This window comes from Carcharodon carcharias, chromosome 1 (genome assembly GCF_017639515.1).
Source record: "Carcharodon carcharias isolate sCarCar2 chromosome 1, sCarCar2.pri, whole genome shotgun sequence".
Taxonomy (NCBI): Eukaryota; Metazoa; Chordata; class Chondrichthyes; order Lamniformes; family Lamnidae; genus Carcharodon; species Carcharodon carcharias.
The window spans coordinates 231,555,113-231,677,008 of NC_054467.1; the positions used below are offsets into that span (position 1 = coordinate 231,555,113).

Genomic DNA, 121,896 nt, shown 5'->3' on the forward strand with positions numbered 1-121,896 from the left:
GCAGAAATGGCGGAGGATTATCCTTTGAACGCGGAGGCTGGTGGGGTGATATGTGAGGACAAGGGGGACCCTATCATGTTTCTGGGAGGGAGGAGAAGGTGTGAGGGCGGATGGGCGGGAGATGGGCCGGACACGGTTGAGGGCCCTGTCAACAAACGTGGGTGGAAAACCTCGGTTAAGGAAGAAGGAGGACATATCAGAGGAACTGTTTTTGAAAGTAGCATCATCAGAACAGATGCGACGGAGACAAAGGAACTGAGAGAATGGGGTGGAGTCCTTACAGGAAGCGGGGTGTGAGGAGCTGTAGTCAAGGTAGCTGTGGGAGCCAGTAGGCTTGTAATGGACATTGGTGGGTATTGGTGGACAGCCTATCACCAGAAATTGAGACAGAGAGGTCAAGGAAGGGAAGGGAAGTGTCAGAGATGGACCATGTGAAAATGATGGAGGGGTGGAGATTGGAAGCAAAATTAATAAATTTTTCCAGGTCCCGACGAGAGCATGAAGCAGCACCGAAGTAATCATTGATGTACCGGAGAAAGAGTTGTGGGAGGGGGCCGGAGTAGGACTGGAACAAGGAATGTTCCACATGCCCCATAAAGAGACAGGCATAGCTGGGACCCATGCGGGTACCCATAGCCACACCTTTTATTTGGAGGAAGTGAGAGGTGTTAAAGAAGAAATTGTTCAGTGTGAGAACTAGTTCAGCTAGACGGAGGAGAGTAATGGTGGATGGGGATTGTTTCTCAGTTCCTTCGCCTCCATTGCATCTGTTCTGATGATGCTACTTTCAAAAATAGTTCCTCTGACATATCCTTCTTCTTCCTTAACCGAGGTTTTCCACCCACGGTCGTTGACAGGGCCCTCAACTGTGTCCGGCCCATCTCCCGCACATCCGCCCTCACGTCTTCTCCTCCCTCCCAGAAACATGATAGGGTCCCCCTTGTCCTCACTTATCACCCCAACAGCCTCCGCATTCAAAGGATCATCCTCTGCCATTTCCGCCAACTCCAGCATGATGCCACCACCAAACACATCTTCCCTTCACCTCCCCCTGTCAGCATTTCATAGGGATCGTTCCCTCCGGGACACCCTGGTCCACTCCTCCATCACCCCCTACTCCTCCTCCCACAGCACCTCCCCATGCAAACACAGAAGATGCAGCACCTGCCCCTTCACTTCCTCTCTCCTCACCGTTCAAGGGCCCAAACATTCCTTTCAAGTGAAGCAGCATTTCACTTGCACTTCCCCCAACTTAGTCTATTGCATTTGTTGCTCCCAATGCAGTCTCCTCTACATTGGAGAGACCAAACGCAGACTGGTTTGTCTGGAAGAATGACCCAGACCTCCCTGTCACTTGCCATTTCAACACTCCACCCTGCTCTCTTGCCCACATGTCTGTCCTTGGCTTGCTGCATTGTTCCAGTGAAGCTCAACGCAAACTGGAGGAATAGCACCTCATCTTCCGACTAGGCACTTTACAATCTTCTGGACTGAATATTGAATTCAACAATTTTAGATCTTGAACTCTCTCCTCCATCCCCACCCCCTTTCCGTTTCTTCCCCCTCCTTTTTGTTTTATTCCAATAATTTATATATATTTTTTCTTTTCCCACCTATTTCCACTAATTTTAAATGTATTTCCACCATTGTTTATTTCTACCTTTTAGTACTCCCCGACCCCACTTCAGCTATCTGTACCTTATCTGTCCAGTCTTATACTCTTAATTAGCACATTCCTTTAGATAAAGTCACCACCTTCAACATCTCTTAGTTCTTTTGTCTATGACAGCTTTTGGTTATCTCCACCTATCACTGGCTGCTTGTCCCAACAACCATCCCCCTCTCTTCCCCCCTTAAACCAGCTTATATTTCACCCCTTTCCTATTTTTACTTCATTCTGTTGAAGGGTCATGAGGACTTGAAACATCAACTGTACTCCTCTCCACCGATGCTGCCAGACCTGCTGAGTTTTTCCAGGTATTTCTGTTTCTGTTTTTGTTTTGGATTTCCAGCCTCCGCAGTTTTTTGTTTTTAATTTCTCCTTTAACTTGTTTCATTTCATCCAAATAAAAGGTATGGCTATGGGGACCCGCATGGGCCCCAGTTATGCCTCTCTCTTTATAGGGTATGTGGAAAATTCCTCGTTTCAGTCCTACACAGGCACCCCCCCCACAACACTTTCTTCAGTACATTGATGACTGTTTCAGTGTCACTTCATGCTCTTGTCTGAACCTGGAAATTTTTTAATCAATTTTGTTTCCAATATCCACCCCTCTATCATCTTCACATTGTCCAAATCCGACACTTCCCTCCCCTTCCTTTTCCCCTCTGTCTTCATTTCTGATGATAAACTGTCCACCAATATTCATTACAAGCCCACTGAGTCCCAGAGCTACCTCAACTACAGCTCCTCACATCCCGCTTCCTGTAAGGACTCCATCCCATTCTCTCAGTTCCTTCGCCTCTGTCTAATCTGTTCTGATGATGCCACTTTCCCAAAACAAGGCTTCTGACATGTCTTCCTTCTTCCTTAACTGAGGTTTCCTGCCCACTGTGGTTGACAGGGCCCTCAACCGTGTCTGACCCATCTCCCACACCTCTGCCCTCACACCTTCCTTTCCCTCCAAGAACCATGATAGTGCCCTCCCCCTTGTAATCACTTTTCACCCTACCAGCTTTAGCATTCAAAGGATCATCCTCCACCATTTCCATCAACTCAAGCATGATGCCACCACCAAACATATCTTCCCCTCACCCCCCCACCCCATCAGCATTCCATAGGGATTGTTCCCTCCGGGAAACCCTAGTCCACTCCTCCATCACCTCCAACACCTCATCCCCTTCCCACGGCATCTTCCCATGCAATTGCAGAAGATGCAACAACTGCCCCTTTACCTCCTCCTTCCTCACCATCTAAGGGTCCAAACACTCCTTTCAGGTGACTGCATTCTCTGCTCCCAATGCGGTCTCCTCTACATTAGGGAGACCAAACGCAGACTGGATGACCACTCTGCTGAACACCTTCGGTCCGTCCGCAAGCATGACCCAGACCTTCCTGTTGCTTGCCATTTCAACACATCACCCTACTCTCATGCCCACGTGTCCGTTCTTGGCCTACTGCATTGTTCCAGTAAAGCCCGCCGCAAACTGGAGAAACAGCACCTCATCTTTCCATTACGCACCTTACAGCCTTCCAGGCTTAATATTGAGTTCAACAACTTCAGACCATGAACTCTCTCCACTAGCTATACCCCTTTTTTATCCCTTTTTCAAAATTCATTTTATTTTCTATCCACTTTTTTTTATTTTTATTCATTTTTATTTTCATTCATTCATTGTTTTTCCCCCCTTCTTATTCCATTTTCGATCCCTTTTTCCCCCACCACCACCCATACCCCTACCCCACCCCCACAAGGTGTTACTTGTTACTTGTTCATGCTGTTCTTTTCAGAGTGTTCACCCCTGCCCTACTATTATCACATTCTACTTTCTTACCTTAATGCCAGATCAGCACTTTTTTAGCCCTTACCCAGTAACACTCCCTTCGTCCTTTTGTCCATGACATCATTGCCAATCTCTCCTTTGTCCCCATCTATTGCTGGCCTTCTAACCAGCTTCACCTGCTCCACCCCCCCTTAAACAGTATAACTTTAATCACATTTCTACTTCTCTGTAGCTCTGAAGAAAGGTCATATGGACTCAAAACATCAACTCTATTTCTCTCTCCACAGATGCTGTCAGACCAGCTGGGTTTTTCTAGCATTTTCTGTTTTTGTTTCAGATTTCCAGCAGCGGCAGTATTTTGCTTTTATCCTTATAGATTAAATCCAACAAAGTTATCACAAGTACAGAAAGAAATTTAATTTATGTTTCAAAATGACATCATTGAGTCTAATTGCAGTAACTGGAGTTCAACTATTGTGCTGATACCATAAACAGATGGAACGCAAAGACTGTATGTGGACTATCAAAAGGGAAATGTGGTGACAAAAGCAGATTCATATCCTACACCACAGTTGGAAGATTGCAATGAGAAAGTGGGACAAGCAAAATTTATCACAAACATTGACTAGCTAAGAGGATATTGTCAAATACCATTATCGGAGAGAGCAAAGGAGATATCGGTGGACCATATCAATTTAAAATCATGCCATTTGGTATGAAAAATGCACATACAACATTTCAAAGGCCAAGAAACAATGTAATTGCAGGACTGAGCAGTTGTGCTGCTTATATTGGTGACTTGATAGTTTTCACTCAGATGTGGGAGGAGCATTTAAAACATCTGAAAGAATTGTTTTGTCGATTACAAGAAGCTAATTTTGTGATGAACTTGGCTAATTTGCAAAAGCGTAAGTTACATATCTATGCCCTACCATTGGACATGGTAAGGTGGCTCTGAGAGATGTGAAAAGCTATCATGGATTTCTCTGTGCCTACAACAAAATGAGAAGTTTTGAGATTTCAGAGTATGAGTTGGCTTTACCGGAAATTTGTACCAAACTTTAGCAGTGTGGTTGCTCCATTGACTGAACTATTAAAAAAGAAGAGGTTTCAATGGGCACAAGATTGTCAGAAGGCATTTGACAGTTTGAAAACTATATTGACTATGACACCAGTTTTGGAAGTACCAAATTATGTCAAGCAATTTAAATTGGCCATTGATGAAAGCGATATAGGCGCTGGGGCGTATAGTTACAAGAAGATGAAACTGGAATTGAGATACCGATAGGAATTTTCTCACATAAGTTGAGTGCACAACAGAGAAGGCATTCAATGATCAAAAAGGAGACTATGGGCCTGGTGTTGGCATTGCAGCATTTTGAGATTTATGAGGCAACCAATTCATCAGAAACAATTGTTTATACAGACCCCAATACTTTAAAGTTTCTGGACACATTTTGAGACAAAGTTGCAAGACTATTCAGGTGGAGTTTATTACTGTAACCATTTAATCTATAGATTACACATGTGGCTGCTTGAGAAAATATAATTGCAGATGCATTGTCAAGAGTTTGAAGCTGAAAGGGAAAATTTGACATTTAAAAATTGGACTGGAATGATTTCTGCTGATACCACGGATTTGTATATATATTACAAAAACAGAATTACCTGGAAAAACTCAGCAGGTCTGGCAGCATCGCCGGAGAAGAAAAGAGTTGACGTTTCAAGTCCTCATGACCCTTCAACAGAACTAGGACTAGTTCTGTTGAAGGGTCATGAGGACTCTAAACGTCAACTCTTTTCTTCTCCGCTGATGCTGCCAGACCTGCTGAGTTTTTCCAGGCAATTCTGTTTTTGTTTTGGTTTTCCAGCATCTGCAGTTTTTTGTTTTTATCTTTGTATATATATTATGTTAATGCATGCATCTAGTAATGTGATAATGTGGGTATATAGATAAGTATATGAGGTAATGTAAGATGGGTTAAGAAAATGAAACTATCTTTTTAAATTATGACAGTTCATTTTCCAACAAGGAGGGGGTGTCATGAAAACAATAATTTTTATAATATTATGATTTATTGTAAAGGTAGATTAATAGTGGATTAGTTTCTCTGTGTGAGATTGTGTGTGGAGGGGGTTTAATTGAATTGCAGACAGTTAGTCTGGAGCTTTTGAGTTATCAAAAGAGAAGCTAAATTTAAAATGCTAAATACGTAAACATGGCTGAAGTTTTAGAATGTGAGGTGTGAAGGACATTTGCATTTTTAGATGAACCAGAGTCATGAATTTCAAAGAGATGGTAAGGTGTTACAACTAGCCATAAGAGGCTAAGCCAAACAGTGTATTCATTTTTTCCTAAAGATACTGATAATATGAGTGCTATGAAAGATTTATATTATGGAAAAGTAAATTTTGGAACAATTGGATTTACATTAAAAAGGGAGAAACATGTATAAAGGAGATAAGGTTATGTGTAATGGAGAACGAATTCTAAGATCTAACACAAGCGTGAAAAGCCTCCAGCTCAGGGTATCAAGTTGCTGTCTACAGGAACCGAAGCTAAGAAAACTCGCTTTGAATATCACTGTCCAGGGTATTGTGTGCTTTGCGTGGATCTGTTGAAATATATTTGCGTTTAGTGTTGCCTTAATGGAGGTGTAACTGAGAGTCAGATTAATTAGGGAAGCTAGGAGTTATCACGGTAGTAATTTGTAGACCTATGTATGTGCTTAAAATCATCCTTTTATTAATAAATGTTTAATTTAGTTTTGTAAAAAAAACCTCTAAGACTTGGTGGACTTATTACTGCTGAATTTAGTGCACGCATCTCGAAATAAAAATACAAATTGCCAAAAACAATGTGGCAGCTGTTTCAAGTTTCCCTCTGGGATTTGAGTAGCCATTTACCATCTGCTGTGCCATATCATGGCCCCATTTACCGCTATACTGTAAAATAGGGGAATTAAGTGACATTGAAGCTTATTTGGCTATGCCATGCTTGTATTCTGTAATCCTTCCCAACAGGAAAAAACAGTTCGGACCAGTACTCTTATTTCTCAGGTTTTACTGTTTTATCGTTCGGGGTTCCTTCATGAAATGGAGCTCTGTGACCAATAGATTGTGAAACAGGCCACATAACTTTGCTAATATTGCTCAAGTTGTATCCTAGAAGGAGCCAGTGGCATAAAAAGTTGAGCACTGTTATATGTTTCACTACCATTGGCAGGACCATGCTACACTGGGTTGCAGGTTTGAATCTAGAAAGCAGCAAAGAACATCAAGTACCCCCCCCCCCCCCCCCCCACCCCTTGATGAGGCATAATTCTTTAATCATGCTTTTCTTCCAAATCAGAATCACATAGAACTGCATAAAATTACTGCAGCATCAAGTGGAAGCCATTCAACACAGTCAGTCAATATTGATGTTTACCTACTGCATGAGCAGTATTCACAATTTCATGCCTGTTCTCATATCCCTTTGGACCCTGGAGGGATTTTCATTTGCAGTGAAGAAATGTCAACTTCGGAATCAAATTAGCAGTTTTAAACTTACTATTGGTTCTGAACATCCTTTAAGATCCCAGTGGGCACACTTAGAGGTTTACCTGCTTTCTGATAGATTACACAGTGTGTACAGATGATAAATTTAGGTGTGGAATATTTGTAATGCAGAGCCACGAATGACATCTTTGGTGACTGTGACCATTGGGTATGATTCCTCATCGTTCTGTTTGAGCTCTTTGCATTCCTTCACATGGTCAATCCCACCATCTCTGTCCAATATATTTGGGTAAAATTCAGCTGTCCTTTATTTTATTGAAGTCATTGTCACATTTATTTAGGTAGATCTATGCTATTGTAAAAATAACTATTCATTATTTTGTGGAAACTGTTAAGTGTTTGGCAAAACAGTATGGACCATATACATAGAACTACATTGACGTTACAGCACCAAAATAGGCCATTTTCCCTACGTGGTCTATGTCGATGTTTATGTTCCACACGATCCTCCTCCTACCTTATTTCACCCCACTCTATCATTCCCTTCTCTTTCATGCACTAGTCTAGCTACCTCCTAAATACATCTATGCTATTCACCTAAACTAATCCTTGTGATAACAGGTTCCGTATTATAATCACTTTCTGGGTAAAGAATCTGTCGTAAAGATATATAACAGAATAAATGGCTGGCTTTGGGCTCTAAACTGATATCAAAAGGATAAAGGAGCAATCGCTCTCCTGTCCTCAGGCTTCATATATCAGTGCTACAGCAATGCAAAGGTGAAAACTGTTTTGACACAAGGGGGAGCTTTTAGCTACAATTATACAACATGTTTTAAACAAAGCCTGTTATACAAAGTAAGATGCTCAAGGTGCAAGTGTTTTTGGTTTGTACTACAGGTGTTAGTGGGTCAGTTCTCTGAAATGTTGGAATTGTGCGTGTCTTCAGTGTTCCCAAGTTTTCTGTTGTGATGGATACACAGTATATCCAAAAACATATACTATATATAACATATACAAAGGGAAAGAACAAAGAGAAAGAACTTGCATTTGTATAGCATCTTTCACTACCTCAGGACATCCCAGGTACTATAAACAGGTCACAACGCTTAAGATAAATGCAAGGCCTCATCATAGTCACTGTTATAATGTAGGAAATACAGCAGCTAATTTGTGCACAATAAGGTCCCACAAACAGCAATGTGATAATGACCAGGCATTCCGTCTTAGTGACTTTGCTTGAGGGATAAATATTGGTCAGAACATCATGGAGAACTGCTCTGTTCCTCTTTGAAATAGTGCCAAGGGATCTTTTACATCCACCCGGGAGGGTAGACAGGGTCTCAGTTTAACATCTCGTCTGAAAGATGACACCTCTAACAGTACAGAATGCCCTCAGTACTATACTGAGATATCAACCTGAATTACATGCTCTGGGATGGGGCTATAACTTGCAATCTTCTGGCTCAGAGGTGAGTGTGCTACCACTGAACTAAAGCTAGCTGAAGCATGGAAGACTTGCACCCCTAGCCAAGTTGTTACAGCACAGCTACAACAATAGCATCCACTCAACAATGCTGCAAATGACTACTTAAGTCCTATCTACATAAAGCAGGGCAAATCCAACCCAATCAATTATTGCCCCATTTGTCTTCTCTCAATCTCCAGTAAAGTAATGAAAAGAATTTTCAACAGAGCACAGAAACAATACTTACTCACCAAAAACCTGCTCAGTGACGTTTGGCTTGGGATCAGGACCAATCGGCTCCAGACCAGATTACCACTGAAATTGAATCAGGGGCACAAGATCTGAATTCCAGAGGCGAGGTGAGAGTGATTATCCTTCATCAAGACAGAGTTTTACAGAGTGTGGAACCACGGAACTCATAGTAAACTAAAGTCAAGAGATATTTCGGGAAAACTTTCTAGCAGCTGGAGTCACTCCTGGCACAATGGGAGATAGTTGTGGTTGTTGGAGATCAATCTTATCAGCTTCAAGATATCCCAGCACAAGATCCTCAGGACAGTGCCTAGGCCTAACTATATTTAACTGCTTAATAAATGACCTTCCCTCAACCTAAGGTCAGAAGTGGGGCTGTTTCTTGATTGCAGGGTGTTCAGCTCTATTTGCCATTCCACAGCTAGTGGAGCAGTTCATACCCATGTGCAACAAGACCTGGACTACAATCAGGCTTGGGTTGATTAGTGGCAAGTAATATTCGCACCACACAAGTATCAGACAATATTTATCCCCAACCGAGAACCCAAACATTTCCCCATGTCAATCAATGCCAATCATCACCATCAACACCTCAGGGATCGCCAATAAAGAGAAACTCAATTGGACCAGCAGCTGGATATTCTCCTGATAATCTAATGCCCCTCAGCCACCTACAAGGAACAAGCCAGGAGTGTGTAAGGGATATTCTTCACTTGCCTAGATTGTTTCTATGTATCTATCAGAAGATCTGCAGCATGATATCAAGGCTTCTTTGACAGAACCTTCCAAACAGGCATTTCTACCTCTTGGGAAAATAAGGGAAGCAGATGCATAGGAACACCATCACCTCCAAGTTCCCCTCCAAGTTATTGTCACTGGGCTAAAACCCTGCTGAACAGCATTGTGAGAGCACGATCCCAACACAAAGGTTGACAGTTCAAGAAGGCTCCCAGGGGAAAACTCAAAAACTCCCAGCCTTGCTAACAATGCTCACAATCATCAGAATAATCAAAAAGTATCTTTTCAGGCCTGTGCAATCCATAGCTCTGTGACTGATAAAATCCGAAATGCTTTCCCATCATTATGTCAAGGCTAGATGCCACAGACTAACAGGTAATCCCACACATCTTTTTGATCCTGTATTCAATACACTGCTTATCTATTAATAGGCTAATTACGCAGTCATATCCAGTCCAGTGGGGAATCAAGGATATGAAAAAAATAGGCAAAGGCACTGTAGAACACATTGCTGAGTAACTTTCTGCTTCTGTTTGGAATAATTCAACTAAAATATCGGCAAATGGAAATGGAGGTTCCAGTGATTTTGTCTTGGAAAGTGCCATTATACTGCTCTTACAAGGCAAAGCATAAGACTTTGTCTAAGTCTTTACCAATTCAATTTTAAGGCTACAAGTGACATACATTCACACACAGGAAACCATTCTCTGCAAACAAATGGAATATGTTTGAGCCTTGCAACTTTTCTGAATTACCCATTGCTTTCTCCATGGCAATGCCTCGGCCAATCAGAATCTGTGCCCCTTTCTCTTGTAGTATAAATTGTTGTGATTGTTTGAAATTTGGTATTCTTGTATTTGTCCTGATGTATGGACGAGGAAAAGCTTCAGAACCGTGTCTCTTTTCAGCAATATTCATTGTTAAGGAGCGCCAGCTTTTTCTATGGATTTAGATTGCAATGATTGTACAATTCAATGTCCATTGATAGCAAAAAAAGGATCTTATCTAGCATTCAAACCATACAGTGCGCAGCAATGATTCAGGTAACACAAAGAATAGAATAGGTTTAGGATTAAGAGAGAGGAGAAAACACTAGTTGTGGAATCAGGGTTAATGTTAGGGTGAGAAGTTTAGAGTCTTGACGAGGACTTACATTTCGCATTTGTCAGAGGGATCAAGCGTTTAATCCACTTTACCCCATGTTATCCACTTTGATCTTATTACATGCATAAGAATGAGCTATAGATGTTAATCCTTCAGAACAAATGTGTTAAGTACTGTGATTAAAATCAGGTCTGGTCTACAAGGTAAGCATCTTATTCAGTCAATAGTCAACAGAAGCTTTTACTATTCATTCCTGCCCTATTGTCTTAAATTACATTTAGAATCAAGTAAAAACGGCAAGATTTATTAGGCATTTGTTCACATAATTTAAACACTGATTAATCATGGAATAATGGAATTTTTCCTCTTTTAAAAATAAACCTGATCAAATGACAATACTCTCAGTTATCCCATTGAAATCAAGCTGTGTTATATACAAAGAGATAAAAACAAAAAACTGCGGATGCTAGAAATCATGCTGGAAAACAGTTCTGTTGAAGGGTCATGAGGACTCGAAACGTCAACTCTTTTCTTCTCCGCTGATGCTGTCAGACTTGCTGAGTTTTTCCAGGTAATTCTGTTTTTGTGTTATATACAAATTGGCAAGTGAAATTTAATTTTATAAATATTAGTTACAACTGAATGGTTAATCTAACACAAAGTACTTTTTCCCCATTTTCAAAAACAAACACTTAAAGTTCTAGTCACAAATTATTATTTGTATTATCATAACTCCAGACAGTATGGGAATTAAATATGTAAAGTAATTGGCATTTCCTTAAAAGGAATTATACAACTTCACATCTGTGCACTGCTGCAAATAATTTAAAGCTGTGACTGCCATTTCTGAGGAAAGTGAGTAACTCATTACCTGCGGCTCACTAAATAAGCCAAGATTGCCTCTGCAGATTCCCTATCCAAAATTAATGTGTCTAAACAGAATATCCACATCTCGGATCAGGCTGGTATCTGATGCTGATGAAAATAGAATCATTGAATAATACAGCATGTTCGACTCATCAAGTTTGTACCAGTGTTTTTTTCTTTCCCCTCACATGAGCCACCTAGTCTTAAGTTTCAAATCCTTGTTATTCCCCTCTTGCAAGAAACTATCTAATTTTCTTCGAAAATAATTTATGGACATTGCTTCAATCAGGCTTGTGACAGGCAACAACAAATTTCAACCACCTTCTCCTTGAATAAATGTTTTACTTCCCTTTAGTTCTTTCTTGTGATTACCATATCTTAAATTTATGCCCTCTCAATGCAGTTTTTCCAACCAATGAAAACAATAGATCACTATGTATCTTCTGTAATGATCTGTATCACGTTATACCATAATTTTCTGGGCTCCGGTGAAAATAGCCCCGGCTTATCAAGTGTTTCTTCGTAACTATAACTGAGCCCCCACCCACCCCCCACCTCAACCTGCCATTTTGCAACATTTTGCTGTATCTGTCAACTCCCTGCCCATTTTACTACTTCGTCTACGCAGCCTTTAACAATCAAAGAACAAAGAAAAGTACAGCACAGGAACAGGCCCTTCGGCCCTCCAAGCCTGCGCCAATTATATTGCCGGTCAACTAAAACATTTTGCACTTCCGGGGTCCGTATCCCTCTATTCCATCCTATTTATGTATTTGTCAAGCTGCCTCTTAAACACCACTGTCGTACCTGCTTCCACCACCTCCTCTGGCAGCGAATTCCAGACACTCACTACCCTCTGCGTAAAAAACTTGCCCTGCACATCTCCTCTATAGTTTTCTCCTCTCACCTTAAGTCTATGTCCCCTAGTAATTGACTCTTCCACCCTGAGAAAAAGCTTCTGACTATCTACTCTGCCCATGCCACTCATAATTTTGTAAACTTCTATCAAGTCGCCCCTCAATCTCCGTCACTCTAGTGAGAACAATCCGAGTTTCTCCAACCTCTCCTCATAGCTAATAACCACCAGACCAGGCAGCGTTCTGGTAAACCTCCTCTGCACCCTCTCCAATGCCTCCATATCCTTCTGGTAATGTGGCGACCAGAATTGCATGCAATTTTCCAAGTGTGGCCTAACCAAGGTTCTATACAGCTGCAGCATGACTTCCCAGCTTTTATACTCAATACCCCTGCCAATGAAGGCAAGCATGCCATATGCCTTCCTGACTACCTTATCCACCTGCGTTGCCACTTTCAGTGAACTGTGGACCTGTACACCCAGATCCCTCTGCCTGTCAATGCACTTAAGTGTTCTGCCATTTACTGTATAATTCCTGCCTGTATTAGACCTTCCAAAATGCTCATCACAATTTGCTATACTTCAACTTGGTGACAAAAACCAATCTCAATATTAGAAGAGACCTTTGTTTCAGTACTTTTTGCCATGGAACTGTGCCTGCTGAGGGAACAGATTGTGAAATTGTACATCCCAATCTCAAGATTTATGCTCCTGGTGGGCATAGTTTTGGGAGGGGAGCATTGAAATGGAAAATTTACCCAATAGTTACTTTAATTCTTAGGTCCAGATTATTCTGTACGCAGTAAATAACAGCAGCCCCAGCACAAATTCCTGTGGAACATTTCTCGTAAGAACATAACAGCTTAAGAAATAGTAGCAAGCGGAGATCATATAGCCCCTTGTGCCTGTTCTGCCCTTCAATAGGGTTATGGCTGATCCACTGCCTCAACACACCACTTTCTTATCTGCTCCTCATATCCCTTGATTCCTTGAAAGATCAAAAATCTATCTCAGCCTTAAATATCCTCAATGGAGCACCCACAGCCCTTTTGGATAGAGAATTCCAAAGATTCTAAGCGGAGAAATTCCTCCTCATCTTAGTCCCAAACAATGAATCCCTTATGTGAGGCTGTGCCCCTATATTCTAGATTCCCTAGGCAGGGGCAATAACTCCTTATCATCGACCCTGTCAAACCCCTTCAGAATCTTATTTGTTTCAATGGCATCATCTCTCATTCATAGAATCACAGTCACAGAATGGTTAGACGACAGAAAGAGGTCATTCAGCCCATCATGTACATGTCAACTCTCTGCAAGAGCCATTCACTCTGTCCTACTCCCCGTCTTTACCCTGCAGCCCTGTCAATTTTTTCTCTTCAGTTAATCATCCAATTATCTTTTGAAAACCACAAATGAATCTGCCTCCACCACACTCTCAGACAGTGAGTTCAAGATCCTAAATACTCACTTTGTAAAAAAGCTTTTCCTCAGTTGCCTCTCATTGTTTTGCCATTCACTTTAATTTTTTTTTATATTCGTTCATGGGATGTGGGCGTCCCTGTCTAGGCCAGCATTTATTGCCCATCCCTAAGTTCAGGGGCATTTAAGAGTCAACCACATTGCTGTGGGTCTGGAGTCACATGTAGGCCAGACCAGGTAAAGACAGCAGATTCCTTCCCTAAAGGGCATTAATGAAATAGATGGGATTTTATAACAATTGGCAATGGTTTCATGATCATCATCAGACTTTCAATTCCAGATTTTTTTTTTAATTGAATTCAAATTTCATCATCTGCCATTCAAACCCCGGGTCTCTGAATACTAGTCTAGTGAAAATACCACGCCATCACCTCCCCAAATACCCTCTGGTTCTCAACCCTTTTGTCGATGGGAATATTTTACCCCTATTTACCCTGCCCAAGACCCCTCATAATTTTGCACACCTCAGTCAAATCTTCTTTCAACCTCTCTTCTAAGTAGAACAGCCCCAGCTTCTTCAATCTATACTGAAGTTCCTCAACCTTGTCATGAATACTTAATTTTACAAGGTGATTATGTATTAGAATGTACTTTTAACTCTAGGTAGAACAGAGAATTCTGGAAAAGAATGGATAATTAGCATTTCTGATAAACACCTCAGTTTGGAGATATGTCCATGTGATCCGGTTGCCATGGGGAGAGAAGCTCAAGTAGAAACCGTTGAATTAGGCTGGTAGATGCAACATACATTCATACGCAGGGACCTGTTATCTTCAAGTAAAGGGAATATGTTAAAGCCTTGTGCCTTTTTTGCATTATCTTGGGAAGCCTAAAGCTCTCTATTGCTTTCTCCACGGAAATACCTTGACCAATCAGAGTTGATTTTCTAACCAATCAGCGCCCTTTTCTCCTTTAGTATAAATTGTTGTGAATGTTTGAAATTTGGCATTCGTGCATTTGACCTGATGAGTACAAGCCGAGTTCAGTTCTTATGTCCATGTTTGAACCAAGGTTGTAATGAGGTCAGGAGCTGAGTGGCCCTGGCGGAACACAAACTGGGCATCAGTGAGCAGGTTATTGCTAAGCAAGTGCAGCTTGGTAGGACTGTTGATGACACCTTCCATTACATACACGTACACATACAGCTCCAGGTTGAGCAGATGACGGCATAGTGATAATGTCACTGGCCCCCTAGTAATCCAGAGGCTTAGGCAGCTGGTGGAATTTCACAGAAGTTGTTCCTTAGGTTTTGTTTGCACATCCATCCCACACTCCTGATCTTTGGCCACCCACTGTAGAGGGAAGGGGAGGGGCTGCGGAAGATCTCCTCGTTGGCCTGCCCAAGGTGGCCATAAACAGGTCCAGGCAGTGGGGGGTTGAGAGTGTCACTGCACCTGACTTCCTGCCAATCTTCCATGGTAACATCTGCACCTTGGTATCCCGGGAGAGAGAGCATGTCCATCAGTGCACTTGAGGCCTTTTGCGACTGGTTGTCACCGCAGGATTGGAGTGCATTATCTTCACCCAAAATGAGATTGTATTTAACTTATTAAGTTTCCTTCAAAGTTTTGTTTTTGTTATAGGGGTTGTTCATCAGTTAATTAGTTTATTTTGCTCGCTTCACATAATAGTTCAATAAAGAGTGCAGGAGAGCATGCCACGAGCAGCACCAGGCATACCTAAAAAAAAAATTAGGTGTCAACCTGGTGATGCTAAATAGCAGGAGTAGAATGTGATAAACTGAGCTAAGCCATCCTACAACCAATGGATCAGATCTGTAGAGGGGAAGGGGTGCAGAAGGTCTCCCTGTTGGCCTGCTACATCCTGCCACTATGCAGACGGAAATGATGGTGGATAATTAAACAACCAACTGAAGGACGAGGCTCCACAAATATCCCATCCTCTTATCCCCATCCTCAATGATGGGGTAGTCCAGCACATCAGTGCAAAAGACAAGGCTGAAGCATTTGCAGCCATCTTCAGCCAGAAGTGCTGACTGGATGATCCATCTCAACGTTCTCCTGAGATCCCCAGCACTCCACGTGATATCAAGAAACGGCTGAAGGCACTGGATACTTTACAGGCTATAAGCCATCATTGCAGCAATAGCACTGAAGACTTGTACTCCAGAACCTGCTGCACCCCTAGCCAAGCTGTTCCAGTACAGCTACAACACTGGTATCTACCCAGCAATGTGAAAAATTGCCCAGGCATGTCCTGTACACTAAAAGCAGGACAAATCCAATCTGTCCAATTACCGCCCCATCAGTCTACTCTCGGTCACCAGTAAAGTGATGGCAAGTGTCGTTGACAGTGCTATCAAGCAGCATTTACTCAGCCATAACCTGCTCACTTACACACAGTTTGGGTTCCGCCAGGACACTCAGCTCCTGTCCTCATTTACAGCTTTGGTTCAAAGATGGGCAAGAGAGTTGAACTCCCGAGGTAAGGTGAGGATGACTGCACCTGACATCAAGGTAGCATTTGACCAAGTGTGGCATCAAGGAGCCCTAGCAAAACTGAAGTCAATGGGAATCAGGGGGAGAGCTCTCCACTGGTTGGAGTAATACCCGGCACAAAGGAGATGGCTGTGGTTGTTGGAGGTCAATCATCTCAGTCCCAGGACGTCTCTGAAGGAGATCCTCAGGGTAGTGTCCTAGGCCAGCCATCTTCAGCTGCTTCATTAATGACCTTCCTTCCATCATAAGGTCAGAAGTTGGGGTGTTCACATGTTGGGATGTTCAAAACGTTCAACACCATTTCTGACTCCTCAGATACTGAAGCAGTCTGTGTCCATATGCAGCAAGGCCTAGGCAATATTCAGGCTTGGGCTGATAAGTGGCAAGTAACATTCACATCACGCAAGTGCCAGGCAATGACCATCTCCAACAAGAGAAAATCTAACTATCGCCCTTTGATATTCAATGGCATTATCATTGCTGAATCCCCCACTATCAACATCCTGGGGGTTATCATTGACCAGAAATTGAACTGGACCAGCCATATAAGTACTCTGGCTACAAGAGCAGGTCAGGGGCTGGGAATTCTGCAGAGAGTAACTCACCTCCTGACTCCCCAAAGCCTGTCCACCATCTAAGTCAGAAGTGTGATGGAATACTGTCCACTTGCCTGGATGAGTGCAGCTCCAACAACATTCAATAAACTTAACACTATCCAGGATAAAGCAACCCACTTGATTGGCAACCCATTCACAAACATTGACTCCTTCCACCACCGACGAACAGTGGCAGCAGTGTGTACCATGTACAAGATGCACTACAGCAACTGACAAAAGCTCCTTCAACAGCACCTTTGAAACCCATCGGGGAGACGTTGGTGTAGTGGCAATAGTACTGGACTAGTAAGCCAAAGACCCAGGCTATTGCACTGGGTACATGGGTTGAAATCCTACCATGGCAGCTGGTGAAATTTAAGTTCAATTAATATATCTGAAAAATAAAGCTACTCTCAGTGATGGTGACCATGAAGCTATAATCGATTGTTCTAAGAACGCATCTAGTTCACTAACGTCCTTCAGGGAACAACATCTGCTGTCCTTACCTGGCCTGGACGGCCTACATGTCGCACCACACCCACAGCAATGTGGTATGACTCTTAACTGCCCTCTGAAATGGCCTAACCACTCAGTTCAAGGGCAATTAGGGATGGGCAACAAATGCTGGGCTTGCCAGAAACACCCACATCCCAAGAAAGAATGAAATAGGACCTCAACTGCCTAGGACAAGGTTCAGGCACATAAGAACATCAACTTCACCACCAACTTCCCTTCCAAGCTATACACCATCCTGACTTGAAACTATATCAACGTTTCTCCCCTGTCATTGGAACAAAATCCTAGAACTCCTTTCTTAAGAACACTGTGGGTGTATCTGTACCGGAAGTATGGAAATGCAACAGTTCAAGAAGCTGGCTCACCACTACCCTCTCATGGGCATTTAGGATTGGGCAACAAAAACTGGGCTAGCCAACGACACCTACATCCAATGGAAGGATAAAAAACCTCTTCATGTCTCTACCTCGCTTTCTTCCTTTAAGATGTTTCTAAAATGTACCTCTTTGATCAAGCTTTTGGTCATCTGAACTGATATCTCTTTAGGTGGCTCGGTATTGTATTTTGTTTTATAATGGCCCTGTGAAACGCCTTGGTATGTTTTATTACATTAAAGGCATTTTGTAAATATAAGTTGTTGTTGAGGGATGTCCCTTATCTATACCTTGGCCTGGGTGTTTATCATCCTGCTACAATTCACTCCCCTCTCCCTGAAACACCCACCCCACACTCTTCTCCACATTCGCTCTCTGGAAAAAACGTTGGAGCATACCTTTGGGCCACTTAAATATTTCAACAGTCTCTCTCTCTCTGTCTCGAGAAGAGGACCCATTGAGATAGTTTGGCATCAATTAAGTTAGCAAAGCCCAATTACAATGTGAATAAAACATGAATTATAATTAGTAAAGAATCAATCATTGAATCTTTTTTTAAGAAGCAAAGGTTTAAAAGTTATCATATGTATTCAAATACAAAGAAAATCCACAGAGGTTGTAGAAAAGTTTAAATTGATTTGAACTGCTGGCAACAAGAGTAGTCAATCAGTGCATTTTGTTCACTCAATTACACCAAAAAATACCAGGAATAAATCTGAAGTCCAAGCATTTTTTTTATATTACATTATCAATCATAATTATCACCTATTACAATAATTACATAAATGAAATACTCAATTCTTTATAAATGTAGCACACTGCTGTAGGAAAAATCCTTGACAATAAATTAGGTACACTGCAGAATTAAAAAAAGACCACATTCTGTAGGGGGGAAAAAAGGCAGATTTAGAAGCTTGAAACTCATGTTGCAAGAGACCTGAAAATTACAAGTAATGCTGTCAGATAACAAAGTGGTCATTTTTGCTTCTTTTGTTGGCCTTAATGCAATGCATAGTTGAACTGGTTTGCAAACTTTTCATGTTTCCTTTTGTCTATACAAGCCATTGCTTCAGACACTCGTTTCATTGAAGTTCTGTAAAGAAAAACAAATAAAAAACAGGTGTAATATTTGGACCTACAGTTTGCTGGTGCATTACGTTTTGCTCAACACACCCATCAGATTATGGTAAAGCTTTAACTCACTCTTACAGCTGCAAAGAAGACACCATTAGGTCTAACAGTTGCAACAGAAGAAATGAAATAACTACTACAGTATTCCTGAACAAAAACTGGAAAAACTCAGCAGGTCTGGCAGCATCGGCAGAGAAGAAAAGAGTTGACGTTTCGAGTCCTCATGACCCTTCAACAGAACTTCAACAGTATTCCTGTGCTTGTGCTATATTTCATTTTTTTTAAAAACCTACAAAATGTTATATTTGATGTCAGTGTCATTATGCCACAGGAGGCGGCCATTTGGCCCAGTGTAGAGCAATCCAGTCAGTCCCATTCTCCCCACTCTATCCCCGTGGCCATGCAAGTTTAGTCTCCTCAAGTGCCCATCCAATTTTCTTTTGAAATCATTGATTGTCAATGCTTCCATCATTCATAGACAGTGAGTCACAGGGCGCACTACCTTTGTATCACCTGTCCAAAACTTTAAATCTGTCCCCCCCACTCAGTCCATGTACCAACAGATAATGAGAACAGCTCAGCTTTGGCCACTTTATCTAAACCTGTCACATTCTTGTTCACCTTTATCAAAACCTCCCATAAATTTGCTTTGCTCCAAGGAGAACAACCCCAGTTTCTCCAACCTAGTTAAAATCCCTCAACCCTGAATCATTTTGGTTAATCTGCTCTGCATCCTCAAGGACCCTCACATCCTTCCTAAAGTGTGGTGAACAGAAATAGACGCAATACCCTAGCTGGGGCCTAACTTCCAGGTTCAGCATAACTTCCAGCTTTTATGAAGCTCAAGGTCCCATAGGCTTTGCTAACCAATCTTTCAATATGTACTGCCACCTTCAAAGATCTTTGCACATGAACCCTCAGGTCCCTCTGCCCCTGAACACTCTTCAGTCTGATTTAATTTCAAGGGAGGTTGTGGCATAGTGGTATTGTCATTGGCCTGGTAATCCAGAGACCCAGGGTAAAGCTCTGGGGATCCAGGTTCGAATCCCGCCGTAGCAGATGGTGGAATTTGAATTCAATAAAAATCTGGAATTAAAGGATTGTCATAAAAAGCAATCTAGCTCACTAATGCCTTTTAGGGAAGGAAATCTGCTGTCCTTAACAGTGGTAATATATTTCTGAGAACTGAAGGGAAAATGTTTGGAGAGTCATGGGCCCCAATTTTAAAAGCTCCATCATTGGTAGATTTCAAAAAGGCACCCAATAAGGAACATAGGAGTAGGCTATTTGGCCCTTTGAGCCTGCTCCGCCATTCAATAAGATCATGCTATGGTATTAGCTTCACTTTCCTGCGTGCCCCCCATAACCCTTGACTTCCTTGCCTAACAAAAATCTGAATTTATTCAAGGCAGAGTTAGACAAAGACCCAGCCTTCATTACTTACTGGGGAAGAGAATTCCACACATCAACGACCCTTTGGGAGAAAACATTTCTCCTCATCTCCGTCTTAACAGGGAGGTCTCCTTATTTAAACTACGGCCCCTAGTTTTAGTCTTCCCCACAAGAGGAAACATCCTCCAGGTATATGCCCCATCAAGTCCACTCAAGATCTTATATGTTTCAATAAGATCACCCTTCATTCTTCTAAACTCCTGGGCTAACCTGATCAACCCTTCTTCATAAGACAACCTCTTTATCCCAGGAATGAGTCGAGTGAACCTTCTCTGAACTGTTTCTAAAGCAATTATATCCTTTTTTAAAATAAAAAGATCAAAACTGCACACAGTATAAAACTGCACAAAAGGATGTGGTCTCACCAAGGCTCTGTACAGCTCTAGTGAAACTTCCCTACTTTTATATTTCATTCCTCTTGCAATAAATGCCAACATTCCATTTGTTTTCATAATTATTTGTTGTACCTGTATACTAACGGTATGAGATTCATGTACCAGGACGCCTAAGTCACTCTGCACCACCAAGTTCTGCAATCTTTCTCCATTTAAATAGTATACTGCTTTTCTATTCTTCCTGCCAAAGTGAACTAGTTCACATTTACCCACATTATACTCCATCAGCCAAGTATTTGCCCACACACTTAACCTGTCTATATCCCTGAAGAAGGGTCATACGGATTTGAAATATTAGCTCTGTTTCTCTCTTCACAGATGCTGTAGACCTGCTGAGTTTTTCTAGCATTTTCTGTTTTTGTTTCAGATTTCCAGCATCCGCAGTATTTTGCTTTACCTCCTTTTGAGGACTTACTTTCCTAGCTTGGTGTCATTGGTAAATTTAGCTATTCATTCCCTTCATCCAAGTCATTGATATAGATTGTAAGTAGTTGAGGACCCAGCACTGATTCCTGTGGCACTCCACTAGATACATGAAGTGCCATACAATAGGTTAATAGGCAAAAACAAGGATAATGGAGTTGGAGGTAATATATTAGGGGATTAGTTAAAAGATAGGAAGCAAGGAATAGCGATAAATAGGGCATTTACAAGTATGCAGGCTGTGATTACTGAGGTGCCATAAGGATCAGTGCTGGAGACTCGCTATTTACAATCTATATTAATGACGGAGAGTAATGTATCTAAGTTTACTGATGGTACAAAGCTTGGTGGAAATGTAATTTGTGAGGACACAAAGAAGCTGCAAAGTGATATATACGTAGATATTTACGTGAATGGGAATCAAGGTGGTAGATGGAGTATAGAATGGAGAAGTGTGAGGCTATTCACTTTGGTATTAAAAATTGAAAAGTTGAAACTGGTAAATGTTGATGTCCAGAGGTACAGTAAGCAATTAATAAGGCAAATGGCATGTTGGCCTTTATTGCATGGGAATTGAAGTACAAGAAAAGGGAAGTTGTGCCACAATGTACTGGGCTTTGGTGAGACCACACCTGCAGTACTGTGTGCAGTTTTGGTCTCCATATCTAATGCAGGATATACTTGCATTGGCGGTGGTACAATAGAGGTTCAACAGATTGGTTTCTGAAATGAGAGGGTTGTCCTATGATGAGAAGTTGAGTAAATGAGGCCCATATTCTCTGGAGTTTAAAAGAATCAGAGGTGATCTCATTGCAAGATGTAAGATTCTGAAGGGGCTTGACAGAGACAACACCGAAAGGCTACTTCCCTTAGCTGGGGAATCTAGAACACGGGGGCAGTTTCAGGATAGGGGAGGGTCACTCAGTTGAGGAGAAATTTCTTTACTCAAAAGCGGTGACTTTGGAGTTCTCTACCCCAGAGGGTTGTGGATGCTCCATCACTGAATACATTTAAGGTTGAGATAGACAGATTTTTGGTCACTTGGGGAATCAAAGGATATGGGGAGTGGCAGGAAAATAGAGTTGAGGTAGAAGACCAGCTATGATAGTATTGAACAGCAGAGTACGTTCGAGCAGCCATATGCTCTACTCCTTTTCCTATTTCTTTTGTTCTTATACATCATTTTCGCACTTCTTAGAGACCAATTAGATAAAAGCATTGGCTTAGAAATGGGAGTAGCACACTGAAATTTGATATTCCATTAATTCAAGGTGGCAATAAAATGATTTGCAAACAAATATTTCGATGGAGCCCTACTGATAAATTGTGGGACTGTGCAGGCTAAAGTTAAGGAAGATAAAATTCAACCTCAGCCAGGATACAAAGTGGGTGATAGAGAGCAGCTGACCATTGCGCATCTTACCCAGTGTTTCTCACCATTGGCTTCAACAGGTGGAAGATCGAACAGGATGTATAATGGATGGCTAACCTGCTATGGAAAGTAAATGTGGCTGGGCAGATTCACTGCAGCTGCTTTTACGGCCCTACCAAAGTTGAATTTGCCCTAAGAAAGATCAATGTCTAGGGCCCTAAGGACAAATGGATGGAAGCATGGCAATGTGCTTGGATATTTTAGCAATCACTCCTATAAATACACTTTATATTCTCCATGATTTGCAGTGCCCTATTTTCTATACATCTTGGTAAATGATTATGAGACCCAAGCATTGTAATAGAGAACTGTCAATCTGTTCACCAGCTTCTGGGATATGTCACATGCCTGCACAAGAATTTTCTATCTAAAACACTAAAGCGAGACACAGGCATTGGACCAAGTGATTTTATTTATATAAGGTTAATGAATGAACAATAACCAAAAAATACAGTCCTCTATATTCCTCCAAATCTTCTTAATATATCTGCTTTTGGAAATCCACTGATTAGCTAAGAGAGAAGGCAACAAAATAATTGAAATCAATGTATAAGATCCCAATCACAATATTGCAAGATAACGATAGATGGGGAAGGCAATTTTGCCTAATCACTGACAAACAATTCAGTAAAAAAGCTGATTAATGGTCCATTTATGGGGAGATGGTGGTAATGTCACTCATCTAGCAATCCAGAAGCCCAGGCTAATGCTCAGGAGACATAATTGAATGCCCACCACTGGAATACAAAGCTAGTTTCAATAATGGTGACCATGAAACTATCATAGATTGTTGTAAAAACCCATCTGGCTCATCACTGTCCTTTAGGGAAGGAAATCTACCATCCTTATATGGCCCAGCCTACCTGTGACTCCAGACCCACAGCAATGTGGTTGACTCTGAACTGCCCTCTGAAATGACCATGCAAACCACTCAGTTCAAGGGCAGTTAGGGATGGCAACAAATGCTGGCCTTGCCAGTGATGTTCCCATCCCATGAGATAATGAAGAAAAAAAAAATAGTACAAGCTTGAGTGAGCAGTCACTTGGTTGGAAAATAATGAACAATAGAATAGCCAAAAGCAAAATATTGCTGATGTTGGAAATCTGGAACATAAACTAAAAATGCTGGAAAGACTCAGCAGGTCAAGCAGCATCTGTAGAGAAAATACAAATGCCAAGCAGCTCAACTGGGCCTCTGAAGGGTTCAAGTCAGGTACAGCACAACTGAAATATTGAATTTGGGTTATAAGTCAACCACAATATGTGGTTATGCTGCAATAGATCCAAATAATAATTTTAATTTGTATTGTATCCCTTTGCAATACAATATATTTGCCTTTTTACTATTTCTTTCAAGACACATGGACAGATGTTTTTCTAGGCTTCTTTCTGTACAATCAGTCCTTTAACACAAACTTTCTCTCTCTCTTTTAGCTTTTGCCCTATACTGTGCATTTATCACATTGAACAGTATGTTACTTAATGCACAAAATGATTTTACAGTTCTGGGACACAAGCCTAACCTAATCCACCTTAGTACCTGCAGATGACACAAAATTTGGAACTTTAGTCAACTATGAGAGGATTGTGATAGACTTCAAGAGGAAGGTGGGGGGAATGGGCGAGCACATGCTAGATGCAATTGAAATGCTGAGAAGTGCAAAGTAATACATTTTGGCAGGAAGAATGGAGCGAGGCAACATAAACTAAAGGGTACAATTCTAAAGGTGGTGCAGGGACTGAGAGATATGTGCACAAAGTGCTGAAGGTGGTGAACTGTTCAAGGTTCAGAAATAGCTAAAAAGGATCATAAGATCCTGGGCTTTATACATAGAGGCATAGAGCACGAAAACAAGGAAGTTATGATAAACCTTTGTAAGACACTGGTTTGGCTCAATTCGAGTATTGCATCCAATTCTGGCCACCACACTTTAGGAAGTATGTGAAGATTTTAGAGAAGGTGCAGAATGGTTCCAGGGATGAGGGACTTCAGATAGATTGGAGAATCTCCCTAGAGAAAAAGAGGCTGAGAGGACATTTGATAGAGGTGTTCAAAATCATGAGCTGTCATGACAGAGTAGACATAGCAACTGTTTCCTTTGGCAGAAGAGTCGAGAACCAGAGAATGCCAATTTAAAGCGACTGGCAAAGAACCATTGGCGAGATGAGGAAATTGTTTTTTTAAATACAGCGTGTGGTTACAATCTGGAATACATTCCCTGAAAGGGTGATGCAGGCTTAGTCAACTGTGGCTTTTAAAAGGGAACAGCATTAGCACCTGAAGGGAAAACATTTGTAGGACTACGGGGAAGGGGCTGGGGAGTGGGACTAGCTGACTTTCTATTTCAGAGGACTCAATGGGTCAAATAGCCTCCTTCTGTGCTGTAACCATTCTATGATTCTATGAAGATGACATTTGGTAATTTAAATATTAACTCGCTGCCTTTTTCCTGGTTTGATCCCCACTCTCCTTCCCTGCTTGAATTCATTTTTATGGACTATGTCTTACAGGATTTATGGAGAGCAGTGTAATTCAAACATTTTCCAGAAGAACCTTTCATTTAGTAGTCACCTATGGCAGAGTTCATTCTTCAAGTGTTTAGGATCTTTTTCTGAGAGACCTTTACAAGCATCTTCCTGCCTTGCTTAGGTAACTTTAATTCACCTTTGGATGGAAAATGTAAACAAAGTCATTTTTGCTTAATTAGTTTTGGAAATCATTCATGCTGGTCTTTAAAACTGAAAAGGGACAACCAGTATCCAAAGGTTTAAGGGTTTCATGCAAATGGCATCAATGAATTTGGTTTTAAGCAACTGCCTTTCTTTTAATGGGTTTAAAAAAAATGTTCACACCCAATCCCTTGAACTAATCTACAGCAACAAAAACATGCTTAGTATTGTAGCTCTGGTTCATTAGGAATGATTAGTTTGAACAAAACTATACAATAAATACCCAAAAGGAAAAGCCTGAGTTTAATAAAAATTGCAATAACTCAAATACGAGCGTCTGAACACTGATTTCCCCTGCAGCAGTTACAAAAGAGATCAATACTTTAAGCTATGTAATACCTTGAAAATACATTCTGTTAATAAAAGCACACCAGGCCACTGTGTACATTTAACAGTATCATTTCTATCTCCAAGACCTGTGAAATTAGGAAACTGCAGAGCTGCAGCCCAAATATCTAATTCTTAAGAGGAGTCTTTAGCACTAATTCAGTGGCCTTGACATGTCCTGGTGTGTAATGTTAAGTCTGGCATCAGCATCACTGCACTGTGTGGTGCTGTAAATGAAATGATATCCATCTCAGTCCTGTGCAACCACTCACTAAATTCTATTGACAAGAACAGCAGGATTTTATTACTTGAAAAATTCAAGCTTTTTCTTTCCTCGTGGCAAAAAATGCTGGAAGATTAATTAACCCTCTAAGCACTGCAGAACATAACTTTAGGTCAGGACATGAAGATGTTGCGTTTTATAGGTCATTTACATTGTATCTATATTTTGTATGGTTTTGTTTTGGAGTGATGCAAATGTATTGGGAAGCAGCCAGCAACTGATATAACTGACCAGTTGATCTGTGTGTGATGACGTTGGTTGAGGAATAAATGATCAGAAGAATAACATTGTCCCTTTTTCAAGCCTAACAAGCAGATGGGGCTTTGGTTTAAATAAAACTGCACCTCTAACAATGCAGCACTCCCTCAGTGCTTACATTGAAATGTCACATCAGATAATAACATAATCTCAAAATTTGTAGGTACCACAAAATTCAAAAACTTAGTAAACAATAAGAAGCATTATAATAGACATCAGGAGGGCATGGACATAGATTGGTGAAATGGCCAGATACAGGGTAGTTGAAATTTAACAGAGGAGTGTTTCATAAGAAGAATGAGGAAAGACAATATTAACCAAATGGTACATTTTCAAAGGGAATGCAAGAACAAAGAGACAAGCAGGTACAGGTACACAAGTCTTTGAAGGTGACAGAATAAGTTGGGAGAAGGCCATAAAAAAATTTACATGTTCCTGGGCTTTATAGATAGAGGCACAGAGGACTAAAGAAAGGATGTTATGCTGAACCTTTATAAGCCCCAGATGGAATACTGTGTTACATTCTGGGCACCACACTTTGGGAAAGGTGTCAAAACCTTACAGAGTGCATAGGAGATTTATTAGAATGGTAGCGGGAATAAAGACTTTAATCAAGTGGAGACACCAGATAAACTGGGGTTGTTCTCCTTAAAGTTGAGAACGTTATAGGGAGATTTGATAGAGGTGTTCAATTTTATGAAGGGCATTCATAAAGTAAAGGATTAGCTATTTCTACTGGCAGGAAGATCAGTAACCAAGGACAAGTCAGGTAATTGGCAAAAGAACCAGAGGTGATATAAGGATGACTTTTTTTAATGCAGTGTTTCTCTATGATCTGTACTGCATGACCTAAAGGGTGGTGGATTTAGATGCAATAGTAACTTTTAAAAGAGAATTGAATAAATACATCAAGTGGAAAAATTTGCAGGGCTATGAGAAAATAGCAGAGAAATGGGACTAATTGGATAGCTCTTTCAAGGAATAGCCTCATTCAATGCTGTATCATTCATTGGTTTGCCAGAATACCTTGGAATTAGTAGCAAAAGAAAAACATATTAGGTGTACATACTGTGGGATAATGCATCAAAACCAAATGATAAACTTCCAATTTGGGAAAGAGACATAAGTACTTATAATTTTAAAAAATCAAAATTATGTTTTGAATTTCAAAAAAATCAGCTTAATGCACCATGGTAGGCACATTTGTTCCAGGTAAAAGTAATGATTCCTAAACTAATAGAAATGGGAGCGCTTCAAAAGAAAATACTGAATAAAGTCCTTACTTGTTGAACACTCGTTTCTCGAGCCTTGATCGAGTTGTATTACTCTGCTGGTTCAAATCAGTGAGATTTGGATACTTTTTCTTCTTTCCTTTTCCCTTTTTACTTTGTTTGTCAAATTTCGAAGAACCAAGATCTACGCCTGTGGCAGCTTCAATCTCACGCATCAATTCTGGATCTCGCCAGTCTGTCAGGAAAGAAGTAGCTGTGAATTCCCTACAATTCTGGGAGTATCAGTTATGTTTTTAAGACTTTTCTAACCACCTTATTGAACATTATTTTGACCTTTCTTCCATTTTTTAATACTTTCAAGAGTATCTATCCTTGATTTAAGATCTAAGTAAGCATTTGTACTCAGGAGATGAACAGCAAACTTTGGCTGGTAATTGCCTTCAAAAATAAGAGTCATCTTATCCCTTTAGGATTTCACTCATATTTTTAAATGGTGCAGCATTACATCAGACATTATTACGAGTTTAAAATAGCAAATAAATTTATTTTACAAAAGATAACCAAGCACGTAAGTAACAGTTATATGATTGTGACTTATCTACAGCAGGTGTCTTTTTTCTTAATACATCAAGTAGATAAAATAATAAAAAGATCTAAGACCAATGCTAATTATTTGAAAATAACTTTTTCTAGAATCGAATTTCCTTTCACTCTTGGAGGCTAAAATACTACCACCTCCAAGACATACCTGACCTGTAAATACGTTGCCATTCCTTGATTGTCAGAATCCTGGGACTTCCTATCTAAACACTGTGGGAATATCTTCATCTTCATCACATGAACTGCAGGGGTTTAAGGTGGCTCAGCAACATCTTCTCAGAGGCAATTAGAGATGGGCAATAAATGCTGGCCTTGCCATGACACCAATGACTTGAAAATAATTTTAAAGAATATTCTAATGTTATTTGGAAATTGAAACAGGTTTTCGTCTCTCTTTTAGCAGTTTCAAAATGACCAATTCCTTATCTAAGATTTTCAAACTTACTCTTGCCTCCCCACCCTCTGATTCAGACAGACTTAGTCTTTTACAGCCAGGAAAAAGTTACCTAAATTGAGTATTACACTACTCAAATCCAAGACATATAAATGGAATTAGTTATACATATTTTTTTCAAATCTGAGTATTCCCCTCCACAGTCTGCTACTGACAAAACTTGCAGCACTGCATCAAAATTAACTTGGTACAGAGATCTGAACTGGAGTGTGCTTTGTTAAACTGCTTACTGTATATAGTATAGCTAGATGTAAAGAAACATTGGTGTTCACACTTACATAAAATACATTCTTTATAATTCATCCCAATATAAACCTTTTAAATTCCCTGCAGCTGGCACACCACACTATTACATCATCGCAAAATACAGCATGGCTTGATTTTGTGCTGCATCTGGTATTATATATTGGCATACTGTGACTGCATTGAGTAATGCTTTCACAACCAATGTCTTCTTTGATATCAGTCTGCCAGTCACATGGCATCCTTTGGGATCATAACTTCCCTTAAGCCTGTTAAGACCTCTTAACTCTCCCGCATTTCCTGGCTCCATAATCAGGTAAGTTTATTTCAAAAACTTACCTTGTTGACTGTGGCCTAACAGGCAGTGTTAAGCCTGGCTTTCCTCAGAGCAAATGTATCTTGTAGTGAGGGCCTCAAACATGCATTGAGTCCCTTATTTCTTTACAAATGGCCTACTTGCCTGCTTTCAGGCATGGGTCACTGCATGAGGATTATGTCCTTTTCCAATATAGTGGATGGCACACTTGCAGCCAGAAATGTGTGAGCGCTTCCTTCCGCTCATATCTGATGAATTTATAGACCCTAATGTCTAGGTACACCATAAAAAAATTCCAGTCAAATTATTTAAAAATAGGCCCTGAAATTTCACAATGGTCTACAGATTTCCTGCTAGAACCCGCAGAAAAAAAGGTGTAAACAGCTATACAAATTATTTATCCATGGGTTATACCCATTTTACATCAAAATTACGGTGACAGACTAGTAAAAACCCTAAAGAAATTTAGGGCTAGGCTGTTCTATCTAAATCACGACTGGCTGAAACCCTTTATCTCAACGAGCACAAAAGCTCAACAGCAGATAGGGATTTTAGGGAGAAAGGAGTGATCTGATTTTGTTCTTTTTAAAATCAGTCCCCAGAAAGATACTGTGATTCACACAGGGTTAAATCAGTGTTAAATGTCATCCACAAATGGAGCTGGAGCAAGATAAGGGAGAAAAGAAAGTGAGGCTCATGAAGAAAGTTGATCCAAAAGATTTATTTAATCTTGAGAGAGATTAAATATAAAGTAACAGAAGTCAAAAAATGAAACCATTAATCCATGATTAAGGCCAAAATAAAGCACAGTTAGACACAAGACCTTCCAATAACAACAAGGCGGTACCAGCTTAGAGCTCCATGAATGGGACACTTGTATAAATACGGCAAAAAATACTGGGGCCCAGTCAGTATGAAATGAGCATTTCAACAAAATGAAGGACCAATTTAAAAGCCTTTGAAAAGAAATCAATAGAGTGCCAAGGAAGAACAGTCTTTAGAGCCTTGATGGACCCTAAAGCTCTTCATATAGTGTTGCTGACTTTACTGATGGTGAAAAAAATTACACAGTTTGGGAAAAAAAAAATCAATACTGTAGTTAGTAAAGAGATGCTATTTCACATCTGACTGGCCAGCGGCCTGCCTTTCTGTGGTTGTCCTGATACCTGTTTGTTAACAAGTCACTAAAGGCTGAAAGACCAGATATTCTTGAGTACTGACACAAAAAGTAGGTACTTAATTTGCTTCTATGTGCAATCCATTGGAAAGGATGAAAGCTGCAGATTAGTAGGTCACTGTGCTTTATCATCGATTCATAGTATCAAGGCCTAGTCATCATTATGGGGGGCATCTGCGTTACACTTAAGGTTTTATGTAAACACTGCAAACTAGGAAAGAATCAAGTGATTTAGAAAGGATCAGACTGCAGGAAGCACCATTGTTCTATGCACATTTTCTGCTGTCATTCCCAAATAGATTGTAATACTGTTATGTCTATGTTCATTCACTGTGTCAAACAGTGTTTGGGATTCAATCTATTTTAAAATGGAACACTGAACACTTCAAACTGCTGAATTCCAAGTGAATTCTAGATTCAAAGCCACCTGGAGTTAGCAGAGCAGCACAGTTAACATCACAGATTACACACATGGCCATCAGCTTGGTTTTAAATGCACACTTCCTTCAAAATCTTCGATACGCATAGCACAAAACTGAAATTATTTGATTGGTGCATTACAATATCCATTAAAATCAAATGAACATCAAAACCAAAAATTATCGATCTGGAAATAACAGCAGAAAATGATGCATCTTGCAATCTGATCCTTGGAAATGCAAAGTATCATTCGTGTTAAGCATTTTACTTGACACAAGAGATAGACATGAAGGGACAATGTTATCCAGAAAAAATATCTTGCAAGACACTTGCAAGCAGGCACGTAATGCGGAAGGGTGAGATAACAGGTTCAGTGACACATGGCATTATTGCATCAATAATTTTTTTTTAGCACAGATTAAAAGAACAATTGCAAATACTTTAAATCTGAAAAGCTTTTACCAAAGAGTCCCATCCAAAGTGCTACTCTACCTTTCAATTTAAAGATCACAGAATCATAATGGCACAGAAGGAGGCCATTCGGCCCATCGTGTCTGTAATGGCTCTCCAGATGAGCATTATGGCCGAGTGCCATTGCCCTGCCTTTTCCGCGTATCCTTTTCCTTGCACATTGTTTCTATTCAAATAATCGTCTTAATATCCTCTTGAATGCCTCCACCACACTTTCAAGCAGTGCATTCCAGACCTGAACCACTCATTATATGAAAAAGTTTTTTCTCACATCACACTTGCTTCTTTTGCAAATCACTTTAAATCTGTGCCCTTTGATTCTTGATCCTTTTATGAGTGGGAACAGCTTCTCCCCATTTACTCTGTCCAACCCCTCATGATTTTGAACATCTCTATCAAATCTCCTTTCAGCCTTCTTCTCTCCAAGGACAACAGTCCCAACCTCTCCAATCTATCCTCATAGCTGAAGTTTCTCATCGCTGGGACTGTTCTTGTAAACCTCTTCTGTACGCTTTCCATTGTTTTCACATCCTTCCTATAATATGGTGCTCAGGACTGTACACAATATTCCAGCTGAGGTCTAATGAGTGTCTTATAAAAATTCAGCATAACCTCCCTTCTCTTGTACTCCATTCCCCTATTAATAAAGGCCAGAATACTATATGCTTTATTAACTGCTCTCTCCATCTGTCCTGCCACCTTCAATGATCTATGCACATATACACCCAAGTCTTTCTGCTCCTGCACCCTCTTCAAAATTTCACCCCTTTTTTTATATTGTCTGTCCATGTTCTTCCTACCAAAATGCATCACCTCACACTTCTCTGCATCGAACTTCATCTGTCACCTATCTGTCCTCTCCACCAACTTGTCCATGTCCTCTGCTGATGCTGATCAATATGTTGCATATTTCCAGCTTTTTGTGACTATATTATTTTTGACTCTAGTACAAAAACAGGTAAGATTGGATGATAGAAGTTATTTGCAAATAGATCCTGCAGAGTAGATCAACTTCTTTCCTATATTATGCCAAAAAAGCAGCTCTTTCTGACCATTGCTTCAGGAAATCCACCTGCCCAGAAACTATGGTGACAATATCTCAGTAGAGGATGATATTCAAGATGTGAATTAATTTTCCCATTAAAAAATACTAGGAATGCACTATAGCGCAATCAGTTTACTCAAAACATAAGAACTAGGAGCAGGAGTAGGCAATTCAGCCCCTCGAGCCTGCACCGCCATTCAATATGATCATGGCTGATCTCATTTCGGCCTCAACCCCAATTTCCTGACCTCTCCCCATCAGCCTGTTACTAATTAAAAATCTATCTCCTCCTTAAATTTATTCAGCGTCCCGGCATCCACTGCACTCTGAGGTAGCGAATTCCACAGATTCACAACCCTTTGAGAAAAGTAATTCCTCCTCAACTCTGATTTAAATCTACCACCCCTTAGCCCAAAACTGTGGCCTCTCATTCTAGAATGCCCCAGAAGGGGAAACATCCACTCCATGTCTATTTTGTCTATCCCCTTTAGCATCTTATATACCTCAATTAGATCTCCTCTCATCCTTCTAAATTCTAGCGAGTATAGGCCTAAACTGCTCAATCTCTCTTCATAAGACAAGCCCCGCATCTGGAATCAATCTAGTGAACCTTCTCTGAACCGCCTCCAATGCAACTACATCCTTCCTCAAGTAAAGGGGCCAAAACTGTGCCCAGTACTGCAGGTGCGGTCTCACCAATGCCTTGTACAGTTGCAACAACACTTCCCTATTTTTATACTCTATTCCTTCAACAATAAATGCTAAAATTCCACTTACCTTCCTTATTACCTGCATACTAGCTTTTAGCGATTCATGCACGAGGACACCCAGATCCCTCTGCAATGAAGCATTCTGAAGTTTCTCTCCATTTAAATAATAAGCCGCCTTTTTATTCTTCTGACAAAAAAGGATAACCTCACACTTATCCACGTTAAACTCCATCTGCCAAATTTTGGCCCATTCACCTAACCTGTCCATATCCATTTGTATGTTTCTTATTTCTTCATTGCAACTTACTTTCCCACCTATTTTGGTGTCACCTGCAAATTTAGCTATAGTACCTTCTATCCCTGAATCCAAGTCATTCATATAGATTGTAAATAGTTGGGGCCCAAGGACCGAACCCTGTGGCACCCCACTAGTTACAGCTTGCCATCCAGAAAAAGACCCATTCATCCCGACTCTCTGCTTTCTGTTGGTTAGCCAATCCTCTATCCAAGCTAATATATTACCCATAACTCTGTGTGATCTTATCTTGTGTATTAATGTTTTGTGCGGCACCTTATCAAAGGCCTTCTGGAAGTCCAAATGTATTACACCTACAGGATCCCCATTATCCACTTTGCTTGTCACATCTTCAAAGAACTCTAGCAATTTAGTCAAACATGATTTACTCTTCATAAAACCATGCTGACTCTGATAGATTGCATTTTGACTTTCCAAATGCTCCATTACTACTTCCTTAATAACGGATTCCAACAATTTCCCAACGACAGACGTTAAACTAACTGGTCTATAGTTTAAAACAAAAACAGAATTACCTGGAAAAACTCAGCGTTTCCTACTCCAGCTTTTTGAATAAGTGGGAGGCAGAAGAGAAACATGAGCACCCTTATGAAGATTTAAGAGACTTAGTATTCACTGAACTAGCCAACATATTCCCTAATTTTTCCTTAAATTTCCCTCTTATTCTCAGAAAGTCTGAATTAATTTAAATATAAGATTATTTTAAAAATCAAAAAACTCTAGTTCTTCAACAGAATCTATAGAATCTAATTCGGTCAACCAAATAATTGGGTGTAGGCTGCCTGGCGGTGATTCAAAGGGATGTAGAAGGACAGCTCCTGTAGGGAAAGCCTTCTGTCTGCTCAGAGGTTTCCCCCGATTCCAGCTGCAAATGCAGGAAGTGCGTACCTGATTGAGCCAGTATGAGTGAAGGTTTGATGGGACAGGCTTTGGGAACTTGCTGTCATAGGAGAAAGAGCAGCCTGAAGGGATTGAAAATATTCAACCTTGATTCCTGGGTTTGGAGGACACTTCAAGACCTCTTGCATGGGGCCCTCTCCTGTTGATGCCTCCAGGTGCCCACCTGCTGACTTTTGAACGCAAGATGTGCAGCCTAACAGGTGAGCCCTACATTTAGAGGTGGATTCAGTCAAAAACACAAAATGTATTGGATACTATGTTCTTATCCTTCATATTTACTTGTTTGCATATGGGGCAGGGTAGTCTGACCAGCAGTATGAATCCTTAAGAAAATAGTTGGGAAGCAAAGACAGAATGAAGTACAACCCCCAGTAATTTAATGCTCTCTTTTATCCCTAAATCTTCTGATAGATCAGTGAACGTATGGCAACAAGCCTAGACTTAAGTATATAAAAAAATCAACTATCATTACAAACTTTAGGTGTTCCTTTCATAAAAAAAAACTAATTTTCACATTTGTAAGCTTTTGATACCACTCAATCTGTTTTCTTTTCCTATACTGCACAACAAATAAATAAAATGATGTCCTTAGTTCGTTCTCAAAGATGCATCTTCTGGTTTGGCAAGTGCTAAGAAAATGACAGCCCTATGGCAAAGCAAAAACTCTCCTGCTCTCTCGCAGGAGGTGAGCAGTCTGCCTTCTTTTCTGGCTTCTGACCTTTTTGTAGGTTTCAATCCCAAAGCAGAGGTGAGGTTGACCTGTCCGTTGCGTCCTTCAGCCTCATGTTAACTGCCATGTTTGTCCACACAATAGGCGGCATTTAATGGAGGTGACGGGAGACTTGCCTAGCATATGAAGAGCCAGCGAGAGCCCTCTGTCACCTCTTTTTGGGAAGACCTGCCATATTAAGTGCCTCTTAGGTACTTAAGTGGCCAACAGTGTGCCTTCCCTGATATCAAGGACCCTGGCGTGCAAATCCTGCCTCCCTATCCTCCCACCCTCGAGAGTTGCCAGCAAATAAAAGGAAATGCACCCACACTAGGCCCAGGACCGCTGAAGGTCCCAGGCTGGTGCGTGTTGGTGGGATCGGGGTTGCAGGGTGGGGAAATTGGCAGCAAGGACTGGGTAGTGGCTCTCAGCAGGCATCTCACCCCTCTTCCTGAAGCTGGATCCCTCAATCAGGCACTTAGTGACTTTGAACAAGGGATTCCCCCACCATCACCCACTGAAGCTTGCAAACAACGCAAGCAAAGTTTGTTTTTCAGGCTTCCCGCGAGATGAGTCCCCCGCCTGCTGTTGTTATCGGGGTGAGGCCGATAGGGCCTCAATCAATGGCTGGGGCAGGAAGGCAGCCCATGAGCCTTCCCGCCCCAGGCTTAATCAGGGCAGAGGAGGGAAGGTGGCAGGCTCCCCACCTGCCAATCTCCTGCCTGATTAAATGCCTGCCACCAATATCACCTTGGGGGAAGGCATTAAATTCTGCCCAACATTTCAAAAATACATCAAACACTTCTGGGCATCCTGAAGGTGAGAAATGTGCTATATAAATGCAAAATATTTTCTTAAATCTCACCACTCCACTAGTCCCTGTTTCTTTTAGTTTGCCTCTGTATTAATTTATATATCACAATGAGTCTGTGGCTCAAATGGGGCACTATCTCTTGCATTTTATGCATGGTTGCCCAATAACACCTCAAATCTGATTCTTCTGTTGTGTCAACTTCCCTCACAATTTATTTTAATTTTGTGATATATCTCAAATAAATATCACCAAAGCATGTTCTTTGTACTGCTACATGATAAGGTGATACATGATAGACCTGTTGTGAAAATTAAGATGCATGGTATTAACGGAAATGTATTTAGTTTGACCATAACTGGGAAGTACTAATGATAGAGTTCTGAAAAAGACCTGGTCTGTCACATTTTGTCAAGTCTCTGATTTAAGTATCTTGGTTTAAGCTGCAGACTCCTTCCCTATTCAGGCAATTATTCCCTTTCCTGCACAGTGCATCAATGATAACGTAACTCAAGGTTTATGCTCGACATTTTGAGCCTGAATTTACTCATACATACATTCAAAACTCATTTATTTAGCTCATATATGTTAGCACGCTGACATTAAAAAGAAATAAATTTAAAAATCATACTGCCATACCAGCTTTCGCTTCCTGCTTTTTCTGTTCTTCTTGCTTCAGTCTTTGAATATCTTCTGGATTTACAGGATTTCCTTGCTCATCTCTTGGGATTATCTTTCCATGGAAAGGGCACTATACACAAAATGAGATGCAATGAGCATCGTGTTGCATGCAGTATAAAAGAAAATCAATCTCTTTACCAGTGGGTTCTGAGAGTTTTGTCATCTGTGTTGCAATAGCTTGTCTGAGTTTCTGCTAATATTTGACCACTTCTGCTAATATTTGTCCATGTTTTGTCATAGCAATAACTTGCATTTATGTAGCACCTTTAACCTAGAAAGGCACCCCATGACACTTCACAGGAGTGCTATCAGACAAACTTTGACACTGAGCCAAAAGCCTGATCAAATAGGCAGGTTTTAAGCAGCGGTGTAAAGAGGGAGAGAGATAGAGAGATGGAGGGGTTTAAGTGGACAATTCCAGAACTTAGGGCCTAGGCAGCTGAAGGGTGGCAACCAATGGTAAGGCGAATTGGCCAGGCACAGAGATCTCAGAGGGATGCAGGGCTGAAGGAAGTTACAGAGATAAGGATGGGCGAGTCCATGGAGGGTTTTGAACACAAGGGTGGGAATTTTAACATGTGGACATGATAACATGTTGCCAGACCAGGATCCAGAAACACAGTCAATTGGTGAGCATGACCGAAGAAAAATGCTGGACAATCAATTTTGTATCCTTTCATTTTAAGTTCCTCCCTATACAACAGGATGAATTGCCTGCTGGTACTTCCTCCCTGTGGCTCAATGCCTAACAGATGCTTAGCACTGACCTGAAATGAAACATAAAACTTGCTCACAGGTAATTGTAAATACATGTTCTAATGTACTATTGAACCATAAAGATTTACTGCATAGGAGACCATTCGGTCTATGTGGCTATGCAGGTAATTTTCTAGAACATTCCAAAACTAATCCTTCTGCCTTGCTGTCCCCTCCCCAAAGGCATATAGCTTCCTCAACTTCAAATATGTACCTAATTTTCCCTTGAGAGATGAAATATTCTCCTTCCATTGTTGCATATTCCAACAATCTTGTATGTGAAGAAATTCCTCCAAACCTCTTTCTCTTCACTTTCCTTGTAACAAATTTATATTGTCAATTCCAGATCATTGACTCTCTCACCAGAGGAAACAAGATTCACTCTTTGGAACCCCTTCATAATTTTTAAAAGTTTAATTAGCCTACATTGCTTCAGTGGGAGCAGTTCCTGTATTTTAAGTTCCCGCTCTTTAACACAATTTCCCATGGCATCATTCTGGTGAATCTACACAATATGCTCTCAATGGCCTGGAATTCCACAGAGCCATGGAGACTCCAGGGACCTTCCAAAATGGTGAGTGGGACCCAGAAGTCCCGTCCCCATTTCCAACAGGTCGGCTCCTGAAGTGTGCCTATAGTAGATACTGAGCGAGATGGGATAGAGGTGGTGGGGGTGGGGAGGGCATAAGTTGGCACTAAGTTGATGAAGAGTTATAAGGGGCCATAGGAACGGGTGGACATGAGTTGGTATGGAAGGTATGAGGGGGCCATTGAGGGTGGGTGGGGGGATGAATTGTCATGAGTTGGCATGTATCTGCACTGGGAGTGGGAGTGGGTGGGGGTGAGGGGTGAGGGCTAGAGAGCCTAATATTTAAGAAAACTAGGCAAAGTCCCAGTGAACTGAGGCAGGCCTTTTAAACAGCCTGCCTCAGCATTCAGCAGCCCCTGTGACAACCTCCGATCTGCATCTAGGGGCCTAGCTTCATCCTGCAAACCCCCACACCCCCCTGACACTTTTTCTTCAAGACACATACAGCAAGCTGGGAAATTTTCCAACTCGCGCTATCCAACTCGGGAGCGAAAATCCAGGCCTATGGCTTTAATGTCACTTCTATAATGGGGCACCCAAAATCCCACACATTACTTTAACTGTAGACCAATGTAAATTGTAAACCAATTATTTGCATAAATTCAGCGTCAAATCCTTACTCTATACTTTTTAAAATTCATTTACAGGGCGCAGGCATCAACGGCTAGGTCAGCATTTATTGCCCATGCTCAATTGCCCTTGAGAAGGTGGTGGTGAGCTGCCTTCTTGAATTGCTGCAGTCCATGCGGTGTAGGTACACTGACAGTGCTGTTAGGGAGGGAGTTCCAGGTTGTTGACCCAGTGACAGTGAAGGAACAGCAATATAGTGAGTTGCTTGGAGGGGAACATCCAGGTGGTGGTGTTCCCATGTATCGGCACCCCTTGTCCTTCTGGATGGTAGCAGCCATGGGTTTGGAAGGCGATATCGAAGGAGCCTTGGTGAATTTCTGCAGTGCATCTTGTATATGGTATGCACTGCTGCTACTGTTCGTAGGTGGTGGAGTGAGTGAATGTTTGTGGATGGGGTGCCAATCAAACAGCCTGCTTTGCCCTTGATGGTGTCACACTTCTTGAGTGTACACTCATCCAAGCAATTGGAAAGTATTCCATCACACCCCTGACTTATGCCTGTGGTGGACAGGCTTTGGGGAGTCAGGTGGTGAGTTACTCGCCACAGGATTCCTAGCCTCTGACCTGCTCTTGTAGCCAAAGTACCTATTTTTACTTAGTTCTGTTGAAGAGTCATACGGACTCGAAACGTTAACTGTGTTCCTCGCCGCAGATGCTGTCAGATCTGCTGAGTTTTTCTAGGTATTTTTATTTTAATTTATGTGGCTCGTCCAGTTCAGTTTCTGGGTAAATGGTATTCCCAAGATGTTGATACTGTACATCCCCCATTTATAAAGCCTCAAAATCTACTGTCCTTTAAGATGGCTTTATAGCCCAGCAATCACACTTTCAGGTGTACCATATTTGAACCAGTGGGTCTCTCTGTTCCTCCACATTCTTCAGTATCTTTCCATGAAATGTATACTCTCAGCAGGAGTCACCACTGTTGGAGGATAATATTGAATAACTAGAAATAACTATAGGTAAATTTATTTGAAAGATGGTGATCCACATCACAGAATCACAGCATTGTTACAGTGTAGAAGGAGACCATTAGGCCCATCATATCTGCACCAGCTCTCTGAGCATTTTAACAGTGCCTACCTTTTCCCCGTAACCCTGCACAATGTTGTTATTTAAATAATCATCCAATGCCCTCTTGAATGTCTCAACTGAACCTGCCTCCACAACACTTCCAGGCAGTGCATTCCAAACCCTAACTACCCACTGTGTGAAAAAGTTTTTTCTCACCTCGCATTTGCTTCTTTTGCAAAACACTTTAAAACTGTGCGCTCTGGTTCTCAATCCATTTACGACCGGGAACAGTTTCTCCCTTTCTACTCTGTCCAGAGATCTTGAAGTTTCACAAGACTGTGACCCCAAAATACTGAATTTTGACAAGGCTGGGGCATATGCAATACACATAGCAATTTCTACACAACTAAAACCCAATACAAAACAAGGTAGTGGCAGGTGTTGAATACATATTCAATTTGGACACACCTATTACAAAGCTTTTCAGTACATTACTAAAAATGGCTGTGACAAATTTCAAAAAATTAGTGCATTGTATAGCCGAAGCAGGTAAACAGACAAAGAAAGCATGCAACAATATTCAATGACCAGAACAGCCTTATTAGCAGGAACTCATATTTTACCAAAGCTGAGTAATTCAGAAAGAAAGTGTGAAATTACAACAAAAATGACTGATTCAGATATCTTGAAAAGTTGATCATATGGCAAATGGTTTCAAGAGGACTGAACAGTACAGGTACTTTCATATTCTTAGTGAGTTAATGGTGCATACCAGTGGATCAATTTTCCATTTTTACAGCACCTGTTTTCCTAGTCAGTGGCAATATTTCCCCTACAGTGTACGCTCAGTCCTTAGCTCCAAACAGAGCAAAGATTTTAACCCAGCTATTCACCACACAACATTCAGAGTATTCAGTTAACTTTGTCAAAAATGACTTCCATAAGAAAATTTTGAATCTTTGTTTTCCCAAAAATCAGAAGAATCTAAAGCTGATGTGAGAAATTTATGTTAGCATAAATAGTGGACTGTAGATGCTTCTCTCATTCAGTTTTAAAATAAAATGTTTCATAAGCAATGTTTGCATTATCACTTATGGAATTTTGCCAATTTCTGAAACTCATAGAGAGCTGCTTTCCTGTGAATTTTGGCAGTAGTTAAAGTCTGCCAAATTTGATGAATACATATTCATCACGGCATGACAGCCGAGATTGTAGCCTCAGAGATTTTCAAGGCTAGAAACTTAAAATCTAATTTCAACAGAAGTTTATGTTAGCTGGCATCACAAAGAGCTGAATTTTTATTTAAGAAAAACAGAAAATGGCATTTATTATCGTGGAATATAAACAATAAACCTCAGCACTAGAGTTGTAATTATGTACCTTTTGCCATGGAACATATAGCAGGTAAAATATTTGAGTGTGCTGGCTGACTAAACATTAAAAGAACCACTTGCTGTATGGCAGCAATTGCCAGATCAAAGAGAATGATATGATGCAGATCCAGGGAGTGTATCAATCACCTACCAGAGTGAGTGTACTCATCTGAAGGGCCGACAACAGAAATTAAATGGTTCCTTTTTTAACAAGGAGTGGATGGAGATGACTCGTAGAGGGAAATGAAATGGAATGGGTCCTGTACATAAGCATGGCAATCCAAATGGGCATAATGGCCCTTTTTCTTTTTGATTAATACCTGTAGCATCCTTTGGCCTGTTCTTACCAATTGAAAAATCAGTTCAAATTTAGACGACATTTTTTTCTTCCTATTTAACATTAAGATCCGGTGCAGACGTGATGGCCAAATGGCCACCTCCTGCGTCATAACAATTCTGTGATTCTATGATGATCTTAAGAAGGCCATACTCAAGGTAAGTTTCTGCACTCACTTAAATGTAGAATTCTTCAAGGGATATCATGTGGAAACAATGGCTGCAGAAATAGTCACACACAGTTCATTATGATGGTATCAAATGCATTGTCATGTGCAAGGCAATCATTTTAGGAATATTCTTGAGGTAGGGTCCAGCAGGAAAAATTAAGTAAAGTCTTTCCTCTGGCAAAACAAAACATCTTTCATGAACATTTTCGAAGCTTGCAGAAGCAATAAACAACTTGGAGAACTGCTTTCGGTGGTGCATGATTCATCACATATTATATAATCATGGAATTCCAACACATTCTCATCCAGTCACTATCTAGATATACAAATCCAACTATTATACTCCTTGGCAAACTAGTTATACAAACCTATCAATTTGAAACACTGCTGAATATGGAGAGGTAAAAAATAAAAAATAAATGTGATGGAATACTCTCCACTTGCCTAGATGAGTGCAGCTCCATCAACAAACAAGAAGCTTGACATCATTAAAGCAAAGCAACCCGCTTGATTGGAACCACATCCACCACCTCCAACATCTATGCACTCCCTCCACCACTTTCGCACAATGACAGCAGTGTGTACCATCTACAAGATGCACTGCAGCAACTCACCAAGGCTGCTTTGACAGCACCTTCCAAACCCATGACCTCTACCAACTAAAAGGAGAAGGGCAGCAGAACACCACTATGTTCAAGTTCCACTCCAAGCCACGTATCATTCTGACTTGGAACTATATTGCTGTTCCTTCACTGTTGCTGGATCAAAACCCTGGAACTCCCTCCCTAATAGCACTCTGGGTGTGCCTACACCACATGAACTGCAGCGGTTCAAGAAGACGGCTCACCACCACCTTTTCAAGAGCAATTAGAGATGGACAATAAAAATGCTGGCCTATCCACATCCCGTGAGGCGATGACATAGTGGTATTGTCACTGGACTAGTATTCCAGAGCCCCAAGGTAATATTCTGGTGACCACAGCAAATGCTGAAATTTGAATTCAATAAAAATCTGGAAAGTCTAATGATGACCATGAAACCACTGCTGATTGTCGCAAAAACCCATCTGGCTCACTAATGTCCTTTAGGGAAGGGAATAGCCATCCTTACCTGGTCTGGCCTACATGTGACTCCAGACCCACAGCAATGTGGTTGACTCTTAAATTCCCTCTGAACAAGGGCAATTAGGGATGGGCAATAAATACTGGCCTAGGCAGCGACGCCCACATCCCCATGAACGAATAGAAAATTTTTTAAAAGCTGTCTAATAATGGACCACAGCTTCCAATGCCAACTAGTAATTCACATCTTACAATAATGTTAGTCTGACAGTCAATGTGTTTATTTTATTCATTCATGGTATGTGGGTATTTCACACTGCTCCTATGCAGTAACATGACAAGTGGTATTCTAATAGGGTACTACTATCAAGCCAAAAAGACGTTCTGCCTATCACACCAATGATTAATGAAGTGTGTGAATTTCAGTATTAGTGTGTTGCTAGGTATGTAGGTCATACATTCTAAAGACTGGCGGATTATATCAAACAGCATGCCCCAGCCGCTGTTCGCAACACACTAGGTACAGACCATACCCAACCAGCCTGTGCTTGCAAAACTCAACACACAGTGTCCAATACTAGATGTGATGTGGCAATTAGACAACATTTGCTAAATAATCCTCAGTGTGCTAAGAATTACGCTGACAAGCAATTTAAGATTGCCAGTCGGGCTTGCAATGTGGCCCATTTGTGTGTACCGGAAGCTACATATATTAATGCACAGGGCCCTGTTCGTTGCAGACAGAAAGAAAATGTACACACATTGCGCCTGTTTCAGCTAAACAAAATATGTGCAAATGTAACTCCATTATTCAGAAAGGGAAGAGACAGAGAGCGGGAATTTACAAGCCAATTAGCTTTACGTCTGTCGTAGAGAATATGTTTGAAGCTATTCTAAAGAAGTTATAACAGAACACTTGGATAAGCTCATCATTGGATAAAGTCATCAGGCAGAGTCAACATGGTTTTGTGAAAGGGACATCGTGTTTAACCAACTTATTGGAGTTCTTTGAGGAAGTAACAGACGCTGTGGATAAAGGGGAACTGATGGATGTACTGTACTTAGATGTCCAGGAGGCATTTGATAAAGTACCACATCAAAGGTTATTGTGGAAAATAAAACATCATAGTATAGGGGGTAACACATTGAAATGGATAGGAGTTTGGCTGAGTAACATGAAGCAAAGAGCTGGAACAAATGGGTCTTTCTCTGGTTGGCAGGATGTGACGAGTGGTGTGCCACAGGGATCAGTGCTGGGGCCTCAACTTCTTACAATTTCCACATCCTCAGTACTCTCTGAATAAAGAGGTTTCTTCTGAATTCCCTTTTTGATTTATTGGTAACTATCTTATATTGATGGCCTCTAGCTTTACATGTAATTATGCAAAGACGGGTAGCAGTTCAGAAGATTAGAAAGAATATAAAGCACAGCAAAGGATGTCAAAAAGATTAATAAGGGGGTAAAAGTTAGAGCATGAGGGAAAGCTAGCTAGTAACAAAGATGGATAGTAAGAGTTTCTATAGATATTTAAAAAAGAAAATACTTAAAGTGAGCATTGGTCCTATAGACAGTGCATCTGGGGAATTCATAACAGAAAGTAGGGAGATGGCGGATGAATTTAACAGGTATTTTCCTTCGGTCTTCACTATAGAGGACACAAGAAACATCCCTGAAATAGTTATAAATCAGGAAATGGAAGGGAGGGAGGAACTCAGGAAAATTACAATTACCAGGGAAGCGGTACTGAGCAAATTGTTGGGGCTGCAGGCTGACAAATCTCCAGATCAGGATGGACTTCACCCTAAGGTCTTGAAAGAAATGGCTAGTGAGATAATTGATGCATTGGTTTTAATTTTCCAAAATTCCGTAGATTCGGTTGGGCGGGGGGCCATTAGATTGGAAAATAGCAAATTTAACTCCTTTATTGAAAAAGGGAGGGAGACAGAAAGCAGGAAACTATAGGCCAGTTAGCCTAACATCTGTCACAGGGAAAATGTTCGAAGCTATTATTAAAGATGATATAGCAGGACACTTAGATAAATTCAGTGCAATCAGGCAGAATCAACATGGTTTTGTGAAAGGGAAATTATGTTTAACCAATTAATTGGAGTTCTTTGAAGGAGTCACATGTGTTGTGGATGAAGGGGAACCAATGGATGTGCTGTACTTAGATTTCCAGAAGGCATTTGATAAAGTGCCACATCAAAGGTTATTGCAGAAAATAAAACCTCATGGTGAAGGGGGTATGGATAGAAGATTGGCTAGCTAACAGGAAACAGAACGTTGGAATAAATGGATCTTTACTGTTTGGCAGGATGTGACGAGTGGTATGCTGGGGCCTCAACTTTGTACAGTTTATATAAATGCCTTGGTTGAAGGGACCGAAGGAATGGTTGCTAAATTTGATGACGACGCAAAGAGGTAGGAAAGTAAATTGTGGAGAGGATGTAAGGAGACTACAAAGTGACATTGATAGATTAAGTGAGTGGGCAAAGATCTGGCAAATGGAGCATAATGTGGGCAAATGTGAAATCGTTCACTTTGGCACAAAGAGTAAAACAGGAGCTTATTATCTAAATGGTGAGAGATTACAGAGCTTTGAGATTCAGAGGGATCTGGGTATCTTAGTGCATGAATCTCAAAAGATTAGTGTGCAGGTACAGCAGGTAATTAGGAAAGCTAATAGAATGTTATAATTTATTGTGAGGGGAATTGATTACAAAAGTAGGGAGGTTATGCTTCAGTTATACAGGGCATTGGTGAGACCACATCTGCAGTATTGTGTATTGTGCTGGTCCCCTAATTTAAAGAAAGGTGGAAAAGCTGTTCAGAGAAGGTTTAGTAGACTAATACTAGGAATGGGTGGGTTGTCCTGTGAGGAAATGCTGGACAGGTTAGGCTTGTATCCACTGGAATTTAGAAGAGTAAGAGGCGACTTAATTGAAACCTTTAAGATCTTGACAGGGTGGGTGTGGAGAGGATGTTTCCTCTTGTGGGAGAATCTAGAACTAGAGTCATGGTTCAAATATAAGAGGTCACTCATTTAAGACAGAGATGAGGGGAACGTTTTTTTCTCAGAGGGTCATGAGTCTTTGGAAATCTCTTCCTCAAAAGGTAGTGGAAGCAGTGTCTTTGAATATTTTTAAGTCAGAGCTAAATAGATTCTTGGTTAAAAGGGGGTTAAAAGTTATTGGGCTAGGTAGGGATGTGGGGTTGAGGTTATATTCAGATCAGCCATGATCTTATTGAATGGCGCAGCAGGCTCAAGGAATGGAGTAGCCTACTCCTGCTCCTAATTTGTATGCTCATACATTCATTCCACTGTATCTATACTCTTTATTGCAGTAATTCAAAATAAATCCCACTCCCATGTTTTCTCCTTACAGCCTTTTTTCCTAATTTGCTTCAACTATTTATCCACTTTTCCCTTAAAAGATACATTGACCCAGATCTTCCAGCCGGTGGCGGAACTGGAGCACACCCTGCTGACCCCTTTTAAAACAGTGGCTTTACCTTTCTTATGCTGGAGTTTTAGGGCCTTCCTGTCCCAGCTCCAGTGTGGGTGGATCCAGCAACCTGCTGAATTAGGAGGCTGTGTGGCAAAGTGCAATTGCAATGTAACAACACCCCCTTTCTATTATGAACTGAAGACATGCCCCTTGAGATCTGCATTCATTTCATTGAATTTCAAGGCTTTTAAATGGGCCTTTCTTGGTTTGTAGGTTGCCCCACTCAACAATACACCTCCAAACAGTGCCCACACTCCTCGACAATGCTCGCCCCATCCCCGCAGCTTCCAACAATGCTCACCCCACGCCTGGACCCCCGACAATGCTTATCCCAACCCCAAAGCCACCAGTAAGGCTCACCTGACCCTTGCACTCCCAACAATACTCACCCGACCCCCCAACAACACTCACCTCACCCCACAACAATGTTCACCCAATTCCCCAACAAGGCTCACCCCACCCTCGCACCCCTTGACAATCTTCACATACCTTGCAACCCCAACAATGCTCACCTATCCCCTGACAATGGTCACCAACCCCACACTCCCCAACAATGCTCACACCACGCATGCATCCCCCCAACAATGTTCACACCACCCCTGCTCCAAACCAACAATGTGCACCCCATCCCCGCACCCCTGACAATGCTCACCCCACCCACTGAGAATGCTCACCCCACCTTTGCATCCCCAACAATGATCAACCCAACCCCCACACTTCCTGACATTACTGAACCCCTCCTGCACCTATGGCAGTGTTCAACCCCACCCCCAGCCACATCACATCTCACCCACATCCACCTGTCACCGCTGACAATGTTGGCTCTGCTTCGGTGTTGGCCAGACTAAGGAGCTGGGGAGCCAAGAGGCAGGGTGGTAAGCAATAGGGGAATGGGGTGATGAGTTGTGCCAGAAGGGTTGAAGGAGTGGTGAGCAGTGTTGGGTGGTAAGCAGTGTCAGCGGAGTGGTGAGCAGTTTTGGGGGTGCGTAGGGGTGGTGAGAGAGGTCAGGGGTGCGTAGGGGCAGATGAGCAGGGTCCGGGGTGCATGGGGGTCAGGGGTGTATTGTTGAAATGGTTGGGGGGCGGGGGGGGTGGGGGTGGTGGTGGTGGTGGTGGTGGTGGTGGTGGCAGTGGCAGGTGGGTGAGCATGGGGCAGGGTGAGCAGTGTCGGGTATGTGGGGGTGGGCCAGATGATGAACAGTGTCGGGGCTGCGGAGGAGGTGGGCAGTGTCTGGGTTGCCTTGGGTGCTGCAGTGCTTTGACACTCAACCTGATATACTCACTCAGAGCTGCACGTCTGCCAAGTAAATCAGTGTAGGAGAAAAAAACGTAAGTATAGGGAACACTGCCTTACGCTGCCAGGTCCCAAAGGGACCATCAGCGAGGACTCCCATGGATCGTTTCTGGTATACAGGAATTCCAAGTTTGGGCTTAAGTTGGCTCCTGGAACCTCTAACGCAATTGTGACCCTCAATAGCAGTGACCATCTCAGCGTGTGCCGCTATTGAGATTGGGAAATCTGGGCCAATGGTTCATACCAAAGTCACTCTCTGCTCCTACAACCCTTTGCATAAGAGAAATACTGGTGCTTTATTCATCAAATCAGAAACACTTCATAATTTTAAAAACTTCTATTTAAAAAAACAAAGACTTGTATTTAAATAACCTCAGGATATTCCAAAGCTCTTTATAGCCAATGAATTACATTTGAAGTGTAGTTATAGTCATTACGGTGCAGGAGGAGGATATTTGGCACATCAAGTCCATGCTGGCTCTCTGTAGAACAATCCAGTCAGTCCTATTCCCCATCTCTATCCCTGTAGCACTGCAAGTTTATTTCCCTCAATTGCCCATCCAACATCTTTTTAAAATCATTCAATGGGTAGAACTTAATGTGGGCAGTGGGGGGCTCATCATCCACAGTGAAATAAAATAAGATCATAAGAAATAGGAGCAGGAGTAGGCCATTCGGCCAATCAAGCCTGCTCCACCATTCAGTAAGATCATTGTTGACCTAACTATAACCATAACTCCACTCTCCTGCCTGTCCCACATAACCTTTGACTCTCCCGTAGATGAAAACTCTCTCCAACTCATATATTCAATGATCCAGCCTCCACTGCTCTCTGTGGAAGAGAATTCCAACGATTAACAACCCTCAGAGAAGAAATTCCTCATCTTGGTCTTAAATGGGCGACTCCTTATTTTTAAACTGTGTCCCCTAATTCTAGTCTCTCCCACAGTGGGAAACATCCTTTCAGCATCCCTGTCAAGTCCCCTCATGAACTAAGATCACCCCTTGTTCTTCTAAACTCCAATGAGTACAGGCCCAACCCTTCCTCATAAGACAACACCGTCATCCCAGGAAGCAGCCTAATGAACCTTCCCTGAACTGCTTCCAATGCAAGTATATCCCTCCTTAAGTAAGGAGGTCGAAACTGTACACAATATTTCAGATGGAGTCTCACCAATGCCCTGTATAGTTGTAGCAAGACTACCCTACTTTTATATTCCATCCCCCTTGCAAAAAGGCTAACATTCTATTTGCCTTCCTAATTACTTGCTGTACCTAACATTTTGTGATTCATGTACAAGGACACCCAGGTCCCTCTGTACCGCAGCATTCTGCAGTCTCTCTCCATTTAAATAATATTGTGCTTTTCTGTTCTCCCTGCAAAAGTGGACAACCCCACATTTCCCCACATTATAATCCACCTGAAAAATTTTTGCCCAATCATTTATCCTATCTATATTCCCTTGCAGACTCTTTGTAGCCTCCTCACAACTTGCTTTCCTACCTGTATCATCAGCAAATTTGGCAATAATTCAGTCTGTCCTTTCATTTAAGTCATTAATATAGATAATAAATAATTGAGGCCCCAGCACTGAACCCTGTGGCACTCCACTAGTTACAGTTTGTCAACTTAAAAATGACCCATTTATCCTGACTTTCACAGGATCAATCAGAATCACAGAATTTTAACGGCACAAAAGGAGGCCATTTGGCTCACTGTGTCTGCACCAGCTCTCCAAATGAGCATTATGACCTAGTGCCATTGCCCTGCCTTTTCCTCATACCCCTGCGCATTGTTTCTATTCAAATAATCATCTAATGCCCTCTTGAATGCCTCAATTGAATCTGCCTCCACCACCCTTCCAGGCAGTGCATTCCAGACCCGAACCACTCATTGTGTGAAAAAGTTTTTTCTCACGTCACATTTGCTTCTTTTGCAAATCATTTTAAATCTGTGCCCTCTCGTTCTTAATTCTTTTACAATCGGGAACAGCTTCCCCCTATCTACTCTACCCAGCCCTCTCATGATTTGAAAATTTGTTTCCTGTTAGTTAGCCAATCCTCTATCCATGCTAATATATCACCATCAACAACATGAGCTCTTAGATTCTGCAGTAACCTTTTATGTGACACCTTACCAAATGCTTTTTGGAAATCTAAATACATTACATCTACTGGTTCCCCTTTATCCACCCTGCTTGTTACATCCTTAAAGCATTCTAATAAATTTGTCATACACAAATTCCCCTTCACAAAACCAATTTGACTTTGTCTCATTGTACTATGATTTTCTAAATGTCCTGTTACTGCCGTCTATGCGCTGGATTTTCAATAGCCGGTGGGGTCAGAAATGGGCATGATTTGAAAAGAGTATTCCAGGAGGGCAACATGGATCCCATCGCTGCCAGAATGCAGCGCAATTTTCAAAGGAATGTCATGTGGTAGAGAACAGGGAACACACTGGTTTTTTTATGTTGAAAAATTTCGGGAGCCTGGGATTCTTGTTCCGGATCTTGTGCTTTATTTTCCAATTAGCCATTTGGCCACTTTTATGCTCAATGAGGCTACAGGTCCTCCCGAGGTACTGCCCATTCTCTTCTGCAAGGTAGCAGGAGGCCCCATCATAGCTGCCATCTGCCTTTACTACTTGTGCTCTGCAGGTAGCTCCCACTTCCTAGCTACGTTCAGCACCATTAATTGGGAGCTGAGCTCGCCACCAGCCTGATTGGGGTATTTACATTTGAAGATGTGCTACGTGAGCAATGCAAATGCGGCATGGGGACTGGAACTCAAAGATTATTCTGGTGCCCAGCTCCCGACCCCAATTTGAAAATCAAGCCTATATTCCTCCCTATCCTCTTTCCAAATGCATCACCCCACATTTTTCTGTATTAAATTCCATCTGCCCATTCTACTAGCCTATCTATGTCCTGTTGCAGTCAATTGGTGTCGCCCTCACTGTTTGCAACCTCTACAAGTTTGGTATCATCGGCACTGTTGTAATGTAGTAAATGTGGCAGCCAATTTACGTACAGCAAGGTCCCACAAGCAACAATGTGATAATGACCAGGTAATCTGTTTTTCGTGGTGTTGGTTGATGGATAAACATTGGGCAGGATATCAGGACTCTGCTCTTCTTTGAAATAGTTTCATGGGATCTTGTGTGTTCATCTGAGCTGGCAGATGGGGGCTGGATTTAATCTCTCACCCTCAAGAGAAGCCCTCTGACTACATTGGAGTGTCAACAACAATAACAATTCATAAGTTGAACATTTAATGTATAAGATATCTCATGGTGCTTCACAAAAACATTATAAACCAAAATTAGACACCAAGCCACAAAAGGCAACACGCAGGCAGATGGTCAAAAGCTTGGTGAAAGAGGAGTGTCTTACAGGAACAAAGGGAGGTAGAGAGTTAGAGAGGTTTAGATAGGGAACTCCAGAGCCTGAGGCACTGATTCTAAGGCAAGGGTGCTTACTGGGAATATTTCCAAGGTAAATATTCCCAGTAAGTCAATACTCCCCTCACAGCTATAGTCTTCTATGCCTGGTGCCATCCTGCCAGGTTTATATGAACAGTAAGATCTTTGTGACTTTATTGTCTTTTCTACAATGGAGCACCAGAAACAACACACAGTAACTGTGGCTTCCCTATTGCTTTTATGTCTAAGACTCTGTACTCCTATTAGTAAAATTCAATTTAGCAAAGAACAAAGGGTACAAGGTAGGCAACCCCACTTTCTACAAGATTCTATTTTCTCCACTTACCCCTAGATTCTGATCTAACAGTAAGCTCAAGAGGAGAAAAGTGGACTTTTATGCTTTTTTCCCTGAAACAAAAAAAAAAGCAAAAATCTCTTCTAAGGATTTGTTGCAACCATCCAGGTCTGGTTAGAGGGAGTCATGAACTTTGAGCAGAGTTGCCAATTATTTTATCCATTTTGATTAGATACTGGGTTGACAACATGACTAAACTGTTAAGGTAATGATAAACAACCAGGAAGTCACTGATGCAAAGATACAGTTACAAATTTAACATGGCTTGTTGATGAAAGATCCTTATAGCATTGATTGCTCATACAATCAGTTGCAGCCTAGGCTTTAAAAGTACTGAAGTCTACCTTCAATTTCAGTCAGTTAATGATTCAGTCAGTCAGTGACTCTTCTGGGATGAAAAGAACTTGGGTCTCATTGCCATGCAAACTGAGAGATGATTGCCACTTGTACCCTCAAAGATATGTGATTTAGTGTCAAGACCAGACCTTGTCCCAAGTATGACAAATTATATATTTTAATTAGCAAAGTTCTAATAACATCTCCATTGCTGACAACAACATGGAGACCATAATAAAAGATTGCTTCTCCATAATCCAGGTCCTGTTCTCTCAGTCTCACATTCTATATTTGCCATCAGGTTTCATTTGGATCCCCCCAAATGCCTAGACTGTGGTATAAAATGGCACATGTCCTTGGGCTTCGACACACTCTTCTAAGTCTCCATAACTCAGCACTGCAAACCAAACCTGGCCGGTGGTCATTTTTGCTTGCATTATGTATGCTTGGCCATTTTAGCATGTTTGATCTTACACAGATTTAATCTGTTTCCCATTAATTTATGACATGGGAGGGGTATGCTGTAGAACAGGCTGTGACACTGCAGCCTCTTATTAGCAAAGGGTTTTTAGTATTTCCCTTCATTACTCAATTTAATTTTTAAACAAGTTCATGGGTGAGATAGTTTGGTATGTAATGCTACATTCACTATGTCAGTCTTGTTGCTTTGTTTGACGGTGATAAGGCTCCTAAGTTAAATTTTCACATGGGCATTATAAATGTTCACTGACTCATGCTTTTCACATTTTCATTCTAATGCGGAAACGATAAAATAATGCACTGAAACGTGTGGCTTCATTACAAACCTTGAACCGATCTTGGCGTTCACAAAATCTTCCATCGGGCAAAGGTGCTCGGCACTTGTGCTTTACAGGTTCAAATTTTCCTGCAAAGGTTATGTATCTGGTTTGCAGTGCGGCTTCCAACTCCTTATTTTCTGACTCATCATCCGTTTCTTTGCTGGATGCCCAGAATCGATGCGGAGTGTCAATTCTAGTAAATATTAAAGATATCTGTATAAAAAAATAAAATCTACCGAGTAGAGATGTATTACATCTTACGTTAATTTGTCAAACATATTACAATATTGTACTTTAAATATTGGTGTTAGAAGCAATTCAGTGGTATGGCGATAGACTAGTACATTAACGCATTGTGTCAGAGTAGCACTCAGAGTGCCAATGAGTCACAGGGCTGCGAATGTGCCTTCAAACAGTACCACCAGATGCCACAAGCATAGGCAAAGGGGCCAGATTACACTTCAAAAGTACTTCATAGATAATAGAGGGAAACTAATAAATAGATTATTTGGTATTATAGACAAAAAGTAAAAGACCTCTTTAAGGGTTGCACCCAAAATATTAATCTGCTTTTTCTTTCGGCTAACCCACTTTACAGCATTTATCATCATTCTAATGGTAAGAGAATTACTACTACAATTACTATTCTAAATCGAAGCAAATATTTATTCTGATGTCTATGAATCTAGCACTGGGATCATGAACGTAAACATTTCAGTGCTTCTTGGGTCTGACAAAAGCAAAGGGTATAATGCCCTCTGGTGGCTATACATATATATTGCCAAAAATAAGGTTCAGTTATCCGGCTACGGCATTCTACTCAAAAGTAGAAATGTACATACGTCCAGAGGAATATACAAAAATTATGCAGATGATTATGGAAATCATTCAAAAGTAGTTAAAACAATGAAAAGTAAATCATATGCAAATGTGACTGTAAAATGAAAATTGACCATTGCAGTGCGGTAACATTATGTGACGGGAACATGGATTTGTGCTCTCAATGCATCATGAGAGACTGTCTCTAACCTTAGCTGGGTTTTGGGAATCAGAGGTCAGGCTAACTGGCCTGGTTTCTCTTTTCCTCCTTTCCTGAACAGCAGAGTTACATTTGTTATCCTCTAATCCACAGCAACTGTTCTAGAATCCAGTGAATTCTGGAAGCTCAAATCTCATCCATCCACTATCTCTGCAAATTCATAGGGTATAAGCCATCAGGTCCAGGGAATTTGTCAGTTCTATTCTCATTAATTTTTTCAGTAGTTTTGTCTTATTACTTTATTAATTACCTTAAGTTCCTTATTCTCATTAGAAATTGCCCACAATTTCAGGCCAGTTCTTTGCGTCTTGTTTAATGCCTTTACCATTTCCTTATTCCCCATATAATTCTTCCTAGAATCTATTATTAAGGGCAAGGTAACACAGCGTTTGGAAAACCACAATTTGATTTGGCAGAGTCAACATAGGTTTTATGACAGGGAATGGTATTTGACAAATCTATTAGAAGTTTTTTGAGGGTACAATTAACAGGATAGATAAGGGGACACCAGCTGATGCTGTATATTTCAATTTTTAGGTCACCTACTGTGAGATAGACACCAAATACTTGATTAACAGCCCAGTCATTTCTTTATTCCCCACTATAATTTCTGTATCTGCCTCTAAGAGACCCACATTTACTTTTGCTAATCTCTTCCTCTTTACACACTTGTAAAAGCTCTTACAATCTGTTTTCATATTTCTTGCCAGTTTACTCTCATATTCAATGTTCTCCTTCTTTATCAATTTCTTGGTCATGCTGATTTTTCAATCCTCAGGCTTACTACTCTTTTAGGAACATTGTGGGACTCTTGTTTAATCTAATACAATCCTGAACTTCCCCACGGTTGTACCATTTTTCCATGGAGATTTTATTCCTCAAAGGAGTGTATATTTGTTGAGAATTACAAATTATTTCTTTAAACGTTTGCCATTGCATTCCTACCTACCCTAATTTCCTAATCTACCTCAGCGAACTCACCCCTCATACCTCCACAATTAGCTTTGTTTAAATTTAAAACACGGGCTATGGACTTAACCGTGGGTTCGCAGATTTTTTAAAGATGTACTTGGCCGGTATCCAGCAAAAGCAGAAAAGCATAAGATAACAATATAGCTCAATGTGAATTTTCCTCAGGGGAAAGGACAAGTTGGAGTTTTTAGAAATTGTATCAGGTTACCTTGTGGGCTCAAGAAGAGCTATCTCGATGTCACAGGAGCATCAGCTATAAGTGTTTCAATAGTTTTAACAGCTAATAACCACAATCAGACACACTTAAGAGGAGATGCTTATAAAACTTCTGTCTCCCAATTCTCCTTCAGGCAAGGAACAGCTCATTTGGCCAGTGGCAGATCCACTACTGCCACAAATCAAATATTTCCCTTGCTTGGCAAAGGAAAATGTTACATTCAAAACATCGAGTAAGCAGACTACACAGTGATGCAGCAATTTTCTCTGGCTGCTATCAGTAAGCAACAGCCTGCAGTGTCACACTACTAAATCTCCAGCCTTTCTTCTTAAGAAGTTATTTTAATTTTAACATTTTCCTTTCCACTTAAATGTAATGTTTTGCTGAAGATAACACTCCAGCTATAATTATGGATGTAATCATTCAAGACGCCAGGTTTCAACTGGATAGGTATAAAATGAGAATCTCTCCCACCTTACCTCTTTTGCTTTTTAAAAAAAAGGGGGAAACACACAGGCTAATAGCTCTGAGCTTCAGCACTGGTTCCTTGCAATCATTTTGAAAACAAAAATTAAACTTCATCAAACATTGTCTAAAATTCCATGTAAATGACACTGACCAGTTTATTATGTTCTCAAAGTGTTCTACCTTTGTAAAGCTTTGTATTGCTCAGAAACCATCCAAGTTTTTTTTAAATTATGATACTCAGAATCAATCTGTGCTACATTTGATAAATGTAGAAATTTGTCAAATGATATATCACATCAAATTTCTTGCCCTGGGCATATCACATTGCTTCTAATTCCATGCTGACTGGTCCTGATGGCTCCCATGCTTTTAGGATGTATATCGATGTAAAACTCTCAAACCTGTCAGTTTTCGACTCACAGGCTTCCAAACTCAACGTCTCAAGCTATTTTTTTTGTAAGTTTGCAAGACAATTCACTATGCTCTAGTCCTTAGATTTAGCTCTACATCTGTCAGTCGCTTGCCTTTTTCTTCATTCATTTTCTTGAGGCTACTAGGGTGTCATCTGTTTTAGGTACTCTGTAGCCATTCACTTGCATGACAAGTGCATATCAAATTTGAAAAATGCATTCTGATGAAAGGTCATCAACCTGAAATGATACCCATTACTCTCTCCACAGTGTTGCCTGACCTGCTGAATATTTCCAGCATTTTCTGTTTTTATTTGGGAATCGTTTATTCTATTTTGTGTGCACCTGATCTGGGAATGCTTTATGTTGAGATCAGGTATACAAAATGGAAAACTGTTCCATTTCTCAGCACTGACATCCTCATCGCAATAAGTACAAAGTCAAGATGGATGAATCTTTCACCATTCGGTAATGTGCATAATATACAGTTTGAGTGCACTGAACGCAGCAAAGACCACAGACCTGGCAACATCCCAGTTATGGTAGTGAAGGTCTGTGCTTCAGAAATAGCCACACTCCTAGCCAACAGCTACCACATTGGCATTTACCCAACAATGCAGAAAATGGCCCAGGTATGTCCTGTCCATAAAAAGTAAGACAAATCCAATCTAGCTAATTACCACCCGATCAGCCTATTTCTAATCTTCAGCAAAATGATAGAAGAAATTGTGAACCATGCAATCAAGCTGCACTTACTCACCAATAACCTGCTCACTGATGCTCAGTTTGAGTTCTGCCCAGACCGCTCAGCTCCAATCCTCATTACAACCTTTGATATCTTCCTGCAGTCTATAGCTATCCTCCTCGCTGTCAACCGCACAGCCAACTTTTGTGTCGTCTGCAAATTTCTTGATCATTCCCCCTACGTTTACATCCAAAGCATTAATATGAACCACAAAAAGCAGGGGACCACACCCCACCTCTAGAATTCAGGTCTTGAGTTTATTTTTGTATTTAAAATCTTTCAGCTCCCTGAGGCAGCTCTGAGCTGACTGCTACTGCAACTGGGCTCCGGCTGCGATTTCCCGTGAAACACGTGCTGGGAGCCTCAGCGCTGCCGGGTTAGAAACGGGAGGAGCACGAGTGCTGAGGTGTGCGCATGATCGGGGGAGTGCGCACTGACAGCTCTCTGAAGGCACAGAGCTGCCTCAGGGAGTTGACAGATTTTAAATACAAAAATAAACTCAAGACCTGAATTCTAGAGGTGGGGTGTGGTCCTCTGCTTTTTGTGGTTCATATTAATGCTTTGGATGTAAATGTAGGGGGAATTATCAAGAAATTTGCAGATGACACAAAAATTGGCTGCTCGCTTGACAGCGAGGAGGATAGCTATAGACTGCAGGAAGATATCAATGGACTGGTCAGGTGGGCAGAAAAGTGGCAAATGGAATTCAACCCAGATAGGTGTGAAGTGATGCATTTGGGGAGGTCAGACAAGGAAAAGGATTATCCAATAAATGGGAGGATACTGAGAGGTATAGAGGAAGTGAGAGACCTTGGAGTGAGTGTCCACAGATCCCTGAAGGTAGCATGACAGGTTGATATGATGGTTAAGGCGGCATATGGAATCCTTTCCTTTATTAGCTGAGGGATAAAATATAATATCAGGGAGGTTATACTGGACTATGTAAAACATTAGTTAGGCCACAACTTGAGTATTGTGTTCAGTTCTGGTCAGCTCATTACAGAAAGGATGCAATTGCACTAGAAAGGGTGCAGAGCAGATGTTGCCAGGATTGGAAAATTGCAGCTATGAGGAAAGATTGGATAAGCCGGGGTTGTTCTCCTTGGAACAGAGGAGGCTGAGGGGAGATTTGATTGAGATGTACAAAATTGTGAGGGGCCTGGATAGAATGGATAGGAAGGGCCTATTTACTTTAGCAGAGAGGCCAATGACTAGGGGGCATAGTTTTAAAGTGATTGGTAGGAAGTTTACAGGGGAGGTGATGAATTTGTTTTCCACCCAGAGGGTTATGGAGGTCTGGAACTCATTGTCTGAAAGGGTGGTAGAGGTAGAAACCCTCAACTCATTTAAAAGGTGTCTGGGTATGCAACTAAAGTTCAGTAACCTGCTAGGGAGCTGGATTAGGCTGGGTGGCTCATTTGTTGGCTGGCACAGACACGATGGGCCAAGCAGCCTCATTCTGTGCCATAAACTTTCTAAAATTCTATGGCCAGAATTTTTCCCTTGTCCAGCGGGCGTGATGGGCGGGCCTGGGAGTGGCCGCGAAATTGACCGCCGCCCAAAATCGGGTTCCAACCGTGATTTCCCGTGAAACACGTGCTGCGAGCCTCAGCGCTGCCGGGTCAGGAGCGGGAGGAGCACAAGTGCTGAGGTGTGCGCATGAGCAAGGCAGTGCGCACTGACAGTGCGCACAGAGCTGCCTCAGGGAGCTAACAAATTTTAAATACAAAAATAAACCTTTTAACATATGAGATAAATATGTCCCCACTCAGTCACATGAAGAGGGACATGTGAAAAAGGATGTTAAAAATTCTTAAATTGTTCTTTTTAATAAGTGCAGGAAACCTCATCCATGTTAAAAATGCAAAGGCCATCTGCCCTATTCGCTTGCCCCCAACCGAACGGTTGAGCGGGCAGTGAAAAATGCAGCTTAATTAATTACTTAAGGGCCTTAATAGGCCTCTTAATTGGCGGCGGGTGCACTACCACCCCTCATGCACACCCGCCAACCAAAAGATCGCGAGTGCGTGATGGCATCGGGACACTCAGCCGACATCACTGCACACTATTTCATCCTGTTCGGGTCGGGCACGCGCCTGCCTACAGGATGAAAAATTTTGCCCTATGAGTGTGATTGCTCTCGATTTCGGGGGGGGAACTCTCCAGTGACTGGAGTTACATCTGGTACAAATGAAGATGGCTGTGGGAAGTCAATTATCTCAGCCCCAGGTCATCACTGCCAGAGTTCATCAGGGCTGCATCCTTGGGCCCAAATTACTTCATCTACTTCATCAACAACCTTCATTCTATCATACGGGCAAAAATTGGGGCTTTTTGCTGATGTTTGCACAATGCTCAGCTTCATTTGCAATTTCTCAGATAATGAAGTAGTCCATGCCCTCAGGCAACAAAATCTGGATATCACTCTGCCTTGGGTTGATAAATAGAAAATTGCATTCACACCACACATGTGCCAGGCAATGACCTTTCCAACAAGAGAGTGCTTGACCATCTCTCCTTGGCATTAAATGTCATTACAATGCCATACCACCGAGTCCTCCACCATCAGTATCCTGGGGTTGCCCATCAGTATCCTGGGATTGCCCATTGACCAAAACATTAACAAAGCAACCCACATTAGTTCTGTAGCTACTACAGGTCAGAGGCTGAATAGTTTATCTCCTGACAATGCGCATCTATATTATATGTCTAATGCCAGCCATTGAGGCTTCCCATTAAACATGATAGTAAAAGCTAACTCTATTATTTCAACTTTATATCATCCTGCTGAATCCTTATTGAAACCTTTTCAAGATCCCAACACAATTTCTATCATAGCCTACCCAAAGCTACACGCAAAATCCTAACTGTACTTCAATTCTTGTTTTTGTATTCAATTTTCAATGTAAACTCAGAGTTCCTATTTTCCCCATTCAATCATGGAGTGTCAGTGACAAGACCAGCCTTTATTGCACATCCCTAATTGTCCTTGAGAAGGTGGAGTGAGACATTTCCTTGAACTGCTGCAGTCTGTGTGATATTGGTACACCCACAGTGTTGTTAGGAAGGGAGTTCCAGGATTTTGACATAGTGACAGGGACGCAATGACAATATAGTTCCAAGTCTTTAGGGGAGGCGATGGTAGTGGTATTGTCGCTGGACTGGTATTCCGGAGACCCAGGGTAATGCTCTAGGGACCTGGATTCGAATCCCGCCTAGGCAGATGATGGAATTTGAATTCAATAAAAATCTGGAATTAAAAGTCCAGTGATGACCAAGAAACCACTGTCGATTGTTGTAAAAACCCATCTAATTCACTAATGTCCTTTAACAAAAGAAATCTGTCGTCCTTACCTGGTCTGGCCTACATGTGGGACTCTTAAATGCCTTCTGAAATAGCCTAGCATCAGTTGTAACAAGCCGCCACAAAGATACAAAAAAGGAATGAACTCAATCCAGGCACCGGAAACAACAGCGGCTCTGTCAACCCCGCAAGTCCTCCTTACTAACATCTGGGGGTTAGTGCCAAAATTGGGAGAGCTGTCTCACAGCAACAGCCTGACATAGTCATCCTCACGGAATCATACATTACAAATAATGTCCCAGACTCCACTATCACCATCCCTGAGTATGCCCTGTCCCACCAGTGACGCACAGTAGTATATAGACAGGAGGGAGTTGCCCTCGGAGTCCTCAACATCGACTCCGGACCCCATGAAGTCTCTTGGCATCGGATCAAACGTGGGCAAGGAAACTTCCCTCAGCTGATGAATCAGTGCTCCTCCATGTCAGGAGCAGTACCAAGTCATAACTAAAAATGAGGTGTCAGCCTGGTGAAGCTATAAAACAGGACTACTTGCATGACAAACAGCATAAGCAGCAAGTGATAGACAGAACTAAGCGATCCCACAACCAATGGATCAGATCCAAGCTCTGCAGTACTGCTAGACTGGGTCTAGTACTGTCCAAGTACTAGTCCAAGTACTGCCACATCCAGTCGGGAACGGTGGTGGACAATTAAACAACTCACTGGAAGAGGTGGCTCCACAAATATCCCCTTACTCAATAATGGAGAAGCCCAGCACAGCAGTGCAAAAGATAAAGCATTCGTAACAATCTTCAGCCAGAAGTGCCGAGCGGATGATCCACCTAGGCTTCCTCCGGAAATCCCAGCATCACAGATGTCAGTCTTCAGCCAATTCGATTCACTCCACGTGATATCAAAAAATGGCTAAAGGCACTGAGTACTGCAAAGACAATGGGCCCTGACAACATTCTGGCAATAGTGCTGAAGACTTGTGCTCCAGAACTTGCCACACCCCTAGCCAAGCTGTTCCAGTAGAGCTACAACACTGGCAACTATCCGGCTATGTGGAAAATTGACCAGGTATGCCCTATACACAAAAAGCAGGACAAATCCAACCCGGCCAATTACCGCCCCATCAGTTTACTCTCCATCATCAGTAAAGAAATGGAAGGGGTCATAAACAGTGCTATCAAGCAGCACTTGCTTAACCTGCTTACTGATGCCCACTTTGGGTTCCACCAGAGCCACTCAGCTCCTGACCTTGTTACAGCCATGGTTCAAACATGGACAAAAGAGCTGAACTCCCGACATGAGGCGAGAGTGACTGTCCTTGACTTCAAAGCAGCATTTGACCGAGTGTGGCATTATGAAGCCCTAGCAAAATTGGAGTCAATGGGAATCGGGGGAAAACTCTCCGCTGGTTGGAGTCATACCTAGCACAAAGAAAGTGTTTGTTGGAGATCAGTCACCTCAGCTTTAGGGCATCACTGCAGGAGTTCCTCGGGGTAGTGTCACTAGACCCAACCATCTTCAGCTGCTTCATCAATGGCCTTCCTTCCATCATAAGGTCAGAAGTGGGGATGTTCGCTGATGATTGCAAAATGTTTAGCACCATTCGCGACTCCTCAGATATTAAAGCTGTCCATGTCCAAATGCAGCAAGACCAGGACAACATCCAGGCTTGGGTTGACAAGTGGCAAGTAACATTCGCACCACAGAAATGTCAGGCAATGACCATCTCCAACAAGAGAGAATCCGACCATCGGCCTTTGATGTTAAATGGCATTACCATCACTGAATCCTCCACTATCAACAACCTGGGGGGGTTACCATTGACCAGAAACTGAACTGGACTAGCCATATAAATACTGTGACTACAAGATTAGGTCAGTGGCTAGGAATAGTGCAATGAGTAACTCGCCTCCTGATGCCCCAAAGTCTGCCCACCATCTACAAGGCACAAGTCAGGAGTGTGATGAAGTACACCCCACTTGCCAGGATGAGTGCAGCTCCTACAACACTGAAGAAGCTGGACACCATCCAGGACAAAGTAGTCCGCTTGACTGGCACCACATCCACAAACATTCACTCCCTCCACCACCGATAAACAGTAGCATCAGTGTGTATCATCTACAAGACGCGCTGCAGGAATTCACCAAACCTCCTTAGACAGCACCTTCCAAACGCACAACCACTACAATCTAGAAGGACAAGGGCAGCAGATAGATGGAAACACCACCATCTGGAAGTTCCCCTCCAAGTCACTCACCATCCTGACTTGGAAATATATCGCCACTCCTTCACTGTCGCTGGATCAAAATCCAACTCCCTTCCTAACAGTACTGTGGGTGTACCTACACCTCATGGACTGCAGCGGTTCAAAAAGGCAGCTCACCATTACCTTCTTAAGGGCAACTAGGGATGGGCAGTAAATGCTGGCCCAGCCAGTGAAGTCCACATTCCGTGAATGAATTAAAAAGTCAGGATAGTGTGTGACTTGAAGGGGGGCAGTTGGGTGGAGTGAAGTGTGGTGTTCCCAGGCGTCTGCTGCCCTTCTTCTTTAGGTTTTAACACTCTCTCTTGTTCAAGATGCTTGTTCAAGGCGTGATCCAACTGCAGCCCTGTACAAATTGAGCATGGCTTCCTATTACATTAATTTGTGTTGGCTGTGTAGTTCAGCATTTTGATAACTTTAGTGATTCCACATTGGTTAGATATGCTGAACATCATTCTAGATACTCATCATACTGAATGTTAAAACAGCCATATCCATATAATTTCTTCACTTCAAAGAAAATTATGATATTTGTGATTCTCAAGTTATAAACAATGCTAGGTTTAGCACAACTGCATGAGATAGAGTACCCCCTCCACCCGCTTTGTAATAATCCTGTACCCACAATTTATTCAGTGTTGTAACAATAAATACTAATCAGAAAAATAAATTACTTGAGAATTCTGCCAGTTGTTGACTGCTCTTTTCCCCAGTAGTAAAGGTCAATCCCAAAAGGTATCACAGGAGCTTTTTCTAATTCTGCTTCCCTTTTCCTTTTCCTGTCATGTCCATTGGATAATTCAGGTCTTGCTGATGTAGATGCCTGTATGTCTTCTCTGTCTGAGGTTCCAGGCAGGCTGTTGGAAGAACATATATTAAAAAAAATCAATAGAAGATAATGTGCTGCACAATCACTGTTCTAGTTTCATTAACCTTTGCACTAACATTCACATTAATGCAGACCCACTTTGACTAACACTGTCATTATACACATTACAACTTGCCAGTGAATTTGATGAAGTTTCCAGCAAGCAACTTACTCCAAGGATTATAGATAATTCTGGAGGTCATCCAGGGGAAAATAAAAGTGGACACAGCTTAGAAGAGTGACAACTAAAAAGGTACAATGGCAAATTTTACTGGCCACCTTTCTCTCTTCATCACTTTTCTTCTCCAGCATTTTACTTCAATAGCAACTACATTTAAAACACTTGAAAAATTATACAAGTTATTTTTTAGGAAAGAGAAATCCAAATGTACATTTGAACATTACATTTTAAGAACTGTGAACTTATAGAAAACTACATTTCTAAATTTAAATAAGCTCGTCATGCCCTCAGGATATCACAAAGTCTCATCGTAATCGACAAGTTACTTTGAAGTGCTGCCACTGTAGGCAAATGTGTAATGCAAACTGTGCACAAGATCACAAAAACAGCAAACAAAACAAATCTGTCTTTTTTTTAAAAAAAGTTTTTTAAACAGAATGCTTGCCAGGAAACCAGGAGAAATCCCAACTCTTTGCATAGCACTACGAGATCTTTAAATCCATCTGAACAGGCAGATGGGAACTCAGTTTAGTGTCTTATCCACAAAGACGGCACCTCCAACAATGACACCCTTCCTCAGCACTGCTGTGCTCAAATTCTGCAATGGGGCATGAACCCAGAACTTGTCATTCTGAGCTGAGAAAGCTACCAGCTGAACTAAGCTGACACTTAGTAAATAGAAAAGGAAATTGAAAATTCTAAACCAAATGAACTACACAAGTGTTCTTTTGATCCTCTGAAGGCTAATAGTACAAAGTAATTCATAAATGCTCAGATATAACTAGATACTACAGGTCAACAGGTATGGATAGATGACACATTTTCATATTTCTTTGTGTATTTTGTTTGATTTTAAAACTGTTAAACCAGTAATTTTCTTTATAGTTATATATCCAGTCTGGTTTAAATCAGGTATCATTGAAATTACAGTGTAGGAGGTCTGTGTCAGTGCTTTTCACACACTTACTCAATTCCCTTTTAAATAGGTTAGAATTTCTGGCTGAAAAGACACTGGTTGAAAAATATTCCATGTTCCAATAATCCTCAGTCAAAAGAGTTCTTCTGATTTCTCCTTTCATTTTTCTAGTGATGTTCCTAAATATATGCTCTCCTATGGCTTAGGACTCCCTACGAGCAATAGCTGTTGGAAGTGTAGTGGAGACCCCATTCATACAGGTAAACGGGGTTTCCAACACACTTCTGGCAGCAAACAGGGGTAACTCCAAGTGAATTCCAATGCTTCACTATTTACCCTCACAAACCCCATCCTAATCTTGAACAAAATATACATTAGATGCTATTGTAACCTTCTCTATTCCATTGGGGAAAAAGCCCCAATTTTCTAAAATATTTTCTTCATAACTACAGCCTCTAATTCTGGTGCCATTTCAATTAATCTGGCTTTTCCAATGATCTTCCTAAAACTAGTACTTCCTTCATCTAACTGGTACTTAGAAGTCCACACAGTATGCCAGCTGCAGCCTAACAAAAATGTTAAAGAAATTTAACATTGTTTTCTTTTTTTTATATTCATTGCTCTTATTTATAAATCCCAGAATATATTTTGCTGTATGCTTAAATTGTCCTAGAAATGCTCATGTGCTGTACAATTGATCGATTATGACCAGCAGATAGGTTGCCAACAGAACAGATTTTATAGCAAATCTTTATTTTCCCTTCAATGAAGGCTCTGGCTCTAACTGGAATACAATTCCATGGTGCAGCAGTTTTCTACAGTTGCCATTCTTCATTTGTGCGCCTGACCAAGGAGAGTTAGTAGGCTATTCAACCACAGGGGCAATCACACCCAAGCTTAATCATGTGTTCACTTTATGTCCAAACACATATTTTTCAGCAAGGGTCACTGAAAAGCAATTGAAATTGTGAACCCATGCTGCTTTTCTCTTCTTCTCTATGACAAACGGGACAAGACAAATTGTAATAGCCCTTTCGCCCTCACAGCTGAGGTCAGCTAGCTGAGAACAAACTCAAAAATGTCCCGTTTCTCTATTCTCCAATACCAAATGTTACAACTTGTGGTAGCTCAGCAAACAACCTTTCTCCAGAATTTTATTGGTATGGTTTTATTGTCTGTGAAATGTGTTTAGGTCATTGATGGTACTTTTTCGGCAATTTGGACTATGGAATTTCTACTTGGCCAGGTTGTTTTCACTTAATTTTTGAAGAGAACAATACATTTGGAAGGATTATGAAAGTGTTTTTTTCCAGTGCAGGCAAAAGCAAAATCAGTGTCAAGATTTGGAACCACTTGAAGAAAACCCCTTAGGTCAATGAGTGCTGAAAGTGGTCATCAGAATCAATGCTGACATACAGCAACATCAAGGATTCTTTAACACTTTGAAGATTCAAAAGTCACGGCAGAGTTATATTATCATCGCCGCCATGCAATTTTACTTCACTGCAGGGGAGTCTCATGCTGTTTGCTGCCTGCCATGCAATTTTACTTCAGTGCCAGTGAGTCTTACATTGTTTGCTGCCTACCAGCAGAAAGGTGGGAGGAGCCAACTGGCTAGAGAGGCCCAGGTGATTTTTAAAACTTCACCTCTCCTTGAACTACTTGTGAACTAGGAGGAGCAGGAGTGTTCCACCACCACCTCTCCTTTACCCACAAGAAGTACATCTGTTTCCCCAGCCACTGTATCTACCCACTGACTTCAGTCTTTGGGGAACCTTTAGTACTGCCATTCCTTCAATCAGACAACACGAAGAAGAATCCCCAGCCGGCCTTCGATCTTATCGTTAACAAGGAATTCCCAGCCATCCCAATTCTTAGTCTGAGGTTACAACAATCCCCAGTACACTGGCTGCCAAAGACCATTTCCATGGGACCCCAGCTGAGGCCTCCTGCAGTCAAATACCAACTCCTGCCTGCCTGCCAGTAATGAATCTGGCTGGGAAGTTTCATGTAAATAAGGCCTGTCTGTCTGTCAGTGGAGCTCTATGTTCCCAATATAGCCTGGTGCCCCACCTGGTTTGGGTACACTGCCTTCCTCCCCACTACCTTCTCCCAAAATAAAAATCGAGGCTATGCTATCAATCTAAATAACTAGATATTAAACTTGGCAGGACTGAGCAAATATTACATACAATACAACTGAAACTGGAAGATACTGTCTGCCCTCTTGTGTACATTTCCATTTATTACAAGAAAGAATGCACCACTGATAATTTAAAGTCACTATGCTGAGACCAGCAGCACTCATGTTTCTCTGCAACCATTATGATGTATCATCTAGCTGCAGTCATTATGACCATATTCGCTATCAGTGTCATTGCCACCTAACTAATGAAGCTGTACGGCTTGATTAGATTCCCTCAAAGATAGCCGATCATACAAACCTAACTTCAATCATTTGTCTAAGAAAAGATTATTTGCCACTCTCCACTAATCTGGTGAAACTATGAAGAAACTGTCTAGTTGTTCTCCCTCATCCATCTGGTATGAGGTCAAGTCTTACTAGCAAGGCCATCATGAGTAGTCAGTCTCAGACATTCCCAGATAGATTGCTCAACTGGTTGGGGTACATTTCCTTCGTCTGTTCCTGCCAAGTGACCTGAAACCCTTCAACTAATTCATAAAGGCCAAATTGTTTCTACTGGATCGATTCAAAGAACTCAGTCACTGAAACCACAGTACAATTACTTGATCAAGATCTATTTCAGCAGTGCGTTCTTCAGTGTGCCACTACATCATGAATTTCAAAAGCTTCTCAGCTTCATTAACAAAGATTCAATTTGCATTGTCTTTGTCTTGTTCAACAGAAAGTACCTCCCTTAACATGCTGCAATCAGTAGCCTCACTGCTGAGGAAGCTGGGCCTCTAAGACCAGGTAACATTCTTCTGTTAACTACCAATCTTCTTCAATTCTACTCCTAGGTAATTTCTAGTCAACGGGAAGTGCATATTTTATCCTTTACAGTTATTGGATTTACTTAGACACAAATTGTACCTCAAATTATTCTGGACAGTTATCCTGACAGTTATTCTCACCTACTACAACGTATACGTTGTTCACAATGAGACACTTCTTTGATCGGCCATGGTTGCACTGGTTCCAATTGTATAATTGCTTTAAACAAAAATGCAAAAAGCAGATGTTAGAAATCAAAAGCAGAACATGCTGGAAAAAGCCAGCGGGCCAGTCAGCACGATTCGGAAACTTTAACTTATGGCCGGAATTTTCCGGCCCTGTTTGGTGTTGGGTGTCATGGCAGGTGGGGTGGGCGAGGGGACACACAATATGGCGAGATGGCCAAAAATCTTGTTTTATGCCCTCATGAAACCAGTCCGCTCCACCCATCAATGCTGGACCATGTTTCTCGCTGCCTTACATCAGGGGGTGGGGGGGGGGGGGTGAAGCGGTCACACACTTGGAAAAGCTTATCAAAAGTGAGCATTCTTCCACAGCTGAGACCATTCAGCTGCAGCTCCATTTTTATTTATGGATATGGGTGTCGTTGGCTAGACCAGCATTTATTGCCCATCCCTAATTGCCCTTGAGAAGGTGGTGGTGAGCTGCCTTCTTGAACCCTGCAGCCCATGTGGTGTAGGTACACCCACAGCGCTGTCAGGAAGGGAGTTCCAGGATTTTGACCCTTAGGGTTGGGCCTCTGAAGCTTTGCTGCCCACTCATGCAATTCAAAAGCATGAAAGTGCCAACAAATGCTCCAGAACTTTTCATTCCTCAGGCGCAGAATGAAAATATGTGTTTTAGGGGGCAGCAGAGCAATTGGCCAACTGAACAAGTTGTACAACCCCCTTGCAAAAGATGGCCATGGAGCAGTCACTGGTGGAGGTGCTCAGAGCCTCTTGCAATGTCTTCATTAAGGTTTGGACCAGTATCCATGATGGTTCAAGCTAACAGTGCAGCCTTGCAGTGCAGGTTAAGAGAATGCCTGAGCCTGAGCTGAGGGCACAGCAGACAGTCCAGTGGCCGAAGCTGCCGCCACCTGATCAAGGAGGTGGGTTTCAAACAGCCAATGAGCGCACTACACACATGCCATCCAAGTGGTGGCCAGCACTCACCTGCATGCTTGAAGGGGCCTTCAGACTTAACTAAGAGAGGTTCTTAGGACACCCTCCTATCTCTCTCTTTGATCCTGCAGAAGGAGAGCATCAGGATCATGGAGCCTGGTGATTTAGCGATGTACCTCATGGCTTACAGAGACCAGAAAAGGAGGAGGAGAGCAGTGGAAGCGCCTGGCTCGGCATGATGAAGGGTGGCTGGGCCTGCTACACACGCAGCTGAAGATCCACAGCGCAGGAGTAGGCCATTCAGCCCCTGGAGCCTGCTCCACCATTTAATAAGATCATGGCTGATCTGATAGAACCTCAAATCTGCATCCTTCCTAGCCCTGATAACCTATCACTCCATTGCTTACCAAGAATCTATCCACCCCTGCCTTAAAAATATTCAGAGATTCTGCTTCCACTGCCTTTTTAGGAAGAGAGTGCCAAAGATTCACGAACCTGAGAGAAAAAAATTCTCCTCATCTCTGTTTTAAATGGGCGACCCCTTATTTTTAAACAAGTGACCCCTAGTTCTAGATTCTCCCACCAGAGGAAACATTCTTTCCACATCCACCCTGTCAAGAGCCCTCAGGATCATATATGTTTCAATCAAATGGCCTCTTAATCTTCTAAACTCCAGCAGATACAAGCCTAGTCTGTCCAACCTTTCCTCATAAGACAACCCACCCATTCCAGGTATTAGTCCGGTAAACCTCTGAATTGCTTCCAATGCATTTACATCCTTCCTTAAATAAGGTGACCAACATTGTACACAGTACTCCAAATGTGGTTTCAATAGTGCCCTGTACAACTGAAGCATAACCTCCCTACTTTTGAATTCAATTCCCTTTGCGATAAATGTTAACATTCTATTGGCTTTCCTAATTACTTGCTGTACCTGCATACTAGCCTTTTGTGATTCATGCACTAAGACACCTAGATCCCATTGCATCTCACAGCTCTGCAAGCTCTCACCATTTAGATAATATGCCTCTCTTTTATTCTTCCTGCCAAAACAGACAATTTCACATTTTCCCACATTATACTCCAGTTGCCAGATCTTTGCCCACTCACTTAACCTATCTATATCTTTTGTAGCCTCCTTATGTCCTCTTCACAACTTACTTTCCTACATATCTTTGTGTGATCAGCAAATTTGGCAACCATCCCATCCATCCCTTCATCCAAGTCATTTATATAAATTGTAAACAGTTGAGTCCCAGCATTGATCCCTGTGACACACCACTCGTTACATCTTGCCAACCTGAAAAAGACCCATTTATGCCTACTCTCTGCTTCCTGTTAGCCAGTTAATCTTCTATCTATGCCAATATATTACCACCCATGCCATGAGCTTTTATTTTCCACAATAACCTTTGATGTAGCACTTTATCAAATGCCTTCCGGAAATCTAAGTACAATACATCCACTGGTTCCCCTTCATCCACAGCACGTTACTTCCTCGAAGAACTCCAATTAATCGGTTAAACACGTGTTCCCTTTCACAAAGCCATGCTGACTCTGCCTGATTACCTTATCCAACTTCCCTGCTATAGCTTTTTTAATAATAGCTTCTAACATTTTCCCTACGACAAATGTTACACTAACTGGCCTGTAGTTTTCCGCTTTCTGTCTCCCTCCCTTTTTGAATAATGGAGTTACATTTGCTATCTTCCAATCTAATGGGACCTTCTCCGAATCTAGGGAGTTTCGGAAAATTAAAACCAATGCATCAACTATCTCACTAGACACTTCTTTTAAGACCCTAGGATGAAGCCCATCAGGATCCAGACACTTGTCAGCCTGCAGCATTTACTCAGTGCCACTTCTCTGATGATTGTAATTTTCCTGAGTTCCTCCCTACCTTCCATTTCCTGATTTACAGCTCCCTCAGAGATGTTACTTGTATCCTCTACAGCAAAGACTGATTCAAAATACCTGTTCAATTCATCTGCCATTTCCATGATTTCCATTATCAATTCTCCAGGCCCACTTTCTATAGGACCAACACTCACTTAACTTGTTTCTTTTTAAATTATTTATAGAAGCCCTTACTATCTGTTTTTATATTCCTGGCTAGTTTTCTCTTGTACTCTAATTTTTCCCTCCTTATTAATCTTTCAATCATCCTTTGCTGTTACTTATATTCTGTCCAATCTTCTGGCCTTTCACCTATCTTTGCACAATTATATGCTTTTTCTTTCAGTCTGATACTATCTTTAACCATTCTAATGAACCACGGATGGTGTGTCCATCTTGGACTTTTTCTTACTCGTTGGGATGCATCTATTCTGTATATTATGAAATATCCTCTTAAATGTTTGCCACTGCAACACTATTGCATATCCCTTTACCTATTTTGTCAATTCACTTTTGGCAGCTCTGCTTTCATGCCCTCATAATTGCCCTTATTTAAGTTTAAAAACAGTTTCAGACCCACTCCTCTCTTCCTCAAACTGAATGTAAAATTCAATCATATTATGATTGCTGCAACTTAGAGGCGCCATCACCATGAGATCATTAAGTAATCCCATCTCGTTGCACAATACCAGGTCTAGTATAGCTGCTCTCAGTTTGGCTCCAGAACATGCTGTTCTAAGAAACTATCCTGGAAACATTCTATGAACTCCTCATCTAGGCTACCTTTGCCCATCTGACTTTTCCAGTCAACATGTAGATTAAAATCTCCCACGATTATCTACCCAAACCGTTTTCACATCCTGGTTCCCTGCTCATCCCACTCTATTGTGCTAACACTATCATTAACTAACAGAGCAACCACTCCACCTTTTCTTCACTTCCTGTCCTTCCTAAATGTCCTACGCTCTTTAATATTCAGGTCCCAATCCATGTTTCTGAATGGCTATCAAACTGTAGTTATTTATTTCTACGTGTGCTCTCAGTTCACACATTCAGATACTGAGCCTTTAGTATTTATCCTTTTATTCTTTTTATAACCTCTAATCCGTTCTGTTAATTTGCTGTTATATTTGTACTCTCTATCCTTTCTTGTCACAGTCTGTTTTTCATTTTCTTTAATAATACCTTTCTCTTTTGCCTGGTCCCTATTCTTTGATTTACCACATCTTCCTAAATTTGTACCCTTGCACACACTACTTAGTTTAAAACCTCTCTCCTTCCCTAGTTATGCAGCTCACAAGAACACCGGTCCCAGCATGGTTCAGGTATAGGCCGTCCCAACGATACAAATTCCACTTCCCCAGTATTGGTGCCAGTGCCCCACAAACTGGAACCCACTTCCTCCACACCAATCTTTGAATCACACATTCATCTCCCTAATCTGATTCCTCCTATGCCAATTTGTACATGGCTCAGGTAATAACTCAGAGATTATGACCTTTGAGGTTCTACTTCCTAATTTGGTGCCAAGCTCCTCATACTGACTTTGCAGAACCTCCTTCTTTGTCCTGCCTACGTCATTGGTACCAACATAGACCACAACGACTGGCGCATCCCCTCCCACTGCAAGTTCCTCTGCAGCCCTGAGCAGATGCCCCAAACCCTGGCACCAGGCAGGCAACACAGCCCTCTGAATTCACGCTCTTTGCTGCATAGAACAGTGCCAATCCCTGCCACTACATTCCTTGTAACTTCCCCTGCTTGAATGGCATCCTGTACCACAGTGCCATGGCCAGTTAGCTCATCCACCCCGCAGCCCCAATCTCATCCAAACAAGCTGAAAAAATCTCAAACCTGTTGGACTATTGCAAGGGCTGAGGCTCCTGCACTCCCACCCTCTGCATTCCTTTACCTGCCTCACTTGCAGTCACATCCTCCTGTCCATGTCCACTGACCAAATCAGAAGAGTCTATCCTAAGGGGTGTGACCGCCTTCTGGAATTAAGTGTCCAGGTAACTTTCCCCCTTCCTGATATGCCACAGTGTCTGCAGCTCCACCTCCAGCTCAATAACTCAGAGCCGAAGTTCCTGCAGCCGCAAACACTTACTGCATATGTGTTTGTCCTGGATCACATCAGTATCCAGAAACTCCCACATCCTGCAACTGCAGCACATCACCTGTCCTGCCATCTCCAACTTGTTAAATTAATTAATAAAGCCTACACTTCCCACTGGGTTTTGGCGCTGTCAGTAAACTTTACAATAATGAGTAAACAGTACAGTGCTTACAATACTGATAAAACTAATAATGCCAGTTACTGGTTTACCTGCTCCCTCTGTTGCATCAAAGTGGAAATCAAATACTAGAGGCTGAAAAAGGATAAAAGAACCTCCTCCTCACCCTTCACCGAACTCCCCACTCAGCACACTTTGACCGAGAACCAGTGTTGCCAAAGGCTGCGCATGCCTAGGGAACTGGTTGATCACATCTGCCCCCTGCTGCAGGATTTGGTGCCACATGTGCACGACAGTCATCCACTGCCGGTGGCCATGAAAGTGACTGTAGCACTCAATTTTTAATGCCAATGGTGCTTTCCAGAGCTCCACATGTGACCTGTGTGGGATCTCACAAGCCTCCTCGCACAAGTGTATCCAGGAGGTCATGGACACCACTTTCGTGAAGGCACAGAACTTTGTGCATTTCGCTCGCGATCAGGAAAGCCAGGAAGCAAGAGCACTCGGATTTGCACAGATCTAAGGTTTTCTACAGGTGCAGGGTGCCATCGACTGCACTCACCTGGGTGAGTCAGCTACATTGGCTGCAAGGGCTTCCACTCGCTGATTGTTCAGCTGGTGTGTGACCACCACAAACACATCCTCCAGGTCTGCGCTTGATTCCTAGGGAGAGTCCACGACTCCCTGGGCAGGTCTCAAATCCCTGACATCTTCCAGGGTCCAGAGAGGCTGCAGGGCTGGCTCCTCAGGGACAACCTCCTTGAGGTTGTGGCTGATGACACCCATGCGGCAGCCTCAGACTGCAGCAGAGCGATGGTGCAATGGAAGCTCATGCTGCGACGCGGATTTCGGTGAAGCAAACAATTAGCTTTTTGAAAACGAGCTTCCGGTGCCTCAATACGTCCAGTGGAGCATCGCAATACATTCCCCAGAAGGTGTTGTGCTTGCTGCTCTCCATAACCTGGCACTGCAACGGGGGGAGAGCCTGGCTGAGGAGGTGGTGGAGGAGTTGCCCGTATCATCCGACGAGGACGCCGCCAAAGGGGTTGATGATGATGAGGTCCCTGGAGGCGAGGGTTCCGGCAGTGAGGCCATTGCACTGGCCAGACGAGGCAGGTGTGCTCGGGAGGCCCTCATTGCCGCAAGAGTCGTGGCAGATGATGACGAGGTGCAGTGAGGGCAGTTCTGACATCCTCACCTTTCGCCTGTGAACGTCTGACTCCTGCGGCTGGTGGCAGCGCACATACCCTCAGTGCTCAGGCTCATGTCATGGAGATGCAGCGGAGGCCCTAATAGTCGCTAGAGTCCAGGAGGACGATGACAACATGCAGTGAGGACACTCTATTGATCTGCACATTGCCTCTGTGAATGCCTGCCTCCTGTCTGACTGAGGACAACTCGCTTGCGCTTTGTGATCAGGGTCATTTCATGGAGAGGCAGCCGTGAAACTTTAAATGCACCTGATCCTTTGTCAGCCTTCAACACCTGACCCCTTCAGGAGCACAGTGTCATTGGTCACAGATGCTGAATGGATGGGGGGCTAACAGCACAGAGAGCATGATGGAACTCTGATGTCTGCCCACGACATTCTGGTAGCAACAAACATCTTGGAGGTGCAGGCATCACTAGCGTGTGCAGTGAGTGTGAAGCTGGACTATCACTTTGGTCTGAAGATTACACATTGCACAGGGAAGAGGCTCTGGAACGAGATGCCTGCCTTTATCTTGTGCAGGAACCAAAGATTCACACTCAAGTAACACGAAAGCTGCTCATCATAATAAGGAGCCATAAGCAAGGAGACATTCTTGGGAGTTTATTTACAGTCGTGAACATTAAATACAAGTGATTAACACCTGTGCCCGGGGTGTGCAACTTCATCTTCTTAACCTTCCTGAACCTGCCACTACACCTTGATGCTCCCCCGAGATCCACAGCAGAGGTGGAGGCAGCCTGCTGACTGCTAGGTCCTGTCTGTGATGACTTTGGCGGGCATCCTCTGGAGCGCAGAGACCTGGAGGGCCCCGGTCTGCTTTCGAGTCCTGCTGTGTGGCAGCAGCACACTCCCAGAGTCACCGGTGTGGATGGCCCCAGAGTGTGCACCTGCTAATCCTTCTCCCTATGGGTGCCTGAGGGCCACCAGTTCACTCCCTGAAGGAATGGGAAAGCTGGAGTGAGATCAAGCTGGCCTGCATCCCTCTCGTGTTGGCCCTGTTGGAAGCCAACTATGGCGTCAGCAATGGAATTCAGCCATGCAGCAGTGCAGAATCAACGTCCTGGACAAAGGTCTCCATGGCAGCTGCCATCCTGCCAGTGTTGACCTCAGTGCATTGGCATGTCAGCGCTATCACCTCAGACCGAAGGCAGATGGACTCCTCCACTGTGCCTTGCAATCTGAGGAATGCAGCAGACATCTCTTCCTGATGTTCCTGAGTTTGTCTTTGCAGCTCCAGAAACTGAGGCATGGCCTCCAGCAGTCCTCCAAGTGCCAAAGACCTGGGAATTCCCTGCTGCCACCTGCTGTGGATCAGACAGTGTGATGCGCTTACCAGATTGTGATACCAAGGCTACTCAAGAACTAGGTCCCACCAAAGTACGTGCATCCCTGCGCTGGTAGAGGGTGTGGGTGAGCACTGCGACGGGTCTTCAATTAGGGTGCCATCAGATTCTTCTACAAGGTGTCTTCAGGGCTGGAGTTGACAACCTGTCTCGTGGACCCCCTCAGCTGCTTCCTAGATGTACCTGCGAAAGCAAGGAGAGATAATTAGAGCACGGCATGGGATTGCAAAACAGGGAAACTCACTCATAGCATGGTTGTCTGATAGATGCTGCACTGCTGCATCCTCACTTGATTGAGTACTGCCGACCTCACCGTCAGCACAGGAATGGTCTAGATCATCACCAGCCAGCTGGATGACCCTAATAATGTTTGAGGACCTTGATGTCAGACATTCCTTCACCAGTCTACAGCCTCTCCCTTTTGTTGTGGTGCCAGCTTATCCTGCAAGAAGACCGATGGAGAGTGTAAAAGCAGGATGCCTCCCAAGCAGATGAGAAGAATGTCTGGCATGTGTGGATGGTGAGTGGTGCCATGGACAGGATGTGGACACAACTTGCAGGGCAGATGAGAGTGAATGGTGATGTCCCTTGAACTGGCAGTGAGTGAGATCCCTGTGGATGTGTGATGGATTTGAGATTGAGAGAGTTCAGAGTGATGAGAAAAGTGACTTACCCTGGCAGAACGGAGGAGATCATTCATCGTCTTTCAGCACTGGGTGGCTATCCTCTTTTACAGGGCATTGGCGCCCACCACCGCTGCCACTGCCTCCCATGCTGGATTTGTCACCTTGCTTGCTGGTCTTCACCGTGGGCCTCCACTGCATCTAGTAGGTGCCCGAGGGAGGCATCACTAAATTTTGAGGCAGCACTTTTCCTCCCTTTGGCAGCCATGGCTTTGCAGCAACTTCCAATGCCTTAACAGAGTGCTAGTTCTGTGCAGGGACACTCCTTAAACATGGCGCCCGGATTACTGAAGGCCTGAGGTGACAGCAGAGTGGGCAAATCAAAGGCTGCCCCACCAGTGATCCGGCGCATTTCCAACGAATGCATTATTATACAGGCAGGACATACCGGGAATGAGACGATACAATGTGAAAACTCACCGTTGCACTAGTGGGTAAAACGTCCTTTCTCCTACCCCCTTACCACAGTATGTGCAAATCTGGGACAATTCTGCCCTATGAGCCTTCTTGCAGACCTAAGTGCAATTTTCATAGGCCTGAATTTTGCACATGTTGTGCCCACGCAATCGGTGGGCCAGGAAGCAGCCACAACTGCCACTTCCACCCGTGAACATCAAAACAACGCAAATTCAGTTCGGGGCCAGCCAGTGTGAAATGTGCCCCCACATTGAAGAAGGCCTGCCAGCAGGGGCGGGAGTGTGGTGGGCACCGGTCCAATGGGGACCTAGCAGAGTTTTTAAATTGGCTGAGGCAGCACCCTGAAGCCTGCTAAGAGTTCCAGCGGAGGCACAGAGAGCTGTCCAAACTTAAGCTGAGGTTATGGCATCAGTACCCACTCGACACGCCAGGTGGGAGGGCAATGCAGGTGGACACTCATCCAAGGAGTGCTTGAGCATGCTCATGGAGGCAGTGAGTGCCAGGTGGGACATCCTGACGCTGCGGGATGGCAAAAAGAGGATACCCCACCAAATGTATAAGGTCTGAGCAGAAGTTACAGCCCAGGTCAGTGGGCACGACATGGTGCACTGCACTTTGATTCAGTGCCGAAAAAGGTTTAATGATCTTCTGCATTTGGGAAGGAAGTGTACAAATTTGGCACGGTACTGTGTGGAGAAGGCTTGAAGGGAGGCCATCCTTCGTGGCACTCAGGGGTATGGGATTCAGAGTAACAGCAGGCACATATACCTGTACCTGCTAAGATTGGGAGATCAGATCGGTAGTCCTGGGTGCATATAAGGATCAGGTGTGCAATTGTGATGGGCACTTCACCCTGCTTCCTGGGGGGGGTGCAGGTGGCCAGACTGCTCATCCTGAACAATTATGAGATGGACGCCCTTGAGCTCAAGCTCAAGTGCGTACCAAGGTCATTAGGTCATGGAGAGGCAGGCGTCCAGAGGAAGGTAAGAATCCAGTGGACAGATGCGGGTCAGGCGGAGACTGCAAACAATGTAGGGTCCTCTCGTCTCAAAAGATAACTTCTAATCAAGAGCCCCAAGTGATCCAGCAATGATGATGGCACCATGATGCTGCTGTCCATAGTCTCACCAGGCCACCTAGAATGCACATTCAATATGCGATGATTGCTGCCACTGACATGTCGTCTTCCTCCCTCAGATGTGCCATCCTCCAGAGGCAATTGGGATCCCGAGGACCCTCAACTGACACCAGAGGAGGAGCCCCACATACATCCACCTGCGTCACACCCTCTCTTGCTACCAGGCACCAGCTCAGATACAAGGACATCAGTGGGCTGTAGTTCGTTGGCTGAAATGGTTATGCACTCTGGGGAGCATCTTGCTGCACTGGACCTCAGACATGTGAGGTAGCTGGATTTCTGCCTGTACACTCTGGCAGCAGGTTAATGACATCTTCTGCGTTCCCTTCTGCCTTGTTCTCCCTGCTGGCACTGCACCCCCTGTGCCTGCGCCTCTCCTCCCACAGGTCTGTCCCTGCGATGCTGCCTGCAGACACCTGGCTTCCTCTCCCTTCTGCCCCCTCTTCCTCCTCAGAGGAGGTCCCCCCAGCGGAGTACACAATTCCCATCTGCTGAGCTGCATATGGCACTGTCCCATGCACTGAAGGCTGCACTCAGCAGAAATGCTCTAAGAGAGCTGACACAACAAAAGAGTCCTCAAAACAAAGCTAACAAAGCAAAAGCTACAGAAGAAACCACAAGAAAAGGTCTGAAATTTCAGCAAACAAGCAGCAGCAAACTCTCAGCTGAACTCCTAACCACTCTCTCAGCCAATGCTCAGCTCCCCCTTAATCCCTCCCTTCGATGAGAAAAGTGAAAATAGGAGTTGGCCGCCTGCCAGTGTTGCTCAAGCAGTGAGCGCAAAATTACACGAGTAATGCAAATTTGCCTTCAATTGCACTTTTGATTGTCTTAAGTGGCTGATTAATTGTTGGCGAGCATGTGTCAAGTCCCACACACGCCTGATGACCGAAATATCGCGCGAGTGCGCAATGACATTGAGACACGCGCCCGACATCTTCTCGCAGGATTTAACACTCTTCCAGGACAGGCACACGCCCACTACTAGTGCATAAAATTCTTGCCATAGTATTTTACATTAAACATGGAGGTTTCTTAGGCCACTGCAACTTTGCTGGCTTCTATCCCTGTTCTTCCTTCATATCCTTGTAAAATTATTTTTGAAGTAGTTCCCTTTCAAAAGCTATTATGAATTTTGCAACTACCATTATTTCATGAGTGAAATTTTACCAGTCTCAGAGGCGGCTTTGAAGGTGGAACTGTGAGTAAAGTAGGACAACAGGTCAGTGTGCCACACTGAGCTTGCTGCAAGTGGGATGAAACTGGCAATGGCTATTCATTCAGTAGTGGCTCATTGCCAATCTACACATTTAATGGTCCACTTATAGGCAGGTTGGGGACATTGCAGGAACCTTTTCAGCGGCGTACAGGCCCTTCCCACCATGACCAAAACTCGGTACGTGCCTGGAGGTGGTTTGCTGGTGGGAAGCTAGGGGGGCCCTGCAAGGCCTATTTTAGCTTCACCCAACTAACCCCACCCCTGATGGAACAGGGGTCAGTTGCTCAGCTGCAGGCCATCTGGGAAGGGGTTTCCTCTTCTCTAAAGGGGTGGCCATAGCACCTGTGGACATAGCTTATTGTTTAAAAAGCTGAACATCTTGAGGTGTTCACTGAAGAGATGAGACGCACTTGTTGTCCCCTTCTTACAGCAGCAGCTTCTACCACTGCCAGATGGTCTGCTGTCTTTCCAAGGCTGCAGGCCCTCTATTTGTACTTATTGCCTCAAGAACCTCCTTGCCGTCCTTAATTGGGCGACAGACACAGAGGTTGCCAATTAGGAGGAAGCCTCCCATAAGATCCCGCAAGTGAATGGTCTTGACCCGCAATTATTTTTAAAGAGGATAAGGTCCCGCTCTTTATGCGCTAACAACCTAATGTATAAAAAAATTTCCTGAGTTCTTCCTTTGTTCTCGGTGATCTATTAGGAAAAAACTTTTGGGTCAAACCATCTACAGCTGTTTTATGTTTATCTTCTACCACCTTGGAAACAAACACAGAACAGTAGAGTTCCCACTTTAGGTGCAAACGGTGATCTGATTGTAAATTGCCCAAAATTGCACCTGTTTTGAGATGTACTTTCTTTCTCAAGTATCTGCTGAAACTCATTTGCATATCACCAAAAGCAAGGTCTGCCAAGAACAATTGGTTAGCGTTTTTTAAAAAAGTAATTTAAAACAAAATTCTTGATCGATTTTAAAATGGTAACTTCATGCAGTTTCATTAATACAACTGAAAATGGGTTTAACACAGGAAAAATTTTTTAAACACAGTGAGCAAAATTTAGCCCTTGTCAGGCGGGCTCAGCGGGGGCAGATGGGGATGGTCAGGAAGCCAACCGCCGCCTGCGATCGCGAATGGAGGGCGATTTCACGCTGGCAGGCCAACTAAGGCTCGCCCAACGTGAAACGTGAGCGGTAGATTTCAGTGTTGTGGGAGGAAGGCGAGCGGGACGAGAGCGAACTTCACGCTTGCGTACAAGTGCGTGCTTGAGAATCTCCCTGAGGCACAGAGTCTTTAAAAAATAATAAATATGTGAGAAATGATATAAAACATGTCCCCTCATGTGACTATGACACATGAGTACAGACATGTTATAAGTGAAATTCAAATCATTTTATTTTATTTTTATTTGATATTGGAAACCATGGATGAGGTTTCCAAGAAAATGCAAAAGCCGTTTGGCTTTTTCACCTGCCCGCGAACTATAAGATTGGACGGGGAGCGAAAATTTTAACTTAATTGAGACTTTAATGGCCTTAACAGGCCTTTTAATTGTCAGTGGGCGCGTTGCTGATTCCCATGCACACCCGCCGACCAAAATATTGTGCAATTGCGCATTGACGTCATGATGCTCGCCCAACGTCAACTGCGTCATTTTACACTTGAGTGGGTCGGGCTAGCGCGTGCCCGCCCACTGAGGTAAAATTTTGCCCAGTGTAAATTCATCAGTGAATAACCTGATTTTAAATTACTGAAATGACTTTTAAAAACATACAGGACTTTTTGCGAGTTATTTTGGGATACAGTAGTCAGTTTCCTACCGAATTAAAACTCAATTACATTGAAAAGCTTTTAAAGCATGCCTGTTAGGCAAAAGCACTGGCTTAATTTTTAGGGCCTCCTCAAAGGCCTGCAAATAAGTTCAATCCGTAGCAATTCGTAATGGTGCTTAAATCATCCTGGGGGTGTGGGCCAATTTTGTAGGCCTGTTTCTAGCTCAATGTTTTATAAACCAGCACAAAAGATTGCAGGAACACTATTGGCACTATATGGGGTTTGCAAGTAAAATTCTGCAATTTATTGAGCTGGTTACACTGATTTCAGGCAAAGTGTTCCGAAAAAAACTAGCACAATCTCTGCAAAGTGCAGTGAATGATAGCATTCTCGAGGAAATACACCTAATGACACACTATATAATTGAAACTAGTCCAAGCATGGTCTATTAAAGGAGCATCTCATTGTGAGCATCATATATTTTGTATCTATACTAGGGACAGTACTACCAAATCTCATTCAACCCTGAGCCTATACAACAAGTGCTGCTAAGTTGTTTAGCCATAAGACCATACGACATAGGAGCAGAAATTAGGCCATTCGGCCCATCGAGTCTGCTCCGCCATTCAATCATGGCTGATAAGTTTCTCAACCCCATTCTCCCGCCTTCTCCCCATAACCTTTGATCCCCTTACCAATCAAGAACCTATCTATTTCCATCTTAAATACACTTAATGACCTGGCCTCCACAGCCTTCTGTGGCAATGAATTCCATAGATTCACCACTCTCTGGCTAAAGAAGTTTCTCTTCATCTCTGCTCTAAAAGGTCTTCCCTTTACTCTGAGGCTGTGCCCTCAGGTCCTAGTCTCTCCTGCCAATGGAAACATCTTCCCCACGTCCACTCTATCCAGGCCTTTCAGTATTCTGCAAGTTTTAATCAGATTCCCCCTCATCCTTCTAAACTCCATCGAATATAGACCTAGAGACCTCAAACATTCCTCGTATGTTAAGCCTTTCATTCTCGTGAACCTCCTTTGGACCCTCTCCAGGGCCAGCACATCCTTCCTGAGATACGGGGCCCAAAATTGCTCACAATATTCTATATGTGGTCTGACCAGAGCCTTATAAAGCCTCAGCAGCACATCCCTGCGTTTATATTCCAGTCCTCTCAAAATAAATGCCAACATTGCATCCATGGAGTCATCAGTTCAAAGTTTGATCTTGTTCATACCCTCAATCCATATTTTTAATCATTCATGGGGTGTGGGTGTCACTGGCTAGGCCAGCATTTATTGCCCATCCCTAATTTCCTTGTTTTGGAGGACATTTAAGAGTCAACCACATTGCTGTGTGTCTGGAGTCACACGTAGGCCAGACCAGGTAAAGACAGCAGATTTCTTTCCCTAAGGGACATTAGTGAACCAGATGGGTTTTTACAACAATCGACAATGGTCATCATTAGACTTTTAATTCCAAATTTTTACTGAATTCAAATTTCACCACCTGCCATGGCGGGATTCACACCCGGGTCCCTAGAGCATTAGCATGGGTCTTGCACTACGAGCAAGACCATTTAATATTGATCAAGTATGGGAAGCTTAAAATCCAAGGACACCAGGAAGGAACCAGTAGATGTGCATAGAAACATAGAAGATAGGAACAAGAGTCAGTCATTTGGCCCTTCGAGCCTGCTCCGCCATTCAATATGATCGTGGCTGATCCTCTATCTCAATGCTGTACTCCTGTGCTCTCCCCGTGCTGCTTGAGGCCTGCTTGGATTTCCAAAAGGCATTTGATAAGGTGCCACACAAAAGGTTAATACACAAGATAAGGGCTCATGGGGTTGGAGGTAATATATTAGCAAGGATAGTGGATTGGTCAATGGACATTAAGGAGACAGTAGGGATAAATGGGAGTTTTTCAAGCTGGCTAGCTGTAACTAGTGAAGTGCCACAAGGATCAGTGCTGGGGCCTCAGCTATTTATAATCTATAATGACTTAGAAAAAGAGACAGAGTAAAGTATCCAAGTTTGCTGATGATATTAAGTTAGGTGGAAATGCAAGCTGTGAGGAGGACACAGGCAGGTAGCAAAGAAAAACAGACAGGTTACATGAGTGGGTAACAAGATGACAGATGGAATATAATGTGGGGAAGTGTGAAGTTATTCACTTTGGTCATAAGAATAGAAAAGCAGAATATTTTTTAAAAGGTTCAAAACGCGTAAATGTTGATGTTCAGATAGACTTGGGTGTGCTCCTGGAAAGAACACAAAGAGTTAGCATGCAGGTACAGCAAGCAATTAGGAAAGCAAATGGCACATTGGCCTTTATTACAAGGGGATTGGAGTATATCAATAAAGAAGTCTTGCTACAATTGTAAGGGATTTGGTGAGACTGCACCTGGAGTACTCTGTACAATTCTGGTCTTCATATTTAAGGAAGGATAAACTTGCAGTATAGTAAAGGTTCACTGGATTGGTCCCTACAATGAGAGGGCTGTCCTTTGATGAGAGGCTGAATAAATTAAGTCAATTTTCTCTGGAGTTTAGAAGAATGAAAGGTGATCACAATGAAACATTAAAGATTAAGAATAGGTTTGACAGGTTGTTTCCCCTGGATGGGAAATCTAGAACAAAATAGCCTTTAAGTTCACCTACCTAAAAGTAGAAAATACATTTCGAAGTAACTCCTTCAATGTGAAGCTTTTTGAGAGATGTGAAAATGTCATACAGCACAAACAAAAGTCTTTCGAATGCTCATTCACTTTTGTTAAAAAATTTACTGCATTTCTCTGTTCATCTGCATAATAGTTTCAAATATATTTCATCCAGGTGAATTCATAGATCAACATAATATGAAACTATGCAATGGCACATTTGGAGATACGGAAGCAAAAAGCGTGACATGAGAAACTCTGCATCTTCTGTAGACTTAATCGTTATTAATAGGTGATTAATGGTGCATTGTTCAGGGTAAAGGATACAAGGTCATTCCCTAGATCACTGATATCAACTGCAGGTGAAAAATAAAAACTTACTTATAATATAAATGCACTGGCACCGTAGCTCCAACATCCATCATCTCAAAGTGCTGCTTTCTTTTTTACTATACTGACATAAAGTTACTTCCTGTTGCAGGGGCAATATGAAACCAGGAGCGTCTGATGGAGGTATTTTGTCCAACTATCTCTCTGGGAAGTACTGAAGGACATTTTTTTTAATATTGGGTAAAGATGTAACATAAATGCACATAATTCTTGTTCTTGAATTAGACGATGATGCATTTATTTGTAAGAAAGTGGCCACAAAAGGCAAAATAACAAGCACTTACTTGTACGCCTCCATGGACAGCTTTGTCTTAAAGATCTTTAATGTTGCAGCTGCACACGTTGGATCAAGTTCCTCATCATTCCCCCATGGTGGTAGGGGCCCAGGGGATGGAGTTACTCTTGTCACTGTTTCTTTGATCTTTGGTGCCAGTGGCTCCAGCCCTGAAGTTACACACAATGTATACAATATAAACTGTGTCAGTAAAAAAACATTTTTTTAAGTTCTGTAAGTTTTTGTGTGTGTATTATAAATAAAAAGCCACAAAAACAAAACATACAAAACAAAGCTTTTGAACAATAGTCACCGCTTTGTTCAAACATCTTCAGACAAACTCAAGTTATGGTCAAATACTACAGTGCCTACGTCACATGTCACTTGAAACAGAATTCTGACTCAATAATTACAATGAATTTTGTTATTCTAAGCAGTAAGATTCATTAAATAACCTAATATTCATAGCTACATTAATGAGAGTTTACTATGATTATCAATTTCTTCATTAGACAGTTATCAAAGTGTATGAAACAGAAAATCCATACAAGTTCATAAAAGAAAGAATTTCTAAACACAGGAGAAAATAGGTCATCTAAGTGACAGTGGGACATACAGTAAAAAGCATTCTTTTCTCCCACCTCATGGTTAACTGAAATGTTTTGGCAATAAACCTTGAGGACCAAAAAGGTAGTTTTTTGAATTCCACACCTACAGCAGGTCATTTGTAGTGTGGTACTACAGTTAGCCTTGTGCCAAAATCACAAAAGAGGTCGGGGCAAGCTAGGGTTTCCACTTGATCACTATCAAGTGACCCTTGCTCGAAATGAAAAGTGCATGCATGCTAGGAGAGAAGGACCAGGCTCAGCTGTGATGGGCCTCAAGGTCAAGTGAACAATTAAATCATGAGGCGCTCTCTGACCAGGCTAATACATGAACTGACATTTGGACAAGATATCAGAAGACTTCAGTCCTCTCTGGAACTATACCCAACAGTTTAATGAGGGGAAAATTGTGGGCGGACAAGGGGTAAGCTCACTTGGCTTAGTGCCGGCTATAGTAAAAATAATTTGGATCAAATAATTCCAAGGCAGCAAAGGGCCAGTAATCAAAATTATGCTTATATGCCAGGATAAAACAAATCTAGTAGAATAAAGTACCAAAGCTTGTTGCACAAAAATCTGTTTTTGCCTTTTATTTTTCATACACTGAAGCACATTGTTATAACTGTGACCTTCGTGCAAAACTATAAAATGCCAAAATCTTTTTGAAATTGTTCAGTGTCACCTATTTGCCTGAAGCAATAACAAAGATAGAGTTAAAAAGATTAATCAATAGCAGGAAATGGCAAGGCTGGGCCTGTAGCTGAAAGCTAGGCCACTGAATGCTGACATTATTGATTTTAGCAAGTTCACCAGGACTTGTAATTAAAATGTAAATTTGAGAAAGAGATTATGTCCTGACAGAAATCTTGGGATTAGGGAGAAGATAAAGGGCCTCAGTGGTGCAGAGAGAGAGAGAGAGAGAGAGAGAGAGAGAGAAGGAAGGTTTCCTCAGCTGTGAGGCTTTACCCTTACTTTAACAACATTGAATCTGCTCTGAAGTTTAATTGGTAAATTGTTGAGACAGATAATAGAAACTGCTGATAGAAGTTGAACCATGGAAAGCTCTGACGGACTCAAATGCTTTTTAAACTTTGAACCCTTTTCTCTCCTGAATTATGTTTAACCCTAACAAAAGGAGCTACTTGAAATAGTTCTTAACTTGAGCAGAAGGGGTGTACAAGTTTGGGTTTGGAGGTGGTTGGTCAAATAAAATGTCATCAAAGATTTTATAAACTTGCTTTAATTGAAATCACAGTATCACAGAATGGCTACAGCACAGAAAGAGGCCATTTGGACCATCAAGTCTGTGCTGGCTCTTTACTAGCGCTATTTAGCTAGCCCCACTCCTACATCCTTTCCCTGCAGTCTTGCAAATTTTCTCTCTTCAGGTGCTTATCCAATTCCTTTTTGAAAGTCACAATTGAATCTGCTTCCACTCTAAGGCAGTGGATTTCGGATTTGAAATATTCATTACATGAAAAAGTTTTTTCTCATGTAACCTTTGGCTCTTTTGCCAACTACCTTAAATCATTATCCTTTGGTCTGGTATGCAACCCTTCCGCCAAAGAGAACCATTTCTTTCAATCTAGACCCTTCATGATTTTGAACACCTCTATCAAATCGCCTCTCAACATTTTCTTCTCTAAGGAGAACAAAGAGAGAGGGAGAGAGACAGAAAGAGAGAAGAGACAGACAGAGAGAGTCATTTACCCCTGCTATCTTCAACGATTTGTGCTCATAAACCTCCCAGGACCCTGTTTCAGAACCCTCTTTAGAATTGTACCCTTATTTTATGTTGCCTCTCCTCCTTCCTATCAAAGCCTATCACTATACACTTCACTGCATTAAATTTCTACCCATTGCACTGGCCTTTCTATGTCATCTTGAGGTCTATTACCATCCTCCTCACAGTTCACAATGCTTCCAAGTTTTGTGTCATATGGAAATTTTAAAATTATGCCCCATACACCCAAATCTAAGTCATTAATATATATCAAGAAAAAACGTGCTCCTATTAACTTTCATTGACACTAGCTATCAGTCTGTCTTATAAATCAACTGTGGTCAGTAACAATAAAGCACATGGAGCCCACCTTCCATATTTCACTCATTCACGCCGCCCATTTTAGTTGTCTCACATCTAAAGATAAACAAATCTGCAATGTTTTCCGCTGCAGCATGAAGACAGGAAGCAAAAATAAGCTAATAGTTAACTAACTGAAGTTAGAATGCATTGGCTAAACCTTGCAACAATTTTTGTGTTCCGATGAAGTCACGTTGGACTCGAAACATTGGGCAGAATTTAGCCCTTGATGGGCGGGCGGGCCCCACTGGCTCGGCGGCGGGCAGGCAGCCGAACTCCGCCACCGAAATGGGCCCCGCCGCCATTTTGAGTGGGTGGGCCAATTAAGCTATGCGCTTCCTGTGCGGGGTAGGGAGGGATTCCCCAACTGTCAAAGTGCGCTCTTTCACACATGCGCTCGAAAAAGCAATAAACCTAAAAAATAGCAAAATAAAAAAATTATTAACAGGTCCCACATACACAAGATGGGACATGTTAATAAATATTACATAAAGTTTATTAAAGTTTTTAAAAAACAGGCATGAAACCTCATCTCGCCAGTGGATGAGGTTTCATGTTTTTTCAGAAACCCGCTGGGGCTCCAGCCTTAAGGTTGGATGGGCAGGGCCTTTAATTGGCTTAATTATCCTGTCAATGGTCTCAATTGGCCTATGACAGGTCAGCAGGCGGACAGCTGATTTTGCTGTCCAACCCCCTTCGTGAATATTTAAATGACGTGGGATGACGTTGGGGGTTCCTCCTGATGTCATCCCGCGTCATTTTCGTGTTGGCGAGCGGACCCCGCCCCCAACTCGTCAACAGAAAAATTCTGGCCATTATGTCTATTTCTCTCTCCACAGATGCTGCCAGACCTGCTGAATTTTCCCAGCATTTTATTTCAGGTTTCCAGCATCCGCAGTATTTTGCTTTTAACGAACTTTGTGATTTGAAAAAAAATTATCCATCATTTCTAAATAACAGATCGACATACTTATGCTTAAAAGTAGCATCTATTTGACCTGGGAAATATTTGTATTAGAATATGTTCCCATCAAGAATATCAGAATGGATATTACAGCTACAAATACACTACAGAGGCAGTTTTAGTGTACCGGAATTCATCTAATTCTGCAGGTTTACTAAATTCATTTAAAATAAAATAAAATGTTAATAATTCCTCAGCAGGTTAAAAATGAAAAGCAAAAATTTCCTTAAAAGTTGTGGAACAAAAGAATTGTACACAAACCTATTATGCATTTAAACATTACATTTACACTGAATAATTTCAAGGTCTTTGTGCCCTGACATAAGGGTACATTTCAATCATCTTAATTTGTTTGTGTTCTACCGGATTGTTAACACTGGCAAAAAATTTACGACTAGTCCATTACCTGTGGCATTACACACTGGAGCAGAACTTTCAACTTAAACAGGGACCTAAAACTATCAGCATCAGATCAGACATCCATTACATACCCTGCTCAATTTTCCTGTTCAAGGAAAGGAAAACCGGGCAGGATGTATAAATTCCTGCGACCTCATTTAAAATGGAAAATGTCTACATGAATTTGCTGCAGTACCTCCAACGGGAGAGGATGTACTTACAACATGACAACGTTATACAATTTAGACAGTTTTCATTACAAATATGAACATAGGAATTTATAATGGATAGACAGGAGATGAATGCAGACATAAGATATTTTTAATATAGTCCTACTTGATAATCAGGGTTGATAGAAATAGAGACAGTGTCAAAATCCAAGATTGTATTAGTTATATACCTGAGCAAGCTCACCTTACACCCTTCAGAACATTTTCCTATGTTATCACTAATCAAACTTTCCAGATTATTTCTATAATTTTTCTTTAAATTGTTGTTACTGTGCCACTGAAGTAGTAAATTAAAAACTTAGCTGATAATTCCTTTCTAAAATATAAATTCCTATTTTGTTGCATAATTTTTGTTTAATTTGAATTTTTGGGTTCATCTAAAAAACTTGAAATTATCAAATGTGTAATTAGGGTATCTTAAGAAAAGTTCTGAATGTAGGTCAACAGAAAAAATCATGAGGCGAGTCACCCCAGGTCATTCTTCTATGCCTACATTCAGAGCTCCAGCTTTACAAACCAGGTGAGATAAAAACTCAGCATGTGGAGTCACAGCATAAACCAATGTTGTACCATTCCATACCATTGCAGACAACAACCAACTTCTTTGCAAAATTATCAACTAAAATAAAAATCACATGGCAAACTATTTCAAATCATCTTGTTTTTCTGCCTCTAATTTAGTTCCACAAGTACCAGCATTCATCCAACATTTCATCCAAATGATTATTCTTCATAAGCTGCCAGGCAGTGGACTACTGAAGTATAGGGGAACAGAGTGGAACTTGATTCCATCACAAAGCCCATCAATCATGGACTGCTGTATAACAATGAGGAGTGGGAAGCCTGCCTGATTTGTCTACTCTCTAATCCAGTTACAATGCAATACGTTGTAGTGCTACCCATTGTCATCCTGTCAACAAATCCAAAACAGCTCAGGCCTCTTACTCCTTGAGTCAGACGACTGTGAGTTTAAATCCCACTCCACATATTTAAGTATGATGTGCAGTACTGAGGGAGTGATGGTCTGTCTGAGGGGTCATCTTTCAGATAAGCCATCAGAGGCTCCATCTGCCCTCTCAGTCTTTTGACATGAAAGATCCCGCAGCACAATTTAAAGAAGAGCAGTGGGGGTTCTACCAAGTGTCCTGGCCAATATTTTTCCCTCAACCAATATCAAAAAAAATTAAATGGTCATTATTACATCACTCTCCGCAAGACCTTGCTGTGTGCAAATTGGCTGCCACGTTTCCTACATTATAGGCAGATTAGACTTTGGTTTAATGGCTCATCTGAAAGATGGAAGTTCAACAATAAAGTAGTTTTTCATGCTGCAATGGAGTGTCAGCCAAAATTTAAGCTCAATTTCCTGGAGTTGAAGTCCTTGAAACCAAAACCTGCTGACTCGGTCAGGAGGACTATAAGAATTTAACACCAAAATATTCTGGTTTAAAGATTGCTAAATTTCAGTAAAAACTTTATAAGTCTCCATTTTTAAAAAGGCACAGGAAGTTCTCTCTGTGAATGCTAATTGAAAGAATAAAAAAATTACATAAATATGCAAAAGTGCATAACAGCCTTTAGCATTGAAAGGATTAATGTAAATAATGTCACTGGATTCAGCGTGTTAATTTAGGACTCTAAATTAGATTTACCTGAATGTAAACAATTATAATTCCATTGACTAATTTAATTAAACTTAACATTCATAAGCAAAAATATTATAATAAAACTCTTGTTAGTTTAACAGACAGTTGACCCTCATTTATTACTTTGAGACTACATATATCTTAGATAACTAGACTCCTTTCTCTTATCCACAGCCATCGTGAAAGGTGCCAAAAATGGATTTAGTGTCAGGATTAAGAGGATGGATTGATTCAGCCTAGTTAGGAAAGTACTATTACATTATCTTTTTCAGACTGCCACATTTACGCTTGAACTGGTATTAATGTCAGCCTGGCATGAATTTTGTAGTAAACTCAGTTGAATAACACTCCTCATGCCACCATGAAAAACCAACCCTTTTGGAATTGGTTGACTTCATAATAATATGAATTTGGAAGAGTTTTACACAAACACATCAATTACCTGTGCATTTTCCTTTAAACAAAGGCCAAAATCATTGCAATGTAAATGCACAATATTTTACAGGTTTTTATATCATCATTCAAATAAGCATCTCCGCACTGTGAATTTAAAAAAAAATTCAAAATTACTAAACTGCTGGGAGGAAAACAATTGGACTTGAACAATTGAGTTGGTACTAGAATTAGGGTGCTAAATTTGGTATTGGATGAGGTGCAATAGAAGAGTTAGCTGGGCCAAGAAGAAAATTTAACCAACATATTCAAGAGATAGAAAGTTATTGGATGTTTATCAAGAGACAGCATCACAAGATGTTTATTTTTCCATAATAAATGAGTGTTTAAATAACTTGGTAATAACTTCCTCAGTCATCAGTGAGCAGATTAAGCACACAGCTGATCACTTTATTGCTTAATAATGGGGCTTTGTTTACGTAGCTGTGGGAGAGTGTGCTGAGAAGTGGCAGCCAGCAGCTGCACAAACTCACCGTACTCCTCCCGAAGGTGCTCCTGAATGTACGGTTCGTAACCTTCCTTCTCTGGAACTTCAACAAAATCATCATAGTCGTCGTCATCATCCTCATCGGTCGCTTTCATCTGTCGAAGCAAATCAAAAGAAAACCTGTCACTATCGCTGACCTGTGAAACATCCTAATTATACTCTTCGGAAATGACAGGAGCACTTAACTTTTCAGTGAGTAAATGACAGCAATCAATCAAGTCTGAATAACAATGAGCTGCGGACCTGAAAATTATTTTTGTATAGAATCTACCCAGGAATTTATGAAAGGTGAAACACAACCCAAGGTTTAGGGTATTATGGCTTTCAGCTTGCACACTGCACATCAAACACTAAACAGAATTTATGAGTTTTAATTTCCTGAAAGGTGCAGTAGGAGGGGGTCTGGTGCTACAATGCATAACATATACTGCTTTTTTAAATGCAAGAAATTTCACCATTATCCAGTGTTCACCATTTCTCAAAATAAAAGGTAAAAATTGGGAAATTTTAAACAATTTTTCATTGAACTCTAGACAGGATAAAGCTGAAAAAATGCTGATTAAATCCTGAAAAGGGAATTTCTTAGAAAAAAAAACTTGAGGGGCTAGATTTTCCTATTTTTATTTTATATACTTTTACTACAAAGATTCCAAAAATCTTACAAGCATTCTCTGACACAATACACTATCGACAATAATCCTGGTAAGGGAACCACCTAGACCAAGAATCTCCAGTTTACTAAATACATGATTCGAATATAAGAAGTCACTGTACTTGGGAGTTAGATGGGGTGGTGGGAGTAAAATTGGATGTCTTTAGCAGTAGCACAAAATGGGCAATTGTGAATCAGTAGCCAGTGCTGTATCCACACAATTTTTGTTTCCATTAAAAACGGGATATGAATTTACCATTGCTTGTGCCCAAGACAAATTTATATCCCATAGTGCTTTATCACCTCCAAACATCTCAAAAATCTTTCCATAATGAATTACATTTGGAAAGTACATACTGTTCTTCTGCAGCCAAAAATTATTATGCAAAATAACAGCACCTATGTCACATATTAGAGAGGGTTCAGGAAAGATTTACATGAATGGTTTCAGAGATGATGAGCCTCAGTTACATAGATAGGGATTGGAGAAGATGGGGCTGTTCTCCTTGAAGAGAAGGTTAAGATTTGATAGCAGTATTCAAAATCTCGAGGGATCATAACAGAGTAGATAGGGAGAAAGGTGGAAGGATCAAGAACCGGGGACACCAATTTAAGGTGATTGGCAAAAGAAGCAATGACAAAATGAGGAAAAACTTTTTTATGCAGCAAGTGGTTAGGGTTTGAATGCAATGCCTAAGTGTGTGATGGGGTAAGGTTCAATTGTGGCTTTCAAAAGTGAAGTGCACAATTATATGAAGAAGCAAAGTTTACAAGCAACATTGAAAAGGCAGGAAGTGGGATTAGGTGAGTTGCTCTTGCAGAGAGCTGGCACAGACAAAAAGAGCCAAATGGCCTCCTTCATATTGTAACAATTCTATGACTAATATATAACAGCGAAACCACAACTGTATAATGACGACTGAGTGCAATAATATGACCCAATACAAAGAAAAAAAGTGCTGAAAACTTTGCTCTATAACTGTAGATGAAAGAGCAACATATTCCAACTCAATTTAAAAGAAAATTATCAGTATAATATTGTGTTATCCAATCTCTTTACAGTTTTTTTTTTAAATGTAGCAAAAACATCAAAAAATGCATCATTAGCAAAACATTTTACTGAGTGGGTCATAATTATGGCAAAAATAAAATCAAATGAATTATTCATCCTTGTATTATCAGAGCAAATTAAGCTAAAGAAAGGGATCATTCTAAATATTTGAATGGTTGAAAAAATCTGCTTCCCTATACATTTTGTTTTGTGTAAAATCTTAATAGAATCATAAAATAAATTCTCCATGGTCTAATTAATTTGGGAGGTAATCTCAATTACTTCCCACCCAGGAAATCAGTTTTGTTCTGTCTTAAATAAGTGTCTGTTACACTCTAAAAAATGATGTTATAAGGCATCCTTAGACAAGTGAACTCTAAACTTCATTTGTCATTCTGCAGGCTTGATGGCTATGCATTTAAAAACCCATTCTATCTTATAAACTAAAAATTAAATGTACTCAGCTGTGATAGTCGTCATTGCATCTGCTATTTATATGCTAATATCCTTTCTAGAAGGTCCTGCAAATTATAGCACTCTAGTAAGTCAGGTGCATCTAGCCTCAGCATCTAACTGTACAATATAAAAAAATGTACAATATTTCCAAAGACTGTGACAAAGACTTGTAAAATCACAATCAACCTGCACTATTGTTTACTGACAATTTCGGCTTGCTTTTAAACTTGACAGAGACGCATCTGACTGACAAATAATGAGTCAATAACAAATGGGAAGGTGCGTGCAATCATAGCACACTAGGGAATGTTTTTGCAATGAGGCAAAGCCAAGTTCTAGGAAGGACTCTGATGCACTAAAGTCAAGATTAATGCATTTTTGAGTTATTATAACATTATCAGAATACTTGAAAATATTTTAACATAAATTGTGCTATACATTTAAATATTTTGGGTTACAGTTATGCCTGCTTTTTGAAAATATTTTAGAATATATTTTTACAGACTAGTTTATTATTTATTTTAATCGGCAGCATTTTCAGTGGAGAACAATGAAAGGTTCAGAAACTAACTGAAATAAACCCAGTACTCAATATTTTTTATCATTCTCTGCCAATCCAAATTCTTGATTTTCCATAATCCAAATACATACCCTGCATGTTATTAACAGGAGATGGTCACAGTGGTTAGAGAGGAATTTCTTCAGAGGAGGAATTCAGCTCTTCTCTCATACATTTTTCAAAACATTTTACTTTGCAAATGTTCTCAATTTGTGCAGGTTAAAACTTCATTTCCCCAGTGCAACCCAAAGTCTATTGCTGGTGGTAAATAATCTTCCAAAGTTTTAAAAGGAGAATTTTTATTTTCATTTTTAATCCCTTGATGGCAAATAGATAAATGCGGACAAGCTAGGAAAAGTGGAGGTCCAATGAGTCTTGGGGCCCCAGGTACATAGATAAGTAAAATGTCATGAATAGGTACAAAAAAAATTGCGAATGAAATGCTGGCCTTTATATCTAAAGGACTAGAATACAAAAAGGTAGAAGAAGTTACGCTACAGCTATACAAAACCCTGGTTAGACCATACCTGGAGTACTGTGAGCAGTTCTAGGCACCACACATTATGAAGAATATATTGGCCTCAGAGGCAGTGTAGCGTAATTTACCACAATGATATCTGGATTCCCAGGGTTAAATTATGAGGTGAGATTACCAGAGTTGTATTCCTGGAATTTAGAAGATTAAGGGATGATTTGATCGAAGTTTTCAAGTTATTAAGAGGAAAATTTAGAGCCACACATTTCCAGAGTAAAATTAGGAAACAATTCTAATGAAAAAGGGTGGTAAAAGTTTTGAACTCTCTTTCATAAACTACAATTGATGCTAGGTAAACTGTTGATTTTAGATCTGATATTAATATGGAGTTAGGTCACAGTAAAGCCATCATCTCACTGAATGGTGGAACAGGTTCAAGGGACTAAACGGCCTGCTCTTCTTCCTATGGATAATTCCATCCTTGACCATTTGTGTCCATCAAGCTTCAATTCCCATTTTCCATGAAGAGCCATTTCTTGTGGATACAATTTAAAAAATATTGAAAGCAATGAATTTATTGTGAAAATGAAGAATTGAAAGGAGGAGACCATACACACATTATTTAATAATTCTGCTCATTTTTTTTACAAAATAAGTAGATGTAATTTATAATTAGGGGCATTGAACAATGAAACATAACTTGCTTGATTTCAATTTACTTGAGATAAAGGACAACATTCCATCAGCAGTTTTGGTTACTTCTCTTACCTGTGCACTAGCTTTTGATGATTTGTGCACACACACATTTAAATTTCTTTGCTCCTGCACAGCTCTTAGTCTCTCTTGACATTCAGAACATAATTCGATTTGTCTTTCACAGATCCAAAGTGGATGATCTCATTCTGCCTTCACTTTCCAAGAGCAGATGGGGTCACACTACATTGGAATTTATGGACAAGCACAAGGATTTTGAAACTGAATGCATTAGGATGGGATGATCAGCATACCTGACATCTGTGGGACAGGATATATGCAGCATGTTAACAGTAATTAGAGAATAGCAGATGGGAAGTTAACAAGCAATGTGTTAAGAGTAGCTGATTCTAAAAGTATAAGGGTTTCAGCAACTGAATGGCTTAGACAAGGGAAGTTGGGCAATGTTGCAGAGTGAAAACAAGTGGTGGAGTTAAAGCTCAGCTCATGATTGAATAGGACAGCAGTTAATTCTGACTAATTTAGATTAAGATTGTGGTTGGGAGGGTGATGGAACCTGCAGCAAGGGAGCTGACGTTGTGCCAATTTCCGGCTTCTTGATGTTGATCTAGGGGTAGTCAACTCATCTGAGACTTGATGTAAAAAATATAATCTGTACAGAGGCTGTAACGGGATAGAGAAAAGTGGAAGAGAAGTAGAACCAGGAACCAACACTTTCAAATGAAAGCTGACCCCCATATCCGCAGATGATCTGGCAAATGTCACTACTGGTAGAAAGACTGTAGATGAAAATTGTATTGCCATAAAGCAGCAACAAATAGAAACATAAAGAAACGTACCCAAGATAACACAAAGTGCAAAAATATTAATACTTGCAATGCAATTCCAAATTGTCAATCAAGTTCTCAAGGTGGAAATGGAAACCCAGAAGCAAATAATTTAAAGTAGAAAAGCAGCGAAGAGGCTCAATTATCAAGAGACCTATGTAAATAAGACTGAATAAACTAAGGAGCTACATTGAAGCCTGAGGCATAGTGAGGCCTCTAAAAATTTCTTAAAATTTATTTCAATTCAGCTGAATTCAGCTGTTAGTGAAATCAGATAGTTAGGCTCATTTGCCCAACAATATATGATCAGATGTACAACAATCTATTTCTTTCCTATTCCATCAGGTTCTCCAGGCAACTCAGTGTTTTCTGACAGAGAGGATAGTTCCCCAAACTTTCTTCTACTGGTCACTACACAGAGGGGAGGTGCCCAAGGATGACAAGTCTTCATGTTTTCCCACTTTGTCACTGCTCAGCAATGATGATAATGTCACAGTCGAGGTCAGAACCCTCCAGTCTGGAGATATTAACAGCACTACTCAAATTTTCCAGGAAAACTAGGGAAAGGAACATAATGTCCCTTAAGTAGGTTGTCAATAGGCAGAGTGGAAGGAAACGATTATTCATTCAAAATTTTCTTATATTCTTGTGTGACTTTGGATAAACTCACTTGCTTAAAGAGCTGTTTTTCACTAGTAATGATGCAGCACATCATTTAAATGGTTAAGTTTTTATGTAAGAGGACAACTAATGCAACTGAAACTCAGTTTAGGAGAACAAATCCTACTTTGCTAACAGTGAGCTGCCTTGCCATGTTATGAGGGGGAAAAACACTCAGTTCAGCAAAAAATAATCATAACAGTAATTTAAATTTAATACTAAATCAGCAATGGAATTTTGAAATCAACATTTGTTTTGCCTCTTCCAGCCATGATGTTTAAGTATTCTGTTCCAGCAAATCCACACACAGCACAAACTCCCTCTGCTGGGCTGTGTGGTCTCTTTTCAACTTGAGTTGCAAAAACTGAAATGAGAAGTTCCCACTAAAGCTAAAGCTTGAACTGTTATAACTAGACCTCATTCTCAAATTTAATTGTAACTTATTGAGTGATATTTATTTGCTACCTGAATATGACACTGCTTCAGACCTTACTGTTAATTTCACCTTAAAGGCAGCCCTTTTCAATTCTAAGGAAATCCTAAGCTTGCAAGTTCTCTTGGTTAATTTCCATAAGTCAGGAGTCTATGTCTTAAAATTATAACATGGTCCTAGGTTGTAAAAATTACAGTTGAGTATGGTCTAGAATTGGGATTGTGCAGTTTTTGGGTGCACCTTCTTTATCAGGAATTCTCTTATCCCTGTAAAAGACACAAGGCTGTCCATGCCAGGGTGTGCAGTTTAGACATTGTGAACTGTGTTAGTCCTTTTAAATTCTTTCTGCTCTTGTTTACAGGAAAATAACATTTTTTACCCTTATAAGCCTTCATTATGGACAAAATCAAAATAATGCAGATTCTGGAAATTTGAAATAAAAACAGAAACTGCTGGAAAAGATTCAGCAGGTCTGGCAGCATCTGTGGAGAGAGAAACAAGAGTTAACGTTCAACTTTAATGCTGTTTCTCTCTCCACAGATGCTTCCAGACTTGCTGAGTTTTTTCCAGCATTTTCTGTTATAGTTCATTATGGACTTTTTTTTTACATGGATTGCTTCAAAATACCATATCAAACGAAATAATCCAATTTTATATGGAGTTCTGAAACATGGTATAAGCCTGTCTTTCCAATGTACAGTGGTGTAGCAGTTATCTTGCTGGCCTAATAATTCAAATGATCCATAGAGTGTGAGCTCACATCCCAGCCTAGTAGCTTATGAATTTGAATGTATTAGTAAAAAAATAAAAAGCTGGTTATCAGTAGACTTGACCATGAAGGTTTCAGATTTCAGGGAAAGATATCTACTGTCCTTATCCAGTCTGGTCTATGTGTGATTCCAATCCTACATCAACAGGTTAACTGCACTCTGCAGCAAGTAACCAAGTCATACTGTTACCTTCTCAAAGAAAACTAAGGATGGGGAATAAATGTCAACTTTGCTAGCAACACTCAGATACTTAGAGCTAAGAGCCTAATGAGATGCATTAGTGGAATTTTCCTGCAAGCTTTGGAAGCAGCCATTTTGCTCCCCTATGTAATTACCCAGAATTACTGGCTGTATCCATTACAGTACTCACCACTTTTCTCTGTCTCTTCTTGTAACTTATGTTCATTTCTTCGTGCTTTTTTAGTGCTGCATCAATTGTAATTTTTAAGTCAATGGCACGTTTTAGGCGAAGGTCGCTAATACCAGCCTTGGTGAGTATCTGGAACAAAATTTTTAAAAATTGTTACTCCAAATTATATCACCAGAAGCCTGTTTCAGTAACATATTCTGTAGAAAGGTTAGGCCTGGGGCATGAAGGTGCTGCCATGAGCTGAAGAGGATTCAGCCTCAGTCATGCAGATATTCAGCTGAAGGAAGTTTTGGTCTTGATATTGACAAAGTATAAAAGAATGTGGCAACTATGCCCTTGTATGGACATGGCACCTGATGATAAAACATCAAAACTATTTGTCTGTGTGTTTGCAAAGGCATTACAAATGTCTTTGATCTCAGCTGTCCAGCAGCACTAACCACTGGACCCACCTCATAATTTTCAGCATCAACAATGTCATTGCTTTCCTCTATGGCATCCTCTGGGACATCTATTATCAGTTCTTTACCGGATAGCAAACTTATGAAGTCCATAACATACTAGCACAAATTTATGATATTGTGCTGGACAAATTTTGCAAACATCAAAGTTTTCCTTAAAGCATACCAATGGCTTGTTCAGTTCAAGCTTTTTTTTAACTCCATGTTTCACTGCAGTGCCTCAATAGCACTGTGGAACCTACAAAGTGCCATCACGAACCATGGGAGTATCAGATATCCCTAGTCAATCAGCAAACATGTCCCTGATATTGCAATAGAAGCAAAAATACTGAACTGGTAAAATAAAGACAAAATTACATCTCCCAGCCTTTTGTGAAATCATGTTCAGGAAACTGAACTATGTTTGCAAATGTGCTATGCAAGTAAGTCAATTTATTTTTGCGACCCAAAATATCATAAGATGCAATCAAAAGGCCCAAAACCTTGGACGATCAGGTGATACAGTAAAAATCTATTCTGGGACACTGCCAAAGTAAATAAACTGGTCTGCGCAGGCAAAGATGGAATTGATCTATGTTTGTGCATGACGAATTAGTTGATCTGGTAAAAGTTTCCTGTAGCTTTCTGGAATAAGCCTTTTGTGCAAAGGTTTAGAGCCACGGTTAGAACTGTTTGCCATGGCCTCGGATGACACATCCTGAGAGATGGTCTGGTTATCTTTTGGGTACAGACTAATAAGTCTGGCATTCCTCCGTCTTCAATCTCTAGTTTGATTTACTATAACATGCATGTTATATCAAATAGGGTTCCCCACGGAGAAGGGCAGCTCTCAGGCTTCAGAGGCTACATTCTTAGCTACTCTTCAGCTCTGCAGAATGCAGGGAAGACTTCCTGACCAAATGCTGGTCCTCCAATTTCTCAAATTTTAAATTCTCATCTGTATGTTTATTTTTTCCTGCATCCTGCTCTGAATTCTCCATTTCTCTGATTTCTATCCTCTTATACATCCTGTCAACCCTTCACTCTGACTGTGCCTTCAACAACAGAGGTCCCACATTCTGGATTCCCTCTCTCTCTCCTCTTCGAAAGTCTCTTCAAAACCCACCACTCTGACAATCTTTTGGTCGCCCCTCCAAACCTTTCCTTACTTGCCATCCTTTGGCATGCTTTTCTAAGTTAAGCACACTGTATAAATGCAATTTGCAATTATTAACAAAACTCATAGGTTTCACTTTAAACATTTATTTTTACAACTGTATATATTCATTTAAGTGCATGCAAATTTATATTAGAATGACATATATCACAAGAATGGCACCTGTTCGGTACTCAAACAGGTAGAGACATAGTGACTAACAAAATCTGTTTGCAGCAACCTCTCATTGTTCTATTTTTCAGCAACCAACCTAAACAACAACATAAGAATTGCAGTTTAAATTAGAAGCCAGAGATGTTCTTAATTTATTAAAAGCATCATTGATGATGGTGTTTATGACAATGTCTCCTGAGGATTGCTTTTATCCCTGATCACAGGTTTCTTTGCACAAAATCCATTAACACTAAACTTCTTAATTCATACCTGGATCCAATACTGGACAGTTGGTAAGTATTTATTAGTGAATAGTCTTTGGAGGTCCTTTATGTTGTTGATGACAGCGCTATTGTCTTCATCCTCTTTGATCTTTAAGTCTGTTATCCAAACATACAGAATATCATTGGATCATAGAATGGTTACAGTGCAGAAGGAGGCCATTCAGCCCATTGAGCCCATGTCGGCTCTTGGCAACAGCAATTTAACTGGTCCCACTCTCCTGCCCTCCCCCCATAGCCCTGCAATCTTCTTCCCAATCCAATCCTCTTTTGAAGGACACATTTGAATCTGCCTCCACGACACTCTCAGGCAATGCATTCCAGATCCTAACCACTCATTCTATATAAAGTTTTTCCACATGTCATAGTTGTTTATTTTGGCAATCACCTTAAATCACTGTCTTCTGGTTCGCTACCCTTCCACTAATGGGAACAGTTCATCTACTCGATCTAGGCCACTCATGATTTTCAACAACTTCATCAAATCTCCTCACAATCTTCTCTTCTTCAAGAAGAACAGCACCAGCTTCTCCAATCTGTTCCACAAATCTGAAGTCCCTTATCCCCAAAACCATTCTCGTGATTCTTTTCTGCACCCTCCATAAAACTTTCATAGCCTTCCTAAAATGCAGTGCCTCGATTTGGACACAGTACTCCGATTGAGGCTGTACCAGTGTTTTATAAAGGCTCATCAAACTTCCTCGTTTTGGCTCGCAATGTCTTTATTTAAAAAGCCAAGGATCCATAAGCCTTTTTAACCACTTTCCCAACGTACCTTGCCACCTTCAACGATTTATATATGTATACCCCATGTCTCTCAGTTCCTGCATCCCATTTAGAACTGGACCTTTTAGTTTATATTGCCTCTCCTTGTTCTTCCCACCAAAATGCATGACTTCACACTTCTCTAAATTAAATCTGCCACATTCCATCAATTCCACCAGCAGATCTATGGCCAGAATTCTCCATTTGGCGAGCAGTGGCAGGGCCAGCTCGCCGCCGCATAAAATGACACATGGCGACATCGGGCGGGCACCCCAACGTCACCATGCGTCACTTAGATTTTCAGTTCGGCAGGCGCCTACCAAACAGCCAAATGCCTATTAAGGCCATTTAAATAGTAACTAATTCAATTAGCTGAGCTGCCTGTCCAACCTTAAGGTTGGCGGGCAGGCGAAGAGCCCAGGCGGCCTTTGCATTTATCATGAAACCTCATCCACAGGCGGGATGAGGTTTCATGAAGTGTTTTAAAAGTCATTAAAAATTTTAAAAGTAATTCTTTCGCATGCCCCAGCTCATGTGACACATGAGGGGACATGTTTAAAAGTTTTTATTTCCCTTTATTTAAATTTACACATCAAATCGATCTCCATGAGGCACCTCCATGCCTCAGGGAGATCTCTGTGCTCTTGCATGCGTGAAAGAGCACAGGGAACAAGTCAGGGAACCCCACCCCAACCACACAGTGAAAGCTCAGCGCTTCCAGGCGAGAGTCACACTGGGCGGGCCCTAATTGGCCCGCCCACATAAAATGGCGACACGTCCCTGATCGGGGGCGCCGATTGGGTTCGCACCTCTCACCCAGGGTGGGGGAAATTCGGACCTATATCTTCTTGAAATCTATTATTATCCTCTGGACAATTCACAATGCTTTCAAGTTTTGCGCCATCTTCAAATTTTGAACTTTTGCCCTGCACACGGAGGTCTAAGTCATTAACGTATTTGAGAAAAGCAGTGCTCCTAGTCCCAATCCCTTGGGAATCCCACTATATACTCTCCTCCTGACTGAAAAACAATCATTCATCATTACTCTGTTTCCTGTCACTCAGTCAACTTCATTTCCATTGTACCACTGTCCCTTTTATTTCACTGGCTTCAATGTTGCTGGCAAGTGTGTAATGTTACATTTTATCAAACGCCTTTCAGAAGTCCATATACACCAGATCAACCACATTGAGTATTCTGAGGACAATCAGGTTAGTTAATTAGCCTTTAACAAATCTGTGCTGGCTTTCCTTAATAAATCCATGCTTATCCAAGTGACTGTTAATTTTGCTCCAGATTATTACTGACTGTAGTTGCTGGATTTATCCTTACACACCTTTTTTTGAACAAGGGTGCAACATTCGCAATTCTCCAATCCTCTGACACCACCCCTGTAATTCAAGAGGATTGGAAGATTATGACCACTACGTCTGCAATTTCCACCCTTAATTCCCTAAGCAGCTTCAGATGCATTCCATCAGTCCTTGCTACTTATCAACATTAAGTACAGACAACTTTTCTAATACCTCTTTCTCAATTTTTAGCCCACCCAGTATCCCAATTATTTCTTCTTTAGCTATGACTTTGGCAGCATCTTCTTCCTTGGTAAAAACAGTCACAAAGTACTCATTTAGTTCGTCAGCCATGCCCTCTGCAGCCATGTGTAGATCCCCTTTTGATTCTTAATTGGCCCTACCCCTCTTCTTACTATCCCTTTGACAATGTATAAAGCTATAGAAAAAATTTGGATTCCATTTCATGTTAGCTTCCAGTCTCTTCTCATTCTCTCCCTTTGTCTCCTATAATTCTTGTTTCACTTCTCCTCAGAACCTGTCTGATCATGGAAGGTTCCATCATGTTACATCTGTCATAAGCATCCTTTTGCTGTTTCATGTTGCCCTCTACTTTTTTTGTCATCCAGGGAGCTCTGGCTTTGGTTCCTTTACCCTTCCCCTCATGGGAATGTACCGCAACTGTACCCGAACTATCTCCTCTTTAAAGGCAGCCCATCATATTTTTACTCCAGATTGCTCCCTGTCCTTATCCATATTTAACCTAAACCTAATGATACAATGATCACTGTTCCCTAAATGTTCCCCTACTGACACTTGATCCACTTGATGTATCTCATTCCTCAAAACTAGATGCAGCAATACCTGCTTCCTTGTTGGGCCAGTAAAGTACTAATCTTGGAAATTCTCTTGAATGCACTTCAGAAACTTTTCCCCCTCTCCACCCTTTACACTATTGCTCTCCCAGTCTATATTAGGGATAATTGAAAATGACCATTATCAATGCTCTATGGTTCTTGCACATTGTAATTTCCTGAAAATTTGCCCCTTTACAACTTCCCCACTAGTTGGTGGTCCACAGAGTACACAGTAGCATAATGCCACCTCTATTGCTTCTTAACTCTGACCAAATAGGTTTTATCCCTGAGTTCTCCAGGACATCATCTCTCATCAGCACTGTAATATTCTCAATCAGTACTCCTACTCCACCCCTCCTTTCTATCCTTCTTGTATATCTTGGATCCAGGAATAACTCGTGCCTAGTTCTGCCCTTTTTGAGCCACAACAAAATATTGCAGTGTGGCCATTTGTGTTTGCAGCTTACCAACCTTATGTGTCATGCTTTATGTGTTTACACACATTAGCACTAAAGTAAGAAATAGAAAAGTATTAGATGGGGTCAGACTCTGAGAGAAAGAAAAAGGTCTAATGTCCCTCCCAGTTCTTTCTGAACCTCATTTCTCCTTTCTAATGCAACACCCTGGTTCCCATCCACCGCCAAGTTAGTTTAAACCATCCCCTAAAGCACTGTCAAACCATCTTGTAAGGACATTGGTTCCAGCTCTGGTGGTACGCAATCCATCCTACCTGGACAGGTCCCACTTCCCCCAGAACCAGTCCCAATGTCCCAGGAATCTAAAGCCCTCCCTCTTGCACCATCGCCACAGCCACATATTTATTTGCTCTATCCTCCAATTTCTGTACTCACTAGAGGGTAGGAACAATCTGAAGATTGCTGCCTTGATGGTCCTACTTCGTAGTTTCACTGGCAGCTCTTTTAAATGTGCCTGCAGGAACTTATCCGTCTTTCTTTCTATATCGTTGGTAGCGATTTGGACCACAACCACAACAGTTCACCCACCTTCTTCAGAATGCTCTTTAGCCTCTCAGTGACCCTGGCACCAGGGAGGCAATATACCATCCTAAAATAATGTCTGCAACTCAGAAATACTTGTCACTAAAACTACTGCTTTCCCAATCTTCCTGCTGCCTGTGCCCCCCACCATCAACATTATTCAGAAGTGAATTTAGCAAAAAGATGCAATTTCTTGCAAATGTCCTTTAGAGAAGGAAACCTGCTGTGCTTACCTGGTCTGGCCTACATGTGACTCCAGACCCACAGCAATGTGGTTAACTCTTAAATGCACTCTGAACAGGGCAATTAGGGATGGGCAAAAAATGCTGGCCTAGTCAGCGATGCCCACATCCCATGAATGAATATAAAATAAAACTATACTATGCAGTCAGAAACATAAGAGACAAGGGGCCAAATCTTCTGAGGAGTGGTAACCACCATTGGATTGCCACTCAGCTCCTATTCTTTTGCACAAAGATGGAGCTCCGCATTTCTGCCCCGGCTTCCGAATCAGGCCTCTTCAGAAATGTGGAGTGTACCTGCTATGGGAGTCCTTTCTCGTAATGTAGGATAGTCAGGGGAATCCAAGCCACAGCCCCTTTTTACGGCACTATTTGCTGTATTTTTGTAAGTCTTTATTCACTAACATACTGAAAAGCTGAGCGTGTTCGAGGCAAGTGGCAACATGGGCAGGGTGGTGAGGTAGGATTGGCGGGGTGGGGGGGGGGGGGGGATTATCAGTTGTGTGGCTACCCTGGAATTAGACATGGTTTCTCTTTGTCTAATATTGCCTGAGTAACTATTCAAGTAAGTAAGTCAGAACACTCTGAAAAGTCTAACTCATGGTTGGAGGCTTTTTTAGAGGGCTCCAAGGAGCTGAGGAATTGCCCATCGAAAGTTAAAACTTCCCGGGCAATTTCCATGGAATCCTTGCATTGGGACTTCTGAGGGGTCCAGTAACACATCCTCTGGGGTACATTAGGTTTCCAACCATCCCGGACCAGAAGATCTGGCCCAAGATATTAGTAAACTAATGATTTATTCCAAAACAAGCCTGCTGTGCTCATCAGAGCAAGGATGGTACAATGTAGGTTCAAACGCAGAAAACCCTTAGAACCATTTGATATCCTTCCAAAATGTCAATTCTAACATCTAGCTGTGAAGGAGACGAGCATCTTGACCTTAACTACCCTGTCTGGAAAGCTGTTCCAACTGTTAAGTAACTGTGCAAAGAAATATATTTGTCTTCATTTCCAAACTTGCCCTTCACTACTCTGAGCCTGTGCTGAATTGCCCCAATGCCCAGGGGCAGTGTTATTCTGTGTTTATTTTATCTATTTCATATTCTAAATTCCTTAACAAGGTCCCTTCTGAATTGCCTTAATGTGTCAATAAGGACTTTTAAAATCATATTTTATTGCTGATTTACAGAGACAGTTTTTCTTTTGCATATTTTTCAGTTTTTAATTTTAGCATCAGAAACCAGGAGAAATTCTGAAGAAAAAATTTAGAACACAACCAGAGAAAAATCAATAAAATTCAAGTTTTAATCTGAACACTCGCTAACTTGCAAGAAAACAAAATAATTTGCATGGTTACTGGAATATTTTTATGAATGGTATGCATTATAAAATATATTAACATGAAAACTGATAGCTTTTGCTACGATGAGTGCAATTTCAAGCACCAATGCTTGTGGAAAGGATGACTGACGCCAGCTGATCTATTCTTCAACACACGCCAGTTTATCCTCACAAGGAGTACAGTCCCTTCTACTCCTTTCCCAGGCTCTCACACTCTGAAAACAGGCCCTGGACTGATTTTCCCTTCAGATTGCAGGCTCACCTCCAAACTTTGCCATATATATGTACTAAAATTGTAACAGAGGATACTTCTACAATACATCATTGAAAAGCAATTGCCTGTATGCAGTTTGAATTATTTTTGTACTGGTATATTTGTTAACGACAGGTCCAATTGGTTGAATTCTGCAATGTAATTTCTAAAATTTTATTTCAAATTCTTAAAAGTTACTGAACTGTGAACATCTGAAACAATGGCAAGTTAGTAAACTCAAAATCAGTAACTATTAAATAGTGTGATCTGTAGATACCTGTATGAATTTCCAAGTCGAGGGAATACTTATGTGAAAGAAGGCCATGATTTCTAATAAACACTTCACCACTGTGTTCAAGTTCTTCATCCTCGCTGTCTTCACTTTGACACAAGAAATCTGATTTACACTTTTCATGAGCTGTATTCACCAAATGCAGCGGCGCAAGGTCCTTACTGCTGCATGGCTGCTCGTCATCAAACAAATCTGTGGAGCATCGGTGATCATCTTTCTGCCCACTGGTCATACAGGTTGCATCGTTCGTTTGGTCAGTTGCTTCTTGTGCATGCTGAGAGCCGACGTCACTAACGGTGAACTCAGAAAAATCAGGTAGCAGCAGTCTGAAACAAGTCTCCAGCTCAATCAAAGAGTTTTGAATTTCTTCTGACATTTCTGTTTCGATAACACAAAAAACTATTATTAAAAAAGTCAGCAGTAACTCCTAGAAACATAGCGTATAGGTGAAAAAGCTTCAAATCTTACTCTAAGGAAAACCACCCAGTGGGTTGTAATAATTAGCTGAGCACCAAAACTGGATCAACACCCGATATCACCTCTTCGAACTATTTAACTTTTTAAAGAAACTAGTGGTCACCCTATGGTAAATGAAAGACAATAGGTTATTCTGGTGCAGGAAGACATAATAAAGATGTGGACGTATATACTACCTTTCACATTTTCAGCAACCCTCTCCCCAAAACGCTTCACAGGGAATCAATTGCTTTAGAAGTGTATTTATTTTCGTTAAACCAACAAACAAAGCAATTTGTCAGGTCCAACAGGCAGCAATGAGATCGATTAATCCATTTTGGCGATGTTGGATGAGAGATGAATGTTGTCCAGGACCAGTACTCCTTGCCCTTCAACAAAAGAATGCCATGCCCTCAGTTTAATGCCTCATCTGAAAGATAGTACCCATGACAATACAGCACTCCCTGTTATAAAATGCCCACCCAGATTATTTGCTAAAGTCCTGATCCGAAGCTTCAACCGAAAACCTTCACACCTAGTGGCAAAAGTGCTATACTAAGGCAAACTAACAATTAAGATGCACAAGATGTTATTCTCATGCTAAAGGTGAAGATCTATCCTTTTTTGACATAATGCTTAATTACTGTTAAGCAAACATGAAATAAGGTCAGAGATTAATTCTTCCTCATGCTGCATGTCAAAGCTCATCTTTCTCTGTATTTTTAAAGTGAAGTTCAGCTAGTCTCTACAGACATTCTGGCTGCCCAATGATGTGAAGTGCTGGAGTTTAGAAGAATGAGAAGTGATCTCATTGAAATACACATGAATCTGAAGGGCTTTGATAGGGTAGACCCTGAGAAGTTGTTTCCCCTGGTTGGGGAATTTGGAACATAGAGTCATCATTTCAGGGTAAGGGAGCAATCATTTAACACCAAAATGAGGAGAAATTTCTTCAGTCAAAGGGTTGTGGATGTTTTATCGTTGAATAAATTTAAGGTTGGGACAGACAGATCTTTGGTCTCTCAGGGAATCAAGGAATATGGGGAGCAGGTGGGAAAGTGGAGTTAAGGCCAATGATCAGCCATGATTGTATTGAAGGGCAGAGCAAGCTCGAGGGGCTGTATGGTCTACTCCTTCTCCTATTTCTTTTGTTCTTATGTTCTGGCTCTTGCATCAATTAAGGTATTTACAATTGCTGAGGAACTCTGGACAGTGGTGTTCTAAATGACTGCTCTTCTGACACAGAGCAGTGTGACTCAAAGAATGATAGAAAAATGAGGTAGCAGAAATGCACACAATGTGCTATACTACTTGTATCCTGTGACATTGCTCACATTTATATGCTTTTTACAGAAGAGAAGTGCTATGCTCCAAGGTGAAATTCTGTGGCTCTTTAAAGTTCATAAATTCTAATTAGTGTTTTGTAAACACTAGGTGAAGTCAGGGGTCAATTGTCCTTCAGACCTCCAGGTCACAACCTGGCACTGTTTATTTCCTTTTCTAATATTTAAAGTATGAGTCAGAGGTTAAAGGTATCATGATTCAATGTCCATTAAGGTGCATTTATTGCTGAAGACTTTGACCATTTCAATTGAACGCCTTTTTCTACTTCTAATTTTTGAATGTGATACATTAAGTGTGATGGAAGAAGCTTAACATACAGTTAAAGCAGCATTTTTTAAATATCAGATAGAATAAATGTGTTTCATTTTTAACTTTTTATATTTTATTGCTTGAATAAATATAGATGCATCTTCTATTTATGAAAAAGCAGCCTCCTTTTCGGTTACTGGTAATAGAATGGCTGCAGAAAATAATCAACAAAGGATAAGTTATTCTGGTAGCAATTGAAGTCCACATGACATAAGCCTTAGGGCCTAGCACAATTAGTTTTTTGTTGCAAGGACACATGGGGTTACTTGCAGTTTTCCCCATATGCATGTAACAATTTAATCTCTTATCAGTTAACCTTACCTTTTAGTCTCTCAATTCCAGGGCCTTTTTAAGGAAGTCACTGCTCTCAGATTAAACAATGCAATATGAAAATAGCCTAGTGATAGTTTTGCTTTTGGTTGCCTATCAAATGCATACCAGTCTAAGGTTATTTTGCTCACAGCAAGACTTCAGGAGTTCAGACAAACTAAGAATGAGATTTTTTAAATTATGTTGAGTTCCAAGAGGCATTTTACATCTGTCATCCTTTTTACAGAATCTCTTTTATATTAGTTTACCATCCAATTTTCACACAAGTTGTTTTGGGGGGAAATGTCACATCATGTGAAACTACCTTCTAGGATATATTTTTAAAAATTGTAAGCCCATCTCTAAGGGAACATTCTGAAATCCTAGAGATAAAAACAAAAAAAAACTGCGGATGCTGGAAATCCAAAACAAAAACAGAATTACCTGGAAAAACTCAGCAGGTCTGGCAGCATCGGCGGAGAAGAAAAGAGTTGACGTTTCGAGTCCTCATGACCCTTCGACAGAACTTGAGTGAGTCCAAGAAAGGGGTGAAATATTTCACCCCTTTCTTGGACTCACTCAAGTTCTGTCGAAGGGTCATGAGGACTCGAAACGTCAACTCTTTTCTTCTCCACCGATGCTGCCAGACCTGCTGAGTTTTTCCAGGTAATTCTGTTTTTATTCTGAAATCCTAGTTTGGATTCCTACTGCCAATCATGTTTCTGTAATTAAAAACAACAATATAATGTATAGCAGGTTCTAAGCATATTTCGAAAATACTAACTTATTGCCAATAGTAAGGTCACCTTGGAGCAACGGCCCATTCTGAGGTGATGGTGCATCTTTATCCATATATTTTGCAACTTTCCAAAATGCCAATGGAAGACACCACATCTTATACCGAATGTTTAACTCAAATTCAACTTGGCTTGAAAGTATCTGGATAAAATTCTGCTTCCCACACAAGTCTGCTTCCCATTCCTGCTCCAACTCTTCTCAAGATCTCAAAAGCAAAAATTTCTTATCTTCCTTAGGCTCCCTTCCTTCTGCAATTTTTGGTTGGCAAAACCCAAGTTTGGTATCATTAGTCTCTAAACTTATATTGTAATGTAGAAAATCTGATATTTTGGGGTGAAAATTCATGTGGCGTTGTAACAGTGTGTGTGGAAGAGCAGGACCCAGCTCCATCTGGCTGCCATCCTATGTAATTTACATTTCAAATTGTGGCCAGAAATGGAGGCCTCTGCTGCCTGCCTCACTTACACCCCAGCAGCATTATGGGAGAATGACTATGGGTGCTCTTGGGGTCTCCGAGGAATTCTGTCCAGTGTGGCCCTCCCTCCATCCAGTGGTCCAGCTGTGAATCTACAATAGGGATTGGTAACCTCCAATATACTTGCCAAATTCCCAAGTGAAAAATAATTTTACTTACCTCATTAAATGGCCTGGCAAGGGTTTAAGTCGGCCACTCTCAAAGCAGCTGTAAGCACAACAGGGCAAGCATCTCTGTTGCACCTTAACAAGTGTGGGTCACCAATCTTAATTGTTCTAATGACCCTGTTTCCATGATCTGAAATGGGACCATGGAAAAGTCGAAGCACAGGGTCCTCCACTGTAACTCTAAACAAGTTTATGGGAAGTTCTTACCTAAGTCTTCCTTCCTACTCTTTTAAACATTAATTGGCCCTTCACATAGGTTTCTCATTTAAAAGAAAGAACAAAATATAAGAGGATCACTTAACGTTTCATTTTCCATGAGTATACATCACTTAATATCAACACAATGAAGAAAATGGAATTAGTAGCACACCTTCCATTTCTTGTTCCACTCTGTTTACTTTCACTTTATTAATATTTTCCAGCCTTTTCAATCTCTCTTCTTCCCGTTTCCTCTCAGCTTGGGTTCTAGCCCCAAGATCTTGGAAATCCACCTAAACGACAATGAGAGATAAATAACACACAACTTAATTAATGAAAATTGTTGCACTGAAGTTAAGGAGGTAAAGTTCCTCTTAGCACAAAACAAATATGTTAAATTTTTTTTGAAACAAAAGGGCAAGGGTCGGACAGGCGGTGGTGGGCAGGGAGAGAAAGGTGTTGGACCAAGCTTGGGGTGGGATAGCCAGGGGTTGGGGGAATCTCGGGGGTGAGGGGGAATATCTGGGTGGTTCAGCAGTTGAGGGCAGTTTCATGGGGTGTTTGTGGGGTTGGGGGGGGGGGAAGAAATGATCCCAGAGGGAGGGGTTGGGGAGAGTCCCGTGGAGGTTGTTTTTATATTTTATGCGGGTCTGTACAATAGTTGCCCAGGAGCTAGAAGTAGTTTTAATTCTTCTAACTTTTTCTGGGTAGCTTTTGATGTAAGACAGTCAGAACCATCTGAAGTTTGCACTTTAAACCCTAATTTCGGATGATTCCCAGTGCAGGGCAATTACCCACCAGAAGTTTGAACCTGGGAACTTCCAGCAGGGGTGGGGGAGCTTCCCCAGTACATCTTTGGGGGTACCCCCCAGATACACTGCCCTGTAACTTGGAAGTTAGAGCCCAAAGAGATTACAGATTCAAAGGTACATTACTGAAAGTTCACATACAGGTACATAGAAAAAAGGCCAACATCATTTTGGATTTGATAAATATTGGCATAAGAGTACAAAACATTTGTTTTGTACAAAACATTTGTTTTGCACAAAACATTAATTATTCCATAATTGAGAGAGTACTGTGTATAGGATTGTGGGTTCCCATTAAAGAAGTTACATGAAAGCCATAGACAGCATCAATTCACCAGAATGATGCTGGAAGTAGGAAATTATTTGGACTGACTAGAGAAACTGAGACTTGGGACTGTTTTCACTGAACCAGAAAAGATTAAGAGATTTAGTTCAAAAGTGAAAAGGGGGAACTATTTCCACAATTATGCCATGTAACACAGTATATATCATTCTGTTGCTAAAATGCAGCTGTTGTAGCCTAGGGATTCCCTGCAAGACTATAACGTTTCATTGTTGTGCATTCTGTGGTCATTAGAAGCTAACTGTCCTTAGGCAGAACACAAAATTGTTTCCAACTTCAAATATTTTTTATTTTTAAAAATGTATCCCTTTTCAAAATCTCAAGCATAGGAAATCTATAAGAACGCATTAGTAATGCCACACATAGAAATCTTGTAAGAATTTGTCAGGTTATGTTAAGTCTAATATTTCACAGATATACTGATGATATACATAATTTTAAATTTGGAACAGCACATTATCGATGCACATTTTTCTACTTCCCATTTCAAATACATTTAAGCAATTAACTTCTTTAACTACCGGAAGAGAAATGAAACTTAATTAAAAAGACAAAAAATATTCACCTTCTTAACTTGTTTTAGGAAGTGATAACCCAAAGAGAGTTTCTTATAAGCTTCCCCGTATTTCTCGTGCCATTCCACTACAGATTTGATTGCCATTTCCTTCAATTTCTGAGCTATTTCTTTTGGTGGAGGCAGAGGTTGCTCATAATCTGATTCCACTGTTAGCTCCAGGAATTCCTGAAAGTTGGAAACAAGCAATGTCCGAAATTGATGTGAACGCACAAATAGCTCGTTTGCTATTTGGAAAGCAGACAGGCGGATCTCTGCATGCTCTTGGTTTAGCTGTGTCATGATTAAGTGGTACACTTGCTTGATGTAATCCTCAGATGACCTGTAAAGATATATTTTTTATATTTTAATTAATGGTCTAGGAATTGCAAGCATCTTTATTTGCATATAATTGCCCTGAAGCAGTCTGTGCCTGCATGCAGCAAGCCCTGGGCAAGGTTCAGGCTTTGGCTAAGAAGTGGCAAATAACATTCGCGCCACACAAGTGCCAGGCAATGACCATGTCCAACAAGGGAGAATCTAATCATTTTCCCATAACGTTTAATGGCATATTATTAAAATGAAGAGAGACTGCAGAACTCTGAAGTACAAAGGGATCTGGGTGTCTTGGTACATAAATTGGGAAAAGTTAGGATGCAGGTACAGCAAGTGATTAGGAATGGCAAACAGAATGTTGTCATTTATTGCAAGGGGAATAGAATATAAAAAGTAGGGATGTTTTGCTACAGTTGTACTGTGTACAGTTTTGGTCTCCTTATTTAAAAAAGGATATAAATGCATTAGCAGTTCAGAAGGTTCTCTCAACTGATACCTGGGATGCGGGGTTGGGGGTTATCTTACGAGGAAAGAATGGACAGGCTGGGCCTGTATCCACTGCAGCTTAGAAGATTGAGAGGCGATCTTATTGAAACGTATAAAATCCTGAGGGGACTTGATAGGCTGGATGCTGAAAGGATGTTTCCTCTGTGGGAGAGACAAGAATTACGACACAGTTTAAAAATAAGGGGTCTCCTATTTAAGATAGAAGTGAGGAGAATATTTTTCTCTCAGAGGGTTGCAAGTCTTTGGAATTCTCCCAGAGAGTGGTGCAGGCAGAGCCAATCAATATTTTTAAGGCAGAGGCAGATAGATTCTTGACTAACATAGGAGTCAAAGGTTATCGGTGGAATGTGATGTTGAGGCCGCAATCAGATTAGCCATGATCTTATTGAATGGCGGAGGCTTCAGGGGCCTACTCCTGCTGCTAATTTGTATGCTCATATTACCATCTCTAAGTCACTCACCATCAACATCCTGGGGGTTATCATTAACCAGAAAACTTAACTGGAGCAGCCACGTCAGCACTGTAGCAACAAGGGGTCAGAAGCTGGGAATTCTGCAGCAAGTAACTCACCTCCTGACTATCCAAAGCAAGCCATAAGTTCGGAGTGTGACGTAATACTCTCCTTTGCCTGGATCCAACAATATTCAAGAAGCTAAAGACCCCAGAACAAAGTGGCCCATCTATCACCCTAAACATTCAGTCCCTTCCTAGCATCACTGTGGGTGTACCTACACCACACAGGCTGCAGCAGCGCATTAAGTTGGTTCACCATCATCTTCTCAAGGGCAATTAGGGATGGGCAATAAATGCTGGCCTTGCCAGCAATGCACACATCCCTTGAATAAGTTAAAACAAACCTCCTTCCACCACCAGCACAGTGACAGCATTGTGGACCAGCCACAAAATGCATTGCAGCAAATCTCTAAGGGTTCCTCAAAAGCACACTCCACACCCCTAAGCTCAGCCACCTAGGAGGATAAGGACAGCAGACACATAGGAACACCACAAACCTGCAAGGTCTCCTCCAAGCCACACACAATCCTGGCTTGGTACTATAATCACAATCCCTTTGCTGTTGCTGGGTCAAGCTCCATCCTTAACAGGACTGAGGATGTACCTACACCACATGGACTGCAGCGGTTCAAGAAGATGGCTCCCCAGAACTTTCTCAAGAGCAATTAGGAATGGGCAACATATGCTGGCTTTGCCAGTGACGCTTGCATTCCAGGAATGAATAAAGTTCTGTAAAGGTTCTGCTGGTATCCTGTCTTAACTTCAGCAGAAGGCCAACAGACCTCCTTAGGGAAATAACTTAAATGGCTAAAAACAAACTTTTAGTTTCCCTGTGGCTCCAGTAGTGTTACAGCAGGAAACCAGTAGAATTCTGAGCAACTGTGGGCTCCAAACAACCCATCTACCCAACCCTTCAAGCAGCACCTGTCCAACATGTGGCAGAGTGTGCAGATTATGCATCGGACTCATCAGCAATTTCAGAACCATTAGAATTGGATTGGAAGCAAGTCATCCTTGATCCCAAGAGACTGCCTAAGAGAACACTCTCTTCGTAGGGGAGGGCATTTCCTCTCTGCTTGGTTTGTGTCTCTTATGATGGAGTGAAGATTCAGAAATTCACAATGCAGGAAATCACTGGCATATGAAAAAGTAGTAGAAGTAGGCCATTTGGCCCCTCAAACTTGCTCCACCATTCAGTAAAATCAAGGCTGATCGGTTTGTGTTCTAATTTCCATATTCCCATCTACCTCCAATAACCTTAGACTTTTGATAGGCAAGGGAATCCATCCCTCTACCTCTGCCTTAAAAATATTCAATGACCACGCTTCCACGACCTTCAGAGGCACAAAGTTCGAAAGTCACACCGCCCTCTGAGAGAAAAAAAATTCTCCTCACCTCTATCTTAAAAGGGCGACCCCTAATTTTGAAACAGTGGCCCCTAGTTCTGGACTCACCCACCAGAGGAAACATCCTTTCCACACCCACCTTGTCAAGACCATTCAGGATCTTATACACTTCAATCAAGTCACCCCTCACTCTTCTAATCTCCAGTGGAAACAAGCCCCGTCTGCCTAACCTTTCCTCATAAGAAATCCCGTTCATTCCAGATATAATCTACCGTTCTGACACAATGTGCCACATTGGCCTCTGTCATGAAAAATAATAATTTTCATAATATTGTGATTTATTGTAAAGGTAGGTTAATAGAGGGGTTTGGATTAGTTTCTCTGTGTGGATGTGTGTGGGGGAGGGATTTAATTGAATTGGAGACAGGTGGTCTGGAGCTTGCAAGTTGCAAAGCCATATTGGAACAATGGAATTTACATTAAAAAAGGAGAAACATGTATAAAGGAGATGAAGTTATGTGTAAGGGAGAAGGAATTCTAAGATCTAACAAAGTGTGAAAAGCCTCCAGCCTCTATGCATCAAGTTGCTATCTACAGGAACCGAAGCTAAGAAAACGCACTTTGAATATCACTGTCCAGGGTATTGTGTGTTTTGCTTGGGTCTGTTAGAATCTATTTGTTTTTACTGGTGCCTTAATGGAAGTGTAACTGGGAGCCAGATTAATTAGGGGATTTAGGGGTTATTATAGTAGTAATTTGTAGATCTACGTATGTGCTTAAAATCTTTTATTTTATTAATAAATGTTTAATTTAGTTTTGTATAAAACCTCTAAGTCTCAGTGGACTCGTTACTACTGAATTCAAGGCATGCCATCTCGAAATAAAATACAAATTGCAAAACAATTGTGACAGCTGTTTCAAGTTTCCCTCTGGGATTTGAGCAGCTCAGCATTTACCATCCACTGTGCCACAACAGCGTCCTTCAGCAAACATTACAATTTAGCAACTTCATACTTGCAGATTTTCTTAAGCTCCTTCATCTTTTCTACATTTAGCACTTGTTGTCCAGAGGTGGTGAGATCCTCAACCAGCTGAGAAAGCTTCTCATGCTGCTGAGCTTCCATTACTGTAAAGAAGGAATAAAAACATTAACACACTATAACATGAAGGTTCTGAATCCATCCATTCCCAAAGTTGCCTTCAGTAATAACTTACTGTAACTGAATTATATAGCTTTAGCCAAGTCTTAAACAATAAACATGGTATTTATCAGCTATAGTGAGTTAACTATCACAGGTATGCATTTTGCACAGTCGACATGAAAAAGCCAGGCCATCTCTGATAGAGGGGGGAAAATGTCACCAGAGAATGAATCATATTGAGCCATGCTCGCACACCTCCTCAGCAAGGTGTTGAAGCAAAATCCGGAATCACAAAAGACCTTTGGCCCATTAAGCCTGCCGTGTGCAGAGCCAATGTGTGATTATAAGTCTTTTCACCATCTACAAAGTTCAGATCAGGAGTGTAATAAAATGTTCACTAGTTGCCTGGATTGGTACAGCTGCAAAAGCACTCCAAAAGACAGTCACTTGGTTAACAATTCAGGAGAAACTTCCCTATTCAGAGTGGTTAGGATGTTGCTAACACACGAAGTTTTGATGGAAATAGTATGGATGGATTTGGGGAAGCTAGTTAAGTGCACAAGGAAGAAAGAAATACAAGGATATGTTGATGAGGGAGATGAAGCAAGATGGAAGGAGCTTCATGTGAAGCACAAAGACCAGCAAAATCTATTGGGCCAAATGGCCTATTGCTATGCTGTAAATACTATGCGATACAATCTGTTGCACAGCAGTTTGTTACTGTATTCAATATCCACTGCCTCAGCAGCACATTCTGACTGTTAGAATCATAGGGTTTTACAACACAGAAAAAGGCTCTTTGGCCCATTGTGGCCGTGCAGGTCATCAAGCCCCAATCTATTCTAATCTCATTTTCCAGCACTTGGCCTGTAGCCTTGTATACTATGGCATTGCAAGTGTTCATCTGAATACTTCTTAAATATTGAGGGTTCTTGCCTCTACCACCCTTTCAGGCAATAAGTTCCAGGTACCTTGCACCCTCTGGTGAAAAAATTTTCCTCGAATCCCCTCTAAACCTCCTGTCTGTTATCTCAAATCTATGCTCCCTGGTTATTAACCCCTCCACTAAATGGAAAAGTTTCTTCCTATCTACCCCATCTATGCCCCTCATAATTTTGTACACCTCAATCAGGTCCCCCTTTTCAGCCTTCTCTGCTCTAAGGGAAAAAACCCCAGCCTATCTAACCTCTCTTCATAGCTGAAAGACTCCAGCCCAGGCAATTTCCTGGTGAATCTCCTCTGCATCCTCTAGTATGATTATATCCTTCCTATAATGTGGCGACCAGAATGGCACAAAGTACTCCAGAATGTGGCCTAACTCACGTTTTTTACAGCTCCATCATAACCTCCTTGTCTTGCATTCAATGCCTCGACTAATAAAGGCAAATGTCCCATATGCCTTCTTAACCACCTTATCGATCTGTCCTGTTGCCTTCAAGGATCTACAGATATGCACTCCAAGGTCCCTCTGATCCTCTGTACTTCCTAGGGTCCTGCCATTCATCATGTACTCCCTTGCCTTGTCAGTCCTCCCAAAATGCATCACCTCACACTTTTCAGGATTAAATTCCATTTGCAACTGTTCTGCCCATCTGACCAGCCCACCTATATCGTCCTGTAGTCTAAGGCTTTCCTCCTCACTGTTTACCACACCACCAATCTTGGTGTCATCTGCAAACTTACTGATCATGCCTCCTACATTCATGTCTAGATCATTAATGTACATTACAAATAGCAAGGGACCCAGCACCGAACCCTGCGGTATACCACTGGGCGCAGGCTTCCAGTCACAAAAACAACCTTCGACCATCACCCTCTGCCTCCTGCCACTAAGCCAATTTTGGATCCAGTTTGCCAAATTGCCCTGGGTCCCATGGGCTCTTACCTTCCTGACCAGTCTCCCATATGAGACCTTGTCAAAAGCCTTACTGAAGTCCATGTAGACTACATCAACTGCATTACCCTCATCTACACATCTAGTGACCTCCTCGAAAAATTCAATTAAATTTTTTAGACATGATCCCCCCCTGACAAAGCCATGCTGACTATCCTTGATTAATCCTTGCTTCTCCAAGTGAATATTAATTCTGTTCCAAAAGTTTCCTTACCACTGATGTTAGACCCACTGGCTTAAAATTCCCTGGTTTACCCCTACCACCCTTCTTGAATAATGGTACTACACTGGCTGTCCTTCAGTCCTCTGACATCTCTCCTGTGGCCAGAGAGGATTTGAAAATTACTGTCAGGGCCCTGCAATCTCCTCCTTTGCCTCCTACAGCAGTCTGGGGATTTATCCACGTCTAAGCCCGCTAAAACTGCTAACGACTCCTCCCTCCCAAGCTAATTTGTTCAAATATATCACAGTCTCCTTCTCTGATTTTTATACCTACATTGTCCTCTGATTTTTATACCTACATTGTCCTTCTCTGTAGTGAATACAGATGCAAAGTACTCATTTAAAACCTCACCTACATCTTCTGGATTTTCACACAGATTGCCACTTTGGTCCCTAATAGGCCTTACTCTTTCCCTGGTTATCCTCTTGCTCCTAATATACTTGTAAAACACCTTTGGATTTTTATTTTAATTTACCCACCAGCATTTTTTCATACCCCTCTTCACTCTCCTAATTTCCTTTTTAAGTAGCCCCTGCACTTTCTATACTCCTCTAGGGCTTCTGCTGTTTTGAGTCCTCGGTATCTGCCATAAGCTTCCCTTTTTTTCCTTATCCAATCCTATACATTCCTCAACATCCAGGGTTCTCTGGATTTGTTGGTCCCACCCTTCAATTTTATGGGAACATGTTGGCCCTGCACTCTATTTCCTATTTGAATGGCTCCCACTGCTCTGTAGATTTTTCTAAAAGTAGCTGCTCTCAGTCCCTTACCATATTAAAATTGGCCTTCCCCAAATTTATTTCCGGTCCATCTTTGTCCTTTTCCATAACTACCTTAAATCTTACTGAGTTATGGTCACTATCATCGAAATGCTCCCCCACTGACACTTCTACCATTGGTCTGGCTTTGTTCCCTAAAATTAGCTCCAGCACCACCCCCTCTCTTGTAGGACTTCCTACGTGTTGGCTTATAAAGCTCTCCTGGATACATTTTAAGAATTCTACCCCCTCTAAGTCTTTCACACTTTGTCTATCCCAGTTAATATTGGGGAAGTTGAAATTCCCTACTATTATTACCCTAGTATTCTTACACTTCTCTGAGATTTTCATACATATCGGCCATTCTATCTCCCTGATTGCTTGGAGTCTATAGTACACTCCCAGCAATGTGATTGCCCCCTTTTTGTTTTCAAGTTCCACCCAGATGGCCTCATTTAAGAAACCTTCTTAGGTATCATCTCTCCTTATTGCAGTAATTGATTCCTTGATCAATATTGCTACACCATCTCCTCCTTTACACTCTCACCTGAAGATTCTGTACCCCGGGATATTGAGCCACCAGTCCTGCCCCTCCCTCAACCATGTCTCTGTGACAGCAATGATATCATCTCCGCATGTGTTAGTCAACACCCTCAACTCATCTGCCTTACTCGCAAGACTCCTTGCATTAAAATAAATGCCATCCAGCCTTGCCATGCTCTCTTGTGCTTTAACTTGACTACATACGTTCTCCCTTCCAGACTGAGTTGGTTTTACTTCTTGTCTGTGCATCATCTCCTACTATGCCTCCATTCCACATCCCATCCCCCTGCCAAATTACTTTAAACCCCCACCAACAGCAGTAGCAAACCCTCCCACAAAGATGTGGGTCCCGTTCCAGTTCAAGTGCAACCCTTGGACTTGTACAGGTCCCACCTTCCCCAGAAATGCACCCAGTGATCCAGGAATCTAAAGCCCTCCCTCCTGCACCAACTATTCAGCCATGCATTCATCTGCTCTATCCACCTATTCCTTTACTCACTAGCATGTGGCACCATGAGTAACCAAAGATTACAAACTCTGAGGTCCTGCTTTTCAATCTGCTACCTGGCTCCCTAAAAATTCTTGTTGCAGGACCTCATTCCTCTTTCTAACTATGTCGTTGGTACCCATGTGAACCATGATCTATGACTGTTCGCCCTCCCCCTTCAGAATGCCCCTGCAAGCATTCAGTGACATACTCGACCCTGGCCCCAGGGAGGCAACACACCATCCTGGCATCATGTTTGCAGCTGGAAAAAGCCTGTCATACCTCCTTATTGCGTCTCCTATCACTATTGCTCTTTCTCTTTCTCCTCACCCACCCCCTCCCCCCCATTGCGCAGCTGCACTCTGGCTGCACTCCCCAGAAGAACCGTCACTCTCACCGTTTTCCAACACAATCTGGGGCTTTCCTGACTACCTGCCTGCCTCCCTTCTTCTGACTGGTGCTTACCCATTCCCTCCCTGACTGCACTTCCTGAAGCTGCAAGATGACCACATCTAAAATGTGCTGTCCACGTAACTCTCAGCTTTGTGGATGCACTGCTGTGACTCCAGCCGACGCTCAAGCTCCAAAACCTGGCACTCAAGCTGGTCAACCCAGTGGCACTTCCTGAAAATGTGGTCATCCAGACTGCCAGGAGCATCTAAGACTTCCCACTGCTGCAGGCCATGTAACATATGGGACTGAGCTCCCTTGCCATACCTTTAGTTAAAATACTCTTACCCTAACTTTAAGCCAAGTAGAAAATTATCTCAGTTTCTTTTTTCAAAAAGAAAGCTAGAACTCTTACCTTTCCTTAACGTAGCTTTAAAGTGGAGAAAAACAACTTACCCACTACCTACCAATCAGCTCTCTGCTTTATACTGATGTCATTTTTGTCAGCCTTTTCAAATTCTGGCAGGGTTCCTATTGGGGTTAGCTCCGACTGGCTCGATCTGAGCCTTGACCCTCAGGCTTTTGAGAAGCTTCGCTGGCACCGTTCACCTCTACATTCAATCTGCTCCGCTTCCGCTGCTGCTCTGACTGGCTTGATCTGACCCTCGACCCTCAAGCTTTTATTGAGAAGCTCTGCTGGCACCATTCATCCCCACATTCACCCCACTCTGCTCTGCTCCCGCTGCTGCTTCGACTGACATGATCTGAGCCTCGGTCCTCAGGCTTTTATTGAGAAGCTCCGCTGGCGCTATTCACCCCCATGTTCGTTTCACTCCACTGCTGCTCTGACTGGCTCCATGCAATCTTGGTACAATCTGTACATAAAATCTGCAGGATGCACTGCAGTAAATCACTGAGTTTACTTTAATAGAATCTTCCTTCCATGTGACTTTTAACACAAAAAAGGGCAAGGACAGAAATGGTGTGGGAACAGCATCGCTCCCCTCAAATTCACACACTACCCTGACTTGAACATATATCATTGTCACTGGAATATTCTGCAATATCCTCCCCCCGCCTCCCATCTTTCCACTTCCTTTAAGATGCTCTTTAAAACATACCTCTGACTAAGCTTATGCCCACTTGTCCTAACACCACCTCCTTTGACTCCGTGTCAGTTTTTATTTGATAATGCTCCTGAGAAATGTCTTTGGGCTAACATACCTTCCAATTTCTTTTTTGGATTCATTTAAATGCACAAGCCCTTTAAATATTTTGCACATGGTAATTTAAAGGGGCTAATTTGCACTCAAGAATTACAGGTTGCTCTGCAGCCGCACAATTTAGAGGGAAGATTACTTGGGACATTTTACTATTTTGAAGGCACTACATAAGTACAGGCTGCTGTTGAGATAACGATGATTGGAGGTCATTGGATGGTAAGTTGAATAGAAACAACGTGCAGAGAAAAAGCAGGGCCATGGCACTCGTTCACAAAGCTCATTTGGAGAGCCGGTGCAGACACAATGGGCCGAATAGCCTCCTTCTGCGCCGTTAAAATCCTGTGATTATAAAGTGCGCTGTCAATACAGGGGCCAATATTTACAGAATTGCGGTTTTTTAAAAAAAGAACGTTTAAATACAGATGATGTTAGAAATACACAGCAGGTCAGGCAACACCTGTGGACAGAGAGACAGAGTTAATGTTTCAGCTCGGTAAGCCTGTAAATACACACCCGAGCTACTTCCAGCTGAGGCCTGGAAACGACCACCACCTACTTCCGGTCCAGGAGCTCTAACTGGCAGTGACTGTGGCCAATCGGAATCAGGTATATCATCCCGACCGCCAATCAGAGTAAGGATGCCAAACGCGAGGGGGGTGGGGACTTCCTATCCAAGCTTTTCGGGCCGTCCGGAAGTTTCCAACGACTTGAAGCGGCCAGTTCGATTCAATCTTCCAGAGTTTTGGCTTCTGCCAGCCGAGGCTTTATGGTTAATAGCCGAGGCCTCCGGTAATTCTAGATTACCTCTCAGTCACTGGTCTTGTAGTGATTTAAAGCGAAGTCCGGAGTCAATCAGCCCGCCGCCACTGATGGAGCTTATTGATGGGCCGCCATTTTAAACGGAGGAGGAGCCGCTTCTGACGGCGACTGAACTCACTGCTGCCAAAAACTCGCTGCCATAAACCATCTCTTCCTGTAAACTGACTCCTTCTGTGACCTCTCCTCCTCTTGTAAACTCATTTCCCCGTTGGCTCTTGAACAGTTTATAACAGACAGCTTACCACCACCTTCTCAAGGGTAATCAGGGATGGGCAATAAATGCCCTCCTAGTTAGTGATACCCACATCCCATGAATGAATTTTTTTTTAAATGTAGAGTGTACGCTGAAAGTTTCTCAACCAAATACTGCCAATATAAGGTATTCAATTCAACCACTTTAATTACAAACTGATGATGACACTACTGTGCTCCATCCTACCCTGCAGTTCTGATTAAAGTTCATCAACCTGAAATGTTAACTCTATTTAACTCCCTCCACTGATGCTGTCGGAACTGCTGACATTTCCAGCATATTACCCCTCCAGTTCAGCATTTGGCAGCTGGCCTGAAAAATAAACCTTTATTGTAGAGCTAATATTTTCTAAACTTGGGGGTGGTGGGGAAACAACTGAATTGTTAAGGATTCTGAAATGGTTTTAAATTGTCAGTGTGAAATGTTATTCTATTATTAAAATGGAATGTAATGGAAGTGCATATCAGGTAAGGAAGCATCTGAAAATAGAGAATGTGGGTTTACTTTTTTATTGGACCCGCCAATGCTGCCTTCATGTTTATGATAGCAGTTGCCCCTTGAAATGTTGGCCCATGTTTTATTACGGGACTGAAGTCAGATTATATAAAATCATAAGAAATAGGAGTAGGCCATTCGGGCAATTGAGCCTGCCCCACCATTCAATAAATATTGGTTGATATGATTCTGGCCTTAAGAAAGTTTAGAGCAGAGGTGAAGAAGCAAATAAGCAAAGTGGGAGTATTCAAAAAGACCAGCAGCTAGCAGAAAAGGGAATCCCACCATATTCTATAGGCACATAAATAGTAAAAAGAGGATTAGGGCCTATTAGGCAACAAAAAGGGTTTCACACATGGAGGCGGAGGACATAGCTGAGGTACTAAATAAATACTTTACCAAGGAAGAAGATGTTACCCAGGCCATGTTAAAAGTTGAGCTAATTCAGATGTTATGTGGGTTTGAAATTGCAAAGGAGGAAGTATTAGAAAAGTTATCTGTTCTTAAAATTGACAAGGCACCAAGACCAGATGAGATACATCCAAGGATACTGAAGGAAGTGAGAATGGAAATTGAGGAGGCACTAGCCCATAACATTTGAGTCTTCCTTAGACTCAGGGGTGGTCCTAGGGGACTGGAGAATTGCAAACATTACACCCTTGTTCAAAAAAGCGGGTAAGAATAAGCCCAGCAATTACAGGCCAGTCAGCTTAAGTTCGGTGGAAACTAGAAATTAGAAGGAAAA

At 41.6% G+C, this 121,896-nt stretch overlaps 1 protein-coding gene across 2 annotated transcripts; it reads right to left on the bottom strand.

Moving 5' to 3' along the window:
- Nucleotides 1-18,370: 18,370 nt before the first annotated feature.
- uvssa (UV-stimulated scaffold protein A) lies at nucleotides 18,371-120,502 on the bottom strand. 2 transcript variants are annotated; one of them, XM_041199168.1, is made up of 14 exons: nucleotides 120,098-120,502; nucleotides 113,939-114,050; nucleotides 110,234-110,564; nucleotides 108,689-108,809; nucleotides 104,446-104,838; nucleotides 98,410-98,519; nucleotides 96,370-96,498; nucleotides 89,389-89,497; nucleotides 82,546-82,705; nucleotides 61,926-62,108; nucleotides 51,825-52,011; nucleotides 36,129-36,240; nucleotides 27,369-27,552; nucleotides 18,371-18,747 (listed from the first exon to the last, which is right to left on the bottom strand). In XM_041199168.1, exons 2-14 carry the CDS (start codon nucleotides 114,046-114,048, stop codon nucleotides 18,654-18,656), a joined length of 2,223 nt encoding a protein of 740 aa, XP_041055102.1. In that variant the 5' UTR covers nucleotides 114,049-114,050; nucleotides 120,098-120,502; the 3' UTR covers nucleotides 18,371-18,653. The 2 variants fall into 2 exon arrangements, with proteins under 2 accessions (XP_041055102.1, XP_041055111.1); XM_041199177.1 differs by lacking the exon at nucleotides 120,098-120,502 and having other exon boundaries at nucleotides 113,943-114,034.
- Nucleotides 120,503-121,896: the final 1,394 nt, after the last annotated feature.

Coding starts and splice junctions, on each gene's coding strand:
- uvssa (XM_041199168.1), bottom strand. CDS start 114,048: ATGGAAGCTCAGCAGCATGAGAAGCTTTCTCAGCTGGTTGAGGATCTC. Junction 89,498..96,369: donor AGAAGAGACAGAGAAAAGTG/GTGAGTACTGTA, acceptor TTGCTTCGACAG/ATGAAAGCGACCGATGAGGA. Junction 36,241..51,824: donor AACGCCAAGATCGGTTCAAG/GTTTGTAATGAA, acceptor TTTTGTGTATAG/TGCCCTTTCCATGGAAAGAT.